Consider the following 108,784-nt stretch of genomic DNA (forward strand, 5'->3'; position numbering starts at 1 on the left):
ACAAAAGTACATTTGATTATACATTATAATGTCAATCACAGAGGTCGCAAGGACATCTTATCTTGCTATTTATGAAATCCTTTTTGAAAATCTAGATACATCAAAACCACAAATGACCAAAGATTATTAACGAGAGAATTTCCTCTAGTGAAACCATGGTGGTTAAATAAAACACATACGGTTCTAAAAAAAATAACACTTATCTTTTTCCTCTTCTTTACAGGGAAATAAAGCAACATTGTTAAAATACAAATGCAGAAATAATTAAATGTTTTTACCTTCAGGCTAAATTAAGAAGATATAAGTCACCTTTCGTGATTAGAAATATATTTGAAACTAGACATCTGTAGTTGACAGATAAAACATCGTTAAAAGCTAAGAATTCAGTCTCATTTGTAGAGATTATAAAAACAGTCACGACAGCCTCACAAAATACAACGATTAGCTTTGATGTACCCAACGTATTCATAAACATACCAATGCCTGAAACATCACATGAACACTTTAAATGTGATAAAACGCTATAGGAATACTCCAAACAGGCTGCCCCTAGTGGCATAGCGGTAAATCTTTGAGACTCAAAACGCTAAAAACCGAATTTTAATACTCGTGGTGAGCAGAGCACAGATAACCCATTGTGTAGCTTTGTGCTTAATTCAAAACAACAACCAACAACCAGATGGGCTATAACAGGATTCACAACCTTTTGTTTCGACACAACTTACTTCCAATATAAAGAGAAACGCTATTAGGTATAAAAAATGTCTAGTCATGTTATCACCAGTAACAACATCCTCAAACAACCATTCTAAGTCCCATGATATGAGTCAAATATTGTGACGATACGACCACGCGGTACGAAAAAGATTCACGAATCTATGAACCATTTTAATAAACAACATCCAATATCACAATTTGCTATATAAATAAAATAAAATAAAATAACAAACTCTCAGTTCCAGACGCATTTGATACTAAGAGAAAAAGACTCGTTTACAGTATGAGTTTAACCGAAGCCAAAAGATACTAGTAAATACCTCGACTGTTAATTAAATTTCGAAAAGAGTCAAAGGCGTATTTCAGAGATTGAGTATCTTCCAGAGCGATGAAGATTTGCAATACGGAAGATACTAAGAAAAAAAAGGAAGGAAAACACACATCACTACAACCCCTATTGATCATTTATATCTGGAACACTTGATAAAGAAGGAAGACAAAAAGAGTAAATGCCATGAAGAAACACGAAGAATATTACAGACACTTAGCCATATTCCCCTATGTCAAAGTCGTCTTTCAACAAATACAGAGAATATATAACAACATAAAGCGAGAACAGTATTCGAAGACCACAACACAATTCAATCACTGTTATCACATAATAAATCACCTAAATACCCAGTTGGAACAGAAACGCCACTTACAGCCTCCCTCGTGAATCTGGACTCCAATAGATTAGAGAAACAAAAGGGCAAACAAAATTTGGAATTAAGGAACATGACAAAATTCTGAGAATCTTCAATATCATTATATCTGCAATAACTCATCATGCTAGAGAGAGAAAATTATACAATAAAATGTATTGGCATTCAAATACTATTATGCAAACAACGCACACTGGTAGACAAAGATAAAACAACCTTTCTACGTTCACTTTACTCATAACAAACTCAGCCCATTTAGCATGGAAGTTAACAAAACTTGAATACCCCTCTTGAAATAAGTCAGGCTAATGAGTTAATTCAAGTACTAACTGAAGTGACCCCAGATGAGTAAACAGGAACCCAGCCTTTCTATCAAGAAGAGCTAGGATTGAAATAATGTCCCTAACCACCACAGAAACAAACTTACTAGGGACATCCCTGAAGATGACAGAAGATAAGAGAATGTTGAGGATTTTATAGTAAAACAATTTTGAATTTGTAAATAAGTACGTTAAGGGATTACCATAGCTGATATGAAGTCGTGGAGAGTAGCGTGTATCAAAACTACATTTTAAAATTGTCTGATGTTGCATACATAATATGATGCCACCGTAAAGAACTCGCATTTGGGTTGGTATGCTCTTTCTGGAGCAAAATATGCAGACATTCAGATCATAAAGACGTGTTCAGATTGGGGATTTAGAATTTTTAAGAATGGAATATTCCTTTTACTTAATAGCATTAGAAAACAATAGAATATGTATCAACTTGGAGCCAAGAACAATGAAAAAAGAGACCTAGTCTTAACCCCATCCGTATTGTAACAGTTGAGATTCCACGAAAACAAAGGTCAATAGTAAAAATTATCGAATTGTCTCAGTGAATAGTATGCATTATGAGGAAGAAGGATTTTAATCTGGAAAAGCAGCACAAGCCACTTGTAAAGAAGTTGCTTTTACAAAATATCCATTCAACTGTTGCAAAGTTCAAGAAGATGAGAAATAAAATTAGAATTCATGCTATTCTATGTGAATGCATGTTGTTCACGTTTACATGGATTTTTGTAAGGTTTGACTATTGAAATGAGTATTGGAAAACCACTGTTATTGAAATTATGAAACATTCAGGGAAGAATGGTGTTTTTGGGATATGGATATCTCACAATGGAATATTCTGCAACGGAAATTACACTGGAGGGCTATTGTCAAGATGCACAGTCACCAGATAGAGCATGACTTTACATGGCAACATGGGTTGAATTGAAATGGTAAAGCTCTGGAACATTTTTATTATATGGTACTCAATCTCTGTAGCAGCGAAACAGAGAATATAGATTATTTAGTGATTAGTTATATGGGGTAAAAATAAATAAATATTAGTAGCTAGTTATTGATTAGGCTTAAATTATCATATAATCACGACATAGCATCCTAATCAAACGTAAGTTGCTATTTTGTCATCATTTATTTTTTGTGAATTATTTCAACCTTCTGTGAAAATTTCGTAAAAGTAATTTGAAAAGATCTTTTTGTACTCTCAAACAACGTATCAAGTTCGAAAATATCAATTACTTCTACTAATAATTTATAAGCTTATGAATACAAATTTATAAATATATACGTGAAGCGTTATGAAATATATCTGTACATACAAAAGAAGCACAAACATAACAAATAATGTATCAGCAAGTCGCACTAAAAGTGAAGGGTAATATAGATGTGGGATGTTGTGGGTTTGAGCACTCACATCTCGCTCTCCTAATTTCTATTTCTATATCCATTGCTTCTTTTTTATTTCTTCATGTGAAACTGGATGAATGGAGGTTAAGACTTATAGACGGTGCATCCCCACCGCAATGTAGGTATTCCGTAGTCTCCTCCAAAACCTAGGATACATTATAGTTTGTACCCTGAGATCGTTTCAATTAGTGAAGCATTTTTTAAACTTATTTTTGTTTCGGCTTGTTTTTTAAATTATAACAAACTAATACAATTCGTCAGAGGTCTGGATTTGCTGTTTTTAACGCAATCGTTCCTTGTGATTTTGTTTACTTGACTTTATCTAAATGTATTAACTTCACTAAAATATAATATATATATATATATATATATACATATATCCAGTAATGGAAATGTTCACGGAAGTAATGTGTAAACCAAGTACAAAATACAATTATTATGGGATTTCTCACACTCTATTGTATGAAAATGATTTGCCCGAGAATACACTTTATTACAGATAGTTCTCACTGCGTTTGGCTGTTTTTCAATCAATCAGACAATGCCACATCAGTATAAAACTTATGATATCTTAGATAGTCATGCTATCCCAAAAGATAAGACGGTAAATGCACACATGACTCCCAGCATAGAACCTTTATATGCAAAACGCGTAGGAATCAAAGTTTTGGTTTGGAAAGGCTGAGACAAAAATTGCATCTTTCATTAGGGACTGCAGCGGAACTCTGTTTAGGGTACGTGAAACTGGTACTGTTGATAACAGAAGGGTCACAGGAAAAGTCCACATACTTGAAAAATTGATATTAAGTAGTTTAGGGTGTGCATTTTACCTAATTAATTACAGTAGAGGTGTTGCCACTGACTTAACTCTTATTATAGGTGTGAGTATTTGATCCACAACAGTAAGGTAAACTGCGCGAAGTAGTTTAGTAGATGAGTAACTGATCCAACTCAACTTTTTAGGAGAGATAACAAAACCAATTGTTAAATAAGGCATCATTCTTCAAACACTCTAAAGAGAAAACTGGAGAATTGTGGTATATACAGGTGATTTTAAATCCCAATTGTTTGGCAACAGTTAAAGATATTGTTAGACAGCAAGAAGGAAAGCAGAAAAGTATAGAGGGCCCAGTACAAGTTTGGACTGCACATCAACCAATATTGGGGAAACATAAAATTGATGACACCAGATTCTTACCCCATGTGTTATTCTCCGAGGTACAAATCTTGTTAAATAGGAATTCATCTTCTAGCAAGACAATGATATCAAGGGAGCAGAAATTATTGTGAAATAATATGTGAAAAGAAAGAAAAAAGACGATAGAACATTTTTAACATGGTTTGGGCTCTATGTGAATATTGTCAAGGATGCATGGATGATGTACAAACTGAGGACACACGTAAACCAAACAATATGACGGAATTGCAAGAAGTAATACAAGACATTTGAAACACTATCACAAAATCATAGGTTAATGAAGTAACGGGAACAAAAAAATTGCTGTACCTAAAGAAAATACAAAATACGGATCCATTGTACAACTTATGTATACGTATATGTTCTCCATAACTGACCGTTTAATTGTAGTTACTAGTTGTTTGTGACTCCTTATGCGTCACCTACGCGTTTCCATACTTATTTTCAATACTGTGTATATGTATGTGTTGTAAAGCCTATTTTCAGTGTAATAATAGCACACGTTCATTTCAGGTATATACTTTTCTTTAATGTTTGTTTTCTGATTCAACGAACATCAGATAATTCTAATGTGAACAGTTCGACAAACTGAAACTTTTTGCATGCCTTTTTATATTAACTGTATCAGTTTTTTTCTTTTGTCCTCATCATATTTAAACATTTATAATTCTTTTCCCTGTGTTTAAGAGTTTAACAATATTAAAATAACTTCCTGTTGCGATGAGAGCTAAACCTTTGACTACTTCAGCTCAGGTAACAAACATATGGGATATTTTTTTTACGTGATTCGTCAAATAAAAGTTATTCCTTGTGTGCGATTGGTCGTTGTCTGTTACTAAGACAGCAACCTCGCATAGCAACAACGCACCAGCGTCCAGGATGTTCTGGGATGACTGTAATTTCCGGAAACCACGTGACTGCGCTTCACCTGCTTGAACTAGGTAACCGCGAAGAGTGAAACTAGGAATACTTAGCGTAAAGTGTATAACTGGTTTTAAAGCTATTCTGCCCCAAGGATGACAACAGCGAAACGCACGACCGTGTTTCCGTTTCTTGCTCGTCGCTCTGCCTGGTTTCTTTGTGTAAAGAAGTTGTGTTACAACAAGTTTTCCTCGTATAGCGAATTGTACGAAGACTTACTATGTAATTCTGTCTAAAATTATTAGTTATTTTAGACAACACACAAGCACAGATTATATGTATCATATAAATTTTATTATTTTATCAAACATTTATTTGATTTTGATACAATAACTAAAACTGATAATACAGAGTTTGATCTTTTACAGAGAATTCATTATTTTATTATTGTGAATTTCTAACTTATTTCAATCATATTACAAAATATATTGTTGTGTTGTAAATAAAGGTTGTAATTGTTTAAAGAACTTTTAGTGGGAAAGAAAAGAAGCGTTTGAAATCACCCCATATTTTGGTTGAATCAATTTTTCCCACCACCGATATTGGTTGAATCAATTTTTCCCACCACCGATATTGGTTGAATCGATTTTCATCACCCCAAATATTAAATGAATCATTTTTCACACATCCTCCAATTATTGGTTGATTCAATTTTCACCATTCCAAATATTAGTTGAATCACTTTTACCACTCAAGATATGGTTGAATAAATTTTCACCACTCCAGATATTGGTTGAATAAGTTTTAACTATAATCTTATAAAGAGTGTATACGTTGAACGTCACTTCTAATCTCATTACGTGGCTCGAACGTTTCCAGAACACGATTTGCGAACAAACAAACGAGTGTATTTTGATATGAAATGCTATTAGTAGTACATGAAAATCCAGAGAAAGCATTCAGTGATGACGCTATTCCTGTCTGACATTCAATATAGATTTCGTGAACTGACTAACATAAAAACTATTTGGCCTTCAGACAGAGTCTATTCACCTAAATCGCACCGGTATAGAATTAGCATTTGATATTGTGCCAGCCAAGGAACACGAGTTCTTAAAATGGATCATTGAAAACGAAAGTAGAGACAACAAGGTTAATAAGATATTTCACTAACTAGATATATTATTTTTAATGCTTTCTGAAGGGTTCCATTATCGATATCTAAGCTTACTGACATGCACGTATCTTGAATGAAAATACCAAAGATCAAGAGATAATACTCGTAAATAAGACATGCCATTGTAGATTGATTTAAAAAAAAATACTTGGCCCATGATGGCCAGGTGGTTAGTGCTCTCGAATAGCAATCTGAGGGTCACGAAAAGTGTTTTCACCCATAACATCGGCCAAAATGTCACTGTGAATTCGAAACTCCATAATTGACATCCAATTGACATTAAACCCCATACACCCCAGTGGCACAGTAGTATGTCTGCGGATTTATACTGCTAGAAACCAGGTTTTGATACCCGTGATGGGCAGAGCACAAACAGTCCTCTATGTAAAATAACAAAAACAGACTTTAAATCGCGCTCCGTATTTTGAAGCCATGGGATCTTTAATAGAGTAGCGATTAATCCACTTTTTTGTTAGAGTACCTTAAAGGTTGGCAGTTGGTGCTGTTAACAAGCTTCTTTCCCTCCAGTTACATATTAGAGACGACTACATCACATAACCCTTGTGTAGGTTCGACAGAATATCCACAGCTAAACAATCGAAAAATAACTTTTTCCCCCTGTTCAACAGCAAATTCCTGTTGGTTTTAGTGAATTACTAACAATAGTGCTTGTCCGTTGTCTTATAAAACTTTCTGAACAGCTAAAAATTGTTATCAGTCTATGTTGTTGTTCCAGTTCTATGTGTGTAGGCACTCATGTTTCAATACAGTGATTCTGTGACAGTGTTACATTTTAACACACAGCGTAGTTTTGTAAATATAATGTTTTTAAGCAATAATGCCCACTTACAGAGAACTTCTGGCTTGAATATAATTTTTATCTTGATGTTTCATGACAGTATGACTACATTATGCTCAAATCAAATATAGAGAAATAAATTATACAATTTCCAGAATGATCACAGATAAAGGAGAACTTACTTCTTTTGTTTTTTTCTTTGAATTTTGCAAAAAACAACAACAAAAAACACTATGGATATCAGTACATACTTTTCCATAATTTTGAGCATATAGCCAACGATACTATTCTTATCTGATCAAATAATAGATTTGACTATACTTACTACCCCAAAGTGCAGAGTGAGTTTTTTGGGACAACAGGTCACAAACTTTAAGTTATCGAATTATAATCTAGAGTCGCTAACAACACTAGGCCACACCAAACCAGTATGAGGAAGATTCTCCATAGGGTTTTTAATTTCATTTTTCAAGATTCTAAGTATTAAGTTACTTTTATCATAAATCTGATTGTTCAGCGATAAATTTACGTATTTACAATGTTAAAACCCGCAGTGTGTACAGTGCAAAAATCCCATTGTGTAGTTTTTGCGCAAAATATAAACAACACAAAATCGTCACTTCTGTAGTCAGTAGAGTAAAATCGCATATGTTAATATTCTACAATAAGAAAAATCCTTATGAGAATTTTCCTACCAATTGAAATAAAGAATTAGCCTATTAAAACTTGCTAGCGAAGTATTTTTAACTACTGAATCTACTACAAAGGTATATAATGGCCTATCTATACTCTGTCCACCATGGGGAAATCGAACACCATATTTTTTGCATTATAATACCATAGATTTACCATCGCCCGAAAGGGATCCATGTCACTACAATCCATATAAAAATCCAGACTTAATGAGGTTGCAATTATACGTCAGTACCGATATAATTGAAAAGTCAGTTGAGAAACAATGTGAACCATGTAATAATGCAGAAAAAAGAACTAGAATAACCCTGAACGGGTTAGTTGTTATATTGAATCTAGTGAAGTTCATATTATGGTATTAGAAGACTCGTGAACCATTAGGCTCAAAGCTAGTTGTTTGGGTCATTTTGACCATTTTTTGACAACCTAATGAAAATGAATCACAAATATCTTAACGTTATTATTATCGCATCAATTAAAAATACACACAATTGCTTGCCACCTCTGTTGTCCAGAAACTAACAATGTCCGCCTGAAGCTTTCCATATTATTTCGTATTTTAAGAATCTTTACAATTACAGGATATTTCCTCACCCCACCGAACATCTCTATCATAATAAAAATGTTAACATATATTTGCTTTGTCCTTAGAATAATTAATGTGGGTAAAAGGTGGTAAACGAATCTTTAGAAAACGTATTTCATGTCTTATAAATCAATTTATTCTTCTTTACCTGTCTAGATCTGGGTCCGGCATGGCCAGGTGGGTTAAGGCGTTCGTCTCGTAATCTGAGGGTCGCGGGTTCGAATCCCGGTCGCACCAAACATGCTCACATTTAAACCGTGGGAGCGTTATAATGTTATAGTCAATCCCACTATTCATTAGTAAAAGAGTAGCCCAAGATTTGGCGGTGGGTGGTGATGACTAGCTGCCTTCCCTCTAGTCTTACACTGCTAAATTAGGGACGGCTAGCACAGATAGCCCTCGAGTAGCTTTGTGCGAAATTCCAAAACAAAAATACTTTTACTTACTGTAATATGTGTATGTTTCAACTACACAGAGTCTACTTAGTTAAGGAAGAGCAGTAACGCCAGTTTCGTCTCAGTATGTATTGTTTGTTATACATCTGCAGAATAGAATGTAGTATGTCACTTTGTCACCATTTTCATCTCATGCATGTAGATAAGATCTAGACAGTTTGTTTTGTTTGTTTGTTTGTTTTTGAATTTCGCGCAAAACTATTCGCAAGTCATCCCTAATTTAGCAGTGTAAGACTAGAGGGAAGGCAGCTAGTCATCATCACCCACCGCCAACTCTTGGGCTACTCTTTTATCAACGAATAGTGGGATTGACTCTCACATTATAACGCCCCCACGGCTGGGAGGGCGAGCATGTTTAGCGCGACGCGGGCGCGAACCCGCGATCCTCGGATTACGAGTCGCACGCCTTACGCGCTAGGCCATGCCGGGCCAAGTAGAAGTAACCACTTCAGATTAAACTGAAAGAAAACTGGATGAAATGCCAGCAAACCTACTGTTTAGCCAGAGACCTTGTAAATCACCCTGGACAAGTAAGTTTACCACACATCGTGAATATTAGATTCGATTGTTGCAATGCATATTGATAGAGAATTTACTTACAAGCAAATTCTTGTGGTTTAAACAAAAATCACTTACACTATTGACAAATAGATGTTTAGAACTTTCAGTTATTTACGTACATATAGAATTTTATTATAAATTTTCAATTCATTCATCAGTTACTCTGTAACAACCTACCGTAAGCATTACTGTCAACCCCCCGCACGATCTTAGTAAACAGTAACCCAATAAGGACATCAGATGCCTTGTTAGAAATTAAATTACGTTTGGCCTGACAAATATGAGAACATAGCCATGTAGGTACGGTGTCTCTCTCTAGCGGTTTAATGTTTAGCGATGAAAATTAGCATATGATATATACTTAAAGAAAGATCCTCAGAAACCGCTAAGATACACATTTTCAGTGAAGATCATAAACATTTTCCGGAGGAGTATATCCCTTTCCTCTTCGCTATAACTCGGCCACTAGTTTCCTTTCTTCTCGAAAAGTAGCAATATCCGTTATATGTTCCGTTTATAACCATGTGACACGTTTTAAGAAGCCCATAGAAACTTGTTATGCTATATTTTCTACATCGATTTATCAGTATATACTCTACTGGTTTACTCATAAATCCTGATACAATAGGGGATTTACACACGGCCCTCAATTCCGTTTGATGTGTATATCTCAGCAACCTTTGCAAAATAAGAAAACAAAACTATACTTTTTATATATATTAAAAAATTAATTATAATTTTCTGTGTACTAACAAACATGAATATAATAATAAACCACTTCTGTGATGAGTGAATAATTTGAACAGTAAATTATATTTTCTTGTATTCTTTATACAATAGTTTTTGTTTACCATATCTGACACACGAAATCTTACATTTGTGACTATAACCTCAGAATTTAATAAGTAGAACAATATTTTTGTTTTATTCCTAACAAATATGCATATAATTATTGTAAAAGATCTTGGCATTCCATTGTTGCTCTGAAGACTCCTATAATTAATAATTAATCAGGAAATGAAACATCTTTCTTTTCAAACAATAATATTTGAATATTCTGACAATTTTGATGTAATATCCCCATGAGCACGTGATGCTATGATATAAAATCAAAATTGCAATGCGCACAATGTAATGTTTATAATTTTAATATCTTTGGCACAGCTACGTTGTGTAAAACAACATAAAAATAATATGTAAAACCAAGATCTCAATTTTAAAGGAGCATTTATTAAATTTTGGTAAAACGTTACCATAACGGAAACTGTGAAACTTTAGGAACGTGTTTACAAACCCATTCAACGGTTTATACCTTCCAAAGATGGTTCCCAGTGATGTTATTTATATGAAAAATAACCAGTAATTAAATACTATTAATCAAAGTGAGAACAAGGTTTCAGCCTATCGACAAGATTCACATCTACTTTGAACACATGCACACGCACACAAAAATGTATATATATATCTACACACACACACAAAAATGTATATATATATACACACACACACACACATATACATACTCGAACATCTGTAACAATTGAGAATTTATCTTATGATTACTATTTTATTGTAAGACTATTTCCATTGTAAGAAGTTTTATTTTTTGGAAGAAAGAGAAAGAGACGATGAGATTTTCCAAACGTGGTTATATAGAATAGCTCGAGTTTGTTGACGTATGTTAAAGGAATGCACCTAGCTGTAATGACACGTATGAAGTAACGAACAGTGCGAGACCGTACAAACATGATTATATTAAGTTTATACGTAGTTTAGTGTCCAATATGTTCCTACTTTCTGCTCCGTTACACCTGTAATGGATCATTGTAGGAATTTGAACGGGGTTTTCAGCATATTCTTACAAGTTGCTCGAGTAAACTGAGCAAAACTGATAAATCTTTGAAATAACCTTCTAGGAAATGGTGGCCATTTCTCTGACAATCTTGTCTGTAGTTAGAGAGGAAGATAGAACTGATTTGCTGTTTTATGTCTTTCAAAAGTCCACTTGTCAAAATGTCATGTGTTTTCAAAAATACCATATTGAAGACAAGATTTTAATGTATAGAAACTGAAAAAAAAATACACAAAAATACGGAGAACCTGTAGTTAACTGATTACATAAACTTAATTCAGTCCTTGGTTCACAGTTGATTAATTATATTTACTGCTAGTGTTACAGTGCTTAATCATACCTGTGCTTATGTCAAGTTATTGCTAGTGTCACAGGGCATAATTTTAGCAACTGCTAGTGTCACATTGTTTAATCATAGTCACTTCTAGTGTCACAACGCTCAATTATAGTCTCTCTCTGTGTTGTTCTTATAGAAAAGCCACATCGGGCTATCTGCTGTGTCCACCGAGGGAAATCGAATTCGTGATATTGCGTTGTAAATCCAAAGATTTACAGCTGTTCCATTTGATGACCAATTATAGACACTATAAGTGTCATGGTACTTAAGTATTGTCACTGCTAATGTCAAATGGTTCATTTGTAGTTACTGCTTGTGCCACATTACTCAACTATAGTCATTGGCAAAGCCACATAACTAAATTATTATTAACAACTACGTTAACCTATTACCGTGCAAACATGGTCCTATTTTAATTTCAGATAAAGATGCGGCATTGTACCGTTATGACAATGCGTCACTTGATATCACGATATCTCAATAGGGTTAGTCATTCCAATACACAGAAGCATCATTAACAATATATTGTAATCAGAATAGCACTGGGTTTCAGCTCGTTCTTCTGGTGGGGATATTTCTGTGAATAAAATGTGGCGTTAAGCATTCACTATATTTCGTTGTAAAGAAAGTGAATGTTATATGTCACTAATAAGATATATAAATCTACAATTTAGTTAAGGTTTGCATTTCGTTTCGTATTGGTACTATGGCAACTATTGTAATAAGCATAAATAGTTTTAACGAGGTACAATATGATTAGAAAGTTTCACAACGTTTCTATAGAGCAGTCGCAACATGTACCAGCTTAATAAATGAACAGGTAGTTGGAATTCTGCAGGTTACATTTACACAGTGGATATGAAGCTCAGCAACCAAGTGTGTTTGAACAATGTATTTGGTGCAGAAATGTAAAGACACCAAACTCACGTTTACACTAAACATACACTCAACGAATAAGGTATGAATACGTATAACTAATAATAACTCAAGAATTGAACAAAAATAAATGGAAGATAAAACGCCTGCGACTTAGAAGGTGATTGATACAGAACAGAACACACATAAGCAGACTTGAATGTATTTTATCAAATAACCTACAGAACTATCTTTGATGAAATCAGATTCAATGGGCGTTAGGTTGAATGTACTATTCTCTCAATCTGCCTGTGATTTGACGAGATTTTCTGTTTTGTGGCGTGAACACTTCTCACTGCATCTCACAAATGACCCTGATGTTGAGATACTGCTTAATTGCACCTGCAATAAAACCCACATCCCTCTGAAAGCTTTTCACGTGTCTGTAACAGATGTACATATTCTCACGAAAGGAGCGGTTGGTAAAACATTACATATCAAACATATTCATTATGTAAAAGAATTATGGAAAAAATTATAACCCATCTTTTGTTCCAGGATGGTTTTTCTGTACGAATTGAATTTACATTAACGTATAATTCATCAGCCTTAAAACGAACGATGAAGTGCCTAGTTGCATTTGATACAGAGATCTCTTTCAGTAGTTAAAGTAACGCGAGGCCGCCTGCTTCCATTTTCACTAGACTTGTAGAAGCCAACTGTCCATTATTGACCATTTAGGTTCACTGCATCTTTGTTAAGGTATGTGTAACTTACCACAGTGTATACAATGTAAAATTCGCATTTCCCAACGACTACTTAGTCATATAAATATGTGGTTAGAAACAGCAGAAATGCTGATGTATTTTCAGTTATTTTTATTCATTCGCTGAAAAGAGAGCTTCTCACCGAGAGTACAGAATACTTCAACTGGTCTCCTAGTTTTTATTATACACACTGATAACGTTTTGTTTTCTAGAATACTGACCTTGAAACACTATAAGTATTCCATAACTTAACCTACGAACAACATTTATTGCAACTGAAACTATATAAACGATCTAATAGATACTACTTAGTTAAGAGAAAAAAGACGAAAACTTCAAGAAACCAATGATTTTTACATTGTAACACATAACATGTCAAAAACTGGACCAATAAGATCGGATCTACAGGGACAATGGAAGTGAATACCAGATTATCAGCAGCCTACATGTAACACTTCCACAAGATGCCTCACCTACAGTATTCAAAACATATATGCAGACAAGTAGATGGTCAACTCTAAAGGATATCCTTGGTTTGTTGTTAAGCCTGAAATATTCCATTGGACACTGTCAGTAGACGTGATAGGTTGTTACCAGTAGGAAAATACTCAATTAAATAACGTTCTATTAATAATGGCAAATCTAACAACGAAGAAATTTATTTAAAAAATTCCAAGTATGCTATAATCAATGTATTAAAGGCGAAAATAAGAATTTTTTTATCTGAGAGATCCTATTAATTTAAGAGTCACTTACCAACCAACTCAAATAATAATGTATCAATATAAACTGCCAATAAGAGTTATACAGACACCTGACAGAACACTTCAATAAACATCAGTGAAATTAGGCTTGAAACCCAACATTTCATGGGAGACAGGGGCGGAAAATCTTAGGTAAAAAATGTGTATTAACTGACAGTAACAACGTAAAGAATTCTGTTCGTGAAGTCGAGTGCACATCATGTAGAGATATGTTTGTAGGTAAAACAGGAAGAAATGCACATGATTGATTCCCAGAGCACATCAGACTTGTTCAATCTGGAGTTAAAAGAAAACGGCATAACCTCACGCTACTCGAACAAACGTTCTCCCATCGCAGAAAACCAATGAATATTCCCATGTTGTGTAAATCCAACTATATTCTGGACAAGAAATATGGAGAAGTATTAAAGATTAGAGATAAGCTTTTTTATTTGTTGTTAAGCTCAAAGCTACACAATGGACTATTTGTATTCTGCCTACAGACTTTTAGTGTTATGAACCCTCAGATTTATCGTTAAGCCATCGGGAAGCTAGAAACAAGCAACCAAGAACTAACGTATACATTTATTTGCTGGTTTTAATGGCGAAACGAAGATATCTCTTCAATATATCCTAATGCATTTGATATGTATGTAACTATATATATGCATGTGTATTTTGTGTTTGACCTAAGAGTGATGTTGGATCACATAAGAGAAAATCCATAGTCACATAAATATCTCTTCTTTTCAAATGTATCTCAGTTACAATACATTTCCTAACATATGAGAACATATTCGTGATAAAGATTAGAAGTCGAAACTTCGAGCAAGGAATAAAGAAATTTGTCCGAGGTTATAGGTCCTTTTATCATTACAGTTATGAGCTCGATACTTAAGTCAAATCTTAACTGGTTGATTTTCGTTTCAAATTACTGTATTAGGTTAATGATTAATTTATATATACGTAGGTACTTGCTTTGATCAGAAGTTGTTTGTAATACATGGAAATTTTTAAAAGACATATCACTTGAAGCTAAGTATATTCATATTGACACCAGAGCTCTTGTGCTAAGAGCAGATTGATCAGTGTCATAACACTTTGGCAGGCCCAGCATGGCCAAGCGTGTTAAGGCGTGCGACTCGTAATCTGAGGGTGGCGGGTTCGCATCCCCGTCGCGCCAAATATGCTCGCCTTTTCAGCCATAGGGGCGTTATAATGTAACGGTCAATCCCACTATTCGTTGGTAAAAGAGTAGCCCAAGAGTTGGCGATGGGTGGTAATGACTAGCTGCCTTCCCTCTAGTCTTACACTGCTAAATTAGGGACGGCTAGTACAGATAACCCTCGAGTAGCTTTGTGCAAAATTCAAAACAAACAAACAAACAAACAAACATAACACTTTGGCAACTGTTATATCCTTATCCATATAGCCACGTTCGTGACTAAAGTGTAAGAGCAGCTAGGAGACGGTGAAAGAAATAGCATACACAACTCTCTACAATAACACACACAACTCTCTAGAATAGCATACACAACTCTCTACATTAACATACACAATTCTCTACAATAACATACACAACTCTCTGGAATAACATACACTACTCTCTACATTAACATACACTACACTAGCAACAAGCAGGCATATGATATTTCTCTTTAAAAACAGAGAAAAAGTTCATTTAAAATTTCACACTACGAACTTATTAAACATCTAACGCTTCACACCCGGTTTAGCCAAACGTTTTGGTTCTGTATAATGCCAATGTATCGTTTCCTTTTCCAGTATCCCAGGTGAAAATGGAACCAGATCTTCAAGCGAAAGAAACAGTACAATAATTGAGTATCAAATGTTTACTTCACTGTTGTTTACATTACGTTAATTCAGTGTCTAATATCACATGTCACTATATTCCTTAGAACATTTTGTTGTTTTGTGTATCATTAAGAATTTGAAATATGCACCAACAGAACACATTGCATCGTATCTTCCATCTTCTCCACGTGTAGCAATAAAGAGTCAGCCCAGCAACAGAAAACTGAAGTGGTGAATGAAGACAGTTTGTTAACGTTGTTAAAATTTCCACACAGGGTTCCAGTCTTCACCAACACACGTAATTACACTATCTCACCCAAGAGGTTCTGGCTGGTTAATATAACTAGTGACTTGAAATAGGTTACATATCGTTAATGTTGGTCAGGGGTTATACAACACATGAATTTAGTAATTGATCGTGCATATGACTGCAAACAATACCTAAGACTAGACTTCTTAGTGCCTTTCACTGATCCTAGGATTTTGGTTCATCACAAGCATTTGTCTCTTCATTCCGGTCATTGGTTCTTCTGTTGGATAAGTTTTTGTTTATTAGTTGCCTCTAATAACAGAAACAAGCATTAGTCATTAAAAAAGATACTTTAGATCAGCTACTTTAATACACTCTTTATTTAACCTAAATCTTATTCCTGGCATCAGTGTGTCGTATTTAAATAATTTTATGATAATATATTTTTCAGATTGATAAACTACCAAGTAGTTAGAATTTTTTAAGAACAGGAGAAACAAAGATTAAAAAGCAGTTGGACCAATGAAGTATAGAAATTGGTGTTTTGCGATGAATACAGAAAATGTTTATCATACATTGAGAACAAAACACAGTAGAATTCATGTGCAAAATAATAAGCGAAAAATTGAATGAAAAACACATATGAAAGGTAATGAACTTAAAAAAGAAATTAAATATTGGTAGCTCAAATCATTCTGGTCAAGTGATTCTATGAACAAGAACCTAAACCAAACCAACTGACGAACAAGTATTTAAACAGCAAAAATAAATAATTATTTCCATTCTTGTTGTATTCTATGGGTTTTAATATAATTACGTTCTTCCTTAACTTGTTTGTGATGGTGATATAAGCACGAAGCGTTAATTAATGCTCACCGTCTTGCGCAGAAAGATACACGTTATAAGAAAATATCACTCAACTGCATTTCTAAGAAACATAAGAATGTCTTCCACTTCCCTATAACAGGTGTACGTGTTCCCATAACGGCAAAAATGTGGATATCAAACTTGTTAACTATACTATGATATAATTGCAACATAACCCAAAAACTAGTTTGAGCTGGGTTTGGTTATGGTGTTTTTACCGCTCATTATATTTACAGAGATTCAGTGAGAACATACTTGGGAACTTACAATTGGTTTGTTTTTTTCTTTTCTTTCAAGTATTTTGTTATGGTAACTGTAAAAATAGCGTGCTAAAAATGTTAAGATACACTTGAATGTTTGAATAGTATTTAATAGAAAAAATATAATATGGTACTTTTCTAATAAACTGCTGTTATGTTAATGCTCCGAAATAGAAGTTAATATACATTCTGCTATTGCAAATGTCGACTTTCATGAAATTAGAAAGTTGTTTGTTGTTGAGCACAAAGCTGCATCATAGACTGCATTTGTTGATCATCTGTTTTCTTGTATGCCATCAGGACATATTACAAGTGTTCATCCTAGCATTTTGTTCACAGTTAATACACATTATGTACGTGACGGATTATACAGCTTGAGAATGACGGTGAAGAGCACATCTTCATGACATCTAAGATTCATCATAATTATTACAACAACTGTCTATTGAAAATGAGTGAATATGACTCGTGTTGAATTCTCCAGATACTCCAAAGTGTACTGAACCCAAAAAGATCAGTAAATATCATTTACCATTACAAACCTCTGAGAGAATACAAGTTATATCCAAAATTATTCTCTGTAATATAGAACGTGCACCTCTCTACCCGAGTCTTTTGCAGAATGGGTGATTTTCCAATAAACAACAGAATAAGCACAACGCATAAATAATCTGTCAATGTCTCAACGTTGCCAGAAGAACCATTTCTACAGATACAAGTAACTTGTGATACTATTCTTACACCATGAAATGGCTGAATATGTTCTTGACTTAGAGATTTGAGACCACATCACAAATTAAGAGCCATAATTTTAAAATTCACCTAGATAATACAGCACAACATTTTTAAAGAAATCATGAATATCTCACACAACTATGTGAATTGACTCCTTAGACAATTTCTGGCTTAACCTTGTTGTGTAGCAAGCAACGCCCTAATTAGATCCAGATCCTCCAGTTTCTCCTTTCAAAACTCTTGATTTGTCATACAAGGACCATTGTGTACTGATAACATCATTGTCTACATTGGTCATTGTCACAGTTGTTTAAGCTGTTCTTCTAAATGCATGAAGTACACCATATGAACAGTTAATAAATGAGAAAATTCTCTTTATGTGGTGGAATGATCAATCAGTTGCTGCCTCAAACAATAACATGTACTTCTGCAATGTTTTATCTAATGCTCATTTTTATCTTCTGTGTTCTTGAAGTTCATAATTCATTACAGAAAAACACGTGTGCTTAAATAATAAGTGAATACAGTGGTAGAAGTGAGGTTGCGCAAATACTACAGTTGCAAGCACTTCCTTTATTTCGTATAGCATTAGTGGAGAGGGATGATCAGTGTACGACGAGTAAAAGCTATAACATGCTCTATGCTTTCCAATACGCGTGACAAAAAATTAGGTTTGTAGATACTGGTGCCATTATCTGTGATGTCTGGGCAAGCCTTCTTAAGGTAATCTATTACCATAGCATTAACCAAAGCACATTATAGTGTCTGAAATGTATGGCACCAATTCAGGTTCATCTAAAATTCATATCAACTTCCGTTAGAATCTAGTATTTTATCGTGGAATGCTGATAACACGAAATAACTTCTATAAACCATGGAAGTTTTTACAGTTCCGGACTGGGATCAGTCCTAAAGTACTGTAGTCTTTGCAAGATCTCTATATGATAATTTTCAAACCTACTTCTTCATGCACCAGAAAATCATTCTCAGTTTTGTAACAACAAAGGAATAGGAGTGTTTGTTTATAGTTAAGCACAAAGCTACGCAAAGGGCTATATACACTCTGTCGATACGGATATCGAAACCCGGTTTATAGCGCTGTGCCATTGGAGGAAAATATGAATGATGAACACTAAAATGTTATATGTATAGACAAAATAAATTACATGGCCAAAAGTATGTGGACATCTCGACCATCACACCCATATGTGCATGTTGAACATCTCATTTCAAAATCATGGGTATTAATATGGAGTTGGTCCCCACTTTGCAGCTATAACAGCCTCCACTCTTCTGGGAAGGCTATTCACTAGGTTTTGGAACATGGCTGGGGGAGTTGCTCCAATTCAGCCAAAAGAGCATTAGTGAGGTCGGGCGAGAAAACGTGGCTCGTAGTCGGGGTTCCAATTCATCCCAAAGGTGTTCGATGGGGGTTGAGGTCAAGGCTCTGTGCTGGCCAGTCAAGTTCTTCCACACCAACCTTGGCAACCCAGATTCGTCTGTCAGACTGTCAGATAGCGAGGCATGATTCATTATTCCAGAGAACGCGTTTCCGTTTCTCCAGAGTCCAATGGCGGTGTGCTTTACACCACTACAGCTCACGCTTGGCACACGCTTGTGTGCGGCTACTCGGCCATGGAAACCCATTTCATGAAGCTCCTGACGAACAGTTCTTGTGCTAACGTTGTTTCCAGAGGCAGTTTGGAACTCGGTAATGAGTGTTGCAACTGTGAACAGAAGAATTTTACGCGCCATGCGCTTCAGCACTCGGCGGTCCTGTTCTGTGAACTTGTGTGGCCTATCACTTCGTGGCTTAGCTATTGTTGTCCCTAGACGTTTCCACTTCACAATAACAGCACTTATAATTGACCAGTACAGCTCTAACAGGGCAGAAATTTGACAAACTGACTTGTTGGAAAGGTGGCATCCTATGACAGTGCCACGTTGAAAGTCACTGAGCTCTTCAATACGACCCATTCTACTGCCAATGTTTGTCTATGGAGATTGCATGGCTGTATGCTTGATTTTATGCACCTGTTAGCAATGGGTGTGACTAAGATAGCTGAACCTACTAGTTAGAAGGGGTGTCTACTTGCTTTTGGCCGTGTAGTGTATTTTTCCTGTTGTAGCTCTCTCAGTATAAGCTTCATTAGCCTCTCGAGCGGCACATGTACTACAAAGGCTAAATAACATAACAAAAATTCATTTAAAACGCAATCTTAAATGTGTTTTTCTCATTCATTTCGACGTGATAATGGATAGATGCCAAGTCTATCATGTTGAAGCAATGGATACCTTACAGACTGTATTATCTGACACACAACAATATAATGAACTGAAATTACGAATACACTTACGAATTTCACTGGCTGACTTCCTGTCTTTGTACTGGGTGCACAATTCTTGTTTAGCGAACTCGGATGTTTTGGTAGCTGCATGTTTGTTCTCAAATGTAAAGAAGTAGATATAATACGTGCTGTGCAACCAATTTTAGTCACTTCTGCCTTATTTACTTTTCTGATGACCTTCCAGTCTACAAGCTAAATACAGGTAGACTATAAATTCGAACAAAGCTGGTATTTATGTAATAGCTATCTACGCAAGTTATGCTTAATGTCTAGACCGAAAGAGAGTGTTTTGGGCGCTCTCACTGCAATAGCTGGTGACAACACACCAGACTGTGTCTGTATAAAATCACAGAAAACTATTGAATAATTTGAAACTAGTGTGAGTCCTTCCTTTATGTGTACTAGTGCAATACCCTGTTTCGGGGCTGGGACAGGCAATACTATTGTATAAATACAGCTCATGTGTACTACAAGCTATGTTAGAGTTAACTTCTATATTAGGCATATTTTTAGTGTGTCAATGTCAAGAAGAGAAGCAATAACATTTGCCTTGTGAAAGACAGTTATGATAACAAGATTGAGTTGTACTTTCCCTGTATATCTGTAGGTCAAATAAAGTTCATTATTACAGGTCAAAGTTATGACTTCACTAGGCGTGCCTGGAACACTGTGGGAAAACCAAAACTTCCAGGAACTAGTAAATCTTTACAGTCATTTAACAAGTGACATCCAGTCCAGGATAAACTGAGCTGGCCACCATAACAAACAAGTTATTGCCTTAACCCGGGTTGAAGGCCAGAACCATCTACGGTTGTACAACTTTTAAACTCTTCTAAACAGAGGTAGTTATTACCTCAAATTGACCATACTGTTTTTGCAAAGCAGCTACCCAAAAATAAAACTTTTATTTTTCCTGTTACAGAACGTTGACAGTTTTCTGTGCAGATGTACAAGTAGCTTAAAATTGAAGCAGGCATTTTGTTCTTTACTTTCAGAATGCTAGTTCTAGGGACTTATATGTTGCACTTGTGATGCCTCCACTGAAACAGGACTTGAACATCCCTGACTACAACCTATTAATTATTGAGTTAAGCAGTACACCTAGTTTATTTTGTGACAGTGTACCTGTAGTCAGGAAACTTGAGTTGTAAAAGATGTTGAGATCTTTTCAGCATGTTTCTTTGAAGTTACAGCCAATATAGCAGCCATTGTTGACTTCTTGTCTGAAAACTAGGTCATAAGATGTTGTTATAACAATAGCTTCTGCCAAGAATGTTTCTGATACCCATGTGTAACCACAAAGGTTTACTCAGAAAATCTTTAACAAACCAATCTATATGAATATCCTTACGAACAACTATTTTCATACTAACGTAAGCCTTCTATGAAGGAATTGCAGTTTATATGCATAAACAGCAATGTTTTCGACGACTGCTTTCTTTCAAGTTTATAATTTGGACGTTTAGATAGCTTGATTTTTCACTAGACCAATCTTTTAACACAACATGGCTATAACTCTGTTGCATTTGCCAAGTTGGTTCTCACTCAAATGGTTTATAGCATCATGCAATAGACTACAGATTCAGCACCATAGTCTGATTTAGAGTCCAGCAATTTCAAATAATTACTTGCCTGAAATATTTAAAGAAATGGTCCAGATCTTCCTGAACATCATTATGCTAGCTTGCTTTATATCACTACCGTTAAACAGTAGCAGAAAAGTGCAACTGCCAACATCTGGTTTCTCAACCACGAAAGCCCAGCATGGCCAGGTGGATGGGGCGTTCGACTTGTTATTTAAGGATCGCGTGTTCGAATTCCCGTCACAATATTTCCCTTTCAGCCGTGGGGGCGTCGTAATGTACGGTCAATAATATTATTCGTTAATAAAAGAGTAACCCAAAGTTGTTGGTGGGTGGTGATGACTTCCCTCTAGTCTTAAGCTGTTAAATTAGGGACAGCTAGTGCAGACAGCCCTCGTGTAGTTTCGCGCAAAATTCAAAAGAAACAAGCAAAGTCAACCACGATATGCTGGAAGTGTCAGTGACACCAAAGACGCCAGCATTACTTGGATTCTGGTAGTGTATGTGGTTTTGGGCTCAATATTACAGAGGAATGTGTCATTGCCATGTAGACATTATGTCATGACTCTGACTTCTTGGCAGATTTGGAAGCTCACTTTCTTAGCCTATTAGATTATGAGGATTGCAACAGACTGTCAGTCTTTCATCAGAATGCATGCCTTTCCACCTGATGTTATTGCAGCTGTTTTTGACAGACTTTATCCTTAATGGAAACCCAAGCTCTGACTTTTTTCTCCACTGATAGAGTTTAATTGCACAGACTGTTGGTAACATTAAATTCTGCTAAAAGCCACTTAATCCAACTCTCCAAATTTACAGATGGCTTATCAACATGATGAACCAGTTCGACAGTCATCCCGTTCCACAATCTGGATGCAAATGGCTTGGGAATGAGGTGGATCAGAAGCTTGGAAAGTCTCTGACTATGGTTTAACTTTCTGTTACAATGCTGAATTGAACGGGTAGGAATTGATTTATTTATATAAATGTGAATAAATCATCTCCAGAAAAGGACATTCTATCTGTCAAATCACAGTCTCAGGTCTTTAATTCATTTGTTGTATCTTCCTCTTTAAAAGTCCTTTGTCATAGTGACAATGACGTTTCCACACAAGGAAGTACAGACTTAAGTGGTATCAAAAGAATACAAACAGAAGCAGAGAATCACAAGTGATTTAAAAAAAAAGAATGCAAAATTGAATGTCAACTTATGATTTTTTCTCTGAAATGTCAACAGAATTCAAAGCACAAATAAAATTTGGACAACATGCAGCTCAAACTGACTGTACTTAAGATTATAGTCAATATTAAATCATAAAACTTTCATCCAAAGAACCAGGAAAATTCTACTTTCCACCTTCCTCATCTTCACATGTTATCAGATTACTTTAAGAGTGTCTTATAAGCACCTTACATGTTATCATATTAATAGAAATTTTGGAAAAGTGAAACAAAAATAACACAACTAGCAAAAGTTACTGCTATTATATTTCTATGAAAAATACGATGAAAATTATAGATTAACCCAATTATTTAACCATAGAATGTTTAGACAAATGTTTTTTCTTGGTTATCTGAAGTACAACAAATCATAAGAATGCTCTTGTCAAATTGGTCACACATATTATTTAAGGTAGATACATTTTCATATAAGACCACACAGTTTGTCAGTTTACCATTGCATTTTGTATTAGATCACTATATATTTGTTGCTATATTTTTATAACAACCACTGAACTCAGCTATTTGATGCAAATGTACAAAAGCCAAAAACCACAGTTGGTGGTGGTGGGTTATGAATAGCTAGCTGCCTTCTTCCTAGTCTTTTGCTGCTAAATTATGGATGTATAACACAGATAGCCCATTTGTAAGTTTGCATAAAATTTAAAACAAATCCCAAAACAAATATTCTTTCTTATATAGAAAAGTTTTTGTATCAATAATAAACAGCCTTGTATTCACCAACTTGTAAAAAATAACTTATTATTAAAAAGTCCTTAAAATAATAATTTCCATGATATTATACTGCTTATGTTGTTAAATGTGTATCTATATATATGATCTTTATAAATTTACTTGAAAAATTATAATCACTATTATAGAGAATTATTTACATTTTGTGAATTTATCTTATCCACATTTTCTGCCTCCTAATGGCTCAGCTGTGAAATATACAAGTTTACACTGCTAAAATTCAGGTTTCGATACCAAAGTGGGCAGAGTACAGATAGCCCAAGTGTAGTTTTGTACTTAACAAAAATAAACTAATCTAAAACATTTTCTAAACTGGCCCAACCTGAAAAGGGATTTTGTGAAATCATGCCCAAAAATAAGATAATTACGAACAACTCTTTGTGATGATTCAAAATAAGATGTGAGTAGCCTATTTGTATATAAAATCAAGATTTGACTAGCTTATATTGTATATAAAATCAAGATTTGACTAGCTTATATTGTATATAAAATCAAGATTTGACTAGCTTATATTGTGTATAAAATTAAGATCTGACCACCTTATATTGTGTATAAAATCAAGATTTGACCTGCTTATATTGTGTATAAAATTAAGATTTGACTATCTTATATTGTATATAAAATTAAGATCTGACCATCTTATATTGTCTATAAAATCAAGATTTGACCAGCTTATATTGTATATAAAATTAAGATTTGATTAGCTTATATTGTGTATAAAACTAAGATCTGACCACCTTATATTGTTTATAAAATCAAGATTTGACCAGCTTATATTGTATATAGAACTAAGATTTGACTAGCTTATATTATATATAAAATTAAGATTTGACTAGCTTATATTATATATAAAATTAAGATTTGACTAGCTTATATTGTGTATAAAATTAAGATCTGACCACCTTATATTGTGTATAAAATCAAGATTTGACCACCTTATATTGTGTATAAAATTAAGATTTGACTAGTGTGTATTGTATAAAACATCTACATCTTTAGTGATTCATCTTATATTCACTTTTTATACATTATGCTAACAGAAATAAGTTAAAAAAATTAATATACCCACCTAGTTAATTATTGCCACTGAACTGTTTCTATTAGTGTCTATTTAGTCTTAAACTTATTTTATTTCAAGTGATTTTAGACTTTATTACACCGTTATATTTGTTTGTAATTTCTATATAATGGTATCCATTTTTTGCCATCTTATCCGGACAAATTGTTGTGAAACAGTTACCTTGCAGAATAGTAGACACAGCGAACAACTATTGTACTTCCTTTTTGGCTATGCGGTTAGTTATATACGCATTGCTAAAGAAAATTTTAACATAACCGGTATATCAAGTTTGTAATAACAAAAACATGTCTGCGGTTATATAAAGTGACACATGCATAAGACAGCTCACTCGATTCTGTGTAATACTAAAACAACACCGTAAGAGAAAAAATCTTTAAAACAGCTCTCTTATCGGTCGCAAAGTCTTTGGTATACTGGTTATGGTTTAATTTTATCTGCTAACAGGCAAAGGACGTTTACAATTACTATACATTTTTCGAGTTTTCTGTGAAGATTTTTGAAAGGTAAATCAATGAACAATATTAATAAATCCCGAAAAATTAAGGACGTGTAACACGATGAAAGGAATAACCTGTCCTTGTTGTTTTTGACTGTCATAACTAATATCCAAACTCTTTGTATCCATCATGGTCACACAGGCCATTGTGGTTACCCTCACCATCTGTGCATGCACGTACAGACGTCTAGGAAGTTTTGTGAATAAGAAGTTAATTTTTACGTGATAGAAGTTTGAGCATTAATTTTATTTCTTTAGTAGTAATGTTTGTTACATTGCACGATCCTGCACTAATCTATGCTTTAAACCTTTCTAGCTAAAATAAATATATTAAGTGAAATTGAAAATACAACAAAGTATGTGTAAAATAAGATTCATACTTACTTGACCTGTAGAGGAACTTAACATTTGCTTAATCCATTTATGAGCACAAACAAAATAGTTGTTCGTATGGCGATCCATAGAAAACTAATAACTTCACAGCAATCAACCATTTCGGTAGTTTTGTAGTCTACTTATTCTACCTCAGATCTTTTCTGTATATAAAACGTCTTAAGCACATAGATTAAGGTGGAATGATTTCCAATCAGCAATGTTATCTATGCCCCTCTCGAGTTTCATTGAACAGATTTTCGTACTGCGCCCTCTAGCGACATACACTTTGATGGCAAATTTGTCGGCTACCTTTGACCTGTCGCAAGCAGTACAGAAAGCCAATAAGCAAACGCGTTACTGCGAGAGCCTAAGCTGCAACGAAGCACGGCCGCTAAGCTCCGCCCCCTATGTTTGAATCAGAGAAGTAATTCTAGTTGGATGGGCTTTTGAGGTGGTACTTGTATTGTGGATAGGGTAAGGATTCTGATAATTTTCGTGATTTTTATTGTTCTCTCAAGTTAATAAGTGACTTGCAGTTGCAGTGTGATTGTGATATTGTTTAAATTGTGAGTCTTAAATAGTACTGTATAATTTTTACGACGTGATATTTAACCTTGTCACGCGCTTCTCGTTGCATGTGTACGCCAGACAGCCAGCTGAGCGCAAACGCCATGTTTACAGTTCCATGGCGGCAAGAGACTCTGTGTTAACGTCAGCTGTGATCAGCTGAGGTTGAGGGCGTTTGAGCTGTACGGAAAAAGCAACTTTCATGTTTACATAATTTTGCTTCGCATCCTTGTGCGTTGAATTCTTTGGATATTTACTACACAGGAAAAGAACCAACGTGAAAACTACCCCGCTAAAAGCTGTTGCTTTTTTCCTGTCAAGAAATTTCTTGTAACTTCAGAATACACAACAACAACAATGCTCGTCTACTGACTGTTCAGAGCGATAACATTTCTAAAGCTTGGACAACTTTAAAATTGTTGTGAAATATCGAATTCAACAGACACATTGTGTTCGGGGGACCTTCGAACATTAGTTTGTGTATTCTGAAGGCCAGCGAAGGTGTAATACAACGTGGAAACAGCATAATGTGTTGAATCCAGTATTCAGTTATTGTTTTGTGTTGTCCTGGAAGTACTTACGTTAGGAGTTATTACGCAGTATTTTGCTATGGGTACTTCGCCTGAGCACGTCAGTATGGCGATGTTTTGAGTAGGATCAATAAAGTTACGGTGAAGCCAAAGCAGACGTTCATCCAGGGGGTGGGGTAGCAGGTTGAGGTTAGTGGCACAACTTGTTTTGTGTATTACCAGTGGAAATAAAAAAAAAGAAGAAAAAATAAAACGAACAGCGAAACGTTGAAAAGCTAACCTAGTGATTAAAACCACATTCTGCTTTAAAATGTGAGGAGTGGTACTTTGTATAACGTCTGGTAAGTAATACGTCTCATGCGTGTTCTAATATTCCATGGTTATTTCTGATAAAGGAGTAACAGTCAAAGGGACGTAAGGGCACATGGAAGCCCCCGACAACCCGGTGCTCGTGGCCCACCAGGCTGGTGACTGGAGTAAGAACAAACAACTACTTTATCTTGACTCAGGTCGAATAAAACGTAAGTCGATATTTATACTTATATGTGCAAATCTCAATGATGAACGATTTAAGAAAAGTGCTTATTTAATTTCACTGGTTGCATTTGAAGTCTAATTATTTTTTTTCTCGATTTTGTAATTACCCAAGACCGATATGATATAACTTATAACAAAATTTAACTCAATAAAATTTGTGGTCACGTTACTAAGATGAGGAAAGACTTGTAGTATTTGAGGAAAGCTGTTTTTGTCAAAGAGTAGTACTGTTAATAGTCATGTTGAAATTGGTGAGAAATGTATCTAACTTTATGCTGCTCAGGTAGAAAGATGTGACGTTTCGTCAGATGTATAGTAGATACCGAAATAGTACAGTAATTGTTTGTAGCATTTGAAGCTTTACAAGTTCACAGATGTTTTGCACAACCTGACAGTTCATCATATGCCGTTAATACTGAGTTTCCTTCATAAAAATTCAGTGTTTTGTAAATGTTAAATGTATGTTCTAAAAGCATATATATGCACACATTTTCTCTGGAAAATATTCTACTAATTTGATTTTAAATTAATATTTAAGAGTTCCTGATTTCTCTAGCCTTATGCATATACAACACGCGTTTTTTTACTAATTCGACAACATATCTGTTTAATAATATTCAATTAACGCGTGCAATTAAAGCCTTAGTCAAGCCATACTTAAAAACTTAATAAATCCTTGGGATCACGTGAAAGATGTCGGTGGTTCGAGGTATTCTGTTGATTCACGTGATACTGAAAGTAGTTATTAGTATTAGTTTTAAAAAGGGAATCTGGCGTAGAATGAGAGAAAATTTCTAAATAATAAACATTGTAAATATGAAATCTGTGGTGTAACCAATTTTATTCCTCTATAGTTTTCTATTTCTTTTTTTTTTTATCAAACAACAAACTCGACTTGTCTGCAGAAAAATATAAGATTATTGGATAATATAAAATAAAATATTTATGTTAGAAGTGCACGAAAGAATTAAAAACATAGTGTTTAATTATATACGTTTATTGCGGGAGATATCAATAAAAAATATTTGCTTATATGTTCTTTATATAGCAATTAAGCGTTAGAGTATCAAGTCGTAAGAAACAGTGGACTATCCATCTATGTCAAAGATTCATATCTTTCAAAGAACTAATTATTGGAAGATTACAACAATCATGATTTCTGGACTTTAAAAGTCAATCATTTATTGACCTCTGCGAAAAACGCCAACTGTACCTAACTCTGAAACGATTTGTTTGCTTGTTTGTTTTGAATTTCGCGCAAAGCTACACGAGGGCTGTCTGCGCTAGCCGTCCCTAATTTAGCAGTGTTGATTAGAGGGAAGGCAGATAATCATCACCAACCACCGCCAACTGTTGGACTACTCTTTTACCAACAAATAGTGGGATTGAACGTCACATTATAACACCCCTACGCCTGAAATGGCGAGCACTTTTGGTGCGATGGGGATTCGAACCCGCGACCCTCGGATTACGAGTCGAACACTTTAACCCACATGGCCATGCCGGGCCCTTCTGAGACGAAACTCGTACATATCGTGACTTCTAAGAAAGAAGCCAACTGTACTTAACCTCCGGGAATGAACTCAATCATGTGATAACCTCTGAGAAAGATTCTGATTAAGAAGTTATCACATACAACAGTTGTACTGATTTTCAAACGACAGCTAAAGCTGGAGCGCTTTCCGATAATTTACTGTTCTTCTGTATCCTCCTGAAGAAGAACCTTTAAACTATTCGAAAGCGGTCGAGTTTTAGGTGTCGTTTGAAAATCATTATAAACCAGAGAAAGATGTCAATTGTAACTTCAAAATGTATTTTTTTCTTATGTAAGCACAGTCCAGATAACAGAACCCTTGACAGTGGATTTACAATGGCGATTCGTGGTATATTAAGTTGAAATTATATACATCTTCATAACGTTGAAGGAAACAAAAACTTCAGAATTTAGTACGGTTTGCAAGTGTATTTGTATTTCGTATTTTATATAATGTCTGCCTCTGCCATTTTCCTAGAGCAGTTTTACTATAAAATGACTTAGAATATGTGGTATGTACGCTGTCGTCAAGTTTTTGTACAGTATTTATATTAAAAATCAAAACGCGAAATTTTTAAGAGTCTGTTTTTTCAACTAACTTTCATTTCCACAGTATTTGGACAACACAAAACACAGGCAAAATACAATCGGTGAATAATCGAAATAGTATAATATTGAGGTATGTGGTGTGAAAATACAACTCACGAGAAACCTATCTACAGACTTGTTTTTTTCTTCCATCTTACTACCGTTGGAGAGGCTGTTGTGTAGCACTGCACATGCGCTGCTCGTGCTCGTTTACTGTGTCTGGTTTGGAGGAAGTGGTTCGCCAATAAGGTTTTCCGGTGGGATTCTTCGAGTTTTGAAATTTTTTCACCTAATCGCTTCTTCCTTTATCCCTTTCCGGACGATAGTTATAGAATTTGAAGGCAGGCTTTATAAAAACATTTTTGAAGCCTTGTGGGTACGTGACATGGCAAGAGCTCATGATAGCAGGCACGTGTGTCTTTAAAATACAGTTTTACTTAGGCGTCAACTGGCGGCTGGGTCTGTGAGTTAGCCGTGCTTCTTGTGGAGGGGCAGCACTTCGTGTATCTATCTACCAGCTTCCATAAACGGTACTTAGACAGCACAGGAAGCTACTAGAATGTCTGCGGTTGGATGCGATAAACACAATTTCCTGGCCAAGGTGTACTCACAGGAGCGGGACATCTTCCGTTTCATAACCTATTGGTTGTTTCACTGCAGAAGCAACAGTTTTAACACTTTTACACTGACCGATTTGTTATTGGGTTTGGGTTTTTATAACCAGAATATTAACTAAAAAAAGTTTGTAAATCGATATCACAAAACTTTTTGAAGACATTATGATCAGTCTGTTTGAAATTTAGCACAAAAGGCTATTTGTGCTCTGGTAATCACGGGTATCGAAACTCGGTTTCTAACAATATAATTCCACTGTGTCACTGGGGTGCAATGAATCGTCACTTTTTGCGTATTGTTTAGAGAGGTGTGGATTGACATAAAGCGTTTAACCTTAAATACGATGTTCCTTGTGTTATCATTTTTATTAAATATCTGTCAGTGCCAGCAAATGGTCTCTGAATAATCGATTTATTGTCCTATTTCACTTGTGTTTGTGAATTGCATGTTCAAACGTAAGAAAAACCGTACATCTCATAATAAATAATCGTTTATCATCATATAAACATTGTATTATTTATTTACACAAGAGACTGTAATATATCAGTTGTTAGTGTCGAATTGAAAACAAATTCGTAGTATACCTTTACGTTCTCACATTTTTCATAAAAAAATATGTAAAGTAGCGGTCTCCTAATAGGCAGGTACCAAAGGTACAGATATACATGATATATGAAGGTATGAATTGATATGCAATCCGTTTGGTCAGAGAATCTACCAGCTGGAGTATTGTCGCGTGCCTATTAACTTCCCCATTCAGGGAGACTTTACGACCAGACCATGACAAGTTGAAGGGGTGGGAGGTTAAAAATAGAATGGTGATGAATGAATAAACAAGGGCTTGGTTGAAGCGACTATTTCGATTCTAGTTTTTCGTTAATAGGTTCCGCATACTTCTTTCTTTGATCATTCTTAGTATTCCGTTGTATTTGCTAATTTTAAACTACACAACTCTCGTGATATTGGTCGCGGTAGTTTTATTGTGATTTAAAGCTGTGTTTTAAAATGTTTGGTACGTACTCATGTCGGGCAATACTGTATTGAACTTGAACCTTACACAAAGCTTTAAAAAAATATTTTTTTATTTTCCGAAATCAATAAAATCGAAACAATCTATTCTCAGTTTTGTCCTAAATGCAGATGAGAAAAGTATATATACATTTGAGTATCATTGTTATATATACATTTGAGTATCATTGTTATATATACATTTGAGTATCATTGTTATATATACACTTGAGTATCATTGTTATATATACACTTGAGTATCATTGTTATATATACATTTGAGTATCATTGTTATATATACATTTGAAAGTAAGAAAGCTTCCCAATAGATTAAAAAAGATTTAATTTTGATATACAATATTTCGTAATTGCCATCCGTTATGATTAATAGCATTAAATACCTGCTACCTGCAGCTGACCTTCGCAGAAGTCTCAAAGTACCGATCAACATATTTTCAAATATGGCGAATCTGTGATCTCGGGGTAGGCAAAAACTCAAAATCCAATGCCAAATTTATTTTCATCAACCCTGGAAACCTACTCTTAGGTCCTTCATGCGTGGGTGACCTTCTGAAGTCCGCCTGCCAAGTTTGATCCTGCGAGCCTCAAAACTTTGGGAGGAGTTTGCGAACAAAGAAACAAACGAACAAAGAAATTCACACACAACGTGTGAATAGTTTGTGACACAGTAATTTCAGTTTCTTGTTCGTGAACATGCATTTTTGTAGATAATAGTAATGTGATAATTATTTTGTAAATTGTTGCATAATATATAAAGCAAAGGTTCGCTCAGAAAGGTCAAATTTTATCAGTAATTTAGCTTTCAGTTTAGCACTTTCGTTCTTGGGCAACATTTCTGCAACATGTTGTTTATCGAAAACTGAAAGAATACGACCGTTATATAAATTGTAGATATTACGTTAAGCTCCCAGTGTTTCATTCTTTTCATGACGTAATTAATTTATTTTTTGGTTAAACATCACCAAGTTCAATTATGAGAATAAGGGTATTAGTGTTTGGTAAACATGATCAAGTTCGATTACAAAAATATGAGTGTCAGTGGTGCACAGAAAGATTTTATTGAACAGATACAAAATCCAAATCGTTTTGAAAACTGTATCGAAAAGAAAAAGGTGTAACAATTGTATTTTGAACACATGTGACTGTTGGTAACTCTGTTACTACTTGTTTTTACCACAGACGCCTTTTCTTTTCCCTTTCACCATCTACGGTCAGATTTGCATGTATGATACTAATCGGATGTGTCATGCGCAAACGCACCTTTGTGCACACATTCAGAGAAATCGGAAAACGTGTTGTATGCGTACGTTGATGCTTCTGCAATGAAACGTGTGGTATGTTTTTGCGTACCTTGATGCTTCTACAATGAAACGTGTGGTATGTTTTCTGTTTCTTCAACATATTAATTTGAAGCTTCGATTTTTTGTCACAATTTATAACAATAAATTATCTCTGCTAGGCATTTCTTGGTTTGTTTACAATAACTCGCATTCTGTTTATTAAAACATCGATGTGATAACATTCAGTGTCTGTTTGTCACGTAATTCCTCCTAAACCGCTGGCCGCACCGACTTTTGAATGGTGCCAAACGAATTATCTCTGTTCAAGGTTTGCACAAAGATAACATTTCATCCAACTCCTTAAGGGATTCTCCGAAAGCAGACCCGAAATATGGCATTGTTGTACATTAGAGCAAGTCAAGATAGTATTTCAAGCGTTCAGTTTTCGCTATAGCGGTCTTGCAAGTGTCGCTAGTTTTCTAATGATTTGAATAAGAATAACAATTAACGTATAACTTAGTTTCAGCCAATTTCAATTCACCAAGTTACATCGGAGTAAACAGCTTGCCTATAGCCTCATATGGCCTGGCATGGCCAGGTGGTTAAGGCACTCGACTCGTAATCTGATGGTCACGGGTTCGAATCCTGGTAACACCACACATTCTCGCCCTTTCAGCCGATGGGGACGTTATAATGTAATGGTCAGTCCCATTATTCGTTGGTAAAAGAGTAGCCCAAGAGTTGGCGGTGGGTGGTGATGACTAGCTGCCTTCTCTGTAGTCTTACACTGCAAAATTAGGGACGGCTAGTGCAGATAGCCTTCGTGTAGCTTTGCGCGAAATTCAAAAGAAACCAAACGAAACTGAGCTTCATACAATTAGGTTTACCTGTATTTGTCGTCAGTTTGAATAAAACGCAATTTATAGGTATTTAACTCTGCACTTGTTTACTCGTTGTATTTCAAATCTGTGCATTATTCGTTATAGAAACCACATTTGGCGAGCAAATAACCTTGAACATTCTATCCTTAATGATATATGTTACTCGCATTTCAAGTTATGTTGGATACCAACTAAATGTAAAAACTTGGTCCATCCTTGTAAACAAAGTAAACTGTTGACAGCAATTTTACTGTTCAAAGAGAGAAAAAAGATAAGTAGTTTAAAGGAGTGAAAAGATATTAATAAGAACCGAAATTACTATTGATATGTTTTCATATATATACAATAATATCAAAACAAGTCTAAAGAAACTGAGTCGTTTAATTATTATGGTGTTAAAGGTTTGGAAATTAAGAGTATTTTTAACCTTAGTCTGCTCAGTAATAAATCAAACTAAGGGAATTAAAGTGATGTTTTTATATCATAATGGGTTATGAATTCTGAAATTATATGATTCGTAATATCTGTGTAAATATTTGCCTCAACGAATTCCGAAATATCTTTATATAAGTTGTGTTAATAACTTTGTGTATTTCAAAATGGCAGATTATCACAAAATGATTGTAAAAAAGAAGTCCATAAAATCACAATAATTCATTACAGACAAATACATTAATTTAATACACATTAATTGTCAGTTTTTGTTTAACTTGCAGAAATATCCCTTACGTTTTTTTTCCCTTCTGATTATAGGACCGACTGTTATAAATATGATTTATTTTGGATAACAAACCTCGAAATGTAATTGCTCATAAAAAAACAAAACAAAACCGAACAATATTTTATTAGTGTATGCACAAAATTGGTGAAACATGTGATAGAGAGTCATATTTTTATGGTAAATCAATCTGATCGAAGTTTTAAAAACTCCTATGAGTTATTTGTGAAGCCTTTTCTCTTATTAACTTACTTGTGAGATCGTTTGAAAGCATTAGATGTCGCTAGTTAACGTATGTGTGGGTGGATGAATTGTTAAAACAACTAACGAATCTATCGACAGGCGCGTCATTAGGTCTTATTCCTGGCGGGTTGCGATATGTAATATCTAACTTAACTGAGAATCGTGTCTGAAGTGCTGATTTCAGGTCGTGTAAGCACGCTCACCTACTTACGTTCGCCCACTTAAAAGACTTGTATGGTTGGCAGTGTTTTTAGTCCAGTGTAGCTAAAGTTCATTCATCAATACTTGCACGTTCTAAACGTTGATATTACACGTATTCTGAATTATTGAAATTAAACCTAACAGTAGATAGAGTGCTGCGCCCGGTTTGATGACGCCCTGTGCCATAAAAATTCGGCGCCCTCCAACTCAACCCGTTAGTTCGCCATGTTAGTCAATCGAGCAATCGGCACCCCCACACCCTGTGGATTTGGCGCCCTTTGCAAATGCAACGCTTGCACTACCCACGTTACAGTCCTCCTTCTCTCTCGTAATTCTTGGCCGTGAACCAGTTTCCTCTTGTTTATTTAAAGATTCGTTTGATTTCGACATACCTAAATAACATGAAAGCTAATCAGTTGATTTCAGACTAGGAAATTACACATTTAATATGGGCTCTCCCCCTTCTATGTGATCAGCGGCAAGTCTGAAGGTTTATAACACTATAAATGGGATTTCGATACTCCCGGTGGGCACAACAAAGATACCCCTTCGTATAATGTTGTGCTTAATAACGAAAAAAATAAGCAAAATGTGCTAAGTAAGATTAATAATCGCACATCAGTGTTATATATTTATTGTGTGTAGTTATAACTTCTGGTTTATATAACAGTTGTTGTACAGCATTGTGATTCAAGGAATTCAAGGTTTGGGTCGCAATATCGTGATGAGCTATGGAGGCGTTATAACCATTGAAGTCAATCTCGCTATTTGGTTAAGAGTGTTTGTGTAAGCAGGAGATGCCACAATTGGTTGTGCCTGCTCCATAGCACATAAGATACATAAAAAGTTAGGACTTACTATGCACTGTATTTTGGAACTAAAGTCCTTTCCTAAGAGGCAACTTTTTAATGTATTGATTTTTATTTTCTCGTCAAACATTTCGATATTTTTTTTACGGGAAACACGTTAGTAGGTATTTCCAATCGAACGTTTCTTTTGTTTTGTTTTTGAATTATGAGTACCATTTTGATACTACTTGCAAATGATCCTGGATATCTTGAAGTAGATGATGATTTCCAAGTTCTTTTACAGGTGAGATTTCGTGTAACGATAGCAATTGAACAGGTAATATAAACACTATGTATGTATACATTTTTCTACGGTATGAACATTATAACTGACAATGCTATCCAATTCTTGAATAACGCATATTTTTTTTTGCATATTTTCGTTTCATTGCTCTTTTTATATTATTCGTTGATTAATCTTCGTTAGATTTACTGGAAATGGTTAAGTTTTAGTACCCACAACACAAACAAAAACAATAAAATAAATAAATCTTGTTAGACTGGGAGCATTAGTTGGTTTCCGCTGTCTGGGTCCACTTCACGTTTCCATGGCAACGAATTCTTTCTTTTATGCACCGTTTCCATGGTGATCGGATCTGCGCAGATCAGGAGGTCAATGCTCACATTTCACAAAACTTCAGTGTGGTCAAACTGGCATAGAACAAAGGAATAGCTTATTTATGTTTGGACTTCAATTATTTTATCTCTTACCATAACTTACGAGAGTCCTGACGGAAACTAATATCAAATATTACGAAAATATATTTTATGAGTCTCGTAAAATATTACAAAAATGATAGATGTATATGTGTTAATTCAAGTTTGAGGTGATTCTGTAAAGCATAAGGAGCTAGAGTTTATAAAATTCAATTAATATTTTAAAGTTCGCTAAGTTACTTAATATCAATTTATGTTGAGTTACTATACTTTTATTTTAAATATTCTAATTAAATACAAAAAAAATATTGCATGTTTTAACCTCTAAACATTTATATTTTTTTAAGAATAAGAATAAAACTAAAGAGAAATGGTTCTTGTTATGTTAAAATGGTGCTAAAGCTAAACACCAACATCAAACTTATATAACAGAAGAATGCTGAAATTCTTCATTTTGTATTAATAAAACATCACGGGGTGTGAAATTTTAACCCTTAAGAAGTAAAGTTGTATTAATTAGGTGATTCTTTTAACTCATGATGATCTGTCGCCCCCTAGTGGCACAGTGGTATGTCTGCGATCTCACACCGCTACAACCTGGGTTTCGATACCCGTTGTGGGCAGACCACAAATATCCCACTGTGTAGTTTTGTGCTTAGTTCCAAGTTTAATCACAGCCAGTATTATTTGTCGGTTTGATCCAAGCTAGTGTGAAAACGAAGGAAAACAAATCACTAAAGTGACCAATAACTACTTGGTTTACTTTGAATTTCTAAGTGGTGAATTTGAATGCTACGATTTTTTTTTTATTATTTTATTAAAATAAAAATTCGTGTTATGGTGTCGCTATGGATAACAAACGAATTTAGTGGAACTGAAAACAGCAATGGTATTATGGTTGATTTTTGCAGTCAAAATATCTCTCGACTGTCTTTGCTGAATTTATGGTTGAAGTATGCTTCACAACAATGAACTTGAATTGCATATATATATATATTTATGGATTACTGCAAGCGACAGTGAACTGGGAATATGTGAGTTACGTATTTGGAATCATGCTCACAATAAGGAACAGGAACCAGATTGTTGTAGTTTTACCCTCGACTGCAAGAAGGGGATAAAAATGATTAAAATGTATGTGTATGTGGTCGAAGTTTTAAATATAACATCATAGATGCGATTTTGAAGTTTTAAATAACAACGAATTTTGAATATACGAGATTTGTCACTGCAGTTTTGCAAACAGCAATAAATTTGGAACACGAGATTTGTTTGATGTTTTAAACACGACTGTACACTTAGGAAACACATGGCATTTATGGTTGGTGTTTTAGACACAACAAGAAACTTAAAACATAACAGACATATGACTTTAGTTTTGTTCACTATTGTTGGAATTCTGTTTATGAGAAAAGATACAAATTTGTGGTTGCACCAATTTCACTTCATAAAGATAAAGATAAAAAAAACGATTTCCCGGGGCAGTAATAATTTCTATCTAAGAGATAAAGCTGTGAGGTGGTTTTTGTCACTATTTTTACAATATATGTTATCGCTATCAATTTATTTATCGATTTTTTTACTACAATTGTAAGTCGATCACTGGGAATTCAACGTTCATCATGCCCTCAATTTTCACATATTGATTCTCCGTTTAACAGTGAAGTTATCCTCTGATACTAATGCTTTGATACAAAATTAACTTTGATACACATGTCACCTATAAATAAAGTGCAGGTACAAAAAAGTAACTAGCAAATATTATATTACGTAAAAAAGAGAATCAACTTTGGTAAGCTTATACCCCAGCAAGCAGTGCGTTATTTTGTTTTCTGGTTTATATGCAATGGGTGTTTTAAATCTAGTTACTGGCATTAATTTTGTATATCTGTTAGTATTTTTCTGTTGCTTAAATATGACATTCATTTTACTTTCAGTCATTTATCTCAGTTCGTATTTCGATTACATCACCAAACATGCAACCAACAAAGGCTAGCAAGTGTTAAATGCTGGAGTAATTATTGTGGTTCATTGTGTATATCAAAACTCCTGATATCGGTTTGGTAAAGTTTAACTAACTAATACGTTAAAGGTCTATTAACAATAAGAGACAGATCATCTTATTCAATTTATATTCACATTGTGTGGGTATTAGTAGACTTGCCAGCATATTATAAAACATAAAAAAACAAAACAAAAAACGGTCCAGTATTTGGAAACTTATATCGTACATTCGCAAATGTAAGCAATACAAAATGACTATATATTTTCGAGGGCGAGTGGACGATAAAGATTTTGTAGTAACGCAATCGTTGATATCAAGAGAGAAAACATTTAATTTCGGGTAATACCTCTGTTTCGTTTTAGTGAATGAATTCTAATGTTTTGACCAAGATTATTGACCAGTATTTTCCAGAACTGTTTGGTCGTACTTATTAGTTATTTTAGACAACTATTTTAAAACAGGTCAAATTGAGATTACTAGTACCAGTGCAGGGTTCAAAAGTCCCCTCATAGTTTACAGAGGCCCCGAAGTGCTAGTGAAGCTCCCCAATTAATTTTATAGATATTCTAAGGGGCGTCCATATCCTAGAAAACAACTTGAGCAAGTGTTTAAAGTTTAATCTTCCTAGCTCGTGATTTAGGATATTAACACAATTTCAAACATGGCGACCCTGAGAATCTACTTTTAAATCTTCATCATGCCAGGGTTGACACATTTAGTCTACTTGGTATCACCTTAGTAGGGTGATAACCCATATATATAAGGACACCCCTTAGACCACCCTGAGTCCGCCTGCCAAATTTGGTCCTGTTAGTTACAGAACTATGGGAGGTGTTAGCTAGACATATATACGTGCAGATCTGCAAGCTTAATTAATAGAGGATTTCCTAACATCAGTTAATTTGATTAATCTCACATTAACTATCATGTACTGAAGATTTATTTATTTATTTATATTTAATTAATTTTTCAAATTATCTATCTGGACAGATGCAGTAATGTATGTGTTACAGACTCGTTCTTTTTTATATACATATACCTTAATTTCGTTATAACTGTGTTGAAACATGAAAACATCGTGTTCACATGTTAGGCAGCTATTTGATATAGCACCAAAAACAGTGACTCGGCGGTCTTGTAATCTTATCTTTGTAGCGTTAATGTTACAGTGTTAAAAACTACTTACATAAGTAGCGCGAAGGTCATAGAAGAAAGATACTTGAAAATTAAATCTCTTTTTAAGATCAAGAGCCCTTGAGTTATTGAAATAGTAACACGTGTATATTTTGATATTTTAAGAATATTATGCTTATGAGAGATACATTAATAGTTAAACAGGCAACTTATTGAAGAGGAAAATCACATCAAAGAGCGTAACAAGTTCGCGTCACTATCGCACTATTATACAAGTAAGTTGAACACGAATAAATATGTAACAGCACTGATCACGGGTGACGATATGTAAAAAGTTCCAGTGACAATCTTTGTTTCGTAAACTTAAAAAAAAACCCAAAAAGTTGGAGTGTTCAAAGTGGCTTTTTTTTATTCTTTTTATATGTATGGATATTATGTAAAATGTTGTTATATTAAACGAATTATTAATTACTCTCAGGTACTCTGCTAGAATGACTTTAGAAACAAGTAAAGAAAATATATAAGTAGCTAGATGTAAGCGTTAATAAATACCGTATAGTTATTTATGTTTCATAATCCAAATTGTTTATCATCTTTTTTTTTAATTAAAGTTAGGTTTAAACTCTAGAGCTATTAGCAAAAACGTATATTTTTGGGAAAGTAGGTTCACTCATCTAGCAGGTTTAATCACAGCTGTACTAACCCCTTGCTTGTCAGTTTTATTCTAAATGTGTTATGGTGTTATGCAAGTTATCTCAATCTCACTTTCTCCCCCTTGTTTCATAACCCCGCCTTCTTCCTCGTTTCTTTATATCAGTGATAAAGAAAAGATTATACATTTTTGATATTCTTAATGCTTTGAATATGAGTTTATTTATTTTATACACACAGACAGCAGTTCTGTAGTTTTCGTATCTCGCTTCAGGGAACAGTTGTGAAACGTGGAGAAGCCGTGTCATATTGTCTGGTGTTCATGCATACAAACTAATTGGAGACATCCTGTACGTTTTATTCAGCTTATTTTACACGTCACGTTCGCGACGAATATGAGAAAATAAAAGCGAGACAAATATAAGTGTTCATGTTGAAGACCAAACCTGAAAGTAGCTTTAAGTCAATCCGGTTCTCACGAATAGGAGAGATATTCCTTGAATTTGGTTTCTACTGATAGAAAACATATTCCTTCAATCCAGTTTTCACGAAGAAGAAACGTATTACTTCAATCCAGTTATCACAAATAGGAAACATATTCCTTCAATTCGATTCTTACGGATAGAAAACATATTCTTCAATCTAGTTTTCACGAAGAAGAAACGTATTACTTCAATCCAGTTATCACAAATAGGAAACATATTCCTTCAATTCGATTCTTACGGATAGAAAACATATTCCTTCAATCCAGTTTTCACGAAGAAGAAACGTATTACTTCAATCCAGTTATCACAAATAGGAAACATATTCCTTCAATTCGATTCTTACGGATAGAAAACATATTCCTTCAATCCAGTTTTCACGAAGAAGAAACGTATTACTTCAATCCAGTTATCACAAATAGGAAACATATTCCTTCAATTCGATTCTTACGGATAGAAAACATATCCTTCAATCTAGTTTTCACGAAGATTAAACATATTGTTTCAATCCAGTTCTCACGAATAGGAAACATTCCTTCCATCCAGTTCTCACGAATAGGAAATATGTTCTTTTAATCCATTTATGTAGCAACCAATAAAGAGATATGTTACTAAGAATTGCTAGACAACGTGTAACACTGAAATTATTGGTTTATTTTATGTACAGTGTGAGGTGAAGGGCAAAACTTTGTGTTTAAAATCTTTATTAGCGTTCAGAACGTTTTTCTTATATTTCCTACAGGTTTAGAATCTGTGTAGTTTTGTGTTCTAAACATACTTCGAGGTTTAGGAAAACGTATGTCAGGTTTACTATTGTTTTGCTGGTTTGGAGTTACTAGTGGTATTTTGGACTTGTGATTAATGTTACTAGGTTCGTAAAAGTTATGTTACTCTGTATTATAAGCCCTGTTTTGGGTTTTGTGAATCAGTTTTCAAAATGCTTTAATCCAAAAACAAAGAAGTGATGAATGATCACTATAAGCTTCGAAACGGATCAGTAACTTTCGACGTCTACAATGCTTTACAGTAACTCGAAAGAAGAAATGCAACATCTATAACATTATGTGGAAAAAAATGTTTTTTCTACGTACATCACTTGTGTCAGTGTTGATGGTTTTTCATTGTACTAGGCAATACTTCTACAAGTAGTTTAGTTCAAAGGAGGGGGAAGCGGTGGAACGATAGTACATATAACAATTCATATAAAATTATTAATTGTTCTTGGGGTCATCTGAAGTGTCATGTTCCTGGCAAAGTTGTTTACTTTATTTTCCTCAATAAAGTATATTAATTTGGAGTATAATGTAATTACCTTTCATACATGGCAAGGAATCAGAACAGACATGTTAGTGTGTGCCAGAGCTGGAGGGCTAGGTTGTAGAGCTATTTATTAGGACCAGTTTCCTAAACTATTTTCGAAATGCCCAAATGCGTAGACTATCGATGGTGGCAAACCTTAGTTTACATTTGTTTGTTTGTTTTATTTCACGCAAAGCTACACGATGGCAATTGCACTAGCCATCCCTAGTTTAGCAGTGTGGGACTAGAAGGAAGGCAGCTAGTCATCACCACTCATCGACAATTCTTGGGCTGCTCTTTTACCATCGAATAATGGGATTGGCCGTCACATTATAACGTCCCACGGCTGAAAGGGCGAGCATGTCTGTTGTGATAGGGATTCGAACCCGCTGCCTTCAGATTACAAGTCGAAAAAGCTTTTCCCACTTGCAAGCTGCTCGATAATAGTTTTCTTCGAATTCCAGCTTGTGAATAAAAATTGCTGAGTCATTTGGAACGATTTATTACGTACTCTCCAACATTTCTTCACAGGTTTCGTTACGTTATTCTAAGGTCTCAATAAGATGCGAAAAATAACAAACATGTATATAAGGTTTCAAAACGTATAGGAAGTTCAGTTTTCGTCGTTGTTGCTTAAGCTTACTTATGCGAAAGAGGCAGTTACATCATTTTTATCAGGGACTGTCTTGTAGACAATCTGTTAAATATTGTAAGTTCTGATGGACAGTGTTCTTGATTTTACTCTTCTAGTTTTCTTAAATAATCGAGAACTTTAAAAATATTACCAATTGCTTGGTCTTGTTATTCGTAGGTAATAAACTATTTGATAGGTATATTTTATTAAGACTAAAGAAGTTTTTTTTTTAGTTTACTTTTTACTACAGTATATAACAGGTTGTATTATATTGCTATCAACTTCTTTTTAATTCATATAAAAATTCACGCTGACGTAAAGTCATGTTTTAATTGAGACACTTAGAAATATGTTTTTTTATTTATGTAATTTTTTTTCACAAACGAGAACCACTGAAAACGTCATTTGTTCAAAGCACAGGGATATTCGAGAAAAAGAAAAAAAATACAGTATTTTGTAAATCTTACCGTGTTTAGTGCTGTTTTATTACCGAGTTTGTTTACTAGGTTTTAGGCTTAAATTTTAAATATGACGGATAATTAAACTATTTTTTTTTGTACAAACGATGTCTTTTTTTTTATATCTACTCCATCACTATCAAACTCTTGTATCTTGTGACGTTATAGAAAGTCAAAATGACCACACGTGTCGATACGAGAAGAAAAGAAGACACCATCTTGTTGCTGTAATGATGTTTATAGTTCAGGGTGGTTGCTATAGCAGCAAGTTTATAACACTGGGTACACTTAAATAGTCTCACACACCTGCTTTGAATGCTGTATTCACATGTGTATTTGATACGCAGTTGCTCTTAATGCACAGGTGAAAAAAAACTAGTTTTTTTACATTCTTTGGACAGAATACAAATGAAAAAAGTTGGTTGGTTGTTCTTGTTATAGCAAAGCCACATCGGGCTATCTGCTGAGCCCACCGAGGGGAATCGAGCCCCTGATTTTAGCGTTGTAAATCCGGAGACCTACCGCTGTACCAGCATGGGGCAGGACAGAATAAAAATAAGAAAAGTTTTTTTTTGGTTATCTTAAACTGTCGAGATTATGGATTTTACGTTATTTAATTTTGTAAAACAGCAACGTTGCTAGATTTGTATCGATGATTTAATTGCACTATTAATTTGAAAAACTTTTTTTTTCGTATACATGCACGACGGGATTTTGAGTCCAAAAAATACATAACATCATTTTTTGGAAATAACATCCTCAACAATGAAGGATATAAATTATGTATTTTGTTTGTTTTAAGCTTTTAATATTTAAGTATGTAATTTCATCATGTACCTGAACACAAATTTTAAGTATTAAATCATGATCTTCGGAAAATCAAAACTTTTCTTTAGTAACAAAATACACATGTATTATTATTAACATCTCTCTATTGGACAGTATGATTTCGTATATGTCTAAATTTTATTTATTTATTAACACTTCATATTTTACCAGAATAGCTGGTGTTTCTTTGTTAGGGTATTTTGTTGTACCTATTTAATAAAATCTAATGATATTTAACTGAACATTTTAAATAATATGGTGGCATTACGAAACCGCTCATTAACTGTTTTTCATGTATGAAATTTGTAAATAACATTTTTGTGTTTGTTTGTTTTAGAATTAAGCACAAAGCTACACAAAGAGTTATCTGTGTTTCGCCCACTACGGGTATCGAAATCCGGTTTCTAGCGGGGCAGCACTTTGTGTCTCAGAATCTACTTTTTCAGTAAGATCTGACCTGGTTAAAGTAATGTAGAAAACATAAAATTGTAGCATTCTTACTTTTTTGTGTCGAATTTATAAATACCAGTATTGACGGATCTAGTATCCAAACACCAATCGTGCTGGGTCTAGTTTCTGAATATCAGTCCCAGTGGACTTAGCTGAGAACATTCCTCGCAGAATACCAAGCTACTAAGACCAAAGGCAATAAATGTGCACATGTTTATGGATCGTTTTTCATGTCTGCAGTTACTGTTGTTAACTTTATGCGGGATTTGATGAGGTTATTACAATTTGGGTTAATGTATTTGCTTTACGGTGTTTAGTTAATGTTCAACATATAAGTTTAATGTTGATGTGAAGCGTTAATGACATAAATGAAACACGTTTGTGATGGTACTTTAGTATAATTTAAGCATTTCTGTTTTGTAGCATTGAAGAATGTGTGTAAACTAATTCAACTGCTGTATTCAGTTTCTTTGATTTGTTTATTTGCCATTAATGGAATTTGCCGTTTTTCCCTTAATTCAGTTCTTATTACAAATTCTACTGCTTCCCGGTGAAACAATGGTAAGTAAGTATATGGAATCACAGCGGTTAGGTTCTTGTTTCGATACCCTAGGTGGACATAGCAGATAGTCCAATGGGGCTTTTCTCCAAAACTGTTAAACTTATTGCATCATTCGTTTATTGAGCAATTTTAGCTTATAAAAATTCAATTAGATATTTTAATTAGCTTTAGAGTAAATGAAATTTTATAATACCAATACATATGTATAAAGTTATGATATTAAAATATGAAAATTAACGTACGTTTCTCACAAACGCAAGTAACATTTGACGTTATTATTTTGTAACATATAACGAACCATCTGCTCCTTTAAGACTTAAGAAAACGATGTAACAAAAGATACACGTTGGTTACCGTTGCATTTAGAAACCAACAAGTATTTCCATTACCTCCCGTTGCAATTAAAAACAAATAAGTATTCTTACTACCTACCGTTGCACTTAAAAGCATATAAATATTTCATCTGGCTTCCGTTGCTCTTCAGGACAAACAAATAGTTCCACTGATACTACACTAAAACTCCAAAATACTCGTATTTTAATATTTCATTATTTGAAACGTGAAACTGATACACTCCGGACATTTCAAAGGGTGGTTCAAAATTCCAAATTGAAATTGTAGTACTTTCTATTGGAACACGTGTGTACTCATGACGGAGAAAGATGTAGTGAACACAGTCGTCTATACATCTTAAGCTATTAACAACAGATGAATACAGGAACACATCAGATAACTTATTTCCCAGGATATATTGGCATGTAAAGCATGTAAAAATGTCTTAAGTAAAAGGGAGTAACCCTACATTTTTCATAAAAACATGTTTTATTTTTACATAAAAAATCCTTGTCACGTCAAAGTTTGAGCTAATCGTGACGAGAGAGGTAACAAATATGTAGGGAGAAATAATATAATGAACTGAAAATATAATAAATATGTTAAAATGTTATTGTAATTTTTATCATGAATGATTTGAGTTGAATGAGTATTTATTCCTATGCATTTTTTTCCACTTGCTTAGTAATAGGTTAGAAGGCCTATTTGTATAGGAAACGCAGTGGGATCCAATAAACTTTTGTTTTCGGTTTTGGAAGGTATTATAGGTATTCGTTTTAAGAAAATAAACCATTACTGTAAATAAACTGTGTAGTGTAAACTGTCGTTTCAACTTATAGTAAATAAATAAATTAAATGATTTTTTTGAAAATGTAAGCTATTTAATTTTTTTTTTCAAATTTTACAAACAACTCCAACAAAAACAAAACAGTAGTTCCATTAGAACAGAGATATTAGGCCTAATACCATTTCAGCTTCAAATTAAAAGCATTACACGTGTACAGGAGGCATTTTGCCAGACTGAAAAACTTCATAGTTACTATATATCCTTTCATGATTAAAAACATCAAACATTGTAGTCTATTATTCATCCATAACTGCTAGACCTTGAATCTGAGGGTCCATGGTTCAAATCCTGTTGCAGCAAAATCACGTTCTGACCTTTAGGGCTTTAAGTGCGATGGCCAAATCCCAGAAGCTGGCGGTGAATGCTGTTGATAGCTGCCATCTCCGCCAAGTTTATCTGTTAAATGCCAGAAAAAGCTATCGTATATATTATTTGAATAGCTTTGCGCAAACATCCCAAATAATAATCCATATGTTACGTTTAAAAACAACAACAAAAAATTACATTTTAATCAAAAAGATCAAAAATAAGTGTCTGTCTTAAGTGTAAACCTATTTAAAAAAATGAAAGAAAAACATCATAACAAGAAAACAACTAAATCTAATGTTGGAATGGGAACTCGTTAACCAAGGTTAGGCTTAGTGGTAAATCTACTATGAGTAAACGAACTTAAATGAATTATCTAAAGACTCGGGAGTAAATATTGTCTCATCTTTTTAATAATACACAACTTTCTTTTTCACAAAATATGTTGTTAACTAAAGATCCTTAACATCAAGAAAGTAACATTTTACAGTTTCGTGTTTGTGGCTACATCCATTCTATATTTTGCTTTGTTTTAGCTTCGTATTACCATGCATGAATAGCAGTGTGTTGAATTATTAGATGAACTGATAAAAAAATAATTGAAACATCATCATTTCTATTACTTTTTACCAATTGAATTTTATACGAAATGATACAAAGAAGTTTTAACAAATAAAAAACTAATACAAGATAGCAGCTCTTACCTGGTTGGTAATTTCAAGTCCTTCACTCGGATCGCCTACCTATCTGAAAAAACAAAACACACAAACTTCCAAATATCTCTTAATAATGTTTTGTTTTTGTGTACTTTTCGCAGCGATTAGATAAATAAGTAGATAGGTGAGGTAATAGGTTGAACAAAATATAGAAAATAAACAGGTTGATTGATAGTTAAACGTATAGAAGAAAGTGGGCATAGTTGATATAGCGGCGGTTTAACCAATAGCTTTCTCAGATGATTTTCAAGTTAGAAAACGTGGTATTAGAAAAGCATTATATATCATAAGAGGTTGTTTTGACGGATAAAATTAAAAAAAAAAAAGACGTGAAGAGAGAGGAATCCATCAAAAGGAACATGCCTATGGACCTTTTGTGTCTTTGTTTCTGCTCTTGCAAATACGTTAGGTAGTTCCCACCATAAAAAATACATAGATAAAAACTAGGAACTTAATACAACATGTTCCCCAGTGGCTCAGCTGTATGTCTGCGGACTTATCAAGCTAAAAACCAGGTTCGATACCCGTGGTGGGCAGAGCACAGATAGCCCATTGTGTATCTTGGTGCTTAATTCAAAACAACAACAATAATACAACACTCTGGTTTTTTTTATTATTTTTGTAAATAACGTATTCTTACACTCTAACACTAACGAAATTTACGCGTGGTCGTTCTCTTCGAGATTTTGCGTCTTTTTTCGACTTCTTTGCTTTCCACCAGAAGATATCGAGCAATATGTTTGTATTGAACACCGGAGCAACGCACGATCCAACGTCTCGTGACGCCACTCAAGGTCATCATGTTGATAGAGCTTTATGTGTTTACCACTTAATTCATTGGTTTGTTGAAAACAAGTTTTAATAATCCAGTTTTCATTAAAAGTGTATGTTAAATTTTCTGATAATATATTACCTATACAATGGACTTAGGAAGCGTAAATTAATAATCCTTTCACTTTCAAGCAGTTAAGCACAGAATGATCTGTTTCATTAGGGCGTGTCTAACATTTGCAGTGCCATCTGTTGACATTTGTATATACTATCTATTTACCAATTAGAAATTTCACTGTTTCCTATTTCATGCATTTTGGCTGAATATAGTACACAAAGACTTGTAGACCGTAAAGCATAGAGTTAAAGAACGTAAAAAATGGATTACTTTTATTGATGGTGATAAATTTCAAATATAATCAGATACGTGATATAAGAGTAACTATTTTTCCAGAGTCAATAATATCTGAATTACTTATAAAATCCATAAATCATGTAAGCAGTTGCATCCAGTGTATCATTTGGTAATGTAATAATGGCTAGAATCCTCCACTTGTGCTTAGTTGTTACTTTTATAGTTGTTATTTCTAAAGCAACAACATCAACAAAGTAACAAAAGGGAATCCAACTTTCTCTTTAAATACCAGAGCTATTCTTTGCCAGCACTAGATTTGCATCTTAAATTTATTTGATAAAGCTTTTGAGAAACGTCCTAAAAAATACAACAGAAAAGAAAAGAAGAGAGAGTTTCATAACTAAACGCTCTACAAGTTCTCCAGTTGTGGTGTATTGGTTTGATTGGATCTAGGGCTCGAAGACAGTTATTCCGCGTGACTGCAGTTACTTACAACGCAACCCCCGAAAGTAGGAAACTCATGTTTTATATACTTATTTCCATCTTTTAGAGTTTTGACCCATGAATTACAAGAAGAATTACTGTTACAAATGTTGATAGGACAGGCAGATTATAAAATAGGTTCGAATTTGATTTTTTTTCTTGATAAAGCCGCGATATTAATTAGTTTATCTGGCACCTTTATTATTGTGTTATGCACATTCATCTGGTTTGTGAAAAAATACTATTAACTAGGTGATTTCAAAGTATACGCCAGAAGTGTGCTGTAATATTTACTAGTTACCACTACTGGTAGAAGTACAGAGTTGCCATATGCATTAAATTTGAGTGATAACCTTAAAGTAATATTCTATTTTTTCCGAACAAAACGCAGAACAATTTAAGTTTTAAACAAGTGGCTATGGAGCTCATATCGTAAATTGCGGGTTCGAATCCTGTCGTCGAACATGCCCTGCATGTAGGTGCTTATTATGTGATGGTGAATACGACTTCTCTTTGGCAAAGAGTGGCTCACGAGTGATGTTGACTGTGTGCCTTACTTCTAGCCTGTTACTTCTAAATTAGTAACGGTAGCACAGATAGCCCTGGATCGGCTTTGTGAAAATTCAAACATAAAACGTTTGTAGCCAGTTCCGAATTTCAGGAAACATTACATGTCCTGCACACATATGCCTGTTTCTGAGGAAAGGTTAGGTTCATGTGTTATGAACATAGGGAAGGTGTGAGGGGTTAATTGCCAAGTTATTAGTACAGGTAATTAATTAGTTAGCCATGGTTTAGTGGCATCATTTCCAGCTTTTGAACATGCTAGTTCTTACAATTTTTATTTACTGAACGACTAGAAGGAAGTAATTGTTTGACTATTAGGCATGAAGAAACACACATATTTCAAATGCATTTTTTTTTTCTGAAAATAGTAGATGATGACTAGCTGCCTTCCCTCTAGTCTTATGCTGCTATATTAGGGATGGCTAGCTTAGCGCGAAATTCAAAAACAAACAAACAGTATTTATTGCAAAGTTTTACTATTCGTGTTCACACGTGTGTATATAATATATAATTTTTGTACGGAGTAAATAATCCTTGATTTATTTACTTCGTTCTTTAACATACACGAATTCGTAGTTGTAACATATTTGCCATATCTGTTTATTGTGAAAGTTTTATCATAAATGTTTCGTATAATTATTGTACAGAACGTTTTGTAGAAGTGCACACACGCTACATTTAGTTAATTCTTATTAAGAACAAGTAGTAAAAGTTGAGTTAATCCTAAGTGAAATGCATCTTTAATTTATCGTGACACTGACGTTTAAATTACTGTAATAGTTACAATGTCAGTAACATATCTGATACATATCAGTACGTGGTTTTAATGCCTTGTTGTTACGTTTGAAGCTTTGCCAATTTCGAATCTTCTGTTTCTTTGTTAGTCTAGTCTGTATCTGAGAATACGTACTATGCCACTGGAACTCTTCACTTTACTAACATGCGTTTCAAAATACGTGATCTACGTTCTCGAGAAATAGTAGTTTTTTGAAATGCATCTTTAATTTATCGTGACACTGACGTTTAAATTACTGTAATAGTTACAATGTCAGTAACATATCTGATACATATCAGTACGTGGTTTTAATGCCTTGTTGTTACGTTTGAAGCTTTGCCAATTTTGAATCTTCTGTTTCTTTGTTAGTCTAGTCTGTATCTGAGAATACGTACTATGCCACTGGAACTCTTCACTTTACTAACATGCGTTTCAAAATACGTGATCTACGTTCTCGAGAAATAGTAGTTTTTGTAACAATTGCTTTGGTAATAATATAAAAAAACTATCAGAACAGCAGATAAAAGATGAAGTACTTGGCAGAGCAGTAAGTCGGAAGGCTTATATTGTTAATAACCGAGTTCCATACCTGTGGTGGGCACAGCACAGATAGCCCATTGTGTAGATTTATGCTTAACTTCAAAGAGACAAACACAAACTCAAAGACAGGTTATTAATCCTCGCGAAATGAAGAACATAAGAAACCTGGGAACGACTTAAAACTTGGAGCGTGCTCAGTGATTGTTTTTCAATCTTTCACTGTGTCTGCGAGTTTTGTATAATCTATATACACACTACATGGTCAAAAGTATGTGAACATCCCTTCTACTTAGTGGGTTCAGCTATTTCAGCCACACTCATTGCTAACAGGTGCATAAAATCAAGCATACGGCCATGCAATCTCCATAGACAAACATTGACAGTAGAATGAGTCGTACTGAAGAGTTCAGTGACTTTGAACGTGGCACTGTCATAGGATACCACATTTTCAACAAGTTAGTTCGTCAAATTTCTGCCCTGTTAGAGCTGTCCCGGTCAACTATGAATACTGTTATTGTGAAGTGGAAACGTTTAGGAACAACAACAGCTGAGCCACGAAGCGGTAGGCCACACAAGCTCACAGAACAGGACCGCGGAGTGCTGAAGCGCGTAACGCATAAAAATTGTCTGTCCATAGTTGCAAAACTCACTACCGAGTTCCAAACTGCCTCTGGAAGCAACGTCAGCACAAGAACTGTTCGTCGGGAGCTTCATGAAATGGGTTTCCATGGCCGAGCAGCCGCGCACGAGCCTAAGATTACCATGCGCAATGCCAAGTGTCGGCTGGAGTGGTGTAAAGCACACCGCCATTGGACTCTGGAGAAACGTAAACGTGTTCTCTGTAGTGATGAATCACTTCTTGCTATCTGGCAGTCTGGCAGACGAATCTGGGTTGGCGGATGCCAGAAGAACGCTACCTGCCTGAATGCATACCTGCCTGTAAAGTTTTGTGGAGGAGAAATAATGGTCTGGGGCTGTTTTTCATGGTTTGGGCTAGGCTCTTTAGTTCCAGTGAAGGGAAGTCTTAACACTGCAGCATACAATGACATTCTAGAGAATTACGTGCTACAAACTTTGTGGCAACAGTTTGTGGAGGGCCCTTTTTTGTTTCAGCATGAAAATACCCTTGTGCACAAAGCGAGGTACATAAAAACATGTTTTGCTGAGGTTGGTGTGGAAGAACTTGACTGGCTTGCGCAGAGCGAGCCCTGACCCAGTCGAACACTTTTGGGATCAATAGGAATGCCGACTGCGAGCTAGGCCTTCTCGACCGACATCAGCGCCCGAACTCACTAATGCCCTTGTGGATGAATAGGAGCGAATCCCCGCAGCCATGTTCCACACTCTAGTAAAAACCTTACTAGAAGAGTGGAGGCTGTTATAGCAGGAAAGGGGTTGACCAACTCCGTATTAATGCCCATGGTTTTGAAATGAGTTGTTCAACAAGGACATACGAGTGTGATGGTCGGATGTCCACATACTTTTGGCCATGTAGTGTTGCATAACTTTTCAGTTGTACTTAATTTAAACATGCGAGGCAACATGTGGTTAGTGAAACCATAACCCCTACACCCGCAGTGGCAAGTCTAATGGCTTATAGTGCTGAAAACCAGGTTTGATACCCGTGGTGAACACAGCACAGATAGCCAGTTGTGCAGCTACAAAAAAACACAAACCAGTTTGTTTCCAGTGCGATTATTCCGGAGTCATACTAACTACTAATTATGGAGCACGTTAAGCGCTTAAACAAACGTTACGTCATAACCAACACCTTCGAAATAGTTCGTCTTCTCTTGGTTTTGAAGGGAACGTAGTGAACTTGTATTCCACAGATAGTTAACCCTTTTCATTCTTGGATTCGATATTCTAACATGCTGATTCATGCATTTAATTCATATCACGAATCAGTGAAAGTAAACATTTCTCTAACTGAAAAAGCCGATAAATGAAAGGAAAAACAAAGTTCGAGACCAGTTCTTGATCCCACAACCTCAGGCTAAAGGGTCCACTGCTCTATTGAAACCTATTTGCCTTTCAGCCATAAGGCTTTTATAACTCTAAATACGAAGCTACTTGGCTCTGTTGTGGTAAGACAATTAGTGGATTGGTTTACCTTCACACAACCAAACTGTCTAACTATACTCACATATGTATTTGTTATTCTCAGTATACTTAATTCATATTATGATCAATCATATAATCTTTCTAACAAATATTATTGTAATTGAAAAAGCCGATAAGTGGAAAGAAACTCCCAGAATTGAGATGGAACCCAGAATGTTTGATTAAGTGAGCTACGATGTAGAATCCATGTGACTTAGCGTCGTCAGTGTGTTCCAAACGTTCAAAACTTGATTTTGGTGACACTTGAAAGTCACACGAATTAATTCCAAGTGTTGTGATATTAGTTAAATAATTATCACTTCGAGATAAAATACTGATGTAACAATTGAGAGATACGCCTTTATGTTTGCATATCGACTACAAAAGATCGTATATGTATCATCACGGCTATTCTGGCTAGTGTTTATTTTCTTACATTATTTTCTTTATTTTCAAAGTAATTTTCCTTTTTCTACACATTATTAACATAAAATATTAAGAAGTAAGAGGTGTCTGGTTTTAGCAGCATCTCTAATTAATTGTTTGAATAATTATATTAAATACGTAAATATAAATAAACTGCCATTATCAGCTGTTGGACTGTGGAGCTAAGAGTCCACAACTCTTCTCTCTTTGTAGCAAAATTACATTCCAAACTTTGGGGCCGTGGGTGGGTTATAGGAGTGACGGTCATATCCCAATATTCGGCTAGACTAACCAAAGAAATGACGGTGGGTGTTTTTGAGTAAGTGCCTTTACTCTAATTCATCAGTTTAAAACGATGGACAGCAAGTCCGGATAATCCTTCTGTAGCTTCGTGCACATTTATGAAAGAAACAAACATTTTTTTACGTCTTTCACTGACCACATATTCTTGTAGACGCAAAAAAAACAGTTTGTATTATTTCCTGAATAGGTACATCGGTGATAGTAAAAAATAATATTCTCTCTATAGAAACATTCTGTATCACATTAACAACGGCCAAATTTCCTCAACTCGGGCACGAAAATAATTTAGTTTCAGTGAACATTAAAAAATCCATTAGTTTATGTGGATTCCTGTATGAACAAGATTTAGTTGAGTTCATAATTTCCAGTGATGCTTTAACTAATGTTCTTAGATATGGGAAAATTACTGATTAGCACAGAGATCACGTGCATGTGCCGTCTCGTTGCTTAGCAACGTCTTCAATGCAGACGGAAGAAAAAGAAACAAATAATAGAATAAAAAACAAGACAAACCAGATAAACTGTTTACCTTTCAATAAAATATAGAAAATATTCAAAAGTGCTCAGAGTAAGCCACACTTTGGTATTCATGAAACAGAAATTGGAAATAGCACCATAAGCATTTATATTGGAATACATCTTTTGAAATTAGACTAGTTTATTTATGGAATATTTCTTCCTAACCAGGCAAGGAAATTACCTCGCAGTAATAACTCTATTACAAGTAAACAACGGCTACTTATAAATAATTGAAGTGTTATAGTTGTATTGTTACATTTATTGCTTCATATGAAAGGACCCACAAGGGATCGTTCCCAGCGAAAAACCTCCTTTATTTCCCAAACCAGCAATAATTGGGTTTGTGATTCTATGAGAGGGAGGAAGAAAAAAAAGAAAGAAATGAAAGATAAGTTAAAGAGAGTAATTCTGTGAAACCGTAACATTACATTTCAGAGTGGTAGAACACACACCTAATATATATATCTGTACGAAGTGCATGGATGTGGTGTTACAAGAGTATACTGTTTTCGTATGAACACTTTCTTGAAGAATTGTGTGTAATAATACAAAATAATTGTCAGATAAGATGTTGAAGTGTAAATAAATTCAAATCTGTGTCTGTTAACAACATACATAACACGAATGGTAACTGTTAACAGCGTACATAACACGGATGATAACGTTATTAACAATATACATAACACGAATGGTAATTGTTAACAGTGTTCATAACACGGGTGATAACCATTAACAATATACATAACACGAATGGTAACTATTAACAATATATATATATATATATATAACACGGATGATAACGTTATTAACAATATATATAAAAAGAATGACAACTATTAACAATATATATATATATGCAACACGTGTGATAACGTTATTATATTCTCAGTTAATTTCCCAAATCTGCTATTGAAAAGTCAGTGAATGTTTCCTATGTGGAAAATTAAACTTTAGTAAGTTAATTTTGTCTTTTCCAATCTCGTACTGAGATCATTGAAGTTAAATATCTCGACTTGAATGAAAAACCCTTTAAAAATAAAATTATAAACTCCTTTGAATTAGGTCGCTTATTTAGAAGAGTAGGTTAGGCTCAGGATTAAATACAGTTCATAACCTAATTAGTCATTAAATTAGGATAAAACAATGAATAACGGATCTTCAAATCATACACATTGAAAACGACCCGGTTAATAATTTTATTTCATGAAAGCCTTTACGAACGTAGGATTTTGTTTGTCCATGTAATTTTTATATAATAACTCGTAGTTTAGAACTTTGGGTGTCTTTTGAGTGAAACTTTATAATAGTTTCATGATTTTCTTCTAGAACTTGATTTAATGATAGTATGCACTGGACGATAATTAAATATTTTATTACCAGTTTAAATACCGACATGTATAAATCGCTTTGTTTCTTATTTCTTTGATTCCGATAAAGCGCTTCTGTTTCTGTGATAAAACCTTAAAGACTTATTCAGAATAGCTATCTTGCAAATGGCATACGCATCCGTCTCCTTCTACACTCGCCTACACTCCTATTGATGTATAAACTAAATCAATCACGCCGTTTCGTTTTTATAGCTGTAGTTGTAGTGCCAAATTTGGTCTGTTTTGGTTCTACCCAATGCCGGTTTTAGATAGCAAAATTATAATATTGTTCTTAATTTCAAACTGCCCGCCAGTCATATCGTCTGCTGACTCCACCGCTGGGTTTCGATATCCGTGGTGGGCAGAGCACATATAGCCCGTTGTATAGCTTTGTGCTTAATTCCAATCAAACAAAAGCATTATTCCAAAGTTTCTTGGCTCGGAGTTTCTTTACTTATTTCCCAGAAAGTCTTATTTTCGTTTCAGCCGTGTTTCTTGTAACGACTCAGATGTACATGATGGGTTAGGAACATTTATTTTGATTTATAGTTGGGCAGGTACATCAGAAAGCTCATGCCCAAGAGTACACAATCAAGATTAATGTTGTGTGAAATTTGGACAAAGCTGAATAATTATCATACAACTACACTAGCTCACACAACTCGTTGTCTGTTCAGTTATAAGTTCACTCTCGCTTTTTTGTGAACATTGGAAGGTTACCAAAATGCCCACTTTAAAATGAGTTTGACGTCTCTGTACGCCGAAGCTATTTATGCTTATCGATTATGCATACGTTTTAGTGGTATTATCACGAACACTAAATATTTTTTTTATATTTTAAATAATTAGTAATTAAATATAAACTATTAACTATATTAAATATATACTATTAACTTGCTTGTATCTTCCAATGTTGTTATTTACACGGGGTGGATCGAAATAAAAGGTTTGACTACTTTCACTACTTTTACTACGCTTACATGGAGTTTTCGAATGTACCATAACGATAAATCCCGCGCCAAATACCTAGAGTTGGTAATATTGGCTAAAACTGCAAAGGCTAAGTAAAACATTACAAGTGGTAAGCCTATTGAAGACTGCAAACACCGCACAAAACACGGACACGTGGCAAGTTTGGTGGTAGCTGCAGTTACCAAACAAAACACATAAACGTGGTTACCTTGATGGTGGCTAGGAATATTACAGAAAATAGTACACGTGGCAGGTTTGGTTGTAGCTGCAAGAAACGAACGAAACACTTAAAGGGTATTGTTAAATTCAGCCAGTGACGTTTGATTAACATATACATTATATTTAATCGCAAACGGTTAGGTCCCGAAACGGCATCGGACATCTTAAGCTATTGTTTATATACTGTTAAAGTAGATATGAAACATTACTGTTGTTTCCATAGCAACATAAATCAGGTCGCGTGGATAATCTGTATGCTAGAGATCGATAACATGGCAATAGCTGAAGTTACAGTTTTAAAACTATGATAAGTACGAGCGCCATCTGAAGTCTTCATTGAAGTCCTCCCGCTAATTATGTACCAAAAAATATATATATATAAATACCTTTTTCGGAATTTCCTGCAAATTAGTTTCTATTTCTCTCTCCTTTCAAACGTAGTTATTTGTGGGCGTTGTATCCGCTGTTTTTCCGAGTCATTTCACTGGTGCTGTATAGTGTACTTTTCCTGCCTGTACATACACTTTAGTTGTAGTTGTTTACCAATAATTGCCTTCTCTTCTATTACCTACAAACATGAAGTCACTTGATAATACGCTTGTACACCAATAGGACTAAAGCGACAAAAACAACAAACGTTTATTGTTTAACACCTATTACTGCAGTATGTTTATTTTAAAACTTACGATATTAAAAATCCGCTCTGGCCAGCTGATTAGTGAGCTTGACTCACAATCCGAGGATCGCTGGTTCGAATCTCCCATCCCACCAGAAATGCTCGTACTTTCAGCCACGAGGGCGTTAAAGCGTACGCTCAATCCCACCATTTGTTGGTAAAAGAGTAGCTGAAGAATGGTTAGTGATGACTAGCTGTTTTTTCCTCTAGTCCTGCACTACTAAATTGCGAACGGCTGGCGGAGATAGCCCTCATGTAACTTCGCGCAAAATTAGAAATAAACAAAACGACGCTAAACTCGAATTTCGACACTCCTTGTTTTTTAACTACACGATTAGTTTTTATTTTTCATTTGCTATACATTTGGAGAACCACAATAATACGTTGTGCCAAATAAACATACTGGTATGAAGTATATAATGAAATCATAATTTCAGATTTCTTGATTTGTTTACTTGTACATAAATTCTGAAATAAATGCATTATACAAGTAGAATAACATATTTGTCTGTTATTTCGAACTACCTCGAATTTTATAAGTTGCAGTAGGATATTGAAAGCGCGAAGGCAAACAATAATTATTAATAACGTGTTGTGTCTCGTGTTCCAAATAATGTGATTATATATATTTAAGTGTGCTGATAATGATAACGTTTCGAAAGTAGAAGATCTTTGGATATAAAATTAGAGTAAAATAACTTAACACTTAGAAACATGTGCATACATTGTTTTAGTCCTTAAATTTTCTCGAGAAACTTTATTAATAAATCCTGTAGTGAATGAGAAAATAACGAAGTATAGCTTCATGTACTACAGATATTCGAAACAAATACATATACTAGTACTTCATTAAATACTCCTTTATGATGTCGTTTGCATGATTAATACAAAGAACTGATGGTTAAGCTCACGTATCATTTCAGTCTTTATGAGCTCTGATGCCTGAGGACTTGCAGAGCCTTTCTGTAAAATAATGATTTTGCCAATACGCAGAGAGAGAGGAAACTTCTACTTGTTGTACTGTGTGTCTTTGCTTTTAATAAAGATTTCTGTACGTGTAACATAAATGATACGTAAGTGATGAGAGATATTACGGTTATTTACAACATTCGACTGGAATGTTGTGACTAAAGAATTAAAAATATTTTTCTATCCGTACAAAAGAAATATTAAAATTAGAGATACGAAGCTAACGAGTGTATATTAAATAAGTATCTAATTGAGTATTGTCAAAGTATACGTATTTTACACGTCTCAACTGATAGGTATTTTCCAGTAGTACATAAAATAGATTTATATTCACAGTCTTATTCGTATTTCACTCTTTTTCATAGTTGAATATTTTACATAAAATACTGATTGGTTGAACCAAGAGATAAATAATTATATTGCATTGTCATATATGAATTTTTTTTTTTTTTTTTTCCAGAATATCTTTTAAGATTGCTCAGTTTTTCGTGAATGGTAATCGCGTTACAGCTATTTCATATAAAGAAGCATTTTACTTTCAACTTTACAAGATATGCCTCAAAGAATTATTCAGTCTACGTTTCGTGATATATATGTATATTCGATCCTGTGCAATTTTGAATAGATTTGTAAAGTATATATAATGTATACATAACTGATAGAAATATTTCCTGTACAACATGTACCTACTCATCACTGTACCACATATAAAGTTGGTATTTAATATAGATTTGCCACACCAACACAATTGAGGTTGTTTGTGTGTAGTTTTTTGGATATATATATACTTCCGCGTTAATCCAATGGCTGTTACAGAGTAAATTAACGACAAGGCACGACTCTGTTTAGTGTGAGTTCTTGGTGTCTTCCATCATAAGAAGTAGACGGTTTTCGTCTATCAGTTTTATTGCTCGTTGCGGTTTGTCTGGAGGCCTTGGGCTTGCGGAATCTAGGTCAGACGGCGGCTGGGTTGGACTTCTCTACTGAGCTCTAGTTTTCAACCTTGTCTCTGATTCATTACGCAGTCTAGTGTTGTATTGTGACTTCACCTAGCTGCATACCTCTGTAGATAGCATTTTTGATTGTTCTTTTTTCCTGCAGTGGAAATTACTTGCTCAATTATATGAACGTTTGTCAAGTATTTAACGTAGAAACCAGTGAAGGTACATCTTGCTGGAAATGTATTACGTGACATATTGAGCTGGTTTGGAAAATATTACAAACAAAAAATAATTTATTCATGTATTATAAAAACTTCATACCATTATAAACATACATGCGTTTGTTTGTGTATATAAATTCTAGATTTGTTGAATCTTTGTTTTTAAGTTCATAATAATTAAACAAAATTACCAGATTGCTTAACGAGCTATATACCAGCTGGTTGTCTATTCTAGGTCACGTTTGTCTGAAAGAATAGTGGAATTTGACTTTCATTCTGATAATACATCCACAGTCTCAAAGTACTAAACGTGTTTTTCTAACAACGGTATTTGAACTGCAAAACATCGAATTCTCAGTCAGAGTATGCTAACCACTAAGCTACACCCAGTCATTTGTGTTCAATTATGTGATAATATATTGATAAAATTCATATATACTTATATATGTATATATACCCACGATGAGAAATTATAGATTTGACTTTAAGCTATATTATAAACAACAGTCTTATTTGCTTATCCAATCCTCAATCCTTCGACATGAAACAGGAAAAAAAAAAAAAAAATTACATCAAAAATGAAAATAATTCCGTATTCCATACCATGAATGAAAGTTATCATGACTTCAGATACATATTCACACGTATAATTCATCGGATGACATATTTTGTAAGAGCAAAACGACACGTCAATTTAAACATTATTTTATAATAGACAGTTAGCTCAGGATAAAGTTGATTTAACGCAGAAATTTTACGTATTTTTTACTTTCATTACTAAATATTCTACAATTTATTTTACGTTGTTTTGCTTTATACAATATGCCAAGTCTTGTTATTAATTAGTTACTTTTCTTTCCTATTGTTAATTACTAAATAGTTTATGACCTGTTGATATAACGCTGTGGTACTAGCTGCAGTTTTATTCTGGGCTTTCTTGAAAGAAAGAACAAAGAGTCAAGTATGTTACTTCTGTAGTTATGTTTAAGATGAGTATGGAGGTTTTGTTAACTTATGTGCTAGGTTAAATTAATGTAGTACTAGTTAAATGATATCAAAGGACTCATTCAGCTTCTGTTTTCTCTCACGTGCTTTATATTCCTTTGTTCAGTGTTATATGATATTCGTGACATGTTGGACTGTTGGAAACAGATCAGGTTTATAGTATACTAAGTTTTCGAATAATGACTTTTGTTGATCTGTTATTTTCCCAATACGCTGTGGTCCTCTTTCATGAAGGATGTAGTAAATGATGTTCAATGTTTTGTACTAACTACTGTCGTGTTGGTTGGTGGCTTTTGAATACAGTTTTCATGTTATCTATGTTTGAATTGTCTTTCTTTTTTACTAATGACAAAGATGGGGTTTGGAGTTGCCGGGGGAGGGTTCTTGACTAGGTCTTGATGATATACATTTTTTTCATGTGGGTTTCTTGTCATCAAGAAGTCTTGATGTTGTTAGGGTTTATATTTGTACTGAAAACATATTATTATGATATAAAATATTTTCGATTGGGTTATTTATCACTTTCAAATCGCGCTAGTAGTCAGTAGGTTGGATGAGTCTATAATGATTACTGCGTGTTCTACGATTGTTCTTGTTGAATTTGTAATCTCTACAGAGTGGACAAAATTATAAACAAAAATATATGTGTTCAGTAACTACATTCAAGTGGTTCATAGGGTGCTAACTATTAAAATAATTAATATCCGATCGTCATAATCATAAGAGTAACTCCTCCTTTCAATTTGTTAATTTGAAGGTTTAAACCCTTCTTTTTGAAATTTGTATAAAGAACCAGAAGTGTGGTACAGGTAGGGTGTATTAAATAAAAATAGTCCTTTTACAGCGATTTAAATGTTACAAAAATAATGAAAGTAATGATATGACCTTCACTTGTAGACGACAACTCTTGTATTTACTGGTTCTTCATTTCTCTTGTAATTCGTCAAATTAAAGTCAACTATAAATGAAGAATAGAATTGTTCAAGGATGTGGCAGTTTTATTTTCTGCTTAGAAAAAATGATGTTTGGTAGTCTGTATTCCAACTGTAGAAATTAAATATTATTATTATTCCAAAGTTTATATTTGAAAAACGTAGCACAACGTCATTTCTCATTTCACGATCAGTTGTTTGATTCTATACTGTTGAAAACGTGTGATTGTAGGCGTCTTTACTGATATCACGAAGTTTGCGTACGAACGAGTTAGGCGATATATGATTAATATTCAGATAGACTAAATTGGATGCATTACTGTCTGCGCTCCTTATGTAATAGAGTGCAGCTTGAACTTGTGCACGCGCAGGGAGCGTGCCACTTTGATATGAAGCTCAGAGCTCGCGCAACTTACTCCGTGTTTTAGGACGCGCAGTACTTCGGTATTGATCGTGACTATAAATAGGAGGAGGAGGCTAGGGTTTGGTGTCTGGCTGGGAAAAACTGATGTAAATGAGTTTAATAGTGAAGAAATGTATAATTACACTATTGCTAATGTCAGCGGCTAGCCTTTCATTGACAAAAAGAATAATAGTTTTACCTCGCTCCAGTTTCATCCTTACATTTATTTCAAGAGATATTATATCAGAAAAAAAATCAAATACCCAACAAGAACAGCTGGTATCCTTGTTAATTAAAATAGATTATTAAAATGACCATAGTCATGTTAAAAATGTAACAATTTGAGCATTTTCATTTACAAAATTGACATATAATTACTGAACTCAGTCTCTTTAAACGTGTTGTGATTAAAACTATAGAAATTGTTATAATATTCTATAAAACAAATGCTTATTTTCGACCTTAATTTTTCTGTTGTGTAGCGAAACGCTAGCTCAAGTTTAAATGAAAGAGAAACTGGGATCGATGTACTTTTACGTCTAATGGTTCTCGCCATTAATATCTGAAGCTATATAGTATGAGAAACAGTAAGAGAGTGATGAACATGTCGGATACAATTATGTATGTGCCAGGTGTTGAGAGATGTTTAATAAAAGTGTTAAATGAATCATCAGTGCCATTACTATTTAGACAGCTTTGAAACAAAAGCTGTCACTAAGCCTAAAGTGGTCTTCAAAAAAGCCGCCTTTATTATATTTCGTTACAATATTAATGTTCTAAACAGAATAGAAGCTTTAGCCTTATTAGGGCTCGCTAAATGCACGATCTGCAATCATATAATTTTTTTCACTGTAATTCTGTATAAAGAATCCATTTTGCAACGACTATTATGAACTTATACGTTGTTGAATAAGATGTTTTTTTTTATATAGTTTACAAAACAAAACAAATAAACGATGTTCTTTGTATTAAAGCAATAACACATCGTGCTATCTGGATGTTAGTGTTTCGAGTCATGGGGACATTTTATAGTGAAAACGGGAACTGGTTTATTAGATATCAATATTTTCTCATTTTTTTATGTTAATTTTTTTCTGTATTTCAATTTGCATTTATGTGTTTGCCTGTTTGGTGTGACGGGGATTCGAATCCGGGACCCTCAGTGTTCAATGCCTTAACCTTTTTTTTTCTGTATATCATACATTACTGTTTGTTTTTGCTTTATACTATTTCTTTTTCTATCATGATGAAAACATCTTTGTAACAATTTTCAAAGTTTCAGAGCCAATATCGCTGAAGTATAATTTCAAGTGCCATTGCTTTTAATCTATAATCTTTAAACTTTCAATGTCACTGCTGCTAATTTATAATGTTTAATGTTAACTGTTGTAAGATTTTTTATTCCCATATGTTGGTAATATCATTTGTAGCTATTAATATTTATAAAGTTATGTTTGACAGAAAGTGATGCACCGTTACTAGCCTGGCCTATCGTAGGTTTACAAAATTTTATATACAATGTTAGTTTATTATGCATATAAGTAACATCAAATTTTCTAGTAAACTTCTAGAAAAACCTTGTGATCTGACGTTGTTCAGCATCTGAATATTTGAAAAAAAAAAAAAAAAACCAACAACAAAAGGTAGTCCAAACCAAAAGTATTTTAACTACGCATACTTTAAACTAGAATGATTGTTTCAGACAAAACATATGAAATTTTCAGTTTAAAATACAAGAGGTAGTCGTTGCTTAATAACTTGTTCAGTTAAGATAACTTAAATTAATTTAGAAAATATATATGTGTGTGTGTGTGGGGGGGGGGGTTATAACAAACAAATGCTGTGGGTTTATTTTGATTAGCGATAGGTAAGGTTCTTACAATTTCTGATAAATAGTGGGAGGCTCATAAGTCTGTTGCTCCGAAACGTGTTTAAAACAGCAACAATATTTACATCATTTTTTTCTCACGTCTGATATTACGTTATTTTGGGAAAAATGTTTTAGGTGACAGAATTCTTATTTTACAAGGAACAGTTTCGGTACATGTAACCCTGCCCCTGCTTACATATACGTTAATATTACACATTGTTTTTAGTTTAGGGGTTGATCACATTTGTTAATTTTTGTTTTTTGTTTTGAATTTCGCGCAAAGCTACACGAGGGCTGTCTGCGTTAGTGGTCCCTAATTTAGTAGTGTAAAACTAGAAGAAAGGAAGCTAATCATCACCACCCGCTGCCAACTCTTGGGCTACTCTTTTACCAACGAATAGGGGATTGACCGTCATATTATAACGTCCCCACAGGTGAAAGGGCGAGCATGTTTGGTGCGACTGGGATTCGAACCCGCGACCCTCAGATTACGAGTCGAACGCCTTAACCACCTGGCCATGCCGGGCCTCTGATCACATTTATTAGTATTTTTCCAAAGTGTGAAAGATCCCTCCCGCCTCATGTTGAATGCGTATGTAAGAAATGGCTAAGCTTATTTTAAGGAACATTACTATACTTCAGTAGGTATAAACGGGTTAATATGAAAAAGAGTGTTTTAACTCCTTAAAATCTTTTGAAGCTGTTTTCATGGAAGTTTTTAAAGCAAGATATCTGTTGATAGCAAATTAAGCTCTCTGTAATTTTATTGAAAAGACAGTAAGTCTTGTCCTCTCTCTTCCTCCCAACGTATACATTTTGCGTGATTGTGATTTTGGTACAATTATGAACGACCCCTTAATCTCCTGGGTAATCTTCCACGGCCACAGTTTCCTGTGTATTGTCGTGTTTCTGTCACTTGCTGTTATGTAAATCACAAGTATCTGGCTGTTATCTGAACGCATATCTTCACGAAAGTGTTAGTTCAGCTGATAACTGGGCGTATGGTTGACACTTACAACATCGTATTTTATGGGTACTATGAGAACTTCCGTTACACAACAGCTTATAGAGAAATCTGTATATAATGATGTTATCAGTGAATTCCGCATAAATGCATAAGCTTCGCCTATACAGATCTCGTTTTCTAGAAACGGAAGGTTTTTCTGGCAACGAACCAAATATCTTTGGTGCGGGTTAATAAAATTCCTGAAGATTCGTTCATTTAATAAAATCTGAGTTGCAAATGTTCTAAAGATAACGCATTACTTGCTTTGAAGTAATGGTTATTACTGAAATGTCACAAGAACTTCTGAATGTTTTACCATTTTGTATTAAGCTCAGTACGTCTAATGGCCTGATAGTTAGGGCATTCGATTCGTAATCTGAGGGTCACAGGTTCGAATTTCATTACCGAACATGCTCGCCCTTTCAGCTATGGAAGCGCTATAATTTGTTAGTCAGTCCCACTATTCGTTACTCAAGAGTAATCCGAAAGTTGGCGGTGAGCGTTGTTAGCCAGCTGCCTTTCCTCCAGTCTAATCAGTTGAAAATTAAGGATGGCTTGCGCAAATAGCTCTTGAGCAGCTTTGTGCTCTGTCTGGGTACAAGAAATGTCGCCACTGTGTTCCAAATATAACTTTTTTGTTATTTTTTTAGAAGATTAAACATTTATATTGTTTGTTGCACTAATTATGAAAAGAGCCAAGTTTAGTGATAGCTTATAACTGTTCACAGAGCATGCGCGATAAGAGAAAACATACAACACATCTCTTTCGACAATAATTACATGAGTTAATTAAAAGATAACTGCTGAGCAAATCTGTTTGGCTAATAACAAGGGTCACACTAAACTTATATCGTGACGTTTCGGGCTAAATCTTCCTACAGACCTAACAGAAGAATGTTTAGTAGTGAACGTAAGGTTGTATGGGTCCAGAGGCTAATAATTTTTGTCGGTCATACATCCCATGTAATATTACATAGAATAAAATTATCAATGGACTCCCATTAAGACGACTGACCCTGGGGCTGAGCACTCTAGCCCCAACCTAAATACACCACTAAGAATGTCTTGAAAATTGGAAAGGATAGTAAACCGCTGTTTTCGAAACACCCGAAGGTTCTCAGTAGTATAAAAGACAAATGGACAAAAAATAACATACTTATAACAGGACATAAAACATAAAGGCAAGCAATATCACATAAATGAAGAAAATTCAACGAGGATATTCTTGAAGATCTCAAAAACTATTGATTTTCTGACGTTTCGTTTTAAATGATAAATAATCTAGATTAGGGATCTAGTACCTCTAAATATTGGCTACGTCGTGCAACTATTTCAGTCCTAGCACGCCTGAACAACAGGGGAAGAATAGGAAATGCCACATTAATGGTACTGTTTGAGAACTAGAGTGGTGAATAACAAACTGGAAATGCCCCGGCATGGCCAGGTGGTTAAGGCACTCGACTCGTAATCTGAGGGTCGCGGGTTCGAATCCCCGTCGCACCAAACATGTTCGCCTTTTCAACAGTGGGGCGTTAAAATGTAACTGCCAATCTCGCTATTCGTTGGTAAAAGAGTAGCTCAAGAGTTGGCGGTGGGTGGTGATGACTAGTTGCCTTTCCTCTAGTCTTACACTGTTAAATTAGGGACGGCTAGCGCAGATGGCCCTCGTGTAGCTTGGCCCGAGATTATAAAAACAAAAAAACAAACTGGAAATTATTTGAAGAAATGCCAGTGAGTCGAGATGATAGTATTGAACTGATTCACAAATTTCGTGCTTTCCGTAGATCAAAGCATTATAATTTTATTTTCACATAATTTATGCCAACATTTTGGATTTCAACACCTGGGTCATGTTTTTAACCGGATTAGATTCCAAGCATTAGCTGCAGTACAAAAACTTAACATTACTTTTACTTTAGCTACAACTTTAAGGCAGACACTTTTAACACAAACAAAAGCCACAAGAGAACTGTATTCAGATGAGCTTAAAGGCGTAGTCTGGCGGCAACTAGTCAATGGTTCTATACTGGCTAAAACATGTCCTCTTATATAGAAATAAAATGGAAGAAGTATACACAATAACATTGTTAATTTAGCTATTAAATCAAAGGACTTAGCCAAGCCCTTTACTTCTGTGAGAAGGTTAAATCAATAACATATTATCAGATTGACAAATCTACCTGAATACAGTGTCATGGAGGAAACTACGCTGAAGACTATAATCCCAAAGTGATAATAAACATCATCATTAGAAGATTTTTATTGATAGAAAAGTCTAGAAATATATGAATTATTAGATTCATTGAGATGAAACATTTTGGTGAGAAAGGTATGATAGACCGCAACCATGTGTAAAGTGTTTTTGAGTAAAATGGTTTCATTTATAAACATCACGTTTGAAGAATTATAACAGTATTCAATTTATAAGAATTTCTGCGGTTATCATCAGCCCGTGAATTATTAAGTGAACGAGACATTTATACACTATATGTATAAAGTAAAACGAATCCCGGTGGCACGTCGAGTCTGTAATAAAACACCAATTCTCTCGAATACATTTTGATTACCCAGTTTCCTGGTTGAATGGTTTTAAAATTTGAACAACAGTAATCCGATAAGCGAGAAAACATTGGAGTAAACCTAAACCGCATATGTGTCTGTATGAGCCTTTTATTCAATTTTTACCGACACTTATCAATTCTATTGTGTATGTGTGGGTGTTTTTGCAATAAATCGTCTTAGTGGTGTAGATATTCTTAAAATTAAGATGGACGTTTACTTTTTTACATTCGTTTTTTAACAAAACGTATGTGTTCATAAAAACAGTTAATCCATCACAAAACTGAAACTGTAAAAATAATGCCAGTGTAGTATTTTAGACCAAAAAGACGTCACCCCAAGTGTTTTGTTTTTATAGTCCACGTTAGGTTAAATAGAAATCAAACTTATAGTCGTGAGAATCAAAAAATAATAACGAAATTAATTTACTATCAAACTCATAAAGGTTATAATTAATTAAACTATAGTTAATATTTGTATTACGGTTAGGTTATATGGTAATACAAACAAAATTAGCGTTGAATATCTGGTTTATCTATTGTTAACAGTTAAACAACATTAGGCGCAGATGGTTTTATTGCTTTGAAGTATTTCCATGTTCTGTAGTAATTCTTGTACGCTAAATACAGAAATGATATCCGTTTTTCTACATCACGTACAAATTTAAAAAACCAAACCCTATGTACTTTTACATGAGTGAATCATTTACATTGAAATCAGGTCACATTTTGTTTTGTTTAAATGTTGACAACCACTGGCTACACATTTCTCTTCATCAATCGCGACGTGAGAGTCTAATAGATCATTCTAGAACCTGAGCATAACAAACATAATAAAAAAAATTCATTGCGTAAACGAAATAATAATTCGACCTAAGTAAGAGATTTTTGTTCCTTTTTTGTAGCAGATTAATATTATTTTCGAAATCTGCGAAGATGATTTATGGGAAAGCCGTTATTGAAACCAAAACAACTCTTATGAAGTTTAAATTCGCAGTTGATTTGTTTTATTTTAGAAACGTTGGACAAATAATTTTATTATTTAATGTTAGTAAAATATCCAAGCTAAAAACTATTTGCCTGTAAAGAATACTGTTATATCAGTGTGTAAACTTTATAAAAATACAACTTATCAATATCTTCTATAGTGTGTGTAATAAAAACGTGACCCCCTGTAAAACCGTGTTTTTCGCATTACAAGTAAGATATAAAAAGAAATCGCCCATACTTGTGTTCAGAAAGTTTGAAACATGATTTTTCTTTTGAGATAAATCCCCTGTGGTACAGTGCTATGTCTGCGGACTTACAACCCTAGAAACCAGGTTTTGATACCCGTGGTTGGCAGAGCACAGACAGCCCACTGCATAGATATTTGCTTAAACTTCAAACAAACAAACAAATCTTTGAATTAAAAATCTGTTTTATTGCTTTCTGGTAAATTACGAGTTATTGTTGTAAACGTTGCAAATTTGAACAAAGTTTAAATTGAATTTAATCGAACGGAGTTAACGTGTTAAAATAAATATTTGTCTGAAATGGAGGTTTTTCTGTTATTTCAGGAGACCAGCCCAAAGCACATTCCTCAATGTACGGACGACTTGTCACCCAGGACCAGCTGGTTGCTATGGGAACGGGAACTCAGAGTACGAGTCAGAATGACCTCGTGTCTCTACAGGGCCGCATACCTTACAAAAGCAGAGATCCAACTACATCTCCTCTACGGAAACTTAGTATTGACCTCATTAAAACTTATAAGCATATAAATGAGGTAATTTTTTACAACATGAATTTGTTTTAATTGCATTTAACTTCAAAAGAGTTGTATGATTTTATTTTACATATCTTAATATTATGTTGAGCTACTTTCATAGGGCAGATACAAACATCCGTTGAAGAAAATTCAACCACACGACTTTCGTTGGAGTATACAAGAAATTTACAGTAAAATAATTTTCCATATTGTCGTTTTTCTGATTTACAATACACTTCTCTACGTGTATATTCGGGTCCGGCATGGCCAAGCGTGTTAAGGCGTGCGACTCGTAATCTGTGGGTCGCGGGTTTGCATCCCCGTTGCGCCAAACATGCTTGCCCTTTCAGCCGTGGGGGCGTTATAATGTTACGATCAATCTCACTATTCGTTGGTAAAAGAGTAGCCCAAGAGTTGGCGGTGGGTGGTGATGACTAGCTGCCTTCCCTCTAGTCTTACACTACTAAATTAAGGACGGCTAGCACAGATAGTCCTCGAGTAGCTTTGTGTGAAATTCAAACAAACAAACAAACAAACGTGTATGTTCATTTATTTGATAAGGAATCTATCCAGTTTTCTAAGAAACAAAGTTAATATCGACCACCTTCGACCTTAGTGGACTTCACTTTTTGTTGAACTTATTTTACTTGCACTTCTAAACCGTATTATTCTCCTAATATCAATTGATGTATGTTCCTTTAAGGTATTTTTAAGGACTTATATCGACCATGTGTTGGCGTAAGTAAGAAAATGTTTACTTTGAAAGTTGTAGTGTTCTTCTTCTGGTGCAAAAGCTTTTAATTATAAGTTTTTCTGATGAAAAGCAAATAGAATTTCACATTTATTAGGTGTAAAGGATACTGGCTCGGCTCTGTCTTTATTATCTCAATTTCGGATAGCTTAGCTCAATCGATCCTTAACTTTCATCAAAATATTTTGTTTCCCAAGATTCTATTTTCCATTCCATGGTTGATTTTTTTTATGCATTTCATTCCCGATTAATGTTTACGCATGATCTTAAAAATGCATTATTATGCATTTCTGAAGCTTGGTAATCTCTCACAAGATGGAGCCACGCAGTTGTATTATTTTCTTTCTTTTTTTTTTATTTGCCTTGCCCGAACAGTGCAACGTACCATTGCCCTGACAGACAACTTCCAGACATGAAGGCAATGATAAAAAGAGCTATAGTTGCGTATGATGTTTGACATACGGTATTACACATGTAGTAAGGTCAATGTCGTGCGTCATAGTGCTTGCTAGCGTTAAGACAATATATTTATTGCTATCGAACAGACAGAAAAATTATTCTCTTTTGATATTTCATGTATTTGGTGTTGCTCTTATCTTTTAGTATTTATGTGACTTCTGTCCCGTTAATTTTGATTTCTTTTTTTATTGTTTTTGCTTAAAAAACATCTCACTGAATTTGTGTCATTAAAAAACAGATTGTTTAAATATCTACAAAATATCTTGCTGTCTGGATTTAACTCAGAAACGTTCTGAATTTCTTTCTGTAATAGTAAACCTTAACCCTTGAAAAGTTGAAACTTTATAAATAACATTATGGATGGGCTTCAAGAAATATCTCTTGTTCCAAATAAATTGTAATTTGTACTTGTATTAATATGAATCACGAATAACCAATTCATTCAATATATATAGTTTTTGTGGCCAGGCATGGCCAAGTGTGTTAAGGCGTTCGACTCGTAATCCGAGTGTCACAGGTTCGAATCTCCTTCAAACTAAACGTGCTTGCCCTTTCAGCCATGTGAGTGTTATAATGTGACGGTCAATCCCACTATTCGTTGGTAAAAGAGTAGCCCGAGATTTGGCGGTGGGTGGTGATGCCTAGCTGACTTCCCTCTAGTCTTACACTGCTAAAGTAGGGACCACTTTTTCAGCCTGTTAAGAAAAAAAAATAAACTGATAAAATACTAGAGACAGGTAATTAATATTTACCTACGTATTTAGAAATAGGTTTCTGTAAAGTCTCTTAACAGTGAGCAGGTGCCAGAACATTGATAGTTGTCTAAAGTTATTCTTCTCTCCAACTTCAAGGGAAATTATAAAAAGTGTTTGTAGTAATTATAGGCCTTTAGATCTTTTGTCAGTGATGGGAAATGTTTTTTGAAAATTTGATATTCATATTGACACCAGAGCCCTTGTGCTAAATGCAGATTGATTAGTGTCATAACACTTTGGCAGGCCCAGCATGGCCAAGCGTGTTAAGGCGTGCGACTCGTAATCCGAAGATTGCGTGTTCGAATCTCTGTCACACCAAACATGCTCGCCCATTCAGTCATGGGGGCGATATAATGTGACGGACAATCTCACTATTCGTTGGTAAAAGAGTAGCCCAAGAGTTGGCGGTGGGTGGTGATGACTAGCTGACTTCCCTCTAGTCTTACATTGCTAAAGTAGGGACCGCTAGCGCAGATAGCCCTCGTGTAACTTTGCGCGAAATTCAAAACAAAAAGACCAAACCTATATGACATAGGTATTATGTGTTGAAGGCAATTATTATATGTGACATTGGTATTGTGTGTTAAAGGCAACTTTCTTATGTGACATGGGTATTGTTTGTAAAACTGTGAGTAGTGTATATATATATAAATGCATCAGGTTGAACACGATCCTTTGGTAATAGAGTTTTAATATTTTCGACTGATGTGAAAAATACAACTGCAAAGAATCTCTTTCTGTAACAATGATGTTTTGACAAGACACCCTAACTTGTTTTTGAGGGAGAGGTAACATAAAGTGATCTTATTTTAAATCACTATGATATATATGTTTTATCAAAGCTAAATGTCACGTTATTTGGTTCATATAGATTTTTAATACTTATCTGTGATATAGTCTCTACATCAGAAGAGAGAAATTTTCTAAGTTCAAATGGATGAAAGGTTTCTTTGTTTTTGGATTTCGCGCAAGGCTACACGAGGGCTATCTGCCCCTAATTTAGCACTGTAAGACTAAAGGAAAGGCAGCCAATCATCACCACCCACCGCCAACTCTTGAGCTACTCTTTTACCAACCAATAGTGGGATTGATCGAAACTTTATAACGCCCCCTCGGCTGAAAGGGCAAGCATGTTCGATGTGACGGAGATTCGAACCCACGATCCTCGGATTACGAGCCAAGCGTCTTAACAACGTGGCCATGCCGGGGCTGGATGAAAGGATAAATAATTGTGCTATAATCAAGTATTTAGTAGTTGGCGCCCCAGTGGCTCAGCGGTATGTTTTACAACGCTAAAATCCGGGTTTCGATTCTCGTGGTGGCATAGCACAGATAGCCCTTTGTGTAGGTTTTTGCTTAATTCAAAACAACAACTAGTTTGCTTTTTTATTAATCTTAGTAAAATTCTCATTCTTACGGACTTTAATGCTTTCCTTCGTTATATTAACGTACAGGTCATGCCATACCACAGTTATTGATTTTACTGTTATCCTGTTGCGCTGGGATAATTTTCGTCAGTACCTTCTTATATAACGATACCAGTCGTCATTTGTTCCCCTTGCTTTTCACGACACTGTGCCTTACAGATGATATTTGTTACCCTTTATGATTTATTTTGGTCGAGTCTTCGATTTATTATATTACGTAAGTTACGTATTACTATTTTAAATAACCGGAAATTTGAATTTAGAAGTTAATTTACTGTTAATCTGTGTCGAATTTATAATATTTGACAACACGATTGATACACACAGATTTCTTTTTTGACACAAATATATTTTAATATTCAAACAAACAAATGATACAATTTATAATAATGATTATTACTAATAGTTATTACAAATGATGTTTTATATACTAGAGTTTTACTATCTTACGGACAATAATGATTGTTATGTCCGGTTTAGAACTGAATATTTTATCGACGATCCAAGTCCACGACGAGTAAATTAATTCTGAATTAATATTGTCACACCTCGCTTAAGCTAGCTAACTTCACTGGCCTTAGTTAATTTACTGACGTTGAATGATTTGTAATGTTCGAAATCTACCTGGTCAAATTATGTAGTTTTCCGATTATTAGGCGTTAATCATAATTGTAGCTTCTGAGTCCCATAATACACTGACTGTAGTTGACCAATAATATTCTTATTCTGTCTCTCTTTTATCTGCTTTTAGACGGATCACGCGAGTTTCTCGAAATTTCAACAATGTTCTCGTAAAACAAATATTGTTGGTTCTTATTTTCAAGAATCTTCTACAAATTTCGAGAGCACTTGGGACTTATGTAATACAAAGTCAAAAGTATACATCATATGCAAAAAGAAAACTGTGCTAAAACAAGTAAAGGTATGAAAATAAACGTATAACGGAAAATCCGTTACGTACTGCATTCAACAATCGTATAAGTACAAAAACAACTGGCTTTTGATTTTTTCTTTCGAGCTGAGAAAATGTTTACGACTTTTTATGAGTCTTTGTTGTAATTCATTTGCTGACATATACTTCATAAAACAATGAACGATTGAAAGTGTTTTTGTATATAAGATTTGGGCAGATTATTCATGGCGAAGGAATAAAAGTGAAATGAGCATCAGTTGCTTGGTTCAGCGTGGTACTTATAGAGAAGTTTGTGTTTGAATTTCATGCAAAGCTACGCGAGGGCTAGTCGTCCCTAATTTAGCAGTGTAAGACAAGAGGGAAGGCAGCTAGTCATCACCGCTTGGGCTACTCTTTTACCAACGAATAGTGGGATTGATCGTTACTTTATAACGCTCCTACGGCTAAAAGGAACGAGCATGTATGGTATGAATGGGATTCGAACACGTGACCCTTGAATTACAAGCCTTGCGCCTTTTCCATCTGGCCATGTCGAGCCACTTGTAGAGAAAGTCTTAGCTAATTAATTTTGAAAAAGGTATCTTAGGTAGAAGGCTGTTGTCTTTTGTCATAAATGTAGATTCAGTTTTGGTTAAAATAACAACAACAACAACTCGTATCTCTTTATTTTTATGAATTTTCTTATTGTTTTAAATCACTAACAAATTCTGCATAATTTACAGTACTTTTGATGTATTTGCAATGTATATTTATATATCTATTAAATAAATCGTGAATTATCCAAACTACTGTAGTTGGTTTTTAATAATTTTTCAAATTAGTTTCTTTGAAATAGGTTCTGAGATTTTCATAACGAATGATACTTTTACTCGTAGTGTATGTAGTGAGCGCGTACTTAGCTTCGTTTGTAAGCGCACGAGACCTGAACTCAGTCTCTCGCCCTAAAAGAAATTATAAATCTCACAAAATGTCAACAACGTGCGTTGGTGCAACAGACACGTGTAAACACGCGTGATCTTGGAATCAGCGTTCATTTGTCACGTGAACTGATGATACCTTGTAGAATTCTCTACTTTCTTTTGTATATACATACGCAAACAAACAAAAATGAATTCAGTTATTTAAATTAACACCCCCATTAAAATTTTTTAAGTGAAGAAACACGTTTGAGTATACTATTGATCAAGGTTTTCTGACACTTTAGAACTTCCATTGAATATTACTATTATTATAACAGTAGTTAGATCCAATAAAGATTTTGACTGATCCAACTTTAGAGGATATGATTCATTTGTTCGGTTAAAAATCTGTTTGCAGAGGTGTCATTGACACTAACCTTAATTCACTATTCCTATGTGAACCGAGCTGTGCTGTGTCAACACCCACTACAAAAGCTCGAGCCGATGATAAATGAGCAGCTATTTTTTGCATTTCTCAAAGAAACTGGCGGTCCAGAAATTTCTTCAGCTAAGATAAAAAAAAGACATTTCTAAAACATGACCTATCTAAGGATAACAGCGGTAAAACTCTTGTTTTCATCATAGTTCTTTCGAAAAGCCATAAATCCAGCATCATTTTTTAATAGAAAAACAGCAGTACTAAAAATTATTCGTTAATATAATAATGTATAATTTATGCACTTGTGCCCAGAAAGAATAAATAAATATGAAAATTCGAGTTTTGATATGAAACAATAAATAAATTATTGTTGTCAGAAATGAAAAAAGCAATTTCAAATTAAACTACATTAATTGAACAATTAAAATTGTTTTAATGCAAATGTATTGGAATTTTCAAAATAACTTTGATAATTATAATGTCGTCGTTCGCGAATTTTTTTTTCACGAACATGCCTTGAAACACAGTTAGCTCTGGTAGAGCTAAGTTTGTGTTAAACCACTGTACTTTTGCAAGCAATGTTTTTTAATTTTTAAAATGCAGATGTTTGTTTGCTAGAGGGAACATGTTCTGACGTCATGATTACGCAGGCTTTGAAAATTTAGTGAAAGTTAGGGTCTCCGAAAAAGTTAATAGTATTTTGGTAATCGACTTTGACAAACGGAGATTTGAAAGATTGTAGAAGGTCAAGATAGATATTCAAATATGAAATTGGAATAATAACTACATGGAACTGTAAAAATTATCAGTCGGGATTTCTTTAAATACATTAAGGGAAAGCAAAATTTTAGAATGGGAGTAGAACTTTTGACTTAGATAATACAAATACTGAGGAAGGCTGATACGATTATGGAATAGCTGAGTTATTAAATTATATTGTTTCTTTAAAGTTTAGTAAAAATATTTACCAGCAGCATGAGAAAACAAGATAATTACATTAATTTTCAGCCTGTTAAGAAAAAAATAAACTGATAAAATACTAGAGACAGGTAATTAATATTTACCTACGTATTTAGAAATAGGTTTCTGTAAAGTCTCTTAACAGTGAGCAGGTGCCAGAACATTGATAGTTGTCTAAAGTTATTCTTCTCTCCAAATTCAAGGGAAATGGTAAAAAGTTTTTCTAGTAATTATAGGCCTTCAGATCTTTTGTGAGTGGTGGGAAATGTTTTTTGAAAATTTGATAAAGGATGCTTTGCAAAATTTTAAATTTAAACACATGTTAGATAATCACTATTGCTTCACCCAGAGGCAGAAATAAAGACGGGTTAAAAAAAAAGTGGTAAAGTAGACTGAGAAAGTTGCATAAACAGTGAAAAAGTAAAACATATAAAGAAATGTAGAAAGCAAATAAATTATAAGAAAAGATAAACAGAACAGTAGGGTTTAATAGCAAGAGTTAAACAATAATGGGAATCCTATAAGTATAAGGAGAAGCCATTTATTAGAAAACTGTTAAGATTAGCTTAATTATTAAGTTGGTCAGTTTATATGGTTTTAATAATTTGCTTAGTCTTGGTTTAGCTGTTATTGATACTGTTTTCCAAGTAACATAGAGTTTTATGTTGGGTCATAAAGGTTGCAGAGTTCCAATCAGTAAATATGCATAATGTCACAGGTTTGGATATAAATGTTGTGGAGTTTCAACCAGTGAATATGCATAATGTCACAGGTTAGGATATAAATGTTGAGGAGTTCCAACCAGTGAATATGCATAATGTCACAGGTTAGGATATAAATGTTGTGGAGTTCCAACCAGTGAATATGCATAATGTCACAGGTTTGGATATAAATGTTGTGGAGTTCCAACCAGTGAATATGCATAATGTCACAGGTTAGGATATAAATATTACAGAATTTCAACTGGTAAATGTACGTGCCACACGTCAGGGGTATAAATGTTGCAGAACTTCAACCAATTAATATGCATAGTATTACAGGTTGGGGTGTAAATGTTTCAATTTTAACCACTAAATATGCATAATATCATAGATTGGGTCATAAAAGTTGAAGAGTTTCAACCAGTGGATATCTATAATGTCACATGTTGGGATATAAATGTTGCCAGGTTTTGTACAATAAATATGTAAAATGTCATAGGTTGTGGTATAGATGTTGCAGAGTTTTTACCAGTAAATATGCATGATGTTTAGGGTATAAACATTGCCTGGTCTCAGTCAGTAAATATGCGTAATGTTACAGGTTGTGGTATAGATGTTGTAGAGTTTCAACCGGTAGACATGCATAACATTACAGTTTGATATTTAAATTTTGCATTGTTTTAGATCAATAAGTTTGTTTGAAAGTTGCATAACTGCACCCTATAATATCAAACTTCATGCCAATTCATAAAGCTGTTCCAGTAGTTCAGTGCATTATATACCTTATGTAAGTCACCTTACAAAATTTATTTTGATTATTTATGTGTATAATGTTTTATGGTTAAAGCCCTGTGTATATGAGTAAATCATTTTCATCAAATGAAGTCGTAAAAAGCTCATTAGTTATTGCAGATTGTATAAAATATTAGCACTTAAATGCCATTTTATTTAGAGTTGTATTTCATTTATATATGTAGCATATATATTTGTATATTAATTCATTCTTGAAATAAATACTTTAGTTTTTAAACTTTTCTTTACATATAAAAATACTTACTAAACTAAAAATGTAATTTGTTTTTTTGGAAGAAACGGATGTGATTGTTAATACAACTTTACGTTTTATTGATACTGATATAAAAATATTCTAGAAATTTCTTGAGAACTTTTTTGTTGTTAAGTGCATGCTACACAATGGGCTATCTGTACTGTGCCAACCTGAGGTATTGAAACATTGACATTTAATGTTCTAAGTCTTCAGATTTACTGCTAAATCATTTGTGGGGAGGGGACATTTTCTTAGATAGTGATGCAAAACTACAAAGAAAATGAAAAATTGAGTTCTGCAAATTGTTGATTTTTTGTAATAAAATTTGTGATCTACTAACCCCTTTTTTTTTTTACAAATTGCAAACATTTCTTCATCTGTAAAATAGCATGTAATATGTAATTTTATTGATATTTGTGCACAATGTACATGAAGCAGTTTCCTAACCTTGCAAGTTTTTAATTTTATAGTGACTAGAACTATACTATGTCACAAATGGATGTTGTATTAATTAATTAATTATTATGGACCTTTGACAGGTCTATTATGCCAAAAAAAAGAGACGAGCACAGCAAATACAAGGTCAGGATACCAGCCACAAAAAAGAGCGTAAGCTGTGCAATGAAGGATATGATGATGAAAACCATGACTACATTATTACACATGGAGAGAAAGTTGTGGATCGCTATGAAATTGATTGCCTTATTGGGAAAGGCTCATTTGGTCAGGTGAGTGTTTTGACCACTAAACATCTCAGCTTTACTTGACGAGTTCTAATACTTAATTATGAAATTGACTGCTTTAATGGAAAAGGCCACTTGCACAGATAAATAAGGTAGTTCTGGCTTATGACTTGTAATACTTGGTTAGTGTAATATATGATATTCTTTTAAATGATATCCTCAAAAATAAATAAAAGTACTATGAAAATATCTTTATGGAATTATATCTGCTTTCTTTCTTGGAGATACATTTCAAAAATAAACTCTTTTTTTAGTTGTTAATTGTGTCTTATGAATAGTTTTGATTTAAATCATAAAAGAAATAGTTTTATCAAGTATATGTTAGCTGTAGGTAGGAATTTACTATTTTATTTTGTGTTATGTAACTGGAGAAGTCTTTATGTTTATATTTAAGATTTTTTTGTCCTTGAATTCAGGGTGCCTGTTAGCAGCATGTATGAATATGTTGGCTTTCAAACTATGAATCACAGGCATTTAACACACAGAGTAGAAGAGGCACCTGCTACCAATTTGTCAGTTAACTTATATGCACTATTATTAACGTCTTTTTTTCCTTTTCTCATTCCCACTTTCCAACAAAGTGTGGTCCTGATGATATGAATTCTAAAACACGTTAGGTAGGTCCTTAAGAACATAAACTCCAGATATCTCTAATGTTGAGTTATTTGTGTGGAGTTTTTGTTTAAAGTGACAATATTGAAATATAAAATATTTCAAAATAATGTTAATTTTATCCACAAATTAAGAAATGAATGATGAATAAATCACAACTGCTGATAGCAATATATATCCATAATTTATTTAAATTTGTGTTTCTGTTTTGTAGGTGGTTAAAGCTTATGATATTGAGGAAGAATGCCATGTAGCCATTAAGATTATCAAGAACAAGAAGCCATTTCTTAATCAAGCTCAGATTGAAGTTAATCTCTTGGAGATGATGAACAGCTATGAAGGCAGAGGGAGTTACTGTCAGATGGGGAAAGATAAAATAGGTGGAGTAAAAGAATGATGCTGATACTATTTTTTTTTAATTTTCTTTCTGAAGAAAGTTTAAAAAACACACAGGTCATTAATATCTCAGTACTGTGTTTAATAAATTTTAGTGATTTTAGAAGTTAATCTTAAATATTTAATAAATACAATAACAATGTTATTCCCTTACTTTGTTGTAAAATTATTTTGTATTACATGAATACAAATGAAGTGTTGAACAGATCTTTGACTAATTTTGGAACTTTTTATGATCAATTTATATATCACTTCTATTAATAGATGACATATATTTTCAATTATATGAATTATTTAAAACTTTTATAATATTAGTTTCAAATAATTAAAAGATGCATGTACGATATAAACATGGAAGGCATTCAAAATCTTTTGAGATTTAGTATTCAGTAGTAGATTATCTAATATTATAGGTGCCAAGTTATTTTGAATAATAGATGAGGCTATTTTGTCCTTCAAGGATAGAGTATTACAGTAGGAATACGTGGTGTTTATTCTTAAAATTTACATATATTTCTCACAAGGTACCTTACTTCTGCTCATGTACTAAGCTGTTTGCAAAGTTTTTTTTTTGCATGACACAAACCTTTCATTCCCACACACTTCTTGATTTACATGGTTTAATTACTTTCTTGCATGCAAATTATTCTGCAACAAACTTCCACCAACTGGAGTGCCACACAACCATGACTCCCTGTATGCTATTCTTCTTTACTATTACTTGTTATTTGGCAGTGTTGGATATTTCCTTGTTTTCTTTTTGAGTATTTTTTATTTTATTGAGTTTAACATACTTTTTGGCTTCAGCTCTTTCATTGCATACATTTCCTCTGATGTTGGGATCTTTTGAGGAGACATATGGTATTGTCCCAAGTTTATTTACCACCTACTTATCTTATGAACATACACTTAGCCTCTTTTCTCTATGGATCAGTATTTGGGAAATCTTTTGGTGACCTTGGAATCTGGATTATAATCAGTGAGATAACAATAGTCATTGTTGGTTGATAATTTGTCTCATTCAGAGCTCCTCGGTATGGATTCCTGTGTGTGGTGAGGGGACCTCCCAGGGAAGGTTTTCTTCTTTCTGGTTACCTCCTCTGGTTTCTAAACATCCACCCATGTATTTGCTGTGCGTGGCGGCCCGTGAAAAAGAGGAGAGGATCCTGGTTCTTGAGGGGTCGAACCCTAACACATCACTTTGGCCTAGAATTCCTGTAGACAGGCAGCCTTTGGGTGGCCCCCCTTGGGTCAGTCGGCTGGTCCACTTGGGCTAGAGTCAACCAAGTACCAGTATTGGATGTTCTTAATGGGTGTTGTGGACATTGTGTCTGATGCTGGTGTTTGGGTATAGTACTCACGAAACCCTGGCATTTCTGCAATGTCCTCACATGACATTGTAGTGCATCCCCTCATGGGCTTTATGGTGGGTGGGGTTAGTGGGTACCGAAATTTTATTTTTTTTCCTGTGGATCCTCCTACGAAAAATTTAAATAAAATGGTGAAAAAACAGTCAATAGGTAAACGACCACGTCTTCAAGACTCTGAGCAGCAATCTTCAACATCTGTAACACACGCACCTCATTTTCTTATATTATATTCTCTTTCAGAAAAACCTTTAGAGTAAATGTCCCCCTTTTTTATTCAGAAGGGACTAGAGGGACTTGCTGGCTCTCCAAAGTCAGTAAAGAAGCTTTGATCTGGAGACATTGGTTGAAACATCCACATCCCAACACAGTGAACTCCTCTTGAATTCAAAGGCAATTGGGGATGCACCTATTGATGTTACCCCTCATGCTACCTTGATGTCATCACGAGGATTTATTGTTGAGAGGGATTTGAAGAATGTTTGAGTCAGAGATTCTTGCTGGTTTCTCCACTCAAGGAGTTTCTGCAGTGAGGTCTACTCGCAAAGATGGAGTTACACTGCCGACAAATATCCTCGTTTTGACATTTACATCACCGCGTGCACCTGCCACCATTAAGGCAGATTATCTAAATTGCAGGGTACGGCCGTACATTCCAAACCCTCTCCAATGATTCCAATATCAGAGGTTTGGCCACTTAAAGACGTCATGTCATTGTTACCTGACATGTGCTTGTTGTGGTTGCAAGGACCACGATGCATATGAGTGTGACACGGACCCACATTGTGTCAACTGCAATGGTTCTCACTCTTCCTACTTTCGTTCTTGCCCAAAATAGTTGGAGGAAAAAGAGGTGCAGCATTTGAAAACAACTCATAACATTAGTTATCCTGAGGCTTGGAAATTGCTGTCTGCCACTTCATCTTGGACATATGCTGCTGCACTTCGTTTGACAACTACAGTGGGAGTGCAGACAGATCTCTCTGTGCCTGCAAGAAAATCGTTTTCAAAACAAATGAAAAGCCATTTGACCTCCATGGTTAAAAAGGTTGATGAATCAACTTCTACACCCATCTCTGTTCCTCCCATACATTCCAACATACCCCAAGATCCACATCCTTTGGTTTCAAATACAGGCATTTTTTCAGATACATCTTTTTCTCCCACCCAAAGATGCAAAATAATCATTTGTTCGCATCATCAGTCACTGGAATCCCCTTCGAACAACAAATACCTGCCCAATCGATCCAGGGCAGGATCCATGGAGGTTGATAGATCTTCTCCGAATAAGGACAGTAAGGAAAAAAGACATGGTCATAAACAGAAGGGTTCACCACTTTGCATACCCATACCGTCACTGTTTGTTCTCTCTACCTGTCACCTGGAGAGACATATGATCAATCAGACCTTGATGCTCTTGTTGAACTGTTGCCATCTCCCTTTCTAATCCTGGGGGACTTTAATGGACATCATTCTCTCTGGGGAAGTGCTGTTATTGATAGGAGGGGTCACTCTGTAGAGCGTATGCTCCCTGATCACAACCTTTCTCTTTTCAATACTGGTTCTTCCACTAATTATCATGCACCTAGTCAGTCCTTTACTGCTATTGATCTCTTGGTTTGCTCTCCTTCATTATTCTCCCATTTTTCATGGAGGGTTGACAATAATCCACTAGGCAGTGATCATTTTCCAATACTTTTAAGAGAGACTGGCCATGGTCATGGCCACCCTACCTGCCTGCCCCGGTGGAAGCTGGATCAGGCAGACTGGTCCACATTCACTGCTCTCGCAGAACTCGATCCTTCCATCATCAGTCAGCTATCAATAGACGACTGTGTGGCAGTGGTAACTGACTGTATTATACAAGCAGTTGCTCATTGTATTCCTAAAACCTCGACACGTTTTCCACGACATCCTCTTCCATGGTGGAATCCTGCCTGCCACATGGCATGGAAGGCTCAAAAACGGGCTCGGACACTTTCTGTAGATATCCCACACTTTCAAACCGATCGCTTTCCAACGGGCCCGTGCCCATGCTAAGTGGGTAAGATATCAAAGCAAGAATGAATCTTGGATTAAGTTCACAACTAGCATATCTTCTACCACCAGTTCCAATGTCATATGGGTCAGGTTTTGAAAGGTCAGTGGGCACTACAATTCCGTCCCCCTCTCAATCTTACTCTCTGATGGCCAAGAGGTAGCTGATGTTCGGAGCATTGCCGATACTCTAGATGAAAACTTTTGCCGGGTATTTAGCACTTCTGCTTGTTCCTCCACCTTCTTGGCCATCAAGACTCGGGCAGAGCGTTCATGCCTTTCCTTTCGAACTGACTGTCTCTTTGACTATAATCGTCCCTTTACACTGTTGGAACTGAAAATGGCCCTTCATTGGTCTGGCAGTACACCTGTTGGACTTGATGATGTACACTATGACATGCTGCGCTATCTCTCTCCTGCTTCTCTTTATTCTTCTAATTGTTTTTAACAGGATCTGACAGGAGAATGTTTTTTTTATGCCTGGTGCCAGGCTATTATATTACCTTTCTCTAAGCCTGGGAAAGATCCCAAGATTCCTTCAAACTACCGTCCAATTGCTTTGATGAGCTGTTTCTGTAAGACCTAAGAGAGGATGGTTAATGCTCATCTTGTTTGGTTTCTTGAATCAAACAACCTCCTCTCGCCCACCCAGTGTGGGTTCCGACAACAGCACTCCACCATGGACCACCTAATTCAATTTGAAACATCAATCACAGAAGCCTTTCTCAAACGCCAACATCTGTATCAATATTCTTTGACATTTAGAAGGCTTATGACACAACATGGAGGTATGGCATTTTGCAAGACCTCCATACATATGGGTTCCTTGGCCATTTACTCATGTTTATTAAAAATTTTTTAATGGACAGGAGATTCCAAGTTCGTGTGGGTTTGACACTTTCCCGTTCTTTTGTACAGGAACTTGGAGTCCCTCAAGGCTGTGTTTTGAGTGTTACACTCTTCAGTATAAAGATAAATGCCATCACTGAACAACTCCCTCTCACTATTGCGAATGGGCTGTATGTCTATGACTTTCACATCTCATGTCAGTCGTCAAACATGAGATATTGAGCGGCAACTACAAATTGCTCTCGATCGTGTACTGAAGTGGACAATGGCGAACGGCTTTAATTTCTCTATCTCTAAAACCGTTTGCATGCACTTTTGCTACCATGGGGTATTCACCCTGATCCTGAACTCCTTATCGGTGAAGTTTCGCTGCCAGTGGTCACTGAGACAAAGTTCTTGGGACTTATCTTTGACCGTAAGCTGACCTTTATACCACACTTAAAGCAGCTATGGGTCAAATGTACAAGAGCACTGAACATTCTCTGTGTTCTCTCTTCCACCACTTGGGGAGCGGATCATTGTTCTGTGCTAAAGATGTATTGTGCTCTTATTTGATCAAAACTCAACTATGGATCACTAGTCTATGGCTCATCCAGACCCTTGACCTTAAAGATGCTAAACCCCATTCATCATCAAGGAAGGAGGAAGTTTTTCTAATCATACTACGCATTGGTCACAGTTTTTTAACTCATTGTTTTCTTTTATCTGGAACTGTTGCACCAGTGTGTAGTTTGTGTAACACTCAAATCACTGTAAGCCATATTTTACTTTGTTGCCATCATTATGACTCTCAACGACGGCACTATTTTAATCATGTTCTGTCCCAAGGTTTGTCCATAACATTAGACAATGTTATTGGTGATAGTGACACTGTCCACCTTGATAAAGTTTTTAGTTTTTTAATAGCCATTAATCTTTTTAATGTCATTTAAGTGTTTGATATTTATTCATTACACCTTTTTAATTGTAGTTCCCTTTTAAGAGTCTCAATTTCTCTAGTTCAATTTGTAATTGGAAAATTAAATAACTTGACATCAGGACTGGAAAGGCCAATTCAGGTGACTAATGCTGCTGTTTGAACTACCCGTTAGTAGTCCTGGCGAGTTATTATTACAATTTTGCTGCATGTCTTTTAACACTTTTATTACTTTACTTTTTGATACTGGCCATAATGACACATAACCTGGAACCAGGACTGGAAAGGTCAACTTCAGGTGACTGACGGTTGTTCTTGTACTTACCTATTAGTCTTTCTGGCAGGTTATGATAATTACCATTATGCTACAGAAAGTCCTTTACAACTTCTCTTACTCTGCTTTCTCTCTTAACATTGTAGACTAGGTGTCAACATTGGTTTTATGCTTTTTTCTGTTTTTCAATGCTGTTTTGTTTTACCTTCATTTCCTTTTATGAATTTTACTACATTTACTTTATTTTTACCTTTTTACTGGATGTTTGGCGCAGATAGCCTAACTGCTTTGTGCCATAAAACACTAAATCAACCAACCAACAAACTTATTCAGAGCCTCAACCATTCTCTGTTTCTGTTTTCTATTCTAATTATTCTTGTTTACCTATTCTTTTTATTGTTATTTTATTCATTGCAGAGTTTAGTGTTACCAACAATATTGATGATTAGCCTGTGGGTTCTACTTTGGTGGTACTTTACCAAAGATATTGGGCTCTTCAGATTTTATCTGAGGAACTTGTCATGAATGTCTTCTCTCATTAACTCTGATACCTATTTCTTTTCTGTTGTCTCAGTATCCTAACACATGTCATTACAGAATATTTTCTCTTCAGAGGCCATCAATTCTGTCATTCACTCTTCTCAGGGTTTGTATTTTAGTCTGTTTGTGGTACCCAAGAAAACTGGAGATTAGTGGCCTGTGATAAATCTGTTTTGCCTTGGTTGCTTCTTAGTCCTGCTTCACTTTGTAATGAGGTTATTTCTCACCCTCAGATGAGCTTTTTATCCAGGTTTATAGATGAGCAACATGTAAATTTCAAATGCTTATCTACATGTTCCTATACTTCATCTCTCAAAACATTATCTTTAGTTTGTATATCACAAGGTAGTTTATCAGTTTTGTGTTCTCCCTTTCAGGCTTGTTTCAGCATCATTTGTCTTTTGTTGAGTGGGCAATACTTGTGCCAAATATACGTTCATATTTGTAGGTTACAGTTACATAGACAACTAGCAACTGTTGGCTCATACTGAACTGGAGTTTTCTCAGCAAATTCGTCTGGTTGTTTTAGAAGCAGCTTGGTTGGAGAAGTCCCTTCTTGTTTCTACCCAACGTCTTATCCATTTGGGTGTTTCTTTTGACACCTTGGGCATAAATTTCTTTTTTGACTCCATTCAGATCCTTTTAACCCTTTTGTTGATCATCTATCCTGCCCAGACAAAAAGTATCCAACAGAGTGGTCTCTAGATTCTCAAGTTTTCCAATGTTGCTGCAGTCAGTGGGGTACTTTACACCTGAATGCATTTGCCACAGCCCTCAATTCACTTGCACCGGCTATCAATGCATTTAGTTATAATTAAACAGGCATATCCCTTTATGTATATCTTCTCAACTGACTCTTTTCCAGGATCATTTCCTCTCGATGTAGATTCCTGTACGTGGTGAGGGGACCTCCAAGAGAAGGTTCTATACTTTCAGTTTACCTTCTCTAGAATCTAAACATTCACCTTGTTTGTCATGTATGGTAACCCATGAAGGGGAGGAGAGGATCCTGGTGGTTTTGGGGTCCAACCCCAACACACCACTTTAGCCTTGAATTCCTGCAGACGGGCAGTCTTGGGGTGGTCCACCCAAGATCAGTTGGCTAGTCCATTTGGGCCAGGGTCATTTGAGTGCCAGTGTAGGATGTCTTCAACAGGTGTAGTGGACATTATATCTGATACTGGTGTTCGGGTATAGTGCTCACAAAACCCTGGCATTGCTGCATTGTAGTGTGTCCCCTCATAGAGATCCATGGTGGGTTGGGTCAGTGGGCACTGAAATATTCTTTTTTTTATTATGGATACCCCTCAAATAAAAAAAAAAACAAGCATGACAACATAGAGAAAAATCCGACTACTGGCAAACGACTGTGCATTGATGACTCTGTCTGGTGAAACTCACAACTTGAATCTGTCCTGCAATTTTTAATTATATATTCTTTAACTGAAAAAATCTGTCTCCATTTTGTATTTAGAAGTGTTTAGAAGGGCTTGCTGGCTCGCCTAAATTGGTAAAAAAAAAAATTACGGTCTGGGGACATTTTATTGGAAACAGTTTCATCACAACATTCCAAACTCCTCTTGAAGTTGAAGGCCATTGGGGATATACCCATTGAAGTTACTCCTCATTCTACTTTGAGTTCTACTAGAGGAGTTATAGTTGAGAGGGATTTAAAGACCATCCCAGAGTCAGAGATCCTCACAGGTTACAGCAGTCAAGATGTTTCAGCCATGCACAGAATTTTTACTCGTAGAGATGGGATTATGGAGCTGACAAATGTTCTAATATTAACATTTACAACATCACGTCCTTCTACCACAATCAAGGCAGGATATCTGAATCGTAAGGTAGGGCCTTATATCCCTAACCCAGTTGGATGTTTTCATTGTCAATGATGTGGTCACTCGAAAACATCTTGTCGTGGTTTCTTAACGTGTGCCCATTGTGCTGGTAAAGACCATGATGTTTTTGAATGCCAATTAGAACTGCATTGTATTAACTGTAATGATCCACATCCTTCCTCTTTTACTTCTTGCCCTAAATTGGTAGAAGAGAAACAAGTACAACGTCTCAAGACAGTTCATACTATTACTTATTCAGAGGCTTGGAAATTACGATTCCCAATTCTATCTGAGACTTATGCTGCTGTAATCCATTTCACTACTACAGTAGGAGTCCAGACAGACCTTTCTGTGCTTTCTACAGAATCCTTAACAGAGCATCTTAATCTAGTACCCTCCAGAATCAACAAAGTTAACTAATCAGTATCTACTTCTATCTTTGTCCCAACCACATCTTCCAGTCATTGCTTAACTTTCCATGGGATCTTCCTCACTTGACATGCCAAAAATTAAACAACCCATTAGTTCATATCCTCAATCACTGGAACGTATGTCTACAAACTCCGACCTGCCTACACGATCCAGAGCAGGATCACTAGAGAATGACTGACCCCATGAAGTAAAGAAAAAAAGCATGGTTGCAAGCAGAAGGTTTCAATCCCATATTCTCCTACAAAATAAAGAAAAATGGCCACGCTAATCAAATGGAACTGTCGAGGTTTGCAATCAAATGTAAATGACATCAAGAATTTAATTGACTTTTATCATCCCAAATGCCTTTCTTTACAGGAAACATTTTTAAAACCTAATAATACAGTCACAATTCGACAGTACTCCTTGTACTGAAATGACAGGTCGTGAAGGACAAGGACATGGGGGAGTAGCACTGCTGGTTGACCAACATGTGCCCACCTGGTCCTTGTCATTGAATACACTCTTGGAGGCTGTAGCCATCCATATCTCCTTGGGTTGTACCATTACTGTTTGCTCTCTGTACCTTACCCCCTGGAAAAAATTATCATCCCTCAGACCTTGATGCCCTCATTGAGCAACTGCCAACCACATTTTAATTTTGGGGGATCTTAATGGGCATAATTTCCTCTGGGGTGGTTCTAGTATTGATGTGTGGGGTTGTGCTATAGAGCATATGCTTATGAATCACAACTTGTCTCTCTTCAATACTGGCTCTTACACTTATTTTCATGCACCCAGTTAATCATTTACTGCTATAGCTCTTTCTGTCTGCTCCCCCCTTTGCTTTTCTTGGGAAGTTGACATCAATCCATGGGGTAGTGATCATTTTCCTATCATATTAAGAGAGATTGGCCGTGGTAAGTGCCACCTGACCTGTGTGCCTCAGTGGAAGTTGGACCAGGCCCTCTTTCACTGCTCTCTCAGAACTTGATCCAGCCATCTTATGGAAATCATCAATAGATGATTGTGTAGCAGCAGTAACTAACTGTTTTGTCCAAGCAGCTGCTCAGTGCATCCCCAAAACCTCAACATTTTTCTCATGACATCCCTGCCCTTGCTGGAATTCTGCTTGTTCTATAACACGAAAAGCTCAGAAATGTGCTGGGATAAATTTCATAGATATCCCACGCTTACAAACTGCAATGCATTTCAGCAAGTCCATGCACAGGCTCGGCAAGTTAGACATAAAAGCCAGAAGGAATCTTGGATTAAATATACCTCCAGCATTTCTTCAACCACCAGTTCAAAAGTCATATGGGACAAGATCTGGAAGGTGGGTGGATGGTATACTTCTGCTCCCCTCTCTATCTTAATTTTCAATGGCCATGAAGATGCTTATGCTCGGAGCATTGCCAGTACTTTTGGTGAATGTTTCTCTCATGTATCTAGCTCTTGAAACTTATCCCCTTCCTTCTTAGCTATTAAAACATGAGTTGTATATCTGCCTCTTTCCTTTTCGACTGATCATCCCTATTACTACAATTGCCCTCTTACACTAGTGGAACTGAAACTTGTGCTTCCTCATTCTGGCAATACATCAGTTAGACCTGATGATATACATTATGAGATGCTACACCATCTTTCTTCTGGCTGTCTTTAACTGGATATGGGAGGAGAATGCCTTTCCTGATGCTTGATGCCAAGCTATTGTACTCACTATTCTGAAACCTGGGAAGGATCCAAAGATTCTTTCGAATTACCATCCCATTGCTTTGATGAGTTGTTTCAGTAAGACCTTAGAGAGGATGATTAATGCTCGCCTTGTTTGGTTCTTTGAATCAAACAATCTTCTCTCACCCACTCAGTGTGGGTTCTGAAGACAACGCTCTTGATAGACCACTTAATTCACCTTGAAACATCAGTTAGAGAAGCCTTTTTGAAATGACAACATCTTGTTTCTATTTTTTGTTTTGTTTTTTTATTTAGAGAAAACTTATGATACAACATGGAGATATGGTATCTTGTGAGACCTTCACTCATATGGATTGCATGGCAATTTGCCACTTTTTATTTAGCATTTTTTAATGAACTGCTGATTCCAGGTCTGTATAGGCTCAACACTTTCCTGTTTTTCCCACAGGAACTTGGAGTTCCTCAGGGCTGTGTCGTGAGTGTCACACTTTTCATTATAATGATTAATGCCATCAGTAAACAGATACTACCTACAGTTGCAAATGGTCTTTTTATTGATGACTTTCATATCTCGTGTCAGTCATCAAACATGAGGTTCATTGAGCAGCAGCTACAAACTGCAATCAATCATATACTTAAGTGGGCCACAGCAATTGGTTTTCAACTTTCTCTCTCTAAAACTGTTTGTGTACATTTCTGCTGCCAGCAGGGTATTCATCCAGATCCAGAACTTCATATCGATGATGCTGTACTTCCTTTCGTCCATGAGGCAAAATTCTTAGGCCTTATATTTGACTGTAAATTAAACTTTATTTCCCATATCAAGCAACTTTGGGTCAAATGTATAAGAGCACTGAAAATCCTCTGTGTCCTCTCTTCCACCTCTTGGGGAGCAGGTCAATACTCCATGCTTAAAATTTATTGTGCCCTTATCTGATCCAAACTTGACTTTGAGTCTATGGTTTATAGTTCTGCCAGAACCTCAGCAATAAAAATGCTGGATCCTATCAACTATAAGGGGCTTTGGCTTTGCACTGGGACCTTTTGTACTTCTCCAGTCGAAAGTTTATATGAGAAGTCCCATGAACCCCCTCTGTATATCTGTCACTTGCAACTGTCTCTTATGTATGCTTCCAAACTTCAGTCTTTACCACAGCATCCTACTTGAGGTTGTGTTTTCCATCCACAGTGGGTCACACTTTTCTATTATAAAAAATCTGCTATTGTTCATTTTAGCCTTTGTATTTCAGCACAATCAGAAAAATTGGATATATCTTTGAATAGCATAACAGTATCGACAGTTCAGCCACTTCCACCATGGCTAATTACTATTCTCAACTGTGACCTATCTTTGAGTCATTTGAGGAAGGCAGCTACTCCCGATTGAAAATATCGCTCTTTATTTGCTGAACATCTTTCAAACAATCCATCCATTCTTGTATATACGGATGGTTCAAAATCAGGTGACTCTGTAGGCTCTGCCATGGTTTGTTACAGTTCAGTTGTAGCACACACAATCCCTTCTACAGTTTCTGTGTTCACTGCTGAATTGTATGCCATTTCTCCTGCCGTGAATCGTACTAAAACTATGCAATATACAAATTGTACGATCTATACTGATTCACTCAGCTGTCTATTGGCTCTGACATCATTCCATGTTAGTTACCATCCTATTCTTATCAATATCCAAAACAAACTGGCTCATCTCTCTCTGTCATCTATTTCTGTCCAGTTTTTTTTGGATACCAGCTCACATTGGTATTCCTGGGAATGAGCTAGCTGACAGAGCGACAAATTCCGTCTGCTCTGGCTCTATCACCACCGTCCCTATTCCATACATGGACTATGGTTCAGTTACAAAAACCTGACTATACACCAGTTGGCAGTCGACCTGGAGTGAGCAATGAAATAATAAGCTTTTTCAAATCAAGCCTTCTTTAGCTCTTTGGCAATCTTGTTCCTGTAAAGATCGAAGGAAGGCTACACGTTGGTCACAGTTTTTTTATCACACCACTTCCTTTTATCTGGTACTTATGCACCAATGTGTGGTCTGTGTGGCACTCGGGTCACAATTGTACATATTTTATTATCATGCCGTCGTTACAACCAAGAATGACGATGTCATTTTAAACATATTTTTAAGGTAGGTTTGCTCTTGACATTAGCCAGTGTCATAGTTGATACTGGCTGCCTCACTCATGTTTTTACATTTTTAAGAGCCATTGGTCTTTTTAACTTAAGGTTTTTATTGGACTATACACTGTTTTAGCATGATTTCTTTGACACATTTTAATTTTATTTTGACCTGAACCCAGGACTGGAAAGGCCAACTTCAGGTTACTGACAGCAAATTTGAACTTCAATCTTCCTGACAGGTCTTAATTTTACATATTTTCACCTTCATTTCCAGATACCATAATACTATATACATCTTGTTTGGCACAGATAGCCTAGTAGGTTTATGCCAATAAACATTAAATACCTACCTACCAGGATCATTTCTATCTTCCATACTACTCTGTGGCATGTCCTTCTGATTTCCCCTTACTCACTTACTCAGTCATGTTTCTACAGCTGTGTCAAATCTAATTTACTCTGCTATCTTCTCTTTCCATAACTTCACCCATTTTGTGGCAACCTTCTATGCCTGGCTTTTATCACATCCTTGGCAAGGAGATTTGGTCTGTCATGGCAAGTAGCTTTATTTTTATCATGTTCTTTAAATCTTTCCTCCATGGAGGTTTATCATGTATATGGAATGTATTCTGTCATTGGTCTTTGGTTTGAGGATTTTTCTATTCTCATCCTACTGTTACTATTATTACAGATTTCCTCACTTGGTTATTTGATCAGGGTTTTTCAATCATGGGTTTATTAGGCTGCCTTATTCAACACTTTTTATTCTTCTTGGTTCTGTAAAGATTTTACCTCTTATACATTATTGTTGTTGGTGCATTTCTACCGAAATTTGTTGATCTCCTGTGTGGTGCTTCTATTGATAGAGGTTTGTCTCAGGATTACTATCTATATATGTGAGAAGTAAGTACTTGTTGGAAGCTCATTTCTTTATAGAAAATGATAAGTTTCAGGTTTCAACTATATGATTTATTAGTAATTTTAGACCATGTGATACCAAATTTCTCTTAGAGGTTTTTCAGGCTGCAAAATTAGTTTTAACCCATTGGTTAATCTTATGATATGGACATGTCTGTGATTTGTTAAACAAAATGGAAATTATTGTATGAAAGCTATTTTTATGGTTTATCTTAGTTTATATTTATTAAAGTTTTTAATCTTTTATTTTTATCCTTAAGCAGAAATTAAATCAGATTTGCAGTTACTCATTATGTTTATGCTTGTCTCAATCTTTCAGACATATAAACTAAATGGCAGCAGTTAAATGAGTAAAAAGTCTTTTACATACTTAACTTTCATCAGCACACCTTTGATGTTTGTTTGTTTTTTGAATTTTGTGCAAAGCTACACGAGGGCTACCTGTGCTAGCCATCCCTAATTTAGCAGTGTAGGACTAGAGGGAAGGCAGCTAGTCATCACCACCCACTGCCAACTCTTCAGCTACTCTTTTACTAATGAATAGTGGGATTGACTGTTACATTATAATGTCCCCATAAATGAAACAGCAAGCATGTTTCACTCACCTTTGAAAATTTATCTTATGGAACACAGGGTTTAGTTGGACCATAGCATAAAATTACCATCAAAATAAGCTTTGGTTTGAAATTCCAGAATCTAATTGCATTACAATTTAGGATTATTAGGGTTAGTATGTAACGTGAAGTCATGTGGCCCCCAAGTGTGCTGATGAGGGTTAATTGATTAGCACTGATGTAAGTGGAATATTATTTATAGACTTGCTGTCTTATGGTTATGTAATTTTTATGCACCTTACAAACATTTTAGTGATGTCATGAACTCCACGTTACATGGCGGTTTATGAATGCTGGTAGTGTTTTAACATACCTTTTATTTTTCTTAAACTTCTTCTGCTGAAAAGATAGATTATATTTGTAACTAATAGTCAATTAAGATATTCACTAGGGGATTAGGAGATATTTTTTTACATTCTACAGTATTGTGAAACTGAGGTGTCTTTTGTGTTGTTACTTATTCTACACAAATGACGAACTATTGTCAGTAAACTTGTATACATATGCTTTATGGATAGCAAGGAACAATGAAATTAAACTCTGAAATAAAATTAAAACTAGTGTTTATCATTCATATATTTATCAGGTCTTCCATCTCCCTGAAATTAACTGCATTCACCAAGTTTGACAAAACTTCATTCCAAAAGCCATTCACTTTGTTAGAAATGTAAAACTTTTTCTGAAGATGACTTTTACTCTGTCAAAACTTATATTTGTGTTCCCTATGAACTGAATTGAATCATTTCCAGGGTGTTAAATATCATATTGATTACATGAAATGGAGGGAGAGTGTTTTAGGTTTTCTGGCCCTGACCACAAAAAACAAAAAGACACTTTGTGAACAGTCACAGCAGTTGCCTGATATTAATGTAGCTTTCAGTTAGAACTCATTGTATAAATGCCCTTTACATTTTGTTGGTAACATTATTATAGAATGAATTAGTAAAGCTTTGAAAATTTTGTTTTGTGTGATCCCTAAAAAAATATAAAGTAAATAGTTTTCTTGATAAACTAACCTCATATAAAGCCCATGAAGTAGGTCACGTTTTTACATTAATAATGTTAATTAATTAAATATTTATGGACTGGATGATTCTCAGCTCCAACATTTGTAAAATCTAATGGCTAATCATGGAAATTAGAATTATGTAGTATTTTTTCATAAAGGTTATAGAATGGGAAGAAAAGAAAATATCCATTAATTAATTTATTATGAGTTGTATATTTATAACAAACTTTCACTGGCACCTTTACAAGATATAGAAGAAAAGCATGCTATGATAAATATATCTCATATTACTGCTACTCAAGTTTTCAGTGTGTGGTAATGTAAAAATTGTATGGTTGGTTCTTAATCTGATATTCAAAGTGGGTGTTATTAGAGTGGATACATACATACATACATGTATATATATTCAACATATGTATAATCGAGAAAGTAAACTTCATGTGTATAGCAATTTGTTTACCAATATTTTGTCACCATATCTAAAAATTTCTTAATTTCATAACTATTGACAGTTTCTGATTAACTTATATTTATTTTTTAACAATTTTTATGAAAAATATATAATCTACTTTAGTGAAACTCAAAGATAATTTCATGTGACGGAATCATCTATGTTTGGTTTTTCCACTTCTCTCCTACAACCTGTATGATCTTCTGAGGAATACAAGTTTTCACGGGGTGTCGCTTAACCTCACTCGTAAGTTTGCCCAGCAACTGTGTACAGCTTTAGTGTTTCTATCCAATGCTGATCTCAACATCATCCATTGTGACTTAAAGCCTGAAAACATCCTTCTGTGTAATCCTAAACGTAGTGCTATCAAAATAATTGACTTTGGCAGCTCATGTCAACTGGGACAAAGGGTAAGACATTTTTGAAGGATGGTTATGTATTGATTGTATAGTTAGTCAAGTGGAAAGTTTTTATAAAATTAATCATAAGTTTATTTTCCATCAGTCCAAATAAAAAGAATGTTACTAATATTTTGTTACCTAGTGTGGTTTGAAAGTGTTCAAAGAATTTTATTAATACATTTTTTTAGATTTATCAGTACATCCAAAGTAGATTTTATCGATCACCAGAGGTCCTTCTTGGCATACCCTATGATATGGCCATTGACATGTGGAGTCTGGGTTGCATCTTAGTAGAACTGCATACAGGGGAACCTCTGTTTAGTGGAGCTAATGAGGTTAGTTTACATTGGCTGTGCTGTTGCAGATAATGAATTTTATATTAGTTGTACTATTGAAGCTAATGAGATTAGTTTACTTTATATTTCAGGATGACTAATATGAGTATTAACACTTTTACCAAAATAAAGAAGGTCAAAATATTGTTCTCTATTTTATTTTGATAAAAGTTAACGTTAATACCCCCACCATCCATCCTGAGATACAGTTTTATTTCAAATTTTTCATTTAAATGTGTAATTTCAAAAATGGATACAGTTTATAAGATTCATTTCTTGTAAAATATAATTATTATGTAAAAGCTGGTGTAATTTAGAAACAAAGTTTTCAGTGTGTATGTGTTATACTTAATACATATATATATTTCAAAGAAATAGCTGTTCAGTGTGTGTGTATTATACTTAATATGTATATATATTTATAAGAAATAATCTTTGAGTAATAACTTTCTAAGGTTCTTTACATCTCAATAATTGTTTTCAGAGTACCAGTTTATATAATAATTTTTTTCTAGAGTACTGGCTTATATGATAATTGTTTTCAGAGTACCATTCTATCTGATAATTGTTCCTAGAGTACTGGTCTATGTGATAATTGTTTCTAGTATACCATTTTATGTAATTTTTTTTTTCTCAAGTACCATCCTGTATGATAATTTTTTTCGGTGTATAGGCCTATATAATAATGTTTTTCTCCAGAGTACGGGCCTATATGACAATGTTTTCCAGAGTATAGGCCTATGTGATAATATTTTTCCAGAGTACAGGCCTATATGGTAATTGTTTTCAGAGTACCAGTAAGATTATTAATTAATCTTTGGAATACCAGTGAATAAAATTATTTTCATTTGGTGTTTTTAATGTAAGAATACCAGTAAATATAATTATTTTCTACTATGGGTGTTATAGTGCAGATTATTAGTTAATTTAATTATCTTCTGCTCTAGTTATTAATGATCACATTACTACTAAATGTAATTCCCTTGTGCTATGGTTATTAAAAAAGTTTGAACTATCTGCAACCCTGACCACCAGTGTAGCAAAGTTGATAAAGATGAATGTATTATGACATAAAAATGTCATGTTTATAGAAGTGAAAGCTAAGAGAGTGAATACATGGATGTTTAATCACTGTAATGTAAATATTGGATGTTTTTTTTATATTTATTTAACAATGTACATGTAGGAAGTTGAAAAAAAAAACTGGTAGCTCTTATTGTAAGAGTGTATAGCAAAAAAAAAGTAATTTGTACAGATTATACTGTAGTGTAGTTTTAGTATATGTCACTAGGGGTTTCTACATTTTAATGAGTGAGAAATGTCTACTATATAAAAACTTTTTATTGAAATAATGGATTCCATATTCCTTTCTTGTAATGAATGTATAGCATGATTTTGGGCATATCTTAGTGTTTTCTATTATCAAGTGATTTGGAGAATACTGTATATTTATACTGTTATAATATGTTCTGTTGTTGGACAAATGTTTTTAACTATTTGATGAAGATAATGCAAAAATATATGCAAAGTCCAGTCTGTGTAATGATAACGATTTATTTATTTTATAATATTTACTTCAGTCTACATTCATGTTTAACAAAGTTGTAGGCCTACATTCATCAACATTTCAACAGAAATTTCTTACTAGTTATGCCTATATTTAACTCATTCTGCTTTAACCAGTAAACTACTGTGTAAGTCCTTGAGCAATTGAATGGCAGAATAGATGTGATAATTGTCATTGTCTAACATTAAAGTGTTATTCTCTAACAGATTACTTCTATTAATAAATAATGTACTGCTATCTTGATATTAGATGAAGATTCATCATTATTATGTCATCATGTTTAGCAGCTCCTTATAGCAAACAAGTAATTTATAACACTGAAAATATATTTTCTTTTGTCTGTGAATAAAGAAAAATATATATATCTATTCTTCATTAATGCATAAAATATTAAACCAGGACAATAGTCTTTAAAGTGGTGTTCTTGGCAGTTGCTGCTTCAGTTATTGAAATCTTCAGCTAGTCATGAGGTTGAATTTGGAATTTTCCTCTTTAACAAAATTGAGACTTATTTTTAGTGATGGAGGATAACTAAGCATAGTTTGTAGCAAGAAAATAATGCTCTTTATTAGGTCATTAACAATGAAATATTTCATAATTCTAGAAATGCAGATGGGTATGAACCCTACCATACTTATTGTAAATGAAGCAAATTTATGAAGACAAGTAATAAAACTTGATTATTGTTACCTAGTGCTTTTTCTGTGCAATACTTACTATATAATGAAACAAAATAAGAAACATATTTGTGAAGAAAATTCATGGTAAAATATTTGTTTTAATTATTTGTCAAAAATTTCAGGCATCAGGTTTATTGGAGTTTGGGAGCACAATGTATTAACGTTATAGTGAAACATAGAATTTAAAGTATGGAGTGTTGTAGCCAGTGGAGACATTGATGATTGTAGGAGATTTTGGGCCTTAAACAGAAATTCTACATGGACTCGTGTATAGGCAAGCAACATTCTGCAATGCTCATGCTCTATTAATACTTCAGTTATGTGTTTTTTAATGAGGTTTAATAAATTTTCTATTCTTTCAGGTATATGTGAGACATAAACTAAGAATTTTACACACAATTTTATTAATGATTTTTTTTTGCAAACTGCTAACAAGTTATTTGTAACCTAGATGGCTTTGTTGAGTAGGTCGAAGGCAGTTAGTTGCCAACTTTACCTAGGCCTAGATTGCCATTGAGTGGAGAAAAACTCTTGTAAAACATCCTTTATAGCATTAAGTAGATAGGAGTAGTAAGGATTAGCAAATATAATTGTAACAGCAAAAAATGAATGATAATGTTTATTTTATAGATAGATCAGATGAACAAAATTGTTGAAGTATTGGGAATACCTCCAAAGCATATGCTTGAGAAAGCCCACAAGGCTCGTAAATATTTTGACAAATTGGCAGATGGAACATACAGTTTAAGAAAAACTAGAGACATGAAGAATGTAAGTATCATTTGTTGTAACTAAATTTCCTTGAAAAGTAACTTTTCATGAATATTTACAATTAACCTATGTTAAAACATCAAGAATCCAAGTGTTTTGTTAAAAATACAAAGTAAAATATGTATATGTAGTTCCTAAAGAATATAATAATTTTACTGGTTAATTTTAAACCATGTAAAGAAAGAGAGAATAAACTAAAATATATGGCACATGTCTTGGAAACATTAAGATAGAAATAATAATGCAACATGTTTTATTAGTATAAAAAACCAGGTTCAAAGAAAGTTCATGAAATTATTGGATGTGACACTGGTGGACCTGGAGGTCGACGGCTTGGTGAACCTGGTCATACAATCTCTGATTACTTGAAGTTCAAGGACCTAGTTTCCCAGATGCTGAACTATGATCCAAAGAAACGTATCACTCCCTACCATTGTCTCCAACACAGCTTTTTCAAAAGAACAGTAGATGAAAGCACAAATACATCACCTGGCAGCAGTCTATGCCATGTCCTGGATCAATTTAGTCCAGGATCTGTAGGAACAGGTTGTGGGTCAGGATCCAGCTCTGAAAGTTCTAGTATGTAATTTTGGATTTTTACTAAACAACTAGTTAAAGTGTAGTCTGTGTTTTATTAGATATACTTTTCACTAATGCATTTCTTATTTAGATAGAAACAAACAAGAAATTCAGTATTTTGCTATAACAATTATTATTGTAACTATTAGGTTTTCATTGCTTTATTTAACATTTAAACAACAATATCCCAAATATGCCAAGCATGCATCATGCTTCTTCATAATTCAGACTTTTCCTTCAACTTGTAAAGTACTTGATTTCCTAGACCCTTTGCTAAGTTTCAACAGTATCAGAAACATGTCTCTGTCTATAGGTCTATTATTGATTAACCTTACATCATGACTTAATTTTAATATTTTCTCCTAAGTTTAAAATTTTGAATTCAAGTTTTTCCTCAATTAGTGCATGGAATGCTGAAAATTATATTTTTTAATGTTTTTTATAGATCTAAACTTGTAAGCTTGTTCTTCTAATGGCTGAAAGATATAGAGATATTTAAAATGGATTGTATTTCCATTTTTCTTGTACTTAAAACACTGATTTACACAGTGCAATATTTAGTTTTAAAAACAAGGATTCATTTTCACTGATTAAGGTAACATATGGATGATTTGAACTTGTTTGCTAACAATAAAGTAAAATGTTCAGAGCTAGTAAAGAAAGAGAAAAAATTCAAAAATAATTATTATATTTATAAATGACTAATGAGAATTAGTATAATACTGAAGAAAATATCTAAAGTTCCTTTTTTTCAGTTCTTTTTCAACTGATCTTGATCTGTCTGTCTTTGTTTTTAGGTTCTTCAGCTACACAGGTGAGTGGATGGGTACACACTGATTTGACACATCAGTACGTACATAAACAGTTGCAGCACAGGTACACACAGACTTCAGAATTAGATGCTGGAAAACATTCTGGTAACGTTACTTCTGTAGGGTCCACAATGGACTGTGTTAGTCCAAATAGTATGGGACTACCAAAAGGCCAAGTTTGGGTTCCTTCCTTGGGACTTGTGGGTAACCCATCACCAACAGTAGCAGTAGGTTCAGCTTCCGTCTGTCAGCGCTTAAACTCTAGTGCATCCTCAAATGGCTATGGTTTTTCGCATGTTCATGGACAGAGTCACAGACCTCGAGGGAATCCTCATGTTTTGTCCCATCAGTCACAAGGACAGAGCTCCTTAAGCACCACACCTCATGTAGTTGTAGGACTAGACTCCGTTCAGTCGTATCATTTTCAAGCAAGCTTAAACATTGCCTCCAACAGAGGGAGCCATGCAACATCATCTGCTGTGTCTTCCGAAATGGATTCAGATATCTTCACACGATCAGTGCCCATATCATTAGAGTGCACACAGACTAGTTCAGTAAACATGCAGCTAGGGAGCTATCAGCCTCTATCATTTTCCGGGGTTATGTACAGAGAACAAACGGTGGCTCCACCAGATTTCCACACAGCCAACTTACCACATTATTGTGTTACACCATCTTCAACAACTCCAACACGACCTTCAAGTTTATTGTCAACAGAGAATCCGATACACAGCTCAGGGAGTGAGGAGACTCCAATGGTTGGTGTGTGTGTGGAACAGTCATCTGTCTCAAGTCACTGACAACTCATTTTCAATAGTAAAGATTCCACTAACAAGTAAAATATCTGTGCTTGAGCTGCTGTGAGCTTTTTTTTTTTTGATGTGGTTTGGATAAGGGGGCCAAAAGCTTGACTGTGATCTTTGGACTTTTTTTGTGTGGAACACTGAAGATTTCTTAGTACACACACATTTAGCAACAACAAAATGTTGATTCACAGATAACATACTATAAACTTTGTTCTTGAAAACTTCAAGACCTTGCTTTGTTGAACTAGTTAATCAGTCCTTGTCAGTATAAGGAAGTTTCCTGAAGAAATTATGAGAACAGTACTAGATTTAGGAAACCTGATACTATTAGTACTAAATTTTAGGCTGTCTATGGGATTTTGTCAAAAACAACAAATATGTAAGTAAATTAATTATCAGTCATTTGGCTGCTTAAAAGGGTACTGAAGTGCATTTAAGCACTAATGTAAATATTACCTGCTCTATGAATTGCTATTTATTGTTCCTCATGTGGGGAAAAGTTGTCACTGAAGCCTCAGTAAAGAAAGACAGGGAATTTTATTATATTTACCTTGGTTACCACCACTAACAGCTAGAACTGTAAATACCCCCCACACATGCATACACATATTAAATGCGGTTATCTTCCAATTTAGATTCATTCTATGGGAATAGCCTTTCACTCTTCTCTTATTTCAGATGTACATATATAAATATATATATATATATATATATATCTGTTGTCACAAATTCCTTGTTACTCAGCCAAATCTGACCCTGCATCGTTAACATGTTGTTTTCAAGATTTTAATTCCACATTGGCATCATTAAGCTGAAGAAAAACCAGTCATGTTTGGGTTCCATCAAAGAATCCACTTAATTTATATATCATTCCACACTCTCATACATCTTATCAAGTTACTATTTTGTTAAAGACCGTTTTATGGTACAGATCAGTAGCTATGAATATCAGTTGCTGTTGAAGATTTTCTTTGTTCTGTAACTAGTGAAGCTTGTGTTAGTGGTATTGTGGATGCTTCTCACATTGAAGAGAGCTATTGTCAAATCTGTGCTGCCAGTTATGTGCTTTTGCCCTTTATCTATTATAATTTAATTGGAATTATAGTATTTCTTACTATACATCTTTAGTATTTTACCCATGGTCACATTTTAACAAAGAGATAAAAACTAACACATTTTTTGTTTCTTCATAGTGCCAATGACAGAGTGAAACTAGAAGTGACAAAGTAATTTAGTTCCTATATTATTCCTCCTCTTGAGGCTTTTTATGTCCATACAGTTATATTTGATTTAGTACAGTTTTAACGTATGACTATTATAATCTGTTCTTGCCACAGTGGACAGGCCAAATGGAAGTTTTGATTCTACCAGTGTTTGTGGCTCTCGTTTCCCACATGCATATAGTTGCAGATGTATTCACCGTTAAGTAAATGCATTGTCCAAAAAGTTATCGCTTCTTGTGTTTTTATTTCTTATTGTTCTGCTGCTCTTCAAGTGGAGTAACAATCAAAACTTTGAAATGTAAACAAGTTCACGAAATGTGTTCATTAAAATGAACTATTTGTGCTTTGCTCATAGTGGGTATCGAAACTCGAATTTTAGCGTCATAAGCCGAATGACTTACCGTCGAGTCACCAATGGGCGTGTTTTCTTGTAATATTTTAGTTTTAGTAGTTTGTAAATTACAAACAATATTCAAATATACGTCTGTGACGGTCAATCCCAAGAGTTTGCGGTGGGTAGTAATGACTAGCTGCCTTCCCTCTGGTCCTACAAAATTAGGGACGATTAGCGCAATTAGCCATCTTGTAGCTCTGCGCGAAATTCTTTAAACAATCAGATCTAGTAACATATTATAAGACTAAATACCCATGGTTTATAATTTAGTTTTGAGGTTTAGGGTACAGAAGAGGGTTGTCGAAACTAGAGTTTGTTTTTCGATACTCTTGATCCTATTACTTGTAGGTCTCTAAAATTAGAAGTTGAACAGGAAAAAATTACAAACGTTGAAGTGGTAGTACGAAAAAAATTCAGGCAAATTTTATTTAAAGAAAATGACTCTTAGCGTGAATGAGCGGTAAGTGTAAGAGCTTATAACGCTAAAGGGCTGTGCATTCATCACAGATAATGGCCTATAGTATAGCCTAATGCGTTAACACAAAGAAAGTAGCCAAATATTTCAAACTCCCAAAATGGGATAAAATGTATTTGTGTAGATTCTGAAAGAAAAAATACTTAGACTTTTTTCAGTAAACAATTTTATTTAGCGCACACGAGTGATTACTTTTTAAAACAAATTTAAGATTTTTAGTCTTTGTGATTTTAAGAAATATTTTATCTTTAAACTTGCTTAATTTATTCAAGGTGGCAGCAGGTTTTAGTACACGAGCGTATCTGAAAAGTTGTGTTTATCAACATTCGATCAAATATTTGATCATTTTTGGACAAAAAAAACGGGTTAATCGTCTTTAAGCGTTAACGAACTTTTGTTAGACAAATTCGGTCGATTGTAGCATTTAAAAAATACTCAATCTGTTTGATACATTTTATAAAGCAAAAATTAAAACGAGGTAGAGTTCTATGAGCGACGATAGTAGTCGCTTTATGGTGGAGGTATGTGGGCCATGCCCCTCTCCCCGTTACATATTATGATTTATCACGGACCAGTCTCCAATTTATTATATTTTACAACGATTTCAAATAGCCTGAAACAGTCATAATTGTCTCAGTGGCACAGCGACATTTCTGCAGACTTACAACACTAGAAACCAGTTTTCGATACCCGTGGTGGGCAGAGCACATATAGCCCATTGTGTAGCCTCGTGCTTAATTCAAAACAACAACTGAGACTAATTTAAGTAATGATTTAAATTTAGAAATAAACTAAATATGGACATGTACCAAATTTATATTTGCCAAAGGAAATGATATAGTTTTCTTTATTGGTATAAATATTTTTAAATATACAAATAATAATACGTTTTACAATAACAGTTATTACAAATAATGATTTATACACAAAAGTTTTTACATACGATATTGAGTCTTCAATCATGTCTGGAAGTGGATATCTTATCCAGGGTTCACGATGAGCGAGTTTCGAGCTAATATAAATACATTTCACTTAACCGAGAGCTAGTAAACTCTTCGCTGATTAACCGCGTGTTTTTAAAGTTTTGGTTATATAATGTCTCTGTAAAAATACAAACACTCGATATTTGGTTTCCGATTAATAAGTGTTAATCACAGTTACAACTTCCGAAGTTTATAGTATACCAACTGTAGCAAACCAATAATATATAATGTCTCTTGGCGCTTTGCGTTGGTTACATTTTATAGGTGCGAGAAGAGTTTCTGGAGATTTTAGCCTGCACAACAATACTGATGATGCACTAGTGTTTATGTACACAGGTATGGTGTTGATTGTTACACTATTGAGAATCTTCTACATTTTTAGTGAATATGCGGGAATTGTGCAACAGGTATCAAATAGTATAAGGTACACGCATTTCTAGATATATCAAAACAAACATCGCTATTAAAATAGATGTATAACAGTAAACAGCACCAGTACCACAAGCACTGACATCAACAACTAATGCGAAGGACTTAACAAAGTCAGGTGCCAGCGTAAGTGCACAATAAAGATTTGATTTTTTCAAAAGCAGATTGACATGTTTGAGACCACTCGAACTTTTTTTTTAGTATGTTTGCTGATGGTACAGTGATGTCAGCAATTTTTTTCCCCCAAAACTGTAATAATAACCAGACATTCCTATAAATCTCACCAAACTTTATTTGTTGGTAGGAGTTGCATAATTCATAATACAATCAACTTTGGCTTGAATTGGATAAACATGGCCGTGGCCTACTACATTGTTTAAGTATATAACTTTGGTTTACAAAAGTCACTTTTTTACCAAATTTACACTGAGACTGGCTTTATTAAACCTGTCAAAACATCACGTAATGCACATAAATGTTCTTATCAGGTTTTACTGTAAATCACAATATCATTAACATAACTCTAACATTTGGCAGATTGTTGAGATATTGATTCATTTTCTGAAAAGTTGCTTGAGAATTTTCATTTCTAAAGGCATTGCATTTACTGGTATAATCCATCAAAAGTAGCAAAAGCAGAGATTTCTTTTGCCCCATCGGCTAGAGGAACAGCCCAGTGTTCCTTTAGCAAGTCACATTGTGACATATCTATATAATTCTCCATTCTTGGAATCGGATAGAAATCGGTCTTTGTTAGACTATTAACTTTGCGAAAGTCTGTAGAGAATTTAACCAAACCGCCCAATTTAGGAACCAGTACAAAAGATGAAGACAGTTACTTTTACAGGGTTCTATAATGCCGTTTTCCAGCATATAAGATATTTCTTTATACATTTTATCAGCCTTGATTGGATTCGCATGATAAAGATGTTTATTTACAGGAGAAACATCATTTATATTTATATCATGAAAAGCGATGTTAGTTTGCTCAGGAATATACGGAAATATATATTCAATTTCAATCAATAAACTAGCAAGTTGATTTTTCTCTTCAGGAAGAAAGTGACAGAGTTTTGTATCAGGATTGGCCTGAATGTCAGGATTACTCAGTCTGATGTTGTATTCAGCTCCCATTTTTAAATTTACCAGCATCTGAGTTAAAAAACTGTCACCAGTATCAAAAGAACGTTCAACAGCTAAAATATTTTCAAATGTAATAGGGTTTTAACATATTAATATGACAAGGCTGAATAGCCTTTCGGCGATCAGGTGTTTTTTGTAACATAGTATGTCTCATTAACTTTCCGAACAACCTTATAAGAAACATGATACCTAGCTTTGAGCAGATGCCCTATAGTGGATAACAATACTAAAACCTGTTACCAGGGCAAAACTTATGCTCTTCAGCCTAACAGTCATAAAAGTATTTCATTTTACTTTGGGATAACTTCAAATTCTCTCGAGTCAATTGACAAGCACCTGGATAGAAATTGGAAACGTAATTTAACAAGTGCATTTCTTTCCAGTTATCTTCCAACCATTGTTCCTTCAACAACTTTAAAGGACAATGAAATGAATGGCGAAATATCAACTCAAACGAGCTAAACCCTAACGACTCATTAACAGCCAATAATAATAAATTAATTCCTTTACCCAAGTCGTTCTCATTATCAAAAGTCTACATAATATCTATCAATGTAGAATCAAATCTCTCAAGAACACCTTGTGATTCTGAATGACACACACTAAATTTGATCTGTTTAGCACCAAGCTGATGAATATTTTCTTGAAACAATCATGATATAAAATTTATCTATAATCAGACTAAATTTCTCTGGGTTGGCAAACAAAACTCAAAAATAATGAAAGTCTTAGAAGTATTTCCTCACGTCCATCATCGTCACTCACCGAGAAATCACTAGTAAAGCAATTATCTACAGGATCCCAGTTGGTTTAAAAATAATGTGCGAAACAAATATAAAATATCGTCCTCTGAATGCATGTCTATCATTTGTTTTAGGCATAATTTATTAGCTTGAGTTTGAGTCACAGCATATGAGGGAAACACAGCGGAAGTCTCCTCAACATTAGCATCATCTTTAGAAGAAACATGCTCGCCAACCATTTTGGGTTTAGCAACAACTTTCCCCCTGCAAATCGTTTCTTGATAATAATGATGCATTCTTAATTGGCAGAGCAGGTCTTACTCCAACCACAACTGGTCTCAAAACTAGGTCTGATATTAAATAAATGTTATGAAGAGGAACATTAACAAAGCCACCCTCAATATCCCGATCAGACTCACCAGTGTCAGAACTACAACCTAAAGGCAGTATACTTTCTAACGACAATGATGGAATCGCTGCAGTTTTATGCAGATTACGTATGGGTATAGGATCAGCAATGCCATTTGTCAAAGACCATAGAACCAACAGGCATAAAAGATCTAAATTCCTCCCTAACTACATCAGTCTTTTATTAGTGACCAAGTCGAAGGCATCGGGTGATTTAGTGAAACTACATCCATATATGGACATGAACACATTTGGTATTACCTTCTTTTATCTTTTTAAACTCCAACAATCGGACATAACATGACCAGGTGTTTTTAATACCAAAATGGCAGACAAGTTTTGATTATTTTGATGAAGTTTTATCCATTTGTAATAAGATTTCGAACTAGAGAAGCTGGATTTTTAAAAATAATTCTGAAGTTTATTGGAATGAACAGGTACAGGCTTCATCGAAATGGCAGGAATATCTTTTTATGAAAAGTGGTTTTATATGTTAAGGTGTAAGTAATTAAATTTCTCAATTAGACATAATTGTCTTAAGTTGTCGAAACTATTGTCAATATGAGTATAATTACACCATCGTTCAAAATAAACCTGTTTGTCGTGAGCGAATTCTCTAAGTTTGATAGTCTTGTTTGCATTAATCTTGAAGCTTTTGGAGATAAGCCTCTGGTACTAACTCGTATGCTTTGAGAACTGCTGCTTTAACCTTCTCATAATATGTATAATCTTCTAGAGAAAGAGCATCATAAGCTTCTTGTACTTTACCAGTCGGAACACTTTAACATTAATGACCATTTGTCGGGCAACTTTTTCAAAATGTTGGAATTATTTATCAACTTCATTTTCATTAAATGATGATATTTTAGCATATCGATTAAGTTCAAAGTTGTTAATTTTCCTTGACCAATCGGAGCCGAAACTAATTTCCATCTATTTAAGATGGAATTTTAAATTCCATCCAATATTTATATATTTTTAATTTCAATGCCAGCTTGTTCGGCATCGAGGAGTCTACTTTCTCTTTCAGCTTTGATGTGAGCTTGTTCTTTCTGTTTTTTGGCTTCGATAAGGGGTTGTTCTTTCTCGGCTTCCAAACGAGCTTGTTCAAGCTCTATTTATTTGAGTTTTAGTTGGATCTCTTAGTAATCTTTCTCACTCAGCGGCATTTGGCTAGCGGAAACGCTAGAGTATTTCATAATGCTTCCTCAGAAAACAAATCATCATCGATTAGTATTTCAATAATATTCTTTTTAGCTCATTTTCTCATTGATTTCTTAGCCTCTAGTTCTAAAACTTTAGTAGCTTCAAACAATTCACTTTTGTTATATTTTTCTAATTGTTAGAAAGAGGGTAATTGTAGAAAATCTTGATAATCAGACATGATAAAATCTTCTTCACACTGATAATATATTTTGAATCATGATTTGAATTTGAATTTAGATCGATTTTTTGTCTGAATCAAATTTTGGACACTAACTCCCAGTTTATTATATTAAGTATTACAGCTTCAAATAGCCTAAGACAAACGTGAGTTAAATGATGATTCAGATTCAGAAGTTAAATATCGACATAACAAATTACAAACAATATTGAGTATTCAGTATAGTCGAGGGTTCACGACGAGCAAATTTATTTCGAACTGATAAAGATATAATCAGGTAGCGTTATGTTGCTTTGCCATAAGAAACACACACACACATACACGAATACACACAGATACAATTCACATAACCGAGAGCTATCAAACTCTTTGCTGATTACCCTGAGTTTTTCAAAGTTTTGGTTATATAATGTCTTTGCAAAAATACTAACGTTCGATGTTTGATTTCCAAACAATAAGTGTTAATCACAGTTACAACTTCCGAAGTTTATAGTATACCAACTGTAGCAAACCAATAATATATAATGTCTCTTAGCGCTTTGCGTTGGTTACATTTTATAGGTGCGAGAAGAGTTTCTAGAAATTTTAGCCTGCACAACAATACTGATGATGCACTAGTGTTTATGTACACAGGTATGGTGTTGATTGTTACACTATTGAGAATCTTCTACATTTTTAGTGAATATGCGGGAATTGTGCAACAGGTATCAAATAGTATAAGGTACACGCATTTCTAGATATATCAAAACAAACATCGCTATTAAAATAGATGTATAACAGTAAACAGCACCAGTACCACAAGCACTGACATCAACAACTAATGCGAAGGACTTAACAAAGTCAGGTGCCAGCGTAAGTGCACAATAAAGATTTGATTTTTTCAAAAGCAGATTGACATGTTTGAGACCACTCGAACTTTTTTTTTAGTATGTTTGCTGATGGTACAGTGATGTCAGCAATTTTTTTCCCCCAAAACTGTAATAATAACCAGACATTCCTATAAATCTCACCAAACTTTATTTGTTGGTAGGAGTTGCATAATTCATAATACAATCAACTTTGGCTTGAATTGGATAAACATGGCCGTGGCCTACTACATTGTTTAAGTATATAACTTTGGTTTACAAAAGTCACTTTTTTACCAAATTTACACTGAGACTGGCTTTATTAAACCTGTCAAAAACATCACGTAATGCACATAAATGTTCTTATCAGGTTTTACTGTAAATCACAATATCATTAACATAACTCTAACATTTGGCAGATTGTTGAGATATTGATTCATTTTCTGAAAAGTTGCTTGAGAATTTTTCATTTCTAAAGGCATTGCATTTACTGGTATAATCCATCAAAAGTAGCAAAAGCAGAGATTTCTTTTGCCCCATCGGCTAGAGGAACAGCCCAGTGTTCCTTTAGCAAGTCACATTTGTGACATATCTATATAATTCTCCATTCTTGGAATCGGATAGAAATCGGTCTTTGTTAGACTATTAACTTTGCGAAAGTCTGTAGAGAATTTAACCAAACCGCCCAATTTAGGAACCAGTACAAAAGATGAAGACAGTTACTTTTACAGGGTTCTATAATGCCGTTTTCCAGCATATAAGATATTTCTTTATACATTTTATCAGCCTTGATTGGATTCGCATGATAAAGATGTTTATTTACAGGAGAAACATCATTTATATTTATATCATGAAAAGCGATGTTAGTTTGCTCAGGAATATACGGAAATATATATTCAATTTCAATCAATAAACTAGCAAGTTGATTTTTCTCTTCAGGAAGAAAGTGACAGAGTTTTGTATCAGGATTGGCCTGAATGTCAGGATTACTCAGTCTGATGTTGTATTCAGCTCCCATTTTTAAATTTACCAGCATCTGAGTTAAAAAACTGTCACCAGTATCAAAAGAACGTTCAACAGCTAAAATATTTTCAAATGTAATAGGGTTTTAACATATTAATATGACAAGGCTGAATAGCCTTTCGGCGATCAG

The 108,784-nt window shown here is 34.6% G+C and overlaps 1 long non-coding RNA gene and 1 pseudogene across 3 annotated transcripts; one reads left to right on the forward strand and one right to left on the reverse strand.

Annotated features, from left to right (window-relative positions):
• Nucleotides 1-10,700: 10,700 nt before the first annotated feature.
• Nucleotides 10,701-26,107, reverse strand: LOC143225260 (uncharacterized). 2 transcript variants are annotated; one of them, XR_013013754.1, is made up of 2 exons: nucleotides 25,838-26,107; nucleotides 10,701-16,389 (listed from the first exon to the last, which is right to left on the reverse strand). It is a non-coding gene; the product is annotated as an uncharacterized LOC143225260 (long non-coding RNA). The 2 variants fall into 2 exon arrangements; XR_013013755.1 differs by having other exon boundaries at nucleotides 10,701-16,421.
• A 149-nt stretch (nucleotides 26,108-26,256) lies between these two features.
• Nucleotides 26,257-101,050, forward strand: LOC143225259 (dual specificity tyrosine-phosphorylation-regulated kinase 1B-like; annotated as a pseudogene). Its single transcript, XR_013013753.1, has 9 exons — nucleotides 26,257-27,446; nucleotides 68,302-68,510; nucleotides 77,384-77,572; nucleotides 78,414-78,579; nucleotides 93,777-94,063; nucleotides 94,243-94,389; nucleotides 97,267-97,407; nucleotides 97,668-97,986; nucleotides 98,784-101,050. The product of XR_013013753.1 is annotated as a dual specificity tyrosine-phosphorylation-regulated kinase 1B-like (transcript).
• The last annotated feature ends 7,734 nt before the right edge of the window (nucleotides 101,051-108,784 follow it).

This window comes from Tachypleus tridentatus, chromosome 9 (assembly GCF_004210375.1).
Source record: "Tachypleus tridentatus isolate NWPU-2018 chromosome 9, ASM421037v1, whole genome shotgun sequence".
Lineage (NCBI taxonomy): Eukaryota > Metazoa > Arthropoda > Merostomata > Xiphosura > Limulidae > Tachypleus > Tachypleus tridentatus.